Source organism: Lissotriton helveticus, chromosome 6 (genome assembly GCF_964261635.1).
Source record: "Lissotriton helveticus chromosome 6, aLisHel1.1, whole genome shotgun sequence".
Classification (NCBI taxonomy): Eukaryota; Metazoa; Chordata; class Amphibia; order Caudata; family Salamandridae; genus Lissotriton; species Lissotriton helveticus.
Genome location: NC_136067.1, coordinates 288,649,197 through 288,793,375, shown reverse-complemented (window position 1 = coordinate 288,793,375; position 144,179 = coordinate 288,649,197).

The window sequence follows — 144,179 nt, the reverse complement described above, 5'->3', positions numbered from 1 at the left end:
CCAGGACCAGTAGCCTGCTCTGTAATAGTTGAATTTATGTCCCCCATCAAGATCAAAATATAGTGCATCAGAACTCTCAACATGTGGTACCAAATTAGTAACAAATTGATGAACAACTGACTCCTCCACCGCCCTTTGCAACCCCTTCACCTCGTTTGTGGACTGCTTCTGCCGATCAGGCTCCTTGTGCGGCGCTGAATCGAATGCCGAGGAATGTTCAGGAATATCCACACCTCCGCCACCTTCCACCGCTGTTTGCTGTCTTTCTGTGTCTGTTCCTATGGCCGCCGATAGAGCGTCTCTATGGAGAGAACGAGCCCGCCTCTCTCGGCGGTGCTCCAAGGCGGCTCGATCCCACCTCCAGAAAGCCGACTTGGAAGCAATCAGCGAGTGCAGAGCTGGCTGGGTCAGTAGCGCGTGAGCAATCCCCGAGTGAGACCCGGCACAGAACACGCCCCCAGCGATCCCGAGCATGGAGGAACAACAGACTATCCGTGAACACGGTAAACACGATAATGACAACAACGTTTTTTATTACTAAAACAGCAAAATAGTGTCCTCCGCTTCTAAGGTAGATTTTGGCCGATCGAAGAGGTTTTAGATGAAAAACGCCCGCCTGAACCCAGAGCGGAGTATCGCGGCCGCTAGCCTGCAGCCGCCATGTTCCTCAATCGTTATGCAAATGATTGTGCATCTGCCATCATGGTAGACCCCCATGAAGGTTGAAGGCCAATATGGCCCTGTCCATTAATGTGAACATGTAGAGTTAAGCTTATGTGTATTAGACCGTGATTGTTCAAACTAGGAAATAACAATGTCTCAAACCTTGATTTGTTTTGAAACTGCTAGTGACCAAATTCCTTCAAAATTCCAAGTTTGTAACCATTAATTTGGAGAGGTCTTTGCCCAAGAGCTTATCGCCAACGTTCACACTGATTTTCTGATTCCAGAGCAAGGCATTGCTCTTAAATGGGAGAGATACACTGGGAGAGTCAGCTGCGGAACCCGGGAGCAACCATTCTGGAGCTTATATCCTTGGCAGAAGCGCGAGTCTGTCCTCCCGTGGCAGAGCTCTGAAAACAAACAGCCAGAACTGCTGTTTCAAAGGTATGCTGCGCGATCCACTCCAAATACTTGAAATGCAGGAATAATATATAACATTTTAGCCTACTAAATTAGTATAGGGTTTAGAGATAGCGTTAGAGTCTAGGATGGCGGTTGACTTGCAAAAATCTTTGAAAATGGTATATTGTTCTTATTAATAATGAATATTTTAACTTTATTCTCATTCTCTATCATTACTGTACATATTATCTGCAAAAGATTAAGACTTAATTATTTTGTTTTTTTAATTACAATTCCCTCTTTCTTACTGCAACGTTTGAGTGTGCTGTTTGTTGCAAGACAAACACATTGGTTTGATTACCACTGTGCCCCTAAACTTGTTTAAAGGGACTGCTGATAAGTAACATGAAACCATTGCCAGCGCAAAGAATTCCTTGGTAGGTTTGTTTTAGTGATGCAGTCCACTGGGCCTCTCTAACTCTGCGTGTGCACTCAACTGAGTCCTTGCACTGTGGATCTGAGACCCCACTTCTGCAGTTCTGTAGGAAATCTCCAGAATTCATATAATTTCCTCACTCATCTTTTCAGAGTTTGACATTTCAGTATTGGTTGGAGTGAACCACCATCATGGAGGCATTCTCCTCGCTGCCCGACTTGCAAACTATTGAGCTTTGAGCTTTTAGTGTAAAATCCATCAATGTCTCACATTCTGTTGGGCATCCTTCAGTCCATCTTGTAAGCCTTTATAGAATGGTGCAGCCACAACTTAATTTTTCCCTTAATTGTTGGATATTAGTATATAGAAAAAGGTTTTTCTCTTTCCTTGCTTTAGGTTTCACAAACTCAAATGTGCACTCTGTACTGTCTTACGCTGGTCAGGTAACTTTGTAAACTTGTCCACAAATTTTTGGAAGTTAGACAGTAGCAGCATATTCCTGTTTATTAAAGGTGTCACCTAAGTAAATGCTTGTGGCTTGTTTAAGAACTTAATCTGGCATTGAGACATATAGGGCTAACATTGTTGCAGATCTCCTACGTACTTTTCAGGTGGGGCCAACCTGGTTGCTGGATTGTGGGTTTCAGTTCCAGGTTTACAAAGGCTGTCATTCTCGCTATTCATAAGGGAAACTTTGATTACCAGAGATGTACTTGGACCAGCAGTGTTCGAGCTTTCTGGTTCTTTACCTAAATCTGTTATCTTGGTCAATAAGAAGGTCCACACTTGCTGAGCCACATCTAAATAGTTTTGGATCTGATTTAAATTTAAGGTCTGAGACATGATGTGGAGAGGAATAGCATTGGAGTCCATATTGAGCCATGCAAACTGCCACAACCGAGGAGTGCAAGGGAGATATGAAAGCAGCAGGCTCTGATACAGATCCATTGATCTCCACCACATAAGAGCTGCAGGCTTAGATATGAGCAAATTCCAACCTACAGGTTCTTTAAAGGATGAAAGGGGGATAAGAAGAAGAGAACCACACTGGAGATTGGTGAATTGTCTTGCCGCTGTTCAAGGTACATGGCTCTTTCTCTTGAATAATGGAATCCACTGTAAATTGGCAGGGAGTAAACAAAGTGTCGCGTTCTGCCCTAGCAAATCAGACACTGGAGTCAGAGCTGAGTTTTGATGCTTCCATCTTTATTCCCTGCCAGGTCATAACTGGCTTACAAACTAAACTCTCTTTCTGGTTCCTGTTTCCTGGAACTGCCCTTTCCTGCTTGCCTGCTCTGTCTCACAGCAGAGTCAGGCATAACGACATGACATCTCCCCATTTTTTACAAAGTCTCAATGGCCCTCACATTTCTTCGACAAGCCGTTTGGGTTCCCTTATCTGGCGTCGCGGGCGGCTCTCCTGTTCTGGTGCTTGAGCACGTTGACTGGAACTGCCGATGATCCTCAAGGGGCTGTGGTGTCGGTGATTGCTGCTGTCGATCTATTCCCGAATTGTCTATAGTTTCTTGGTCAGCTGTACAGGGCTGCATCCCGTCTGTTTGAGTTGTGAGACACATCTCCCTCACAAACTCAAACTCTGTCTGTTTCTCACGCGTCAGTAGGGTGCAGTCTGTTGGAGATACTTCGTCGTGTCTTTCTGGCTGTCTTGACAGGAGTATCGCTTCTTGTGATGTGGCTGTCGCTGTCTCCGCTAGATGTCGGCTGTCCGTATTCTTTTGTAGTTCTTGTTTGAGTGGCACTTGATCTCTTACATGTGTGTCCGTTGTTTTGGTTCTCTTCCGAGCGCCTGCATGCACTTCTACTTCCTGTTGTCTTATTCGGTCAGGGGTAACACTGTCCTCCTGTCCGTGGACAGGCATACCAAACAACATTGGTGTACATTTCCCTTCTAACTGATGGTGGTGATGACCTCTCTTTCCCAACGTGTTGGCCCTGCTGGGTGGGGTGACTGGGTGGTCCCTTCCCGCCCGGCGGGTACAGTCACCTGCATCTGTGCTTCTTCTGTGCCCCCTTTGCGTAAGCCTTGCTGACCCCTTCAATGGTGCCGGTATATTCTTCACGTCATGATGTTCCTGGGGCTGACATGGCATGTTGTTTTGTGGGGAGTTTAGGCATTGTGTGTTGTTGGCCTGAGGTGTGTTGTTTCGGACAGGGCTGGCGGTCTTTGCTTCCTCTGTGTTTTCAAGTGGTGGACACCGTGACCGTTGTCGGTACCAGGATTCTGTTGATTTCAGTGATTGTCCGGACATGCTTTCTGAGTCGGTCGATGACGCACTCTTGGAGTCGATGCTATCGAGGAGACACTCCTCTGGGGGCATCTTTTGAAGTGTCTTTTGTGTCATTGCTGTGGCGGGTATGTTTGCTAGCCTCGTATTTACTTCCTTGGTTTGGTCTTGGGATAATATTCGACTCTTCTCTGTTTTCTCCTGATCAGAGATGACTTGAGCGTATGCGTCTTGAGTTGTTCGAGTGTGTGTGTATATCGGTTTTTGGAGATGGCGTGGCTTGTTCCTTCGCTTGTGTTTGGTCCTTTCCTCATAACCATTGAGTCCACTGTCGTCGGTCTCCTCTGTGTGGTCTGTGTCTCTGCTTGATGTTTCTCCAGAATAGTATGTTAGTTTCCGGAGATAACGTGACTTGTCCCCTCGCCGGTGTTTGGAGTTTTCGTCATAACCGTTGAGTAGACTGTCTTCGGCCTCCTTTGTGTGGTCTGTGTCACTGCTTGATATTTCTCCAGAGTAGTGTGTTGGGTGACTTCTCGACGTTATGTCAATCAGGCTGCCACAATTCCTTGTTGTCCCGGTCTTTCGTACACCCTTATCCATTGTCCTTTGTGTTGGTGACTTAGGGGGTCCCCTGTCGCTTTGTCTCTCACGTTGTCCTTTCTCTAGTCCGCCTTCTCTCTCCCTCTCTCGTGTTTTGATTGTCTCCTGGGCTTTCATCACGGACATGGGGGATATCTTTTTCCTTTCCTTTGTCCTTTGTATCGTTGACTCAGGGAGTTCCCTGTCACTTTGTATCTCATGGTATCTTGTCTCTGGTCCGCTGTCACTTCGTCTCTCCTGATGTCTTGCTTCTAGTCCGCCTTCGCCCTCCCTCTCTCGGGTTTTGTTTGTCTCCTTGGCTTGCCTCACGGACGTGGAGGATGTCTCCTTTCTTCTCTTTTTGTTTCCTGCGTCCTGGTGAAATTCTTTGGATGTTTTCCTCGCTGTCACCCGCTCTCCAACTTCGGCTCTCCTGATGATCTCTTTTAGTGAGAACCGCCCTTGAATGATCTTGCGCTTGGTGTCGGGTTTTGAACAGCCTTCAATCACCTGCAGTCGGATCGCATCTTCGTTTGTGAAAGTGTCGAAGTGGCAACATTTCACTAGACGTTGCAGCCGGGTAATGAAGCTTGGTAAGGATTCTAATGGTTCCTGCCGTGCTGCGTTGAAAGCAATGCGTTCATGATCCACATCTTCCGTTGCGTAGAAATAAGCGAGCAGTGTCTCTCTGAGTTCCCTATATGTCTCTGTGTCTTTTGCTGAAAATGTTTTGATTAGGCGTCGGCCTTCGTGACCCACCAGCTGAAGCAATAGTAGTCGACGTTTGCTATCCCGTCGCTCACCAGTCGTTGCGAGGAATTCGTCCACCGATTCCAGCCACCTTGACCACTCGGGACCTAAACAGTGGTCGCTGGTCTGTGCCACTGGAGGAGGTACTCCGATGCAGGGGTTGGGTTTATGTGTGTCTTTCCTCATTGGCATGATGGTGGAATGCGCAAGCTTCAGTTGGACGGGCTTGGTTTCTTGAGATTAGCTTGGCCGTCACTCACCCGCTGGCGGTATGATTCTTTGTTCGTATATGCTTATGCTTATTGTTTGTACTCTTTTGTGGTTTCCTCTCGTCTTTGCCACTTTCTTTGTTTTTTTTTTTTTTGTTTCTTGCTGTTGCTTGTAACTGCTTGTGCTCGTGTCCGATATTTCTTCTGTGCTTGCATTTGCCAGTGTTTGATGTGTTTCACTTCTTGTCTTTACCAGTGTTTGTGTCGTAGCTGCTTGTGCTTGTTTACTCTACTGTCCTTGCTTGTGCTTTTCTTATTCTATAGTTTTGTATTTACGCAGGCTTATTTTATTGCCTGTTTGTCGCGCATTTACCACTGCTTGTTGTGTGTGTGTCAGTCTTATTCTGTTGTTTCAGGCTCTTTGCCTGACTTCAAGATGGCCGCCGATGATCCCTCGCAGGGGATTGGTCAATATTGCCTGACTTCAAGATGGCCGCCGGGAATCTCGTTTTCAGCGAGATTTCGGTCGTTTCTTCGACCGGAGCCACAGATTCACTCGGCGCTTCGATTTTAGACTCACCACTCGTCGTTTTCAGCCGCGATCCACCGCCAGAGTCACTGCTGCAGGTGAGGTTTCTTTTCTTCGTCTTTTGCCGCCGGAGTGGGCTCCCGGTTGGCTTTTGGTTGTTTCTTTGTTCACTCCTCACACGTGGGGCGATCTTCACTACTTCTGCCGCCGGGTGGGCTCCGGTGGGCACTTTTGCTCGAGCCTCACACGTGGGGCGAGCTTGGCTTCTTCTGCCACCTCTGCACGGCCTTTCGCGCCGTTTCCGCGCTGATTTTCACTTTGGCCACTCCTGGCTAGTTGAGGCGTCGCACGCCGGGCGCCTTCACACTTCTTTCTCCCTCAATTGCGCTTTTTTCTTTGCTGCAGCGGGACTCATCCTCGCATTTACGCTGTCTTTCGCGTCTCCGCGGTTGGGCGGGACCTTCGCGCTTTCCGTAATGCTGCTCGGTATGTGGGCTCCTCCTGGATTATTTTCCGGTGAGGCGCGAGCTTCTTGCCTGCTCCTTGATTCTCGAGCAGCAGCACGGTGTCGTCTGGCCAGGTCTCGGCTTCGAGCAGTCTCCAGCGCCGGTTCCGTTTCTCGCGCTTTTCCTGCGCCGCCGGTGAGGTAACTGCAGACTCGTCGTTTGGGCCGCGTGCATGCGGCTGGGCTGCGCGACTCTATTCGTGGGAGTATGGGGATCCCACCCTCGTCGCCATTGTCGCCAAGCGTGGCTCAGTGGTTAGAGGCGGCAGACCCGGAAGCTGAGATCGGCTGTGAACCAGGGTTCGATTCCCCGCCTCGGCGGGTCTCGTGCTCAAAAATTCCACGGACTCGACAATTCTCGCTCCGGTGCCTACTCGACTCACGGGGTCACACTCTGCGACTCTGGGCAATAGCTTGCTTAATCTCCACTACGGCCCCTCGCGGCGGGATGCCTGGCTTTCACCTTGTGGATACCCTGCCGGGGTATCTCACAGGGGAATACCAGGACGGGTTCCCTAAGCAAGCGCCTTGATGCCTTCGGGTGATACGTGCGCTATATAAGTCGCAATACATTTACATTTACATTTACATTGTCGCGTTCTGCCCTAGCAAATCAGACACTGGAGTCAGAGCTGAGTTTTGATGCTTCCATCTTTATTCCCTGCCAGGTCATAACTGGCTTACAAACTAAACTCTCTTTCCGGTTCCTGTTTCCTGGAACTGCCCTTTCCTGCTTGCCTGCTCTGTCTCACAGCAGAGTCAGGCATAACGACATGACACAAAGGAGGCCTGATTCCTCACTGTAATCTCTAACCGGCAATCTGACACTTTTTTTGGGGGGTGATTAAGGCTCATATGTACGAAACTTCCATTTTGCATTTCCTGAATAGTGAATCCTAAGAAATCGGTATTTAGGAAATGCAAAATGGAATGTACTAAAATTGTGATTTCCTAGTAGCGATTCCTACAGAGTCCCATGGAGCTAAGGACCAAGGGCCACATGCATCAATGTAGGATTTTGCATTTCCTAAATTGTGAAAATTAAGGAATCGCAATTTAGGAATTGCAAAATCCTATGCATCAAGAAATCCTAAAAGTTTTTAGGATTTCTTAATTTTCGGTATTTGCGATTCCTTAATTGCGAATCGCAATTAAGGAATGGCATTACATTGATTCCTATGGGCCTAGAGGCCCATAGGAATCAATGCCGTTTTGCACTTTTTTATTTTGCGAATCCCATTTGTTTGATGCATTGCAAGGGTGCAGAGGGGGGTCCAAAGGACCCCCCCTGCACCCCTGAAATGTATTTTAAAGTGCATGTTTCACACACACATGTCCTAAGGACATGTGTGTCTGTAACATGAAAGTTTAAAAAATGCATTTTTGAGCATTTTCATAACTTTTCGCAAATTACCACGAGGTTCAACCTCGTGGTAATTTGCACCCCCTAATTGCTAATTCGCAATTTGAAAAACAATCATGCATTGCTTTTAAGGATTCTCAAATTTGCGATTCCTTAAAAGCAATCGCATTTTTGGAAATCACTAAAAATAGCGAATTTCACAAAAATGTATGATGCATCCCAAAAACTTATTTAGGAATCGCAAACAGCCGAATTTACCGATTCGCACCGTTTGCACTTCCTAAATAGGTTGATGCATGTGGCCCCAAAGGTACACATGGTTTTTCATTTCCAAATTTGCGATTCCTAATAGGACATTTGGAAATGCAAAAGCAATCGTACCTAAGGGCATAGGGGCGCCTTACATCTTACACTTCGAAAGTGCTCCAATGCCCTTGGGCTCGACTGAGCGCACACGGCACTGCAAAAAGTGCTTAGAAAATCACAAGTAGGAAATCCCTATCTGCGATTTCCCATTTTGGTAATCACAAAATGCGATTTCTACAGGCTAGAAATCACAATTTTGCTTTTGCACACATGGAAAGCCAATTTATAATTTCTTAACGGCCCACAATAGCGGTTCGGTCAGTTGAGAAATGCTTAATAGCTTTGTACATATAGGCTTAAGTATTGTAAGTGTAGGAATAACTGTTCACAGGAACTGTCTCACAGCTACCTGTCTTCTTGAATTCACCAGTGACGAAGAAGAGTACAGGTAAAACAAATATGTATTAGATTTGTTTGTCTATATAGACCTACATTACCATGTTAAACCACAACAAAATACAATATTCATAGGAGTTTAGATAGGCTGAAAGGGCAACTATTTTCTACAAACGAGTAAACGAAATGTGTCTAAACAACAAAAAACAAGGGTCACACATTTAGTATATAACAAAACCTGATTCTGGTTGCTTAAAAATAGATGTTTTTCACTACCCAATTTGATAGTACTCATTTAATCGTCCACAGGATTGGCCTTGAGACAATGGATTACACCTGCTTCTTTGCAAGAACTAAATAAAACTGTTGAGCAGTCTTCTAAGATTCAAACCTGTGACCTAGGGAAACCATGCTGCAGGAGACATATACATCGCCTGTACCAGCTTTGGAAACAGAGGTTTGCTGGATATATAGAAAACTCTGAAGAGGGTGCTTTAAACCATTGAGGTATATTGCCAGATAATATACTTGCCCAGCAGACCCAGCCATTTAGATTGTTGAGTGGGTCATGAGTTCCACTGTGGAAATTTGCAAGCGATTTATAGCTCAGAGGATCACATTTTGTTGTGGCCATTTCAGCTTTTCAACCTTCAAAGATTGATATACCAAGTACCACTGGGTTGCATCATAATAACTCCTATTATTTTACAGTGCAACTGGACTTCATGCTAGTTGTAATTTTTTAAAAATAAGTATCCAGGTCACCAACATGTTTTCTGGGTGGCTCAGCCAAAGCTCCTGTAGAAGAAATTGACTGGTGGATGAGGATACCACATTGTAGTAGGGGGGCAAGGGGACCCTCAGGTATCCAGTAAATCAGGCACATTCATCCTGATCCTCCTGTTACCCATTTGGTGTGTGAGCATGGCGTGACTGGAGATGGATTTAGGTGAGGTGTTGGTGAGTAGTGTCCTTTTTTAATAGAAATTGATGGTCTGTCCAGTATTTTAAGCTCACTTTAAAAGTGATCATTTTTTATGAAAATTAAGGGGCATATTTACAAGGAAATGATGCAGTGCAGAGCTGTGACAAATTTTGCAGCGCCATGCTCCGCTGTTTCCAAAACTCAGGAATGCACTGTATTTACAACAATACGGTGCACCCCTGTGTTTTCCCTAGCACTTGCTCTAAAAATAGCTGCCTAACACCAATGCAGACACCTTTGCACCATAGTGCAAGGGTGCCTGCATTGCAGGGAATGATTGTTTATGGTGCAGGTAGGTGTCCCTTCCTGCACATAAACAATCCATTGGGGTGATTTGTTATTTTTGTGTGCTGCAGAATGCAAGTATTTCTCCTTGTTGCGCCATTCTAACACCTGCTATTGTATGGTGTTAGTTTTTGGTGCAGCCTCAGATTTACACCTCCTTGTACATCTTGGGCAGTGTCAAAAACAATGGGTGAAAGGCTAGCATATTTACAAAGTGGTGCCCAGCCACAAAAAGTGGCTTGATGACACTTTGTAAATATGGTGCAGGGCACTGCGTCACTGGAACATCGGTGAAAGTGGCGTTCTGGTGGCGCGATCCCCTTGTAAATATGCCCCTGACCGAAGATGAAGAGGAGTGTGGGAGATGATATTATCGCTGTGTAGATCGGGCTTAGTGCTGAGCTTGCGACAATGGCAAGGAGATGAGGGTGACAATTCTTCTGAGGGCTGATTCTTAATTGGGAGCTCATAATGGGAAAAATGTTCACCTGTTCCGAACTTGGGGGCACATTATGATGGCGGACGGACCTGAGTCCGTCCGCCACCATAGAGTAGGAGGGAACCTCCGCATGGGCTGCGGAGTTCCCTCCTGTGCAATTAGGATGTGACCGCCACCCTGGCGGTCACATCCTCTATTTTTAACATTGCGGCGGGTGCGGCTTCAAGCTGCACCCGCAGCAATGTTAAAAATGCACGCATTGCATTTGTATGTAGAAAGTGGCAGGCACCGCGCGGTGCCAGCCGCTTTCTGCATACAAATGCAGGGGGGTACCATAGGTACCCCCCATGTGCACCCCCCCAACCCCCCTTCACCTAGGGGGCCCGCAACGGGCCCCCGCAGTGAAGTTACACATGCTTTTCCACAGCGGAAAACCGACGCGGAAAAGCATGTTTCAGAGCCCATCCTAATCTGGCTGACGGTGTCTGATAGACACCGTCACCATATTAGTGCTTTTCCGCCGCGGTTGTAAGCCAACCGCGGCGGAAAAGCTGCGGACGGAAACCAGGACCCACCAGCCTTCCTAATGTGGCGGTGGGTCTTTGGTGGGTCCGCAGAGGATTTTCCGCATCCTCCAGGCCGGCGGTGGCTTCCGCCGGCCCGGAGGATGCGGAAAATCCTCCATCGTAATAGGCCCCTTAGCTTTTAAAAACTGGTCATGACATGCAGATTTTGGAGCTTGCATATGCAGCAAGCACCAAAATCCTCATGCTGAGACATTTTTCACCTATAAAATTCTGGCAGGTTTAACCTGCCAAAATTTGATGAGGGGTGTAGACTTTATTACTACCGGTAATTACTGGGTGAGATAAACATCACACAACGTATAATTGCAATTTCTGTTTAAACAGGTCTTTGCATAGCAATCACAATTCACCGGCCTGCTCATATTGAGGGCGTAAGTGTACAGTGTGTGTCTTCCCAAGATTATTATTGATAGTTGCTGAAGATGATGAAAACAGATTTATAATGCGCACAGATCCTCCTGGGAGTGTCCTGGTGCTAGTCCATCAGCAAGCAGAAGATTACAAAGTGAATAGCCAAGTTTTCAACCCTTTCCTAAAAAAAAGTTTGGAACTTTCCTGCCTCAGGGGCACTGGAAGAGAATTCCACACAGACGGCCCTGGGAAGGAGAAGGAGCAGGAGCGACCGCCAATCCTTGACATCCTCACTCTGGGCACTCTAGCAAGAGTCAAATGCGAGGACCGGAGCTCTCCTGGCAGGATTGTAAAAATGAAAACAGGAAACCAGGTAATATGGACCAATAGTGTTCAAAGCCTGAAAAATCAACACCAACGTTTCTAAACAGAATCCTCTTCCTTACAGGTAGCCAGTGCAAGGAAGAAAGATGGCCAGAGATCCCAGCTCTCTTTGGCACTTCAGTAAACACAATTCTTAGTAAAGTAAAGACAATTTTTAAGAGTGCTATTGTAAATACCTTGCAAGGTTTGATCTTTTCAGCTACTTTCTCTGTAGAGGTTGCATTACATTAGGAATATGTTCAGACAGGTTCCCAACATATGGTTTTGAAAATTGATCCACATGTTCAACCTCATGTCCTCTACATTCCCTCACAGGCTGCATGCCCAGAGCTTCTACTCGAATGTGCTGAACACAGTTCCCAATAAGGCAGTGTAGATCTCTAGCCAGAGTTGGATTGGGACCAAAAATAGAAGATTTAGGAGAGCCTACTGCTACCTACTGAGCCAGCATCCTCTACCCCAGAGAATCCAGATAGTATAGACATGAAGAAATATTACAAAAGTAAATGTAGAAAACAATGCATAAGAAAAATAATTAATGCTACAAAGCTTGGCTGAAAACAAGAAAATAAATAATGACTACATGAGAAAACCAAAGTCAGAATAGATTAAAAGGAAGGGCCTCATTTACTTCCTTTTGCCGTGGGGCAGTGACGCAAGTCTTCTTGCTTCGCTGCATCAAAAGGAAAGGGCAGGAATACCTCAATTTAATGAAATACGGCGCATTCCTGTCCTCTCTGCATGCGCTGGTGTACAAATTGGTGCCTATCACCAACGCAGAGACCCTTGCACCATGGTTCAAGGGTGTCTGCATTGTTGGCACAATTGTTTTTGTGTGGTAAGGGACACCTTCCTGCACAAAAACAAACAATGGTGTTTTTTTCCTCTTTTTGCGTGCTGCATATAGAAGGAGGAAAAATTAGGAGAAATAAAGGTATTTCTCCTCATTACGCCTCCTCTAGGGAGGCGCACAGTTTTGACGCATTACCGGGTGTACAGATCCTTGTAAATCTGGGAACGTGTCAAAATCCATGGGTGTTGCATGGGAAAAACCCACAGCAACGCCCATGGAACGCCTCCATGAAGTAGAGTTAGGCAAAAGTGTTGCATTGCCTTACTCCATATCTATGAGGCCATGCAAAGTTATGCAGCGTGGCTTTGTGTCACCACATAGATATATACGAGAAGCCCGCCATAAAAAGTGACGCTCCGGCTGCAAAGACCTCTTGTAAATGAGGCCCAAAGAATACAATACCAAATCTAACATGTTCCGATTTCACTGCACCATGCACACTTTGGTGCAAGGGTACCTGCATTGGCACTAGGCAGCTATTTTAGCTTCACCTAGGGAAAACACAGGGATGCGCCATACTATTGTGAATACGCTGCATTCCTGCATTTTGGAAATGTCAGAGGTCTGTGCTGCCAAATTGGACTCAGCTCCGCCTCCCAATATTTCCTTGTACATATGCCCCATTGACTTTTAAAGCAATGGCAGACCAAAAAGTTCATACTTTAAACTTCTCTTTCTGTGTTTTGCTATAGCCCTGACATTTATTCTATCATTATCTCATGCATGACTTGGGGACCGAGAATGGTGCTGTATTGTAATAGCTGTGAAACCTGGACAGAGGCCCAAATCTCACCCCACCTATACCTCCAGCTCCACTGATAGCCTTGTGAAGTAATCTGTCCAAAACTCTTCCTGCCAGCGGCATGTGCTGCATGCTTATATTTCCCCAGTGCCATTTTTACATCTAGCTTGACAAAGCAGCTGTCACAAGACCTTATGTGGTTAACATGAAAAGAGCTTTCAGAGATACTAATGAGAAAGGTTTTTAGGTTCCACCCACATGTTGAATTACTTGAGAACAACATTTGATTGGGTAGCAATGAAGTGCTTGCACTGAAAATAGTGCATGTATTGTACTTTTGCCTTGTGGTTAAGGGTATGTTCACAAAAAAACTCGATTAGGGAGTGAAGAGGTAATGCCCCTCATGGGCACTAGGGTGGATACGTCCTCCTCAACTAGGCTAATTCAAAACAAAAGGATCCACCTCAAAGAGGTTCAAAGGAAAGTGTTCCCAAACTTGGTAGGGCATACACAGTGTTTGTTTAAATATCCCTCACACACCAAAAGGGCCCTTGGTGTCATGTTTCATCATAGGGGTCTTCCCGCCCCGCTGCGAGTCGGGCGTGCTACAACTAGCGACTACGCTGGAGCACTGTTATTTTAGTGCTATGTGTGATGTATGGGTAGTGAGAGAAAGGGTCAGGGGTGGATGAGGTGAGTGAGTTAAAAGGTACCTGCCCTTATAGACTTAAAGAATGCAATAGGTCATAGGCTGGTACTATTAAAATGGTAATTCAGAGATATCCCGCGTTTTAATGTGCGGATACTCCTGGTCAAGTCAACATGTTACGAAGCATCAAGGCTTCTTAATCATGACTAAAGATGATCCCTTCAGTGCTCACTATGTTGCTATCAATTGGTGCAGAATAAAAAAGAGTGCTATGTGCAAAAAGTGATATTAAATACAGTACCCAGTCGGTATTGTTAATGTGTAAGCTCAGTCAGTATTTTTGAAAGTAAGCTAGAAGTGATAGGAGTCAGTGCTGTATGAGCCTTCTTTTGCGGGTGGGGAGGAATTGGCCACTGTAATTTAGTGGTTAAGAAGTTCTCGCCTCGCGCCATCCCGCGGCTCCGTTATAATAAGAAAGAGTTTTGGTGCTCATTCCCCCCTCTGATAAACCACTGTGATAGAAGATTTGCACTGTGATAATATTTATTAGGCCTTTTAAGGCGAGCTAGTGTTTTGTTTTGCCTACTGTAATTCTGTATACCGTGGTTATTTTATGGGTGTGTGCCTAACGGCTGCCTTGTGGGAAAGTTTACACTCAAAACAGTATTATTAGGGTGACAAGTCATTGACAAAGGCGATAGGCCTGACTGGTTCAGTGGTAAAAGTTCTGTCCGATGTCATATGTAACTATAACTCATGCCTCACATATTACAGCACTCATGACATGTTCTATAACATCATTGATAATATTACTAATGACAACCCTATTCATTGGGGTCGAAAGTTATAGTATTCAGTAGGTTTTTTTTAAGTGTAACATTTTACATTTAAACTATTCAATTCAATTCATGACTTCTTTATTCAGCCATGTGTGGCCATAAAAGATAAAGCATACATCAAAAGAGAAAATAAATACTGCCATATTGAGTAAAACCAAGTTGTACAGGCAGTTTTTATAGCAGCACTCTAAATCTTGAAACATATGGAATAGGGGATAGTCTACTGACTTTACCATAGACTTCACCATGACCGTTAATCAAAACATTTAAAGTAACAACCTTAAAATTCATGCAATCTGGTCAAAGAATATAAAATCAGTATTGACAAATAGGTAAAAGAAACAGCAAAGATAAAACAATAACATACAAGGCTAAAACCAATTAAAGAAATTGCCAAGGGTGGTTGGTTCCTAACTTTAGACAGCAGACAAGGGGAGCCTCAGCGAAGGCTAGCCTTCCATTAATGTTCTACATCTCGCAACAGCTTTATGGAAGGAACCTACTCTAAAACATATATTGTGACTGGTCAGCAGATGCAGATGGAATAATGCTTCACTGCATTTACGATGACTCAGGGTATTTAATAATGGTTTAAGATGTTGTTTGCCAGAAAATAAAAAACATTGCAAAACACATAAAGTGCAACAACATTTGATCTGCAGTGGCATCACAGGGGCATGGCGGAGCTGTTCCCCAAGGGGCTTGAATTGTCTCAAAAGCACAGAAGCCGTCAAACCATGCCTGCTCTAATTTGGAAGAAGAGAGACATGCCCCAATGCACAGGTTCTAAGGACAGACATTAAGCAGGTTCAGTGTAGGAGAAGGACCTATAGAAGGTCTCTACACAGTGTTTTTGCAATTCAATGTTCAGCCTTCTAGTCATGCAATAATCTACAAAGTAGCACTTGACCCTTTGTTTATCCTCTTTTTTTCATATTCTGAGGGGCCAAGAACAAGGCGGTTAGACCGAGAGAATAGAAATCTTAAAACGTAATCTATCCAGCGGATTGGGCGCCCCTTATCCAAACTGAGGCATCCAAAATGATGTGTCTACATAAAGATGCCTCTGGGTTGGTCCACACAATAACCCACAGCAACAAAGGTGTCCGATTGACCTTGTCTGTTAGTAAGTGTATCTCAGTGTGTATAATAAAGCTAAAACTGGACGGGGGTGAAAACATCATCAGTTCCAGCAAATACGATTTTCCTCGACTTGAAGAGGGGAGGCACTGTGATAGTCCCAAACCTGGACAATGGAGGTGGCAGCGGAAACACACTGGGCATTGTAGACATTTAAGAGGGAAGACAGTCACTTTTCTCGCAAATATATGGAGGTTAAACACTGCACCGGCCGCTCTGCTAAGTTTCGGTCGCAAACTAATTAGTTGTGGTTGTCAAGAGCCCGTGGAAATAAAAATGATACCTAGATATCTAAAGTCGTTCACACTGCTGAGCAACTGGCCCATGATGGAAAGCCTTGAGATATTGATTTTGCCAGGTCCACATGCCATAATGTGGGCCTTTCTAAAATTAGTAGCCAGGTTAAGACTGCTCCTAAACAAAGCAAAATGATCCAGTAGCGTCCACAAAGCATTAGGAGTGTGTCAAGAAGTACCACATCATCTGCATTAAAACTAATATTTTCTATAATGTCACTTTAGCTGTTGTGTTTTTTCAGTGACTTTATGAGGCATTTTTAAAGCAAATTAAAATGTTACTGCCATACTTAACAATACGTCACTTAAACCTTTGTTATTTTCAGTGAATATATACATATATATTTCAGAGGAACCCTCTTTCGCTCATATTCAACACCTCGGCCCATCTGTTGCAGTGTGTTTGTCACTGGGTGAGAGATAAAGATATTCGTTTAAAAAAGCAAAGGTTCAAAGTGATGTTATAGTTAAGTATGGTTATAAGATCTTAGCATGTGGCCTTATGGCTAGAGCGGTCAACCTCGAAGCTGGGGAACAACGTTCGAGTCTCACATCCTGTAATTCTAAGCAAATCACAAAGGGCTTGATTATGATGCCGGTCAGAGTTGCCTCCAACTGACATTTCTGGGGCTTCAAAACCGACTAACCTCGAGTCGGCAGTCTGAAATCACAATTACGATGTATATATAAATACACACACACATACTCATAGATGGATAGATAGATAGATAGATAGTGGGCTGGCCTGTTGCCCTGTGGTGTATGCTGCTCTGGATACAGCTATGTAGATGGATATTTATGTAGATATATCCATGACAATATATGGCAACGAGTCAGCCCACTTCAGACATTTTCTCTATTTCCCTGTGAATGATTATATGAACCTGATTACACGTGCAGTGTGCTTCAGTGTCAGGGATGGTGGGTCAGTCTTTAGTTTTTCACTTTCTACTTTTATAGGACCCCTTTCATTTGCTTTCTTCTTTTCTTTGTATTTACATTTCTTAGAACATACTACAGCACTAGTGGGCCACTTGCCAAATGCTCATTTCAACTGCTGGGTGCATTATCCCATGCACTCACTGCCTCCAACCCAGGTGAGCATCATAGAATGTTATTGTCCATAGCGTATCATTGTTTTACCATTCCAAGATGGTCATATTGATTCTAAATGTAGCAGTCATGCTGGAATTTTAAAAAGAACAATACACTATGTAAAATACTGTTTCAAGAAGACAACCTGTTGCTCTGTTTAATTGTATTTGCTATTTCAGGCATATTCCCACCACATTTAAATTAGAGCTTATTTTCTTTTTTCTACTGTTATTCTTTTACATTATTTTGTGTTTACTGTTGAGTTGGTGTGTGTGGTTTATTGTGGTTGTGTAAGTGATCAAATACAAGAATGTGTCAGGTGGTGAATGAATGGATAGTCGCGACCGTGTGCCTTGCGGGTGGGGGGTGGGGTCGCGTGCGGAGGAAGTTTAATTAAAAAATTTTTTAAAACTTAAGTTAACTTACCTTTGCGTTTGCAGGCCCATCCCGCTTCGTCCGTCTCAACAGGACTCACCCATAGGCGCTTCCCTCCTCTCCCCTAAGCCAATCACAATGCTTCAATGGCAGCGCTGTGATTGGCTGGGACGCTGATCCCACAGGCATCTATGGGGAGGCCATTTTCTCTATGTAGGGTGCATGCAGCCTACATAGAGAAAATGCAGAGAGCGTATGACTAGTTTGGTCGGCCACTAAACTGTCAGGGCACTCAAAGTGGGCAAGCCACTCCTCCCTTGGACTCCTGCAGGACTGCCCACCCCCAACCAGGCATTCCCTTCTGCTTTCTTGCAGTGTGAAATTTAAAATACCATTTTATGTTTCTGCTTCTCGCACTGTGAGAAAGCAGTGGGGGGACTCTCCTATGCACACATTGAGGAGCCGACCCTGTGAATGGATGGATACATGAGTTCACATTTGAGCTACAGAGACCATGTATGATGACTCATTCGGTGCCTATATCCATCAATGACAGAAGAGGCTGTTTCATTTACAGGGCTGACCTGTTGATATTGCTAATGTCTCTTCAGCCTTGCACCACTCCTGTCCAGGGCCTATTCCATACAACTAAACACTTCTAGTGCTTTCAGAGCCCATTATAAAGGAATGATCAGTTATGTCTCTACTCTAGTTGAAAGCTACATCAGTTTAAAGATTATTTTGATCGCATTTATGAATGCATTTTGTTAGCTTGTTTCATAATACTTGCTGGATAAACTGCTTGTAGCACTCCTTGTGATGTCACTGCAAGAATAGTCATTTGATGTCACAGGTTAAAATGTCATGTCACGTCACTTCCTGTGAGGTCATTGGGGTCAAAGTTCTGGAGAGGTCACCAACACGATTGAGCTCTGGCTCTCATCATCCAGTCTCCTCTTAAATGTTGAGTGGTATGGCTGTTGCCAAACAAATACTGTTTTAAAAGCACACCACTGGCTCTTTAAAATGTTCACAATTTAGGGAAAATAGTTTTCAATAATCCTGGAGAGAAAAGACTTACATTTCCAGGCTGTTCTCTGGGATGTTCTTGGTAACCGGTGTTGCGCTCAGAGGCAGAACGTGTTTCCAACACTGGATTATACTTTCAGGTGTGCTGGTTATTTTCACTTTGATTTTAGCGTGTGCTCGCAATGTTCTGGGTTTCTTCGAAGTAATTATCCACCTAGCCTTCTAGGAAATATGGGACTGCTTCCACACAGCAGGCTAATCTCATTTTCGTCCTGTCATTTTGTGAATGTTAGAAAAAGAGAGAGAGGGTTTTCATGACTAGTACAATCATTCCTTTGCTAAGACCCTCTGCATTTCTGTTTTAGCTTTCTTTTCTGCAGGATCACACAAAGGCCTTGCCCAGGCGCCTACCAGCTAATAGTGGGGAGAGGCATAAATTAGCCACATGTGGAGATGTTTTCACTCAGAGCCTCTCTATACACATGGGTACCGATTACATGCAGTAAGCAAATGTATGCATGCACCACCTACAAGAATTTGCAACCCCATGTTTACACTTCGTAACTCAAAGGAACAGCATTCTGAATCTCTTTCGACCTATATTAGACATTTCACCTGTTAAAAGTAAGAACATTTGTCAATATTTCATCACCAGGGCATGGGCATCAATTCACCAAAATGCCAGGCGTAGCGGATGTAACATCGCAGGCCATTTGACCTTTACTTTGACTCATACAAACATGCTCACACATACTAACACATTCACACACTCGTGCACACACACCACACGCACTCGCAGCTGCAAGCATGCATACAGCATACATTTAACACCATTTCTTACTTACCTTAGCTTCCAGACACAGTCATATCCTAAGCCCCACTCTTTTTAACTTCTATATGTCCCCATTGGCAGCACTGGCTGAGTCCTATGGAGCCCAGATTGTATCGTATGCCGACGACACGCAGCTTCTTTTCACGTGTGAAGAGAATGCGGTCTTCAATGGCGAGAACATCAAGGGCTGTCTAGGGACCGTCTTTTCCTGGTTCCAATTGAATCATTTAAAATGCAACTCGGATAAATCAGAGGTTCTCTTTTTTGGCTGTCCCCCGGACCCCCACTGGAAGTCATGGTGGCCGGTGGATATGTTCCCTCCCTCTGCTGCCACGTCTGTGGCAAAAAATCTGGGAGTAAAAGTGGACAACGGGCTGATTCTTCAATCGCAGATCCTGGGTCTAGTGGGGCAGTGTTTTGGTCTTTTAAAAACTCTGAGGAAATTTCTTCCCTTCCTATCTTTTGTCCACAGGAGGATTACGGTACAGGCCTTGATTGGCTCACGGCTTGACTATGCCAACGTGTTATACTTGGGCCTCCCAGAGTATCTTCTTTCACGTCTTCAAACGGTTCAAAATTCGGCCGCACGAGCGACCTTTGGCCTCAGTCGCAGGTCCAAATCTTCTTCTCTTCTTAGAACACTTCACTGGCTGCCTGTACGCAAACGCATCTTTTTAAAGACCCTTACCATAGCGTTTAAAGCCCTTCATGGCACCGGCGCGCTCTATCTAAGGAAAAGAATTGGCTTCTACTTTCCTTCCAGATCTCTTCGTTCTGCTTCGTTAGCACTGGCTACTTTGCCCGTAATCAAGCGAGCCCGTATTGGGGGACGCTCGTTTAAACTTTTGGCACCCCAACTTTGGAACAAATTGCCTTTGTCTCTTCGGAAGTCGGATAGCCTTCTCTCCTTCAGGAAGGAACTTAAAACATGGCTGTTTGGACAATAACCTCTACGGTCTCGTGGTTTCCGCCTTTTTAGTTTATAGTCTGTTAGCGCCGGGACACTCTGCCCGAGTAGCTGAGCGCTTTTATAAAACTCCCCTTAACATAACATAACATATATCAGCTAATATATTAATATTATTCACTATTTGTATAATCTAAAAAAAATGACAGAAACCAGGCAAGTGCAGCTCCAACCAGCGTCCATTAGGACGAGCTGCGCCTGTGTTCCAGGCACTGATTTTGCCACATTTGAGGCCACAGGCAGCAAGGAGCAAGCCAGGGGTCGCGCCTGCCAACCCTAGCAACCCCTTATTGACATCGATGCACCTAGGGTCCAAATGTCAAAAGCAAGGTTATGACAAAGGTTTCCTGGAAATCAGTTTCACAACTTAGCGCCAACGCAGGCACCCTTGCTTCAGAGTGCAGGGGTGTCTGCAAGCAGGGAGGTTTGCTTATGTACAGGAATGTGTCCCTTCCTGCACATAAACAAACCTTAAATGTCAGTTTGTAACTTACATGTATGCTGCTTCATGCAGCACACATGTAAGTTACAAAATGGCATTTTAAAAAACAGGTTTGTTTATGTAGAGGAAGGGAGCTACCTCCTATTTATGCTTCCCTTGTGAATAGTAGGTAGCGTCAAACTCAGTGGGTGTTGTGGTGGAACGACCACCTCAACACCCACTGCACGCCCCTTTCACGCTCAAAACAGCGTGAAGGGGGCCCTATTAACAAGGCAGCATTAAGCCGCGTTAAGCAACTTAACGTGGCTTAACGCTGCCTTGTGAATAGGGCTAAGCCCCTATCGCCACAACGACGTTGTGGTGGCGATGGGTGCTTGAGAATATGCCCCCTGGTGTTAAGCACATGACTGAACCAAGCTCTACGTTTTGGATTCTGATCCAAATTGATCAGGCGACTCTCTGGAAACTACAGCTAAAATCTGCATTAATCTCCATCTCCAAACCCATCTCCTCCTTGATTTGCTAGTCAATGCTCCATGGCAATGCTTATTTCTTTTTTTAATAAGAAGAAGAGCTACATACTTTCTCAGGAGCTTCTGCCAGCACTGCTAAATTCCAGGGTTGTCAAATACCAAGACTGCTTGGATTTGATTTCATGCCGTGCATTTTTCTTCCATCGCTGGGCACTTTCCATCTCTTTTATCTCGCTCTTGCAGGTTTTCTCATCTTTTCATTTTGTTTTGTCACTGTTTTCTTATCTTTAACTCAGTCCTTTTTTCTCCCTTTATTTTTTACCTTTCTGTGTTTTGCTTTGGACTATAATTCTGATGACGAAAAATAAACCCTGGCCCGATAAAAGTATTTCCTGGTATATTAACTGCAAGAACGGGTACAAATTAAACACAATTCCAGGCACAGCTTAGGTATATTTATAAAAAACTAAGGTCCATATTTGCTCAGATCTCAAGCACTGTTGTGTTGCAAGGCGTGAACTGGAGAGAGCAGAACTATGCCTTTTCTACAAAGAAATGCTACAGTTCTGGTCCCTCTCCACATGCTGGTTCACTTTGTGCAGCCATGCCCTAGTGCAGGCACCATTGCGCCATAATGCAAGGACGTCTTCTTTGTGGTCCGGAAAGTTTCTGTGCAGGAAGGAGTCCCTTTGTGCACAAAAACAATGCTTTAAGGCTATTTCTTCTATGTGTAGTACAGCATACAGCACACATGCGAAGAGGATAAAACAAGGAGAAATAACAATATTTCTTCTGGTTATGTCAGCCTCAGGTTTGTGCAGTATTTTGATGTAAAATGTCTTGAAGTCTTTGTAGGTATGGATTTGTGTCAAAATCCATCGGTGGATGCACATGAATGCCCATGCACCACTCATGAACACCTCCCTGCCGCAAAGCAATACAAGGCAGCACAATTGTAGTAAATTGTCTTACTTTTTATGACAAGTCAATGCAAATCTCCCTCTTGGTTAGTTTGTAACTCCCAAACAGGATTTTGCTTCAGGTCTCTGTTAAAAAGTAACACAAACCTGCACAAAACCTTTAAAAATGGGGGTCTAGTTTTGTAATTTGAAGTCTATAATATAAATGTGTACCCTACATATTGTACTATAGAAGTAACTGGAAGACTGACACAATCTCACAGCTTTGAAAAACGCTCTGCAAAACTGATGCAATACCTGAAGTTGGTCAGTTTCCACACACTCTCTTTGTCAATGTCTGTGAGGCTGTTTTGCAAACCAGAGAACATTGACCAGATAATGAATTGCTCAAATAGTTTCACAATTTAATGTGAAAAGAGCTTTGTGTTTCATTGTAAAAACCCTTCAGCATAAATTATTTGATCCTTTCCTGGACCTTCATGAAAGTTAAATATGCCAGCTATGACTAATTCTACAAGCCTTTATGAAGGTCGCACTAATCACACATTAATTACATTTGTGACTGTGTACGTGCATGTGAAATATGGAGCAGACCAGAAGAACTAGGGTTGCATGATTTGCGAGGTTTGTGACTTGTTGCTGGTGGGCGAGATGAATGTCTGTATGAAAAGATGTGTGTTAGGTGCTTCAGATGTGTGAGGGTAATGTTTGAAGCAGGGGTAGCTACCCAGAAGGCACATCCTTCTAAGTGGGTATGGTAGTACTTGGGGGTAGTGAACAGAAATGAGGTGGAGATTGTGTTGGGTGGTTTTGCTTAGAGTCATTTGCCTAGTTATGCTGCCTTTCCCTTTGGACTGCTCTGTGGATCATCCACATGCACTTAAAGTGTACTTGAGAGTATATGGCAGAAAAGAAAGCCAGCACTGTGAGGAGTGACTGGCTCCCATTGCAATGGGACAGTATCCAGTTTAGATACTATGCTTTGGACAACCACTAGTGCGAGGATGCCTGATTATCAAGATGTCCGCAGTGAGTAGTTGAACCACAGCATGATGCTGGTCTGGTTTACAGTTTGTCACCTGGCACTTTCAGCAGGTATCTGTTGTTGTGCCATTTAAGCAAAATTAGTTTGACACCATTCTCTAGTGGATGTGTCTTCTGTTACTAGTGCTGTTGAATGGCTCTATTCTGGGGAAGTTTTAAACTGCTGAGTATGCCAAATTATCAATCTAGCAATCACAGGGTTCTTGCATTTCGCAGCTTGTCACCCTGGGGTGTCTCCACCCTGCTCATTCTCATGGAGAAGTAGGCACTGGAGGAACAGGTGATACCCGACTTATGTTGGCCAAAACGAAGAAACATATGTATAAACCCATAAGAAACTGCAGGTATCTTGCTGGAGACGATGTCTCTATGCTCCCCAGTTGTAGGGGGAGGCAAGGAGTTTACCAGCAGCTTCAATCCCACTTTACGTAGATGTTGTTGTTATTGAAAATATTAATCACAAAGGATGCTATTTTAGTTTATTCCCAGTTATTGGGTTTGTGTTAGAGGTAAGTAACACATACATGGAACTTGAAAAGCTAAGGTAATGGTACCGGGCAAGAAACAGTTCCCTAGGAGTGGGAGGGAAAAATTGTTACTACGTCGAGAACACAAAGGAATGTTGTGAAATGCTTACACCATATTAGAGTGATAAGATCTGGCAGGGTCAGATACCCGAAAAGACTATATTGTTGTGTGGTGTGGCGCATTTTCTCTTATTAAAACCTCTTTTTCATTTTCCATTGTTCCCTTTATTATGTGCAAGTGTTTAGAACCTAATCAGTCCTTTGTTCTCTTACCTGTGTCATAGTAGTTCCACCACTGTGTGTATTCGTTCTCTGCGGCAGTTCCTGATGACACTCTGGGCCCTCAGGACAGTCTTACTTCGTGTCTCTAATAAACTTCAGGTAGAGCCTCCTCGTTATCGCTGTCCATCTTTACAAGTTGGCGACAAGCTTGGGATCGTACTCTTCATGCCAGCCACTCCAAGGAGGAACTTCCTAACAGCTGAATCTTCCACGCTGCTACCTCCATCTTCCTTCTGAACGTTGTGATTCCTGGAAGTATTTCTTGCCAGTTCAGGTATATATTTTTTTCCACTTTGAGGGCCCAGGGTTCAAATCCTGTTTGAATTTTATCTCCAAATCCATTTTTTGCGTGCAACCTCTCGCGCTCTACTACTGCCCCCTGCTCGAGTGTTCCCTTGCTCGTGGTGCCACCTGTCTCAGCTCAAGCGTTTCTCGCTCTGCACCCGCTAGAGTGTTTCTCTACTTGTGGTGCCATCTATCTCAGCAATAGCGCTCCTCACGCTGCATCTACTGGAGCGTTTCTCTGCTCGCCGGGCCTCATATTTCATATCCAGCGTCCCTTGTGCATGCACCGTTACAGTTTTTTTTAAAGTATTCCTTTTCTCAAAGTTTTCTCGCTGCTCCTAGTGTTCATCACTACACTGCTGTTCGTGCGTACAACAATGTTTCCACCATCTATTGACTTACCTGCTGCATCTTCTGCTGAATTTTATTCACCCTCATTTTCCTTTTGAAGTATTATCTACTCCACATTGCTTCCGGCAACTTCCTAGCAACTGGATTACATTGAGTTCTTCTGGACTGTCTTCGTTCTACTTCCTATTTTGCAGCACTCCGTGTGGACATCTTTGGGTACTGCAAAAAAAGAGAAAAACTTTATTATCCATTTTAATGCAATCCTCTGCTGTATGTTAATTTTCCATGTTTGGTTGCATTTAAATTTGCATTTATTCTTTTTTCTCTCTTTTCTAATTTTTTTTACCTTTCATTCTTCTTCTTGCATTGTTTTTATTTACTAATCTTATTTTGCCTTTCAGGTTCATTTTTCATTGTTGTTTGGATACATTGTTTTATTTATTCCAGCTCCATTATGCAAACTGCTTCTCCTCCTAGCTCGTTTCTACCACATCCAGGTGTACCTCCTTTGAAATGGAGGTTATGGTATAGATCTTTCAATGCGTACTTGGTACCATCGATAGTCTAATGTTTAAATCAGATAGAAAACGTAGTCTTTTGTATTATTATTAGGCTTTGAAGGACAAAATGTGTTTGACCATTTCCCAGAGTATACTGGTCATGATAGTGGAGACATTGGTGAATTTCAAATAGCCGGGAAACAACTTAGTACTTATTTTGAGAGCAAAATCAATTTGGTAGTACACAGACACAAGTTTATCACACATGTTCAAGCTCCCAATGACTCCATTGATTCATATGTGACTGCCCTGAAAATGTTGGCTGGGTATTAAGATTTTGAGAATTTCACATCTCAACTCATCAGAGACCTGATTGTTTGCAGGTGTCATTCAAAGAAAATTCAACAAAAACTGTTGTCTTGTAAAAATCCATCTTTAGATCAAGCTATTGACATAGCAAAACGTAACAAAAGTTCACAACTTGATGCTATACAATTAGAAAGTTATATACCTTCTACTGGGATAGCTCTGGTTATTTGGGCCACGAAATCCAGTTTTAATAATTCTAAAGGTGCAAACTCTGGTGATTTTCTTCTAAGAGGTGGTAAAAGCAACATTTCTGCACGTAGCATGCCTAAAATACAATGTTTTAGATGTGGATCACCTACTCATATTTCTAATTTTAAAAATTGTCCTGAAGTTTCACAAGAATGTTTTAAATGTAAAAAAATTGGACATTTTGGCATAAGGTATGTTCAAGATTGCACTACGCATAATGAGCAAGATATTGCTGAAAAGAAAGTTGAAGAACTTATGTTGTGTGTTGAGTGTGTCAAAGTTAATAATGTTCAATCTAGTGAAAAGATAAGTGATCCTTTGGTGCATATTGAAATTGATGGTTGTGGTATTCCGCTACTCCAGAATTACCATTATCTCCATCAACAAATATAGATTTTTGGTCTCACAAGTATTTATTACCTCCTGATGTCATCACTACGGCTTTTGAAGGGAGCTGAAATGAATTGAGTGGGTTTTTCTGGGCTGATATCAAGTTTGAGAGCAAAACTATACATGGTAAAGTGTATGTAGTCTTTAAAGGTATTAATGTTTTGGGTTGGTGGCATCAAGCTGAGTTTGGTATGATTATCAAACCAGTACAGAAAAACCCTGTTTCTTTGATCAATGCTGTAGAGGTTCTGGTACCCTGGAAAACTAAGTTTGAAGATGTGTTTCAAGACAAAATTGTGCGCATTAAGAATTTCTCTCATTATATCAAAGTCAAAGAAAATGTGGTTCCCATTAACCACAAATTGCGCAATGTGCCTCACAGTATCAGACGTGAGTTGTCTGTCATGTTAACTAAATGCAGAAAGAGGGAATTATTGAGAAGGTGGATGCCACTTTATGGTTGTCTCCCAAGTGGAGGGGTGTGGTGCAGCGGCAAGGGCAAGTGGAGAGGTGTGGTGCAGCGACCAGGGCAGCTGACTTCGGAGCACAGGGCTCACAGTTCAATCCCCTGCTCTGGCGGCAGCTCAGCTCAGCCCAATGTGACTCTGGGCAATAGCTCACTTAATTTCCACAATGGCTCCCAGCGCCTTGAGACCCGTAAGGGTGAGTAGCTTGTGCTTTGCAAATACGGATTTACATTTACATTGTTCTTGCTAAAAAGAAGTCTGGCGTAATGCGTCTTTGTGTGGATTTGAGGTCCCCTAATAACGCAATTTGAGTTGAAAGTTTTCCTCTCCCACGTGTTGATGACCTTATCACCACAGTTGGTCAATCTGAATGGTTTTCAAAGTTTGACTGAAGAGCGTCTTATCATCAGGTTGTCTTAGATGAGCAGTACCGTCATCTCACTGCTTTTGGCACACCTGATGACACGTTTCAATTTTGCCGCATGCCATTTGGATTGGCCTCTGCGGCTTCCGTTTTTCAAAAGGTGATGACTTTTATGCTTAAGGATATACCTAATGTTGTTATCTTCCAAGATGACATTCTTGTGCACACTGTTTCACTCAAAGACAATAATACCGTTATTGAGCAGGTCCTTACTATTTTACAAACGAATGGTGTCACTTTAAGGGATGACAAATGCATTTTTGCAGTCAATGAAATAAATATTTGGGCCACATTCTTTCCCACGAGGGTGTCAAACCTAAACCCAGCATTGTCGATGGTATTGTCAATGCTCCTCATCCTACCAATAAGAAACAGCTCAAGTCTTTTATGGGTTTGTGTGAGTTTTATGCGAAGTTCATAAAATACTATGCTAGTTTGACAGAATGTTTCGGAGGTCTTCTTAAGAAGAACGCTGATTTTGTTTGGACCTCTACTTGTCAAGAGCATTTTCAAACTATTAAGGATAGTATTTTGTCTGCTCCTGCTCTTTCAGCATATGTTGAAGGTCGTGATACTTATATCACTGTTGATATCAGTTTGTTCGGTTTGGGGCTGTTTTGTCTCAAATGGTGGGTTACAAAGAAGTTACAGTCAGTTTGGCATCAAGAAGGATAAAAGATGTTGAACTCAGATATTCTGTTATTGAAAAAGAAATGCTTGCTTATGTGTGGGGGATTGAGAAGTTCAAGGCCTACTTATGGGGAAGAAAGTTTTTTTTAAGAACTGATCACAAGCCGTTAGTAGACATTTCGTCTGGTAGCAAAATCAAGAATTCAACAGCCAGATTGTTTTGTCTGTCCACCAAACTACTTGAGTTCAATTTCTCTGTATTCCGTATTGCTGGCGGCAGGAACTTTATGGCGAATCTTTTGTCTAGACTTCCTGTAGATGACCACAATGAACAATGTAAGGTACTGGAGGAGGTTGAGGAGTGCATTATTGGTAGTGTGGAGGACACAGTGATCTGTGCCAACATGAGTGAACAGTTGGATGCATTAAAATCAAATGTTGTACTTAAACAAGTTATGAATTTAGTTGTTACATGATGGCCTAAAGAAAAACTATTGATATAAATTTACAACCATATTGTAAAGTAGCTGATGAACTTTCAATCGAGAAAAATTTACTTGTCAGGGGTGGTAGGTTTATTCCTCCAAAATGTTTTAGAATCAAAATTCTTGAAACTGCTCATTTAGGTCACTTAGGAATGAATGCTACTAAACGTAAAATTCATAATGATTTTTTGTGGCCCAGTACTGTTTGAGAAGTCGAGGCCCTAGTTAGAGAATGTGTACAGTGTTCTTATAGTGATAAACGTCTCACTACTATTTCTCCAGTACCTAGTCCTGTTTTTTTGTCCGGACAGCGTGTGGCAGAGAGTAGCTATAGATTTTCTTAGACCTTTTCATGTGTTATCCAGCAACATGAAATATTTTATTGTTTTGTTGGATCACCTGTCCAGATGGGTGGAAGGGAGGGGTGTGTCTGAGCCTAATACCAAATCAGTTATTCGATTCTTGTAAGATGTTTTCAGCAGTGTAGGGACTCCTGAAGAGCTGTTATTGGATAATGGCGTACAATTCACTTCAACTAGCATGCAAGAATTCTTAGCTAAATGGGTGTGAAACGTTTGTGCACCCAGCTTTATCATCCCCAGGCCAATGGAAAGGTTGAAAGATTCAACCGTGTTCTGGTTGAGTGTATCCAGAGAACTGTTACATCTAGACTGGATTGTGAAATTGCTGTTTGGGTATACAGGACCACACCACATTCAATCTCTGGTTCTGTACCGTTTGAGTTAATGAGAGGCAGGAAAGTAAGTTCGAAAAACAAAGTGTTGAGTGGTAGCTGCAATGTTCTACAGGTGTCTTGTAAAGCGAAGTCTGCAAGTGATCTGTTCAATCGCAAAAGATGTGAGAAGTTTTTTGATCAGTGTAAAAACAGAAGAGTTGTGAATTGTTCTGCTGGTGAGTGGGTACGTATCAAAGAACACCTATTGTTGCAAAAAGGATCTTCAAAATACAGGGATCCTGCTTACATTGATGAGATTAAAGGCCATGCTGTCAAACTGAGCAATGGACAGTGGTGGGACATGTCTCCTTTGGCCAAATCCACGAGTCACTTTGCTTCTAGCTAGAAAAAAGTAATGTTGTTTGTCCATCAAAGGTTCAGATGAGTTCTAGAACAAAAGTGTTACCTAAGAAATGTAATGATTTTGTCACTAAGTTTAAAAAAAATGTATATATATATTATTTTTTTTGTAGGAAGAGGAGACATGTGGTGTTGTGCATTTTCTCTTAATAATACCTTTTTTTTTATTTTCCATTGTTCCCTTTATTATGTGTAAGTGGTTGGAACCTAATGACTCCTTTGTTCTCTTACCTGTGTCATAGTAGTTCGACCACTGTTTGTATTTGTTCTGTGCGGCAGTAGCTTATGACACTCTGGGCCCTCAGGACAGTGTTACTTCGTGTCTCTAATAAACTTCAGGAAAAAGCCTCCTCGTTGTCGCTGTCCATCCTTACATGTTGTTGTTCTCTTACACATCTACTAGCTTATTATGGTAGGCACAGTAGCAATAATGACCTGGCCCTTTAAGAAGAGGCATAGAGGCTTCATCTACCTAAAATTCTGGTGGGGGGATTGCCCTGTTCAAGAGGCCTAGGGAAATGATATAGAACATGAAAGGTTGGCTGAAAAATGGAGAAGGGAGCTGTAATACTACAAATCATCCTACTCGAGAGGGTTGAAATATGGTCAGCAATTAGTGTACCATCCTCTAAGACACATCTACAGACAGATGAGGAGGCAAGGTGTGTGGTGCTGGAAGGCACAGTAGATGGACAGAATATTACCCTGGTAAACACCTATGCCCCAAATATACCAGATAGGGAGTCCTGCCTGGGGTGTCTGTGATGATCGCTGCAGGTCTTGATGGCATGCTAAACAGACGACTCCTTAGATAACAAGAAGTGAACTGATTAGCCACACAAATCAGGGGAGTTGTGGAGAACCAAGATTTGGTAGATGTCTGGCGGAAATTCCATCCAAAAGATAAAGGGGCAGATTTACGAGCCCTTTGCAACACTTTTGCACCGCAGTTGCTTCACTTTTGTGACACAGCGGCGGCGTAAAAAATGCGGCCAATTTACAATGTGACGCATCTAGGGAGATGCGTTACGTTGTAAAGCCCTGCATCATATTATACCTGCGTCAGGTATAATGTATGCAGGGTGTGAGTTCCCACGCAGGAAAGCCTCGTAAAAGTGACTTAGTGAGATCTACAAGATTTCACTGTGTCACTTCTAGGATGCCACTGCTTCAAAACCTTACCCCTGCTTGAAGCAGGCATAAGGAGTGTCCCAGTGTAGTGGGAATAGGCCTCAAAATGCATTGCTGGAGTTGCGTCGTGCTTGCGACACAACTCCAGCAATGCGTGACTTTTGCCTCATAAGAAGCATCAGAATTTCAATCCTTTGCATCCATGGTGGCGCAAGGGTTTCTCTGGGTGGCGCAGGGAAAGTGACGCATCTCTACAGTATGTTAGTATGGGGGCTAAAAAAAAAGCATTTGCAATGCAATCGGTCTCGCATTACTGAATGTTTGAGCTATTGGTGTTGCATTATTATTAGCAATGCCAATAGCTCAAACTTTAATAATGCAAGACCTATTGCATTGCAAATGCTTGTTAAGGATTGGGGTAGTTTTTAGGGCTCAGAGTTGGTGGTTGCCGCCTCACCCCCTCCACACAAAAAAACATAGGTTTATGCAGGTAAGCCCAGCCCAGCAACACATGCTCATCATTTGTATCCCCCACAGTAGGGAGTGAAAGAAGAAGCACACAGTATGCATTTATGTGATCTGCATGTCACATGCTATGTAGGCCTCTGTGAAATTCCAAAAATGTAATTGTGAATGACATCTACTGATTGTGCCAATCTGGCTATTAAATAATACAAGACCCCATCATCACCCATCTAGGAGGCTGCCATAAATCTGGCGACAGGGATGCTGGCCTCTTATCTCTCTCTGCTCCATGTTTGAGGGGGAATGCAACGAATACCCAGATCCAGCTGGAAATGCCTATTTATATCGAAGAAAACTAACTACAGTGTCTGCGAGATATCCACTGGCGACAGCAGGCTGCGGCTCCTCTTGCAATGAACCAAAACACATCGCCTTTGGCTTCAAACTTTTCGGTTAACACCTTCCAGGGGGTCAGGGGTGTTTATTTATAGTCATTAATCTCTTTCATCTGATTCCCGGTCGGATCGTTCGTCATTTTCAGGCCAAGACCTTAGATTTAACTTAAACAGACCCAGGAAAAAGATCCACTCCTTGGCGGTTAGAGAGTAAAAGAAAAGAGCTGTGCAGGCCTTGGTGGCCTGTGTTCACATGACACTGACTGCAGATCCACAGGGCCCACAGTCCTCGCAGAGTCTTCCAGTGTTCTGCTGGCCCTGGGGGGTGGGTTGCTTTCAATCACAAAATAGGATGCAGAAAACATAGCAGAATAACACTGCTTTCTGTAAGTACGGAGAGGGCAAAAATGCTCAGTGAATTAAATGCATGTGTGAACACTCTGGGGGGCTATTTACAAGCCCCTGCCGCCACCACAACAACATTTTTTCTGATGTTGTGGTGGCGATAGGAGCTTCACCTTATTTACAAGGCAGCGTTAAGCCACTTGGGGTAAGGACCTTCAGAGGGTTTCTGCACATGCTGCAGTGCTGTGCGCTTATAGTACAGGTCTCAGGCTCTATCACAGTTGGCTCAACCTTTCACTTCCACTGTACAATTGATTTGTGTAAATAACCGCATCTCAGATGTGGCATCTGCTACTACAGCACTTAGAAGCCAGGCCTTGTCAGCAAGCAGTGTATATGCACAAATTCGGCACCTACTTTTTAGAACTGCCGGTGCTGAGCACCGGAAAGACCCGCCCCACTTAAAGCCCTGGCTTCACATAATTTTTGGTAGGCATGGGGAGATTAAGTGATTTGCCCAGAATCACGGGATGTTGAGCCAATGTCAGACTCAAACCTGCTCCCACCATTGCCAAAGTCAGCAACCCTTGTGCATTGTTTATTAATTTTACGAAACAGTGGGCAGGCTGCCCTCTGTTACTCTGTAACTTTTCCTAGCTTAAGGAGCACTCCCCGATTAGAAATGGGGGTCAGCTATGAGAAGCGGGGGAGGTCGATGAGGCTGCTTCCCAATGGATTTTGTAGGCGCGGCAGACGAATGGAATCGGATTGCAGGCAGCGGCCTCTGATCTGCGCATGCATATGAGCAGGGGGGTATGAGAGAAGGGAAAAACGTCTGGACAGAGCTGACGCAAATATAACAAGGAGGGGCAGCGCGATGAGAACAAACTGCGACGCGGAAGGAAGGAAACAATGTAAATAAAAAAATTTCAGATGAAAGAAGCGGGAAAGGCAGATTTAAACGAAGAAAGCAAACAAGGGTGGAAATCAAAATTAGTGGTGCGCGAGCACCACAGAGGAGTGGGAGAGGCAAGGGAGACTGTCGCCTGTGCCGCGCTCTGATGCACGTCCTAGACACGGATGGGAATGGGAGGAGCAAAACCGGGACATGCGCCCACCTTTGCCCAATCACGTGCCGTTTAAAAAAAAAAAAAGCACACGAAAGCCAATGGCAGACGGGGAAAGCTACCCACACGCACGAGCGAGCAGTGCTGCGCACTACAACGCAGGCGCGAGACCTAAAAACTACTTCCCACCCCCAAAAACCGGCCCCAGCCCCACTTACCAGTCCGCGTCATCTCCCTATCCTTCCCCATTCTGTGCCCGCCCATCTCAACACCTAGACCACGCACTGCCTTAACCACGCATCTGTGTGGTTAGGCATATATGTGGTTAAGGAAAGCGGTGGGCCGCTTGCGGGGAAATAGCACGCATGGCTCAGCCTGCGTTGTTAAGGGCATTTCCCCCATTTCTGCCTTCCCTCATTCAGTTAACATGCCCAAATAATCATTAATGTCAGGGCCCAAAATTTCCTTAGTGTGCTATTGGTTTAAGAGAAAGCTGTGCATTTCTGGAACAGACGAGTCAACTAAACTCCAAATGACCAGCCAAAGAGTTTGACTTAGCAGGCAGCCCTAACCTGTAGCCCAATTCATTCAACCCAACGCAATAAGATGGTTAAAGGTGTGTCTCTTTATCACAAGGCACAAAAGACTTGATTTACATTGCTGCAATACTGACTGAAGAGCCAGGCAATAACACTGGTTTTTAGCCACCACCGAGCCAAGCTGAGGCACGTAGGCATGACAAAAGGCAATACTGACTGACTATCAGGCCAGTGACTCCACATGGGCATGAACACACCAGTCTGTCACCATCCCATTTTCATATTTCTCTTTTTGTTTATTGGCTGTTATATGTGCTGACAAGTTACCTTTCGCCACCTGAGAGGGCTTGTTCTGTAGCACGAGCTAACCCCCTATGTAATTCAATTTGCACTAGATTACAGGTGTGCTGGTAGTTGTCAATTTCCAGTAGTTATTAGTTGCATTTTGTGGTTTGAAGGTGAGAATTGGGTTCTGGTGAAGGGGCCAATATTTGATGGCAGCATATGTGTGTAACTCAAGACTCTGGGTCTCTGTTACCTATGCGAACGAGCAATGAGCAAATGCAGTGTTGCAGAGGACAACCTGTGGTATGTAAAATCTTGAGATTGGTGGTATACATCTCACTGGGCTAGCTGCAGTTGTAAAAGAATGGCTGGCTCCACACAAGGGCCCTGTTGTGAAAGTACTCAGTCTTGTCCCGCCTGCCTCAACCTCACTATGCAGCCCGCCTTGGGCACTAAAGGCAGCAGGAGGGTAATCTTTCAGCCTGGTGTCTGTCTGCACAGTATGCACACTCTGAGAGGAGATATGCGGTCAGAGTCAACTGTACCAGTAACAGGTGTAACATGCTTGGGCTGGCATCTGAAAGCACCTGTGATAAGAAAACAAACAACAGTTCATAGAGATAATATACATCTTACTTTTTATAGCTTGCTAACACTGCCACTTAATGCGCTGTTAACATTACACTTCTCAAACTATAATGCTTGGTTTACCTTTTCTTGCCAAATAGTTCGCTCAAGCCTGCACTATTCCTGTGGTCCATGAAAGACACATAATTCCACAGTCCAGTTCCTACACAAATGAACACTGGGCAGCTATCTGAACCAACTTCTTCCTACTTTCTACATTGCATCGAAGTTGAGTTTATAAGAACGGTGCCTATTTTGTAACTCTCGTTTGGCATACGATCATAAAAATGATAACAAGAAATGTTACTTAAAAATATGTTTTTCTATCCAGTCTAACACATACTTTGATACACAATGCTTAGATTAAGGATCGAACTTAATGACTGCACTGTCGTGGTGAACCTAGGTCGGTTCAATGTGGCAGGTCTATCAGTTTCCTAATTACCTTAGTTTATTTGACTTGGCCACTTCCCTTCCTCCCTCGACCCGAGCAACATTTCCCTGCCTATCTCTCCTGGTTTTCTCTAGCGCAGTCTGCCTGCGCTGCTTCTCTGAGGTGTCCTCCTTCGCGCTTCTACAGCAAACACTGGCACCCTTTTTAAATACTTTGAAAGATTCTTTACTAAAGCGCTTGATGTGTATGTCTTCCAATACTCGCACGTGCTCCACTTCAATGTTACTTACTGTTCCGTGACCTTTCCTTGTCCTGATTTTATAAAAAAAAACATTCTGAAGCTTTGGGTGAAACACTGCATGATGGAGGCTAAATGGAAACCAGCATTCTGGGAGAGTTCTTATTTTTGCTGTCGGGCATTCCAAGTAAAACACATCAATCCATTATTTTGCCTGCTTAATTGGCTGTGCTTCTGGAGCATCTTTAAGCATTAGCCAGTTACAGGAGCCAGACCAGAGAATGGCACAGGTATTAACTAGTCCACGTAAAAGAAATACAGCTTTTATTTTAATAAAGTGCTGCCCGGTCCACCCTGAAAGGAGCACTCTCAGAAGAGCTTGTCAGTTATGTGTAGCTTCTTTCAGAAATGGGTATGGCTCTCAGTGTGGGTCAACCCAGCATGCTCTGAACCAGTGCTTAATTTGAGCCAGTGATTTCAGGTGCTCCGCATTTAATTGCCAGCACCAGCACTTATGAATGACTGACACACGGTGGGGCTGTCTGGCGAATTTAGGTATGATCACTACAACAACTGTCTATTAATTCAATTTACATTTACAATGACTAATACCTTCCTCCCAAGCCATTCCTTTAGGTTTGGCCGCCTGGAATAGTATGAATTGTTACGGTTGAAAGGGTATGATGGTTAGTTGTTGTGTTACCAGTGGCATTGGCAGCGGCGGCAAGGGCAATGAATGATGCAAGCCATAATGTCCTCCTGACGAGTGCCCTGGCACATAATGTTTTACAGATTAAGCTGAACCCTTAATTTAATGGCATCAAATCATCAGGAACACCTCATTTTGCCTGCTCAGTGTCGGGGTACAGCACATTCTCAAAGGCAGGGTCAATTAACTAATAGCCACACTGAGTGGGTCTGTCTTTTCAGGCATCATTGTTCATTTTTAAAATACCTAAAATGGCCAGTGATCCTGTAGCACAGTCAACGCATTTAGGAATGTAAATACATTTGTAAATAAATAATTGACCATATTCATCCGGTTGAAGATTCAACGGTAATTCACTTGGAGTGGTTTCTGTTTTTCTAGTTTGCCAATTTCTAAATCTTGCCATTTCCAATTTGTGACCCATTTTTAGTCCCTTCCTCAATAACAACAGGGAAGTGTGTCAGGGATAGGGAGTCGGAGAACACCGCCTTCCAGAAAATGGAAAGCAAATCATACAATCCCTCATTATTCCAAGTGAGAAGACAGGCACATTCAGCCATCCCTCACAGACACTCTTAAGTGGAGGGATCATCTGAGTGAAACCACCAGAGAAGCTGAGGGAGTCTCCACATGATTGTCCATTTGCAAAACAAACAAGCATTGAAAATGCACTAGGTCTCGCCTTTGATTAAGTTAAAGCCATTTGCTTTACTAATGGTATTGTATAGCAAATGGCTTTAACTTGATGAAAGGCGAGACCTATTGCTTTTTTAATGCATGTTTACACATCGGTTTCATGCGCTTTATTGTGCATGCTTTATTATGGGCAGCAGCCATGCTTTAGCACACAGCATGGCGGACACTTGGGGAGGCCGCACGCATTTTTTCTGCACTGTACACCTCGGAGCTCAAGGGAAGCAGTCTGTCCCGGTTACCACTGCGAAACCCACTGGACGTATCTGCTGCATGGCAAACCTATTAGGTCCCAAAGGCGAGACCTATTGGCTATGCCAATGCTTGTTAAACTTGGTAACACAATCTGGACATTAGTTGCACCTCTTTAGTACCAGTTTAAATCCAAATAGAACACTAAGCAACAGAAAGGTGACCAGTCCAGCTTTGCAAAGGGCCTTCCACTGTGGGGCAACACATGTCACTGCAGTTTTAGTCACTTTTGAACCGTTTGAGCTAGAAACAAAATGATTTTTGGGTTAAAATCTGCAGATGATTCAGCAGATTGTGGACTATGTGGCAAATACGGCAAATCTATAATTATATGAAAATCGCAGCTGCCGCTCAATCTCATACTTCCAGTGGCCCTGCTAAACGTGAGTTTCATAAAGCAAATTGCTCCTCTCGCCTGCTTGTAACTCTAGATGAAACTCCTGATAGTACCATCTAAAAAAAGAATCCGTAACCTGCAGTGGGATTGCCTTGAACAAATAGATATTCATCTTAAAGACATTACATCGACCAATAATTCTAAGTGAAGTTTATTCCATGACTTCATCAGAAATAACTGATAATAGTGAAGGTTCATAATTCCATTTAATTATATCCCCACCCTCGGAGCACAATTTGACACCAAGGTATGCAGCAGTTGAGGTTACCTCTGGAGTTGGAGAATCTGGCTTACAATTCAAGAGAACCTATGTCTTATATAAGTTGAGCTTGTACCCCGAGAACATTCCAATGCGAGTGCCTTCATTAACAAACTGTCCCAGTGCTGCTAACAGGTTTGATGAAAGAAAACGAAACCTCATCTGCGTATGCATGAAGCTTATGACCACCAAACATCAAAGGCTGGATACCTGTGTTCATGTAAAGCAATTGCAAATACAGGGCAAATAAAAGGGGAGAAAGCAGGTACCCGTCAAGTACTGCAACAGATCTGAAATAAGCGAGTACCACCCAGCATACGCCACCTTGACACATGGAGTCTTATATACATGGGGTGTATATATAGTGCCTAAGCCAGTTTGATACATCTATCCAAATGTCGCCTAGCGTAGCCCACAATCAGTCCAGGGGACACCTTTTCTCCATAATCTGTTTTTTTTACCCCACGTTCAAGCAAGGTTCGTTTCTTAATTACCCGAAAATAAATAATATGCTCTTCTGCCACTCCTTGAATGATCTTCAAGCGGATGAATAGCTTGGGGCAATAAACAAGCACCCTCTAAAGCAGCTCTGTTTTATTTGAGAATTTACTTAAGTGCGATACTGCATATGTATGCCTTCATGGTATCCCAAGCTACTGGAGGTGACGCTGTACCTGCGTTGATTGGGGGGGGAGGGGGTAGGGGAGGAGGGGCTGGGGGAAACTGAGACATGCTTCCCTTAGTCGCCATTAGACCAAAGATGACGAGGAAATTATAATTGTAAACTGCTAGCTCTAGCCTCAGTAGAGCTGATTGAAAATAGAATTGGATTATGGTCAGAAACAATCCAAGGGCTTACATCTATTTCTGCACTTTCTACTAAAAACCTCCCAGCAAAATCCATGTCAATCCCATAGTAGTGCTTGTGTGGACATGAATAAAAAATATACTTCGGGTTGGCTGGATAAAAGATCCTCCATACATCACAAAGCCCATGTACCTGGGTCAGGTCGTTAAAGAAGGCCCTATTTCTCGGCATACGAGGGGTAGTGGTACGATTAGTAGAATCAATGCAATAGTTCATTACACAATTAAAATAACCTTAATCAATTCTCTGACCCAATCAAACCGTTCCAAGGAGAGCATATCCAATACCTCCAGAACATCAACATTTGGCCCTTAGACTAGACATGTAACACATTTCTGGGAGTATAATACCAATTGTACATGCACCCATCTCCCCCTTGAGCCCGCAGCACTTTTCAGAACCTTACATTGAAAATACTTTGCAGATATTATGGCCACACCGGTACGGAAACAAATTGTGAGGTACAAATGATTGTAATAACTCAGCTGCCTGAGTAACTAGCTGGCCTCTGTTGTAGCCTCACAGCTTTCCTGTTGACAAAAAGCCACAATCTGAAAGCAGCCCGGGCTGAGCGCGAGAGGGCGGGAGCTGCCCGCGCGTGCGCGCTCCAAGCCCCGGCACCAAAGAGGAGTGCGGCATCTGAAGTCCCGGGTCCCAGGAGGGGGCCCGGGTGAAGACCAGCGCTGCGGAGGGAGATTGAGGTTCGAGACTGACCCCCTGGCTGATGACAGAGACACGGAACACACTAAAAGAGCCCGGTGAGTTGGGGGGGGGGGTGCGTGCGTCTGTCTGTGTGTGTGTGTTGTGTGTGCCTGCGTGTGTGCCTGTGTGTGTGCCTGCCTGTGCCTGCGTGTGTGCCTGCCTGTGCCTGCGTGTGTGCCTGTGTGTGCCTGTGTGTGCCTGCGTGTGCCTGCGTGTGTGCCTGCCTGTGCCTGCGTGTGCATGTGTTGTGAACAGCCGGCCGGGATCGGAGCGCGTGACCTGATCCGATTCCGGCCGGCTGCGTGCTCGTGACAGTCTGTTGTCTCTGCCTAGTCCTTGACAGGGAAAATGACTGAAATGATTACAATAGATCGCTTTGCGACAGCAGGGGCTTTCGCCCCTGCAATCGCAGGCGCGACCTAAAAAGGGGGCTTAATTACAAGGCAGTATTTTGTAAATAAGGCGAAACCCCTATCGCCACCACAACGTCCAAAAAAGTGATGTTGTGGTGGCGATACAAGCTTGTAAATATCAGCTAGATTCATCATAGTCCCGTTTTGCGAGTCCTTAATAGCGATTATTAAGTAATCGCTATTAAGGACTTGCAAAACGGGATTCATGTAGGAATAGCAAAAAATATTGCGATTCCTACATCATCACTAAAGTGCATTTTAAGTTTTCGCTATTTACCACGAAGTCAGACTTCGTGGTAAATAGCGGCAGGAAATTGCGACTTCGCATATTTTAAAAGTTTCATGAACTGCATTTAAGGAATCTCAAATAGAGATTCCTTAAATGCAATTCCTCGCAAATATGCGATTTCGCAAATAGCGATTTTTGCATTTGGGATGATGAATCCCAAATGCAAAAATTGTGCTCGCAAAGGGCCTGATTCTTTGAATCTGGCCCTTTGCGAGCCGATTTTTCGTTCATGAATCTAGCTGTATGCTCCTTAATGAGTTGACGTCACTAAATGTTACACAACTCTGAATTCCACAACAAAAGTGTTTTAATACCCTTGTGGTAGTTAGTTGTGGTACTCTCTATCAGCTTGCTAACTTTCTGTGGTTCCAACCTACAATCAATCAATCAATCAATCAAGGACATTTATAGAGCGCTGGGGGGGGGGGGGTGCTGCTACTGCTCGAACAGCCAGGTCTTGAGCTTCTTCCTGAAGGAGAGGTGGTCTTGGGTCAGGCGGAGGTCGGGAGGGAGGGAGTTCCAGGTCTTGGCGGCCAGGTAGGAGAAGGACCTTCCTCCTGTTGTCGTTCTTCGGATGCGGGGGACGGCGGCGAGGGCGTGACTGGCTGATCGGAGGTGGCGCTTAGGAGCGTAGAAGTTGATGCGGTTGTTGAGGTAGCTCGGGCCTTGATCGTGCAGGGCTTTGTGTGCGTGGGTGAGGAGACGGAAGGTGATTCTCTTGTTGACGGGGAGCCAGTGCAGGTCTCTCAGATGTCCGGAGATGTGGCTGCGTCGGGGGATGTCGAGGATGAGTCTGGCTGAGGCGTTCTGGATCCGCTGGAGTCTCTTCTGGAGCTTGGCGGTGGTTCCGGCGTAGAGGGCGTTGCCGTAGTCCAGTCGGCTGGTGACGAGGGCCTGGGTGACCGTCTTCCTGGTTTCGGTGGGGATCCACCGGAAGATCTTCCGTAGCATGCGCAGGATGTTGAAGCACGACGAGGAGACGGCGTTGACTTGTCTGGTCATGGAGAGGGAGGAGTCCAGGATGAAGCCCAGGTTGCGTGCGTGGTCTGTCGGTGTGGGTGCGGTGCCCAGGGCGGGGGGCCACCAGGAGTCGTCCCAGGCGGAGGGCGAGGAACCCAGGATGAGGACTTCCGTCTTGTCTGAGTTCAGTTTCAGGCGGCTGGTCGTCATCCACTCGGCTACATCTTTCATCCCTTCGTGAAGGTTGGCTCTGGCAGCGGCGGGGTCGTTGGTCAGGGAGAGGATCAGCTGGGTGTCATCGGCGTAGGAGATGATGTTCAGGTTGTGTTGGCGTGCGATGGTCGCGAGGGGGCTCATGTAGACGTTGAAGAGGGTGGGGCTCAGGGAGGATCCTTGAGGGACGCCGCAGATGACTCCGGTGGCCTCTGACTTGTACGGTGGTAGACGGACTCTCTGTGTTCTTCCGTCGAGGAAGGAGACGATCCATTCCAGTGCCTTCTCCTGAATTCAGACGTTGCTGAGGCGCTGCACAAGGGTGCGGTGGCAGACAGTGTTGAAAGCCGCGGAGAGGTCTAGGAGGATGAGGGCCGCTGTTTCTCCGTTGTCCATCAGGGCTCGGATGTCATCGGTGGCAGCGATGAGGGCGGTCTCGGTGCTGTGGTTGGCTCGGAAGCCAGACTGTGAGGGGTCCAGGGATCCATTTGTCTCGAGGAAGGCGGCCAGCAGTTTGTTGACGGTCTTCTCGATGACTTTGGCTGGAAACGGGAGGAGCGAAATGGGGCGGTAATTCTTGAGTTCGGTGGGGTCCGCAGTAGGTTTCTTTAGTAGAGCGCTGAGCTCGGCGTGCTTCCAGCCCTCCGGGAAGGTGGCGGTGTCGAAGGAGGTGTTGATGATGTCCCTCAGGTGGGGTGCGATGACAGCGTCGGCCTTGTTGAAGACGTGGTGAGGGCAGGGGTCGGTCGGAGATCCGGAGTGGATGGAGTTCATCATGCGGACGGTGTCATCGGTGCTGATCGGAGTCCAGGCGCGGAGGGTGGTGGTGGGCGGCGTTGCTGCGGTCGTTGTGTGCGATGGTTGAATGCTGAAGCTGTTGTGAATGTCCGTGATCTTGTTGTGGAAGTAGGAGGCGAGGGAGTTGCAGAGGTCTTGCGATGGGGTGATGTCGTTGTTTCCGGCGCTGGGGTTGGAGAGCTCTTTCACAATGTTGAAGAGTTCCTTGCAGTTGTGTGCGTTGTTGTCCAGCCGGTCCTTGAATGCAGTTCTCTTGGTGGCGCGGATCAGTTGGTGGTGCTTCTGGGTGGCAAGCTTGAGGGTGGTCATGTTGTCCGGTGTTGGTTCCCTTCTCCAGACTTTCTCGAGGGCTCGACAGTCCTTCTTGGAGCTCTTGAGTTTGTCTGTGAACCATGGGGCTTTCTTGCTGCCGGGTCTGCTGGGCGGGGTCCTCAGAGGGGCGAGTTCGTCCGCGCAGTTGCTGATCCACTTCGTGAGGTTGTCGGCGGCCTGGCTGGGGTTCGCTGAGCTGGCGGGAGGGTGCTGACTCAGGGAAGCGGCGAGCTGGTCGGCTGTATTCATGTTGTGTGGCATGGTAGAGTAATCAACTGGAACATACTACTAATGCTCATGAGCTAAGAGCACATGAAGAATAACCCATTTACAGGGTGGGTAACAAGGGAAACAAACCTTTACTTAAGGCAGTTTTGCATAATCCTGGGCAAACAGTATATGGAGGCGTCTATCAGCAGCTCAAGGAACCTGCAAGAAATACATCAATAGTAGAAAACGGCAAAACCATCACCTATGTAAAATGAGCATCACATATTGAAACAGATAGAATGTCTCAATGGCTGTTTCATCAAACTGTATTCATATGTAATAAAATAACTCTGGTGACTAAAAGCTGCAATCACTAGAGTATAAATGATTCTCTAACTCCTGATCAGCTCTAGGCTCGATTCTCAAATATATTAAGGGACCAATCCGCAAACTGCATTTTGTAATGTGTTAAAAGTGATACAGTAATACCACCAACGTACCACAAAACAGCAGTGGCGGCTCACAGCGGTAACACTGTAGGGCGGGGAGGCAGAGCCGTTGGGTTACTGGAGTCCGACATACAACGGCAACGGTAAACGTAGTGCAGTCGTATGCCGTACTCCACTACCCCCCACCCAGCCCCACCCCGCCCAGCCTTCCGCACCACAGCGTTACCGCTGCGAGCCGCCACTGCAAAACAGTATGCACATACCTATGTACAAAGTTATGTGCCTCTCCTATCTTTCATGTGCAGAGATTTAAATTCTGATTGCTGAGATGTTCTCACATGTAATGCACATCTTAGTAGTAATTGCAGGTGGGACACTGGTGAGTAGCTGGAAAATGGGGAATATTAATGACTAAAGGGGAGGGGTTAAGAGGCTTTTGTGAGTCTGTGCCTGACAAGAGGTCTGAGCGGCCTTAAGTTTCATGAGCCTCAGCCTGGGAAGACTCAGAGCTCAGTTCCAGTCTGTGTTCCTGGTAGCCCAGGCTTCAAGGAGCTCTATGCAGGTCATAGCTGGCCTTAAATATTTGCTCTTTTCTGGGGTGTGATGTTTTCTAACACCAACTCTACCTCACATATAGTCTCTGGTTCCCCTCTAAGTAAAGCCATTTGGAATGCCGGGACCGATCACTTTACCCATCCGACTCGGCGATGTAGCGAGCGCAAGGTAAGTGGTTTTATGTATTTTTAAGTTTAATTATACCTTGTCGTCTGTTGACTTCTCTACCCCACCGCGCCCGCCCTACCACTCTTACCTGGGCCGGCCGCCACTGGTGCTAAGTATTAGTAGCTCTGTAGCCTGGCCTTAATGTGAAATGTTGCGAGAAGCCAAACCCTTCTTCTTTTTTGGAAGCTGTCTGGAGGTTTTGCCAACATCCAGCATTCGTACCCTCTACATGAATTGGGTCATATTCTTTTGTAGCCTCAGTAGTTCCTATCAAATGGATAGGCAATGAAAGGCTTGAAAAGACACCAAAGTTCAAGTGTAATGATCATCTATATTGCAATTCTGCCAACCCAGATCTACAGGTGGCAATATTTAATAAGATTATCAGTAAAGTTATAAGTTATAAGTTATAAAGTTATAAGTAACTATTCTTATACGTTTAGCAAGGTTAACTTTTATTTACCTGTATGCTGAATTTGGCAACTACATCCCAAGTGTTGAACTGAAGTTTAGCCTAATGATAATATATAACAATTTGCAATTCCTAAATGTCTGTGGATATAAGCGCTCAATATTTCTGATTTCCCTTGGTTAATCTTAAATATGAAGGCCTCTTCAAAATCTGTTAAATTCTTTCAGCAAAGTCGGATGATATTTGAGACATTCTGTCACTAGTTTTCATTTTGCATAACATACATTATTTTGCACTGCATGTTAAAATAAATAAAGCAAACACAAGTAGATGATGGACGGAGAGCTGAAACTTTTCAGACACTTACCCCCAGTCACCGATCTGGGTTGAATCCCTCATCGTTCTTTAGCTCACTTTGCCACCACAGTTCAGAACCAGCCATATGCAAATAAGTAGGAACCTGTTCCTCATAGGAAAAGTCCACCTCAAACTGCCAAGCCCGGTCTTCCCCAGACCGGAAACAAGCATCCTGGGACCAGCTTTGGGGTAACACCCCTCATCAGCGAGGCTAGCTTGAATCCAGTGGCAAAGTGAGAAAGGGACCCACGTCTGGGCATATCCTGCCAACTCAGGGCAAACAAAGCAAACACAAGGAGATGAGGGAGGGAGAGCTGAAAGTTTCAGACACTCATCCCAAGTCACAAATAAAATAAATATACATTAAATACATAACAAAAACACTAATTATTCAAATTATTTGTGGAGGGGATTTTAACTTTATCCAAGATCTGAAAAGGGACACTTCAAATAAAAATAAAAAACAGCTGAAGCCTAGAACTAAAGGCTCTCTCGAAGCATTCGTAGTTGAATACCAACTACGGGATCCCTGGCGCTCCAAGAATGTAGAGAGGGAGCTGTTCACATGTTATTCTCATCGTTTCCGGACTGCATCCAGAATAGATTTTTTCTTGATATCAAGATCTTTGCAGATCTCAAATAATCTGATTGGATGCAATCCTTTCTCCGATCATGGCAGAATCGAATTGGATCTTGTTCTGGGAGGGGCCGATAGGGAGCGCCCGAGATGGCAGTTAGATCGTACTTTGCTTCAGGACCAAACCTGGGTATCTGGATTTAGATCATGGATTGTGGAATATTTTTAAATAAACCAAGATTCAGCTGAACCCTTCTCAGTCTGGGGCGGGTTTAAAGCAGCAGCACGGGGCAAGATAATCGCTTTCACAAGCGCCCAGGCAAAGGAAAGGAAAGTAAAAATAGCTAAACTACAATCTACTGTCGAGGAGCAGTATTTATTACAGCTTCAGTCTCAACCAAACCATTTGGAACAAGCTAAAGCATGCTTAAGGGATTTTTTTATTCTCGAAGAAATAAATAACTCAAAAACTTTCCAGCAAAAAATCTATGAAGACAGTCAGATGGTTGGGAAATTACTAGCCAACTCTGCAAGAAAAAAACAGGAGTCTTCTCATATACTGAAAATTCAGGACCCTCTGAGTGGGATCGAAGCGGTAGAAAATGAGAAGATCGCTGGGATTTTCCTAGACCACTTTAAGAGAATCTATTCCACAAACTACCAGGTAGAGGAAGAAAAGATTCACGAGTATTTCGCGAATTCAGAGATTCCTAAAATCTCGGAATTTCGGAAGACACAAATAGATAGGGAATTAACTGTTTCAGAAATTCGTACAAGTGTAAAGGCAACCGCTGGGGCAAAGGCTTGTGGCCAGGATGGGTACCCTATAGAATTTTATAAAGTATTTCTTGCGGAATTAGAACAACCTCTATTAAAATTATTTAACCATATTAAATTAGGAGGTACCGTTCCTGGGGTTTTCAAAGAATCGACAATTATATGCTTTTTAAAAAAAGATTAAAAAAAGGATGATGTAAATTCATACAGGCCAATCAGCCTTTTGAACTCCGATTATAAAATTTTAATGAAAATATGGGCAGAAAGATTTGTTCTCGCAGCTCAGGAAGTAATCCATTATGACCAGACCGGGTTTATTGCAGGACGTTATATGGCCGCAAATACGGAATATCTAATTCAGGCATTGGACTATCTGAACACCAATTCAGTGCCAGCTTGTATTTTAATGGTCGATGCCGAAAAGGCATTCGACTTGGTGAACTGGGACGCCCTATTTTATTCTCTCGGCCAATTTGGATTCCCGGATCAAATAATTAAGATGCTACATAATATATATTCTGGAGCCTCTGCTCAGGTAATAATTAACGCACAACAGGCCGGTAGGATCAATTTAACTAGGGGCACTAGGCAGGGCTGTCCCTTATCTCCCTTGCTTTTTACTTTTTTTATTGAGCCCTTGGTGGCAAGGATCAGGGATAATGCAGCTATCATGCCCCCCATCATCGGCATGTCTAAACTAAAACTATTTGCCGACGACATTATTCTTTATCTTGCTCCTGAAAAGGAGGTAGTTGAGAACTTACTGAAAGAGTTTAAAGCCTATGAAAAGATTGGGGGATATAAGATAAATGCTAAAAAAACTGAAGTCCTTGCTTTAAATACAGATACAGGATTTCTCCCTAATTTCTTGCAAGTTCAAGCTGCGAGAAGAGACCCAATAAGATATCTGGGTATTTTTGTAACTGCAGAGTATGATATGCTTTTAGATCTAAATTACACTAGAATGAAAAATAAAATCAAGCATATGTTAGATAAATGGCTTTTGTTACCTCTGACAGTGATTGGTAGGGTGTCAATGGTTAAAATGTCAGTTTTGCCTTTACTTATATTTTTGTTCACTAATGTACCGTTAAAAATTAATCTGTCTTTTTTTAAAGAATTAGAAACAATGTTAAGAGGATTTATCTGGGGTAATAAAACTCCTAGAATTAAGCTCCCGGCGGTGCAACTCTCAATAGATCAAGGAGGGCTAGCGTTACCCCACTTAAAAACATACTACGAAGCTGCTTTTTTTTATATAGTGGCAGGTCTTTTGAGGGTGTATCAGACAAGAGACAATTTTTTTTGGGAGAAGATGGTTCAAGAAGCGGGCTCTCAAATCCCAATTTTTTTAAAGACCGCAAAACTTCCCAAAAATCGAGGTATAAGACGTTGAAAGAATATACAACGCGCTTATTGCTGCTTTTTAAAAAACTTGGTTCTGATGGTTCCCAATATCTAAGTTTGTCTGAATGCAGTAAAATAGGCCTTCCGTTAAGCTTGTCAAAGATTAAAAAATGGGATTTGTGTGGGTTTCGGGAATTGAGAGACTTGTTAGTCCAAAATAGGGTTATTAGTTGGCAAGAGGTGATAACTAGAACCAACATTTTAAGGCGACTGTCCTTTTTTGAATATCTACAGGTTATTCATTTTATTAAAAAGGAAGGAAGTGGTTTGTTGAATACCCCTAATAACTTACTAAATAACCTTTATGGTAGGAAGAGCAGCGGGATAGGGCAGTGGTATAAATTGCTCCATTGCTCTGGTCAATCCCCACTCATTGTTAAACATCTGAATAAAGTAAGTCTCTCGACCCAGTGCTTTTTTTCTTTGAAAGATTGGGAGGCTCTCTGTTTACTGGGAAACAAATCCTTGCGCGCTGCCAACTATAAGAGGATGGCCTTTCTGTCTCATTGGCTAGCCTATTATACGCCTGAGGCTATGGAAAGAATGTTTCCTGGAACAGAAAACAAGTGTTTTAGATGTTTAGCACACGGCCAGGGAGGATGGTATCATATTTTTTTTGCCTGCCCGATGTTGGAGTCTTTCTGGAAAGAGATATTCGCGGAAATTGAATTGGCCATTGGAAAATCATTTCCGCCTACGGTAGAAGTAGCCTTGTTTGGCATAAGCAAGGATAGAAGAAATATCAACAAATCGGAGGAGGTATTTATATTTATATCATGTGCGGTCGCTCGCTCTTTAATACTACAAAACTGGAAATCAAGGGAAATTCCATCACGTATAAAATGGTTTAATAAGATGAGGAGAACCTGTCTCTTTGAAAAAGCATATGCGGGCAGAGTAGGTTCTATTAGGAGATTTGAAAGGAATTGGAAATATTTTGGGGATTTGGAACAACTGAAGGAGGGATGAGCAGCAAAAGAAGGACAAAGATAAAGAAAGGGTCAATACATTTGATTGCACTAGCACTTTTTTTAGATATCACTTTATCATAGCTTTTTGCACATGCAGTAGCACTTTATTGCAGGTTTTTGCACTTTTTTGCAGTGCCACTTTATAAATTGCGGATTATGCACAGACCCTTCTTGATAAAATTGTTGTTTGTATTCCTTTTTTTTTTTTTTTTTTTGTGCTTGATGAATCTCTTCCCCTTTTCCTAATTCTCATGTCTGATATATATATGTATACAGATGTCTTTCTTTTTTTTTTTTTTTTTCTTTTTCTATTTTTAATGTGTTTTTTTTAAGTCTGTTTAACCATTGAAATGATTATTGAAAAAGAAAATTGTAAAGATGCGTTGTACCTTTGATCATCCATTGCTATGTTCAATAAAAAATTTATAAAAAAAACCACTAATTATTGTTTCCTCAAATGAGCTAAATAAATTTAACTTGTCGCCAACCAGCCAATCAAATTAAACTTAAAACCAGCTAACAATTAGAAATGTTTTTCCAATTAACAAACAGTATACAAAGGCCATTAAAACTCAAAACAAAATTCATCCTAAAAAGAATTACAGCAGGACAAGGTCACTCTTCTGGATTGCAAACCTACAAAACAAGATTGCAACACCTCAACAAACCACTAAATATTTGACAACCAATGAAAGGCAACAACATTAATAAATAGCTAAAAGTATGTTAAGATGATAAATAATTTAGACTATGATGCATTCTTATTTCTCCAAATTACAAGTGCATTCTATAGGGGAAGGATAAATGCTAACAGCAAAAGAAAATATAGCTACAGACATCGAAGTTGTCCACCTCTAAAGTAGGGACAGTAACCAAAGCAAAAAACTAAAATTAACCTAAACATAACACTTTAACATATTTAAAAAATAGATTTATTCAGCCAAACCCTAACTTTCAAATGAATAAATAAACCAACACAACTAACAATTTGTTTCTTACAACAGACTGTGACCCAAAGATAACTGGTCCAAAACAATGTGTAAGAGACCTGCAAAGCAATATTCTAAAACTAAACAGAAACAACACCCAGAATGTAAGTTAAAATGTGCACCTGCAATGTTTAAATGTAATGTATATTTTCTGTTACCAAAAACCCACTGGTAAAATGTTAAAAACAGCCTAATACATCATATCCCAAAGAGGCAAGCTGTTATGCGATTATACTACAGTGAGCACCACCAGTGACAAAACACACTAGAAACGTATTAAATATTATTCAAAAGCATGCTACCCCTAACAGTGTAATAGTTGAAAACATAAGGGAACATAAGTACCCCACTAATAGAATTGAAATAACAGTCGGAAATATCTTACAAGACTGGGAATAGGCCAGTACAAACTCACAAGAGTCAACAGGAAGGTTATTAAATGATATTATACCAAACATTCCTGAACAAGCCAAATGCCAGCTCTCTGGCATCCCAACACTAAAATGATTATTTACCAGAATACTCAAAACAGCCAGGAAAAACACCAGTAGCATCTACAAAGTATGCAGTTTTAGACATACTCCAACACTTACTAATCACACATAAAAATGACACAATTTTACTAATGGACACCATAATAAAGCTAATGCACTAATCATTGATGCTACCAATAACAATTTACTCACCTTAATTTAATGTAACACGGGGCTTCTGGATGGCACTTTTAAGCTTTTGCCATCCACCATTTAGTCAAAATTACACAATATGAGGTCAATATCAAAATCCAAACATCCCATTAGCGTAACTGGGAACGTGCAACTTAAAATGAAATGCTAACACATATAAAACAACTATATTCCACAAAAAATAATCATCGAACAGGCAATGAATTTTACCATACTTAAAACATGCTCACACACTGCAATACAGAGGGCCTACTATCATTTAAGCAGAGCATATAAAGGCACCTACAAAAATCTACCCTGAGCATAGCATATGAAACTAACCTAGAACGTGCACACATTCGTCCCTGTGATAGAAGTCACAAAACATTATTGCATGCTAATAGAATCACACTGTTACCAACAAAATTAAACAAAACTCGCACCACTAATCGATTATTTTGATGATACTTCTGTTGTCCACCTGCACTAATCATTAAACAGATGTCAACCCAAATATCACATTATATGGTGAAATATCTATGACAGCACCATGTCCCAAGAAGCAAAGACAAATAACTCCAAAGAAGCCATCCTACACCCTATCACTTCCTAAGAAAGGAACAAACCAACCAGGAGCTAAGAATGGAGCAATCCCTAACCCATTTTAAACCAGGACACTCCAAGCTATTAAAGCAAACACATTGGGGAGGTGGTAAAATGTACTATTAGCACTGCAAACTTAACCACATTGTGGAAAGTTTTGGACTTTGGGGGGTTCCGATTTACTATTCTCAATCCAAACGTAAACACATTGAAAAAAGCTGGACTTTTTTGGGGGGGTAGGGGTGCGGGGGTTGCAAATGCACTATTCCTAGTCCAGGTTTAACCACATTGGGATAGTGTTGGACTTTGAAGGGGTAGAGATTTACTATTCCCACTCTGTACCTAATCGCATTGGAGAAAGTGATGCTTTGGGGGACATAGGGAGGAAGGGAGTCAGATTTACTGTTTCCACTCCGAACCTAAGGACATTTCTGAAAGTGTTATACTTTAAGAGTTCATATTTACTATTCCAACTACAAACATAACCACATTGTGGATAATGTTTGATTTTTGTGGGTGTGGGGTATATTTACTATACACACTCCAACTTTAACCACATTGAGGACAGTGTGGAATTTGGCAGTTCAGATTTACTGTTTCCTCTCCAAACATAAGCACATTGGGGGTGCTGGAACTTTAGGTCGTTCAGAATTACTATTCATGCTCGGAAAAGTGTAGTACTTGGGGGGTGGCGGGAGTTTAGATTGACAAATCCCACTGCAACCTTAACCACATTCGGGAAAATGTTGGACTTTGCGGAGTTCAGATTTACTATTCTAACTCCAAAAGTAACCACATTGGGGAAAGGTTGGAATTTGGGGGTGTCTAATTTACTCTTTTCACTCCAAACTTAACCACATTTTAGATTGTAATGGACTTTGGGGAGTTCAGATTTACTATTCCCACTCCAAACTTAACCACACTGAGGAAAGTGTTGGAATTTTGTGGACGGGGGACATGGGTTCAAATTTACTATTGCCTCTCCAAACTTAAAGAAATTAGGAAAAATGTTGTCATTTAACATTTTTAAATTAAGTAATGCCACAATTTATAATAGACATTACAATAAAAAGAATACATTACAGAAATTAATTTTAAATAGCCCTCAAAATAAACACACAGCATACAAAAGTAAATTGAGATTACTCCCAAAACATTTAAACAAATAACAAATATGTAGTATAACTTTAAAATAATAACTGCAATTATTTGAGAAATAAATATAAACTTTAAAAAATATAACAGATGAATACATTTAAAAATATTAAATTAAGTAACATAAATGTAAAACTCCCAATGTTAAACAAATACACTAATTACAAAAACACCTTTATTTAATGACAATAAACATTTTAATAAACATTAAATTGATTACATTAAATTTTATTAATAAACATATTTGTAATTGTCAAAGAAACAAAAACTTTTTTATCAAGTTACATACCAAAGAAATCATTGAATAAAAAAAATTATACCAATATTTAAATGACATTTTTTTAAATGTTTACTATAAATACAAATGTGAAATTTACATGATTAAATGACCAAGAAATTAAATATATAATTTCATCAAAAAGATAATAAAATTGTCAAAAATATAAAAAGAAAATTTACCATAACAGCAATTTTAAACATAGGAAACTTAAAAACGAAAAATGTTAAATTACTTGCCATCCTGTTTCCCTATAAACCCCAACATTCAGCCCCTAAAATTATTATACAAAAATAAAAACATTTTAAAAACAAATGCAATATATTTAACCGTAAAATACACTAAAATACATGTAAAAATGAAACACATTATAGCATTATAACTATACTTTTCACAATGATATTAAACAATATTAAAAAAAGAAAATTACCTGCGATATTCGGATGCACAATATTTTTGAAATTTCAATATTCACTACACAATATTTGAGTCTCATGATATTCTTTCCACAATATTTTGTCAGAACGCCCTCCAAGCACAACGCTTCCACTGTGTGTGGAAAGCTGTATCCATCTACAATCTGCGGCATGCTAACCCAGAGCCCTTAAAAAATATATCCCAGTGGTCTCAGCAAACATGCTCACAATGCACACTGTCATGTATATGTCACAGACACACAATGTACATATGTATTCAACATGCATCCTGGATGTCAGCGCAACGATCTGGTTGCCACATTGAACTGGACATTTACCTGAGTGGGGTTGGTAGGCCACACTCCTTTCTGATGCAGAGAAAATATTTGGTCAAGACTATTACTTCACCACCACTTCATGTGAACAACCCAGGACATTGACAGAAGTCCAATGGAGTCATATGAGGGCATGCTTGGTGGCCGAATGGTCAGGAGCCATTTCTTGGCATTACCAGGCCTAGACTGCAGTACACATGCCAACAAAGCGAGTTATCTAGGATGGTAAAAAGTTAGGATACCTGTATACCATGCAGAGGACATTCCCGTCCCAAGGACAGGTCAACATGAGTGACATCCATCATTCCTCCAACTTTCCCATGGCTCATTGCCCATAATTAGCATCAGTGAACTCCTTCACTGTTCCTAGTATAAGCCACTATTCATCGTCCCCATCCCCAGTGCATTTCTTCTAGCACAGGCCATGAGGCCTCAGTGCATCCACCACCTTCCCATTATGAGACTCCATGCATCTATATTTGTTCCAGTCCTCCATTACCAGCTTTCAGTCATACTCACTTCCACAGTACAAGATCTATTGAGGGGTTGGCAAGGAGGTGATGGCAGGTTTGTTTGAATTTTGAGAGTTTCCATTCAATAAGTGGGGAATAAGACTTGGAAGACATTCTTGCTAACTTTCCAGCATTAACTGTCGTGGCTAGGAAATGAGGACTTGATTCCATTCAAGGTACTGGTGATTTCTGAGTTAATGACAACCTTAGAGATGGTGGCTTGGGCGAGTGGAGAATTGATGTTTGCAAGGTGAGCTTCGGGCAGTGCCTGGTGTAGTGCTGCGCTGCGCTGGAGGGATTCATTTTGTTTGCAAGAAATGCAAAGTAACTGTGAGGGGCCATGTGGCTTGCTTGGTTGGGGGATGATTCATCTCTGTCGATATACCAGTGCTTAATTTGAGATAGTGGTTTCTGGTGCTGGGCACCTGCACTTAATTGTTAAGCCTGGTACTTCTGACAGCTGCCACATGGTGACGCTGTTTGTGTAATTTAAAGATGAGCAGAACAAGAGTTGATTATGATTTCAATATGCATATAAAACAACTAATACCTGTCACCAAACTATTCTTATTGCTTTGGAGGTTTTCAACAGTCTGGATTGTCATACTTGTAGCAGTGTGATGGTTAGTAGTTGTGTTAATACTGTGATGGGCAGCGCTAGCAGAGGCAGATGGTGGTGCAAGCTGCAGTGTCCTCCTGAGGAAGGTTATATTTTTTTTTACAAACTAAGCACTGCGATATAAAATATCGGTGAAACACCCTTCAACATTGTAATGCCCTTCTCCATTTCGGCAACTAATTTTCCTCAAATAGGATGCATTTCTGTCTTTCCTTGATTACGGAGCGAAAGAACAGTTCTTTCAAACACCTAAAATACACCACGTTTGCTGAGTCCTGCTGCGCTCGAAATTAAATCTAAACAAGGCAGTTTCTCAGAGCTTGTCAGAGCCTGCCCATTTAAATCTTCATTTACTTCATGCTGCAACAGGATAAACTTGTGTTCATATGACAATCTCCAAAATACACATAGATATGGAAAGATAAACACAATTTTTGAAAACCTATGAAATCATGTCCTTTTCCTAGACTATTTTCTGCCTGGTAACGAGCAATTGGAAACTTAAATATTTGTATGGTCCAACGATAAAAGACACAAAAAAGCACAGAATATAAAGTAGAATCAGAGAAACACATTTGAATGTTACAGGCTGATATGGTGATTTTATTCCAGGTCATTGCAAAGATTCAATAATAAGGCCAGGAATAAAAGGTTAATGGTGAGTGCTTTAAAATAAATTAAGATGCTTTTCTTGTTTGTTTTTTTTGCAGAAAGAGTTGTTTGTCTAAAAATGCTGGAACAGTCCTTCTTGGAAAAGCACTTGCTGATATATTTACATTGAATGAAGCCCTCCCTCCAAAGTTAGTCGAAATAAGAGGCTCATTACGATGGCGGGAGGACCGCCACCGTCAGCCCATCAGTGGTGGCCGCCTGCCAATTCTGAGGGTCGATCAGACCGCCATATTACGATGGCAGTTGGATTGTTGGCGGTCGGAAAATCCAACTGCTATGGTCCTGACAGTCAGATAGAATCCGACTGCCAAACGGACCGCCCGCATTAGCCAGGATGGTGGCGGTGCCTGTTAGGCACCACCGGTCAGATAAAGTTATTCATCCCGCCAGTCTTTCCATGCCGGTTCAATCGCTATGAAAAGGCTGATGGGGATGGAGTTTGGGAGCCTGTAGCGGGCCCACCTTCCACCCTGCCCATTCCCTTCATATCCCTGTACCAAGCGACAGGCACCGCATGGTGCCTTTCACGTAGTACAGGGATATGTAAAACATCCCTCTTTAACATTGCGGTGGGTGCAATGTTAAAGGTGGGTGATGTGCTGAAATGGTGGCGGTCGCATCCTAATTCCTATTGTGAGACTGCCGCCTTGTTGACGGGCGGTCCCAAATAGGAGACGATGGCATTGTAATCAGGCCCTTAGTTCCTTACATGGTAATTCCTTTATAATACTCCTGCTTGGCATTCCTGTTTTGAGTCACTTGAAGCATCAGTATTACATGCTTTTGTAATATAAAATCGTTTACCTCAAGGTAGTTCAAACACTTTGCTCAAAAAAGCAATCCACAAGACTCTTGGAGCCACAGCACAAATCCTTTTAGCCCCTCCACCCCTGCAGCACCTGGGCAATCATAAATGGACTACTTGCCTGTTTCAGGTGCACAGAAAGCTGGTCTTGCACCATCCTGTTACCAGGCGACCATAATCCCACCCAAACACCCGAAGAGGATTGCACTTTATCATTTATCACACTACATTAGATCTTGAGAGCTCTTGGGATGACACAGATGAAATGACATAACTACATGGTCCTCAGATGTTGAGCTAAATAAATTAGATTATTCTATTGCTGTTCTGAACAAAAAATGTTCTGCACCGCATGAGACGCAGGTATGTCCCGTGCACTTCTTCACTATTGTGTGCATGAGGAGCACAGACTCCATCCGATTCTTTCCACGATGGAATGGTCTCATGGTTGAAGGAACACTGCTGTTATTTACATTCTTGTCACTCCTGGTTCAGTGGTTGTGTGGCTGTGTGATCGTGAGCACTGAAAACTTCTCGGTTACAGTGTCCATGTTTTGTTGCATCAACTGTGCTCTCTCTCTTGTGATCTTGCTGGTGATCTAGAGCAGTGCGGTCTCATAGATTTCTGGAGGGCAGTCCGGTTATTCAAATTGCCGCCTATATGATAACATTAGTCACCTGTTACTTAAAAAAGAGGATGATAACTAGAGCATTGTGAATATAATTCTATGATCACGTGATCAGAAATAGTGGAATGAGAGTCATGAGGAGCCACATGTATGTACCATTTTTTAGGTCACAAATGGCCTGATTCCCAGAATCGGGTTGCTCGCAACTGGAAAAAAGCTTTTCCTATGTACCAAATCCTATTTGGGATTTGGTAACCTATTACTGAATTGTAAATAGGGTTTGCAATTCGGTATTAGGAAGGGGCGTGTTTAGGGCATCCCTTCCTAATACGGAATCGCAGCAGAATGTAAGAATGTTTTGCGACCTAAATGCAGTTGCAAAACATTCGTATTTTACCACCAACTTCAAGTTGGTGGTAACCCTAAGCGAATGCAAAAGGGTCCCCAAGGGACCCTTTCCCTTTGTTAATGATAGCACACATTTTATTTTAGCGTAGGCAGTGGTCCCACGGTCAATAAGAAAACTTTTTTATTTTAACTCAACTGGTTTTCCTTTAAGGAAACCAGGCTGATTTAAAAAAAGAAAATGATTGCTTTATTTAAAAGCTATCATGGACATGGTGGTCTGCTAACCCCAGCAGCCCACCATCCCTGTGATTTTAGTGATTCCTAATAGGTTGCAAATAGCGACCCCCTAAGAATCGCTAAATGAAACGCTCTACTAATGAACTCAGCTAAAACAATGCAAACAGTGCCATTATGTGGTAGATTCTCATAAATATATACAAATAAGTGATGGTGCTGAGCACTAATAAACACCTGTACAAACTAAGCACTGGTTTTGGTGAATAGATTTGGGTTGATGCTTTTGGATGCGCAGTTCGCATATAGTGCAGGTTGGCACCCTGGCAATGTAGCTACAGAGAGACTAAATTTAGGGGAGAATGGTTCAGGTTAAAAGGCACATACATATATGTTGAGTTGAGTACACAAGCGAACAAGACGGTGGGTTAAACTGATTATGACCCTGAGGTCACTAGGATAAAGGTAGCTGTGAGGACAGATAGGGACCTTGAAGCTCAAAATCACTGAAGGAGGTTCACAGGATGGACATCAATTATATTTATTTTATTTATTTATTCAATTTATAAAGCGCACTATCACCTAGCAGGCATTCTGGTGCTAAAGTAGCTCAAGGGGGGAGCGAGTAAAAAACAGGGACCGGCCACTAAGTCTTGGGGAACAGCCAGGTTTTTACACTTTTTCTGAAGGGGAGGAGCTCCCTGAGTTGCCTGATTTCCCAAGGGAGACTGTTCCACAATTTAGCTGCTGCCACCCCAAAGGATCTGCCCCGCGACCTGACCTTATGAAACCTAGGAGCCTTCATTAATCTCGCCGACAAGGAGCGCAATGTTCTTGTCGGGAGGTACCAGTCGAATTCTTTGCGCATATGCACAGGTCCTATCCTGTGAAGGGCTTTAAAAACAAGACTGAGAGATTTAAATTGCACTCTCTGTCTCAGGGGGAGCCAGTGAAGTTCAGCTAAGGCTGCAGAGGCAGAGGAGCTTCTAGGCCACCCTAAGACTAGTTTGGCAGCTGCCGACTGGATTCTTTGCAATCTGTCCAACAGGAAGTTAGGGGATTCCAGCAGGAGAGCATTGCAGTAGTCAAGCCTACTGAGAATTGTGCATCTGGCTACTTGTGCACGCACCTGAGAAGGTAGTAGCGGGAAAGTTTTTCGGAGGGATCTGATGATCGCAAAACAAGAGGCAGTTGTTTTTGTGACCTGACTTTCCAGAGTAAGCTTATCTTCAAATATAAAGCCCAAGTTGCGAACAGTAGTAGCCAGCTGGATGCGGACGCAGTGCCCGAAGGCCAAAAATTGCTAGGAAGAAGAGGAGATATCCTGTTTGCCAAGCAGAAGATCACCTCAGTCTTTCCTGCGTTAAATTGTAAAGAGTTATCCTGCAGCCAGCGGGCCGTGCCTTGCAAACAGTTGTGAAAAGCCTCTACTGTAGTCGAATCCTCACCCTCAAAGGAAAGGATCATCTGAGTGTCATCTGCATAATTTATGATGTCAATATTATAGGCCTTGATAACAGTAATCAGAGGTTTTAAGTACACATTGAAAAGAATAGGGCTGATATCTGATCACTGAGGAACCCCATGCAACACGTTGGAGAAGGCGGATTGGAAGGGGTGAAGGGATACCGCCTGCTGTCTGTCCTGTAAAAAGGATCGAAACCATCGCAAGGCGGAGCCCTTCACCCCAATCTCGCTCAGTCTTCTCAGCAGGATCTCATGGTTGACCGTATCAAAGACGACAGACAGGTCAAGGAGAATCAATGCAGCTGCCTGTCCCCTGTCTGCCCACCTCTGAAGCTCGTCCATGACGGTCAACAAGGCTGTCTCGGTCCCATGAGCCAGCCGAAATCCGAACTGAACCTCTTCCAGCAGATTGTGATGTTCAAGGTAGGAAGAGAGAGTCATACTAACAGATCGTTCTACGATTTTAGCAGGGAACGGCAGCAAGGAGATAGGCTCGTAGTTTTTCCAAAATTCAGGATCAAGAGAGGGCTTCTTCAATAAGGGAGAAACTAAAGCTTGCTTCCATTGTAGGGGAACTACACCACTGATAAGTGACTGGTTACAGATCAGCCGTAGAGAGGGGAACAGTTCTTCCTTGTACTCTTTCCAGATCTTATGTGGTACTGGATCAAGGGGTGATCCAGAGGAGATGCCCTGTGCCAAACTGCAGAATTCCTCCACAGTGAGGGGTGTAAACCCACAAAGTTGTACAGGAGCTTGATCACAAAAGCCGGTGACAACATCCTCTGAGTCGCCCACCTCATGCACTATAATGCATTCTACCGCCAGGACAGGGTTCCCTGTTGCTTGCTGACCACCCACGATGTCGTCAATAATCAGCTGGATCTTTTCCCGGAAGAACCCGGCCAGGTTCTCACAGAGTTCAGGCAAGGGTGTAATTACATTCTTGGAGCAGTCAGGATTGATAAGACTGTTCAAAATGTTCAAAATGCTTCTGGAGCTGTTGGAAGCATTACAGATTACAGAGGAAACATGATTGGCTTTTGCCCTTCTAATCTCGTTCTTGTACTCCCCGATTTTCTTTTTCCATAACAGCCTATCAGACTCCGTATAGCCTTGCCTCAATCTCCTCTCAGCCTGTTTACATGTTAGTTTGAGAGCGATTAGTGTGGTATTAAACCAAGGGGCAGAATTTCTGCCTTTAGACCTACGGAGTCCAGCGTAGATGTGATTTCCAGTGGCGTCACTGGGGTTGGTGACACCCGGTGCGGGTAACTCATGGTGTCACCCCCTCACGACTTACCGCATGGACCACCTCTGTCGGAAATGTACGGCGCTAGGTACTGTCTTACTCCCTCTAGCTCCCTCTCTCTGTCTAGCTCCCTCTCTCTGTCTTACTCCCTCTAGCTCCCTCTGGTTCCCTCTCTCTGTCTTACTCCCTCTAGCTCCCTCTCTCTCTGTCTTGCTCCCTCTAGCTCCCTCTCCCTCTGTCTTACTCCCTCTAGCTCCCTCTCTCTGTCTTGCTCCCTCTAGCTCCCTCTCTTACTCCTTCTAGCTCCCTCTCTCTCTGTCTTACTCCCTCTAGCTCCCTCTCTCTCTGTCTTACTCCCTCTAGCTCCCTGTCTTACTCCCTCTAGCACCCTCTCTCTGTCTTACTCCCTCTAGCTCCCGCTCTCTCTCTCTTACTCCCTCTAGCTCCCGCTCTCTCTCTTACTCCCTCTAGCTCCCTCTCTCTCTCTTACTCCCTCTAGCTCCCTCTCTCTCTGTCTTGCTCCCTCTAGCTCCCTCTCTCTGTTTTACTGCCTCTAGCTCCCTCTCTCTCTCTCTGTCTTGCTCCCTCTAGCTCCCTCTCTCTGTCTTACTCCCTCTAGCTTCCTCTCTCTCTGTCTTACTCCCTCTAGCCCCCTCTCTCTTACGCCCTCTAGCGCCCTCTCCCTCTTACTACCCCTAGCCCCCCTCTCTCTGTCTTGCTCCCTCTAGCTCTCTCTCTCTCTGTCTTACTCCCTCTAGCTCCCGCGCTCTCTCTCTTACTCCCTCTAGCTCCTGCTCTCTCTCTTACTCCCTCTAGCTCCCTCTCTCTCTCTTACACCCTCTAGCTCCCTCTCTCTCTGTCTTGCTCCCTCTAGCTCCCTCTCTCTGTTTTACCCCCTCTAGCTCCCTCTCTTTCTCTCTGTCTTGCTCCCTCTAGCTCCCTCTCTCTGTCTTACTCCCTCTAGCTCCCTCTCTCTCTCTTACTCCCTCTAGCTCCCTCTCTCAGTCTAGCTCACTCTCTCTCTGTCTTGCTCCCTCTAGCTCCCTCTGTCTCCCTCTCTCTGTCTTACTCCCTCTAGCTCCCTCTCTCTGTCTTACTCCCTCTAGCTCCCCCTCTCTCTGTATTACTCCCTCTAGCTCCCTCTCTCTGTCTAGCTCCCTCTAGCTCACTGTCTCTGTCTTACTCCCTCTAGCTCCCTCTCCCTCTGTCTTACTCCCTCTAGCTCCCTCTCTCTCTGTCTTACTCTCTCTAGCTCCCTCTCCCTCTGTCTTACTCCCTCTAGCTCCCTCTCTCTGTCTTGCTCCCTCTAGCTCCCTCTCTTAGTCCTTCTAGCTCCCTCTCTCTCTGTCTTACTCCCTCTAGCTCCCTCTCTCTCTGTCTTACTCCCTCTAGCTCCCTCTCTCTGTCTTACTCCCTCTAGCTCCCGCTCTCTCTCTCTTACTCCCTCTAGCTCCTGCTCTCTCTCTTACTCCCTCTAGCTCCCTCTCTCTCTCTTACACCCTCTAGCTCCCTCTCTCTCTGTCTTGCTCCCTCTAGCTCCCTCTCTCTGTTTTACTCCCTCTAGCTCCCTCTCTTTCTCTCTGTCTTGCTCCCTCTAGCTCCCTCTCTCTGTCTTACTCCCTCTAGCTCCCCCTCTCTCTCTTACTCCCTCTAGCTCCTTCTCTCTCTGTCTTGCTCCCTCTAGCTCTCTCTCTCTCTCTCTCTCTCTCTCTGTCTTACTCCCTCTAGCTCCCTCTCACTCTATCTTGCTCCCTCTAGCTCCCTCTCTCTCTCTTACTCCCTCTAGCTCCCTCTCTCTGTCTAGTGCCCTCTAGCTCACTCTCTCTCTGTCTTACTCCCTCTAGCTCCCTCTCTCTGTCTAGCTCCCTCTCTCTCTGTCTTGCTCCCTCTAGCTCCCTCTGTCTCCCACTCTCTGTCTTACTCCCTCTAGCTCCCTCTCTCTCTCTGTCTTAATCCCTCTAGCTCCCTCTCTCTCTGTCTTACTCCCTCTAGCTCCCTCTCTCTGTCTAGCACCCTCTCTCTCTCATTTACTCCCTCTAGCTCCCTCTCCCTCTGTCTTGCTCCCTCTAGCTCCCTCTCTCTCTATCTTAATCCCTCTAGCTCCCTCTCTCTGTCTAGCTCCCCCTCTCCCTGTCTTACTCCCTCTAGCTCCCTCTGTCTCCCTCTCTGTCTTACTCCCTCTAGCTCCCTCTCTCTCTCTCTTACTCCCTCTAGCTCCCTCTCTCTCTGTCTTACTCCTTCTAGCTCCCTCTCTCTCTGTCTTACTCCCTCTAGCTCCCTCTCTCTCTGTCTTACTCCCTCTATCTCCCTCTAGCTCCCTCTCTCTTACTCCCTCTAGCTCCCTCTCTGTCTTGCTCCCTCTAGCTCCCTCTCTCTCTGTCTTACTCCCTCTAGGTCCCCCTCTCTCCGTCTTAGTCCCTCTAGCTTCCTCTCTCAGTCTTGCTCCCTCTAGCTCCCTCTCTCTCTCTTACTCCCTCTAGCTCCCTCTCTCTGTCTAGCTCCCTCTCTCTCTATCTTACTCCCTCTAGCTCCCTCTCTCTGTCTAGCTCCCTCTCTCGCTGTCTTTCTTCCTCAAGCTCCCTCTGTCTCCCTCGCTCTCTGTCTTACTCTCTCTAGCTCCCTCTCTCTCTGTCTTACTCCCTCTAGCTCCCGCTCTCTGTCTAGCTCCCTCTAGCTCCCTCTCTCTTGCTCCCTCTAGCTCCCTCTGTCTCCCTCTCTCTCTGTCTTACTCCCTCTAGCTTCCTCTCTCTCTCTGTCTTACTCCCTCTAGCTCCCTCTCTCTCTCTGTCGTACTCCCTCTAGCCCCCTCTCTCTCTGTCTTCCTCCCTCTAGCTCCCTCTCTCTCTATCTTACTCCCTCTAGCTCCCTCTCTCTGTCTAGCTCCCTCTCTCGCTGTCTTTCTTCCTCAAGCTCCCTCTGTCTCCCTCGCTCTCTGTCTTACTCTCTCTAGCTCCCTCTCTCTCTGTCTTACTCCCTCTAGCTCCCGCTCTCTGTCTAGCTCCCTCTAGCTCCCTCTCTCTTGCTCCCTCTAGCTCCCTCTGTCTCCCTCTCTCTCTGTCTTACTCCCTCTAGCTTCCTCTCTCTCTCTGTCTTACTCCCTCTAGCTCCTTCTCTCTCTCTGTCGTACTCCCTCTAGCCCCCTCTCTCTCTCTGTCTTCCTCCCTCTAGCTCCCTCTCTCTCTATCTTACTCCCTCTAGCTCCCTCTCTTTGTCTAGCTCCCTCGCTCTCTGTCTTGATCCCTCTAGCTTCCTCTGTCTCCCTCTCTCTGTCTTACTCCCTCTACCTCCCTCTCTCTGTCTAGCTCCCTCTAGCTCCCTCTCTCTGTGTCTTGCTCTCTCTAGCTCCCTCTCTCTGTCTTACTCCCTCTAGCTCCCTCTCTCTCTCTCTTACTCCCTCTAGCTCCCTCTCTCTGTCTAGTGCCCTCTAGCTCACTCTCTCTCTGTCTCACTCCCTCTAGCTCTGTCTCTCTGTCTAGCTCCCTCTCTCTCTGTCTTGCTCCCTCTAGCTCCCTCTGTCTCCCACTCTCTGTCTTACTCCCTCTAGCTCCCTCTCTCTCTCTGTCCTAATCCCTCTAGCTCCCTCTCTCTCTGTCTTACTCCCTCTAGCTCCCTCTCTGTCTAGCTCCTTCTCTCTCTCATTTACTCCCTCTAGCTCCCTCTCTCTCTGTCTTGCTCCCTCTAGATCCCTCTCTCTCTATCTTAATCCCTCTAGCTCCCTCTCTCTGTCTAGCTCCCTCTCTCCATGTCTTACTCCCTCTAGCTCCCTCTGTCTTCCTCTCTGTCTTACTCCCTCTAGCTCCCTCTCTCTCTCTATTACTCCCTCTAGCTCCCACTCTCCCTGTCTTACTCCCTCTAGCTCCCTCTCTCTCTGTCTTACTCCCTCTAGCTCCCTCTCTCTCTGTCTTACTCCCTCTATCTCCCTCTAGCTCCCTCTCTCTCTGTCTTACTCCCTCTAGCTCCCTCTCTCTCTGTCGTACTCCCTCTAGCTCCCTCTCTCTCTGTCTTCCTCCCTCTAGCTCCCTCTCTCTCTATCTTACTCCCTCTAGCTCCCTCTCTTTGTCTAGCTCCCTCGCTCTCTGTGTTGCTCCCTCTAGCTCCCTCTGTCTCACTCTCTCTCTGTCTTACTCCCACTAGCTCCCTCTCTCTGTCTAGCTCCCTCTCTCTCTGTCTTGCTCTCTCTAGCTCCCTCTCTCTGTCTTACTCCCTCTAGCTCCCTCTATCTCTGTCTTGCTCCCTCTTGCTCCCTCTCTCTTATTCCCTCTAGCTCCTTCTCTCTCTGTCTTGCTCCCTCTAGCTTCCTCTCTCTCTATCTTACTCCCTCTAGCTCCCTCTCTCTGTCTTACTCCCTCTAGCTCCATCTCTCTGTGTCTTGCTCCCTCTAGCTCCCTCTCTCTTATTCCCTCCAGCTCCCTCTCTCTCTGTCTTGCTCCCTCTAGCTCCCTCTCTCTCTATCTTACTCCCTCTAGCTCCCTCTCTCTGTCTTACTCCCTCTAGCTCCATCTCTCTGTGTCTTGCTCCCTCTAGCTCCCTCTCTCTTATTCCCTCCAGCTCCCTCTCTCTCTGTCTTGCTCCCTCTAGCTCCCTCTCTCTCTATCTTACTCCCTCTAGCTCCCTCCCTCTGTCTAGCTCCCTCTCTCACTGTCTTACTTCCTCTAGCTACCTCTGTCTCCCTCTCTCTGTCTTACTCCCTCTAGCTCCCTCTCTCTCTGTCTTTCTCACTCTAGCTCCCTCTCTCTCTGTCTTTCTCACTCTAGCTCTCTCTCTGTCTTATTCCCTCTAGCTCCCTCTCTCTGTCTTACTCCCTTTATCTCCCTCTCTCTCTGTCTTACTCTCTCTAGCTCCCTCTCTCTCTTTGTTACTCCCTCTTGGTCCCTCTCTCGCTGTCTTGCTCTCTCTAGCTCCCTCTCTCTGTATTACTCCCTCTAGCTCCCTCTGTCTCCCTCTCTCTCTTACTCCATCTGTCTTCCCTGGATTTGTATAAACAAGAGTGCGAGCAACAGGTGGCACTGTAGTGAAGGGCAAGCTGAAATTTGGAACTGGTTCACTGGAAAACTGAAGACTGCAAGATACTGAAAAATAGGAAACCATGTACCCTCAGATGAGCTAGGCTGCTATAGAGTTGCCTTGTGAGCAAAGAAAATTGCAGTCAAGCATTGCAGATCTCCTGCGAGACGCTGGCGAGTGTGAACAGCATGAGGAACAAGGTTGCACAGGGAGCGACAGTAAAGGTGAGAACAGAGGCGAGGCTGCAGTGCAGATTGGTGTCACCCCATGTGTTGGTGTCACCCGGTGCGGGCCGCACCCCCCGCACCCCGCTAGTGACGCCACTCGCGAGGAGAACCTATTCTTTACAAGCCACAATGAACGGGGATTGCCTACGTCTCTTCCTGAGCCTCGGTGATGCAGCTTTCTTTCTGTCAAGATGGTGCTGGCCAGCACTTTTGGCTGAGAGGTGAAGTTGCCTAAGCCGCGGCAACTATGGCACTTTCGCCTGGCCTAGCGACGAGGCGGGCAAACACAATGCACCTCTATGTCCTCTGCTAACATGAGCTTCCAGTGAGTGTGTGGGCGTAGTGCCAAATACTTTGATTGCGTTTGGCAGCCAAAGCCCAAGAGCGTCGAAAACACAGCTCCTTCCTCCTCCCTCGTTTCTTTGGGTGACCAGCCATTTTCAATGCTCTGCTTGACCTGAAGGCCCAGGGGTATCCTACACTTCTCCCTCTACAAGTGTTTGAGGACTTCTTATGGCCCCTCTTAAATTGGATGAACACTCTTCATGAATTGGCTGCATTTTGTTTTAATACCTGCCTTAGAATCCTGACTACTTTGTGGCCGCATGCATCCTTTATGCGACTGTCTAGCGCTTTCCTGAGGTGGGCCCATTCCCAACAGACTGCACAATATTTCCCAAGATTGCTGTGAGCCGGCCCTGGGGTTATAGGTGGTTCTCTGAACGATGAGACTGGAGGATGTTTTTTTTTGCCTTTGGTGCATGACATCGCTTGGGGCCTGCAACCATTTTGAACCTTGATTCAAGGTGTCATTTTACATACATTCACATGGACTAGTAAGCATTTTGCTGGATGTGACTTCCTATGGCTGGGGTAATGAGGGCGAGGGCTTTATTTCGATGTGCTGTTGCTTCAACTTTATTAGCATCAAATGGGTGTCACTGGATGCCGCTCTGTCTGTCGCTCTTCTGACTGCACCATAACAAACTGCGCTCAACCCCTTAAGGATCCCCTCTCACTCCCCCTTTTTCCCAGGATTTGCTGCTGCTGCTGGGCATGCCTCCTGATGCCTGCTAAGAAGATGAAGCTACCACTGTAAAGTATCACTGAGCTCTTTGAACACTCTTCCAAGCCCAGTGTTTCAGACTTGGTGGCTGTAACAATGCCGACTCCTTAATACCAGCATTTGTAAAGCGTGCAGCTACCTCAGGCGAGGTGTACCGGCGCTGGGGGCAGTCGGGAAGATTAAGCGAGCTATTGCCCGGAGTTACAAGGTGCTGGGCTGACCTGCCTTGGCGACCAAGGATAATATACGCAAAATGGTGGAAAATTTAACAAAGAGTTGGAAGAGATTAAACAAGAGTTTCTCACTGCTGTTTCCCAAATAGACAAAAATCTGCAAAAGATCAATCATAGGGCAGATGACCTCGAGACTGTGATGGTAGATGAGAATCATGTATCGGAAGTTCTCAGTACTAGGGTTCATGAGCTTGAACAGCGGTATAAACTTCTACAAGACAAAATCGATGATAATGAAAACAGATCCCGCAGAACCAATGTTAGCATTCGAGGTATTCCAGAATCTGTGACTGTCTCTGAGCTGCAGGACTATATCATGGGCCTGTTCTGCACTCTGTTAACAGCTCTAGATGACCAATTGATTGAACTTGACCATGTACATAGAGTCACCAATGCCTACCAGGTTCGCATTAATCTCATTCTTGATGTTCTCACCCGGATACACTTTTTTCGCATCTTGAGAGCTGCTCGTGATAAAGTTTTGCTGGTATACAGAGACTCGACTTTGAACCTCTACCAGGGTTTGCCTATGCATACGCTGATGAAATATAGGTCCTTTAAGCCAGTTACTGACCATCTTTGCAGCTTTGACATTTTCCACTGTTGGGAGTCCCCCTTAAAGATTCTTTTCCACTAACAAGATAAACCTGTGACACTCTCTGCTGAGAATGACACCCAGCAGCTATTGGAATTATCGTCAACGGCGGGAGAACCCTCAGGCTCTCCAGAACCAATTCTCCCAAGTGGCAGACAAAGTACTCCCAGATATCCCAGAGATGTCAGCGTGACAAAATATGAACAATGTATTGTAAACATTCATAAACAGACTTTGCAGGCTCGTCTCTCTGGTGTAGTATGCTGCAGAAGTAACTTGTCACTCTCCTTTGCTTCCCTTCCCTTTTGTCCCTCCCTCTCCTCTTCCCCTTCCACCTCCCTTCTTTTGTCTCCCCCCACCCTCCCCTCTCACTTATGCATATGGGCGGGATACCACTTCCATGGGGTTATGTTGGTGAAGCTTGGTTGTGGTTTTGGCATGTTTTTCAGTAGTTTGCCGTGTTTTTATTTTTATTTTAAGTTTGGTCTTGCTGGTTTAAGGGGTTTGTTATGGAGGGTGAAGGAGGGCACGACCGAGCTTGGGTTGATTATGAAGATGTTGTTGTTTATGCTTTTTTGGCCTTTTTTTTGTTAGTATTTTTTATGTATATTGGTTTATTGTTTATTTTGTTGATCTCACCAGGGCAGGCGATCAAAGTTTAGGTTGTGCGGGGTGGCCCTCGGCAGCTGTCTACTCACAGCCTTTCCTCTGGCCTTATCGATCTCATGGCAGTTGACCCACAATTACATTTCTGATCCCCCAATGTCCAAGGCCTTAATTCCCCCTGTAAGCTTAAAGTACTACTCGCTGGCTATCCTCCAGCAGAGTGGATGTGGTCTTGCTTCAAGAGTTCCACCTGCTGGCAGGAGATGTTTCTAGGCTTAAATTGTGCATTTTCCTCCATCAGTTCCATTCTTCAGCTTCTACTAAGGCAAAACTGGTTGCAATTCTTTTTTGGGCAGCTGTACAGCTGAAGGTGACCTCCCGGCGTAGAGATAAAGAGGAGAGATGAATGATGATCTGCGTCTCGGACAGTATCACTTCTTATTCCATAACTTCAATTTATGGTCCCAATGACCACAATGGCGCCCCTTTTTTCTCTCTGTTCCCAGCTGTGGTGGCGGCCTCCAGACATCAATTGATTTTGGGTGGGACTACAACATGACCTTAGAATCAAACGTGGATCACTCGACTTCCTTGTGGGGAGTGTTAACGCGGGGTTTCTGGTCTCTAGTTACCTTACCAGATCCCTAATCATGTCGACTGAATCGTTGGTACCTGTCATTGAGTAAAAGACAATCTACTACTAGGTTAGTCAATTAGGAACTTAAACCACTCTAAAAAACCACTTACCACTGGGAAAGGTTAAAAAGTTTTAATTCAAAGTCAAAAGTATCTGGAGATACAAACATCTCAGAATAAGGTTCAAAAGGTATACAGGTATTAATACAAAAAGGTACTCTCTGAATATTCTCAATCGGCAAAAGGAAATTATCAAAACTATCTCAAAAAGCATAAGTGTTGCAAGAATCGCTGTGAGTTGCAACTTGAGAGTCATTTACAGAAAAGAAAAATACAAGTTAATCTGTCCCTACACTAGACTAAGTGACATCCCTACTTAACAAGATCTTTACCTAAAAAGGTGTCAGCAGTGGTGACTTCCAAAGAAGATCACACACTTCCCTTAGTCTTTGTCTCAAAAATTGAAGTCTGTTAGTTCTCTATCTGCCTACCCATCCGCTCTCTTAGGCTCCTCAGATCATCTGCTCTAACTCCACCCCGGGGTGCTATCCCTAATACAAAATCACATTTCCAATAGGAACGCCCATGTCGACGCCTCTCACGTGGTGCAGTTTTGAGCGGCAAACTCCGTACTGGTGCTCCTCTGGACTCTTCATTAAAGTTGACCTTGCTTCCCAGGCTTCTTCTTCAGCGAGACAGTACCCCCTAAAATTCCTGAAGACTCCTCCAGGCCTGTGCCTGGCTCTCTTGAACAAAGGAACCGTTCATCATAGTACTGATTAGGGCTCCTCGCACCTGCGACAGACACATGTACTGTGGGCCTCAAATTCCAACCTCCGCCATATCTCGGACCATAAAACATGTGTAAGAATTCTCAGTTAGTGCCTAGCACAACTTTCCCCTAACGAGCACATTTTAGATCAAAGGGAATGACTTGGTCTTGTCAGGCCTAGTTGATTTACATAAAGCGGGTCTCTGCCTTCTAAAACATTTCCTTTCTTTGGTTTAAACAGTATTTTAACTAACACGTATTACTATAGTATAATGCAACACATCTATATAAGTACCTCTATGCTAGCTAAACACACTTATATAAGTTCACTCTATGAATATAACACTCGTGTGCAATAAAATTTAAACTAACACTACGTGCTTGTAAATATGGTGTACTTATACATTTTTCAGATTTGTGCTCTCTCAGTCCCCCCTTTGATGACTTTCAGGAGTCATCACCATCAAAACACCATCTCTAAAATGTAGGATCTTTCAGACTGAAGTTGTTGCAATACCCCCTCGTTTCATTGTCTCTAGAGCCTTCAGACTCTTATATTGTGTATCCTGCATCGCAGTCAGTCTTTTCTCCTGTTCCCTCATGGATCTCTGCAACCTGTTTGCTCTATACCATTGGTACAGTCGCACCAATCCCCACAAAGTGATTACACAAATCACAATTATGATGATGGGTTTCAATATGTACCAAATGATACCCTTTCCTAGATTGGAAAACCAACCTCCAACTTTACCCATTCCTTGGCCTACTTTTTTCCACACATTTATCTTTGTCAGATCCTCAATTTCGTGATGAATCGCAGTAATATTTCGTATGTACTTCTCTAAAGGTTTTGAATTGTCTGGAATGTAAGTGCAACATTCCTGGACCTTCAAAGCCTTACAGACTCCGCCCTCTTCGGCTAACAGAACATCTAAAGCAAGTCGGTTCTGAAGAACCATTGCCCTTATCGATTGCATCTCTCCCTCCACCAGCATTAAGGATCTAGCAGTATTGGCAGATAACCTATGTACGACTGTAGCCAATCTTCTAATTTTGATGTCATTCAGTATCAATCCCAAGAGAGGGAATGCAGCACCGAATACATCCCCAACTACCTCTTCAGCACCTAGATCTCTTCTCCCTCTTGTTGGTATTCCTCTCTTTGTCGTTTCTAAATTCTCAACATGGTATATTTTGGGGAAGACAATTGCTAAATAGCATGATCCGTACCAATTATCTGGTAGCTTCACATATGCATTTCTTCCACATACAAAATATACATTTGGAATTGCTTGCATCTCCTTCAAAAAGTCTTTGGAGTAGTACTCCAATTGGAAAGCATGTTCACAACTGACTTGACCTACATACATATTCTCATAATAGGAGTAACTCCTGTGAATGCACAGTTTCCCCCGTTTCTCCTTGTCTAAAGCAATTGGACCAAGGCTACCCTTTCTTTGATGTATCCTTTCTTCCTTGGTCCAATCTGTTTCCCATTGTCCTGAAGCTTTTAGAATCTTTTGCCTCCTGTATCTAGTATCCACCTGCCCTATAAACTTTTTCTCAATTTCTGACACTTGACAAGTCAGATTATTTCTTCGGGCATGTGAAGTATCTAACGTTTTCCATGGAATGAAAAATTTCTGTAACCTGTCCTGGCACTGGTAATAGTCCCACTTATTCAGATGCTTATAATTTGGGACTTCTGGCAATGTCGAGTCAAAATTCGAGAAATAATACTCGAACCCATCTCGTCCATAGAATATGCTCAACAACAAACTACATGTGATTCCATACGTCAATGGAAGATGATGGTATCTGATACCCTCATCCACAGAAGCTGGTAATTGCATACAAACGTAGCAATTCTTCGCCTCCATGACATCAATGTATTCATAGAGCAACTTGGCATAAGCATTTGACCTAAAGTTCCCCTGTGATTCGTCAACATGTAATCTTTTGATCTCAGCATCTAGCAAAGCCTTTTCTTTCTCAGTGTTTTCTCCTTTTACCTCAGCAACAGTGGTAGGCTTTTGTGTTGATGCTTTCTTTGTTTCTGATCTTGTCTTTGTTTCGTTCTCATGTCCCACTATATATGATACAGTAACTACTAAAACTATAAGAGAAATCACTAACACTAAAAGTGTGCCTACTATGCATTTTGCCCTGCGGTTCGGGTTGCCAGTCTCCATGATCTCAAACAGTGTAGCTCTGTTTGTCGTTCTCAGCAAAGTCTCTTACTTCTTTTCAATGTCCTTTTTGCTTTGCACCAAGACTCTCTTCATTTGAACCACAATGTCTTTCTTTGAACCACACTTGGAAGCTGACAATTCTCTCCCGCAAGAACAGTCATTAAGTTCTGTAGCAATAGACAACTCTAGCCCTTCTCCATCCACTAAAATGGAAGTCCCTAATTCTTTCTTCTTCCACTCGGCGCTAGGTTATCTTTTCAATCAATATTTACAAAGTTCTTTACAAAGTCTTTAACAGTCCAAAACTACGCGTGTTCCCAGAGCTTCTACCACTAGCTCAAATATTTCCATACGAAGAAGGACTCCCTCCAGTATTGGACTCCTTGAACAGCAACACGGAAACTCAACAGTCTCAAAGATCAATTTTCTTATTCCGCTCAGGAGAGGAGGATAGACGATGTTGAGTGTCAGCAGTCTTTCGACCTCCAATCCTGGCAACAGGAATCTTACTTCCACTGTGATGATCGGGTCAGTTCTGGTCAGGGTCACTTCCCTCACCCTCCCAGTTCTGTGTCCCGCTGAGGACATCTGTAGAGAGGTAGGTCCACTCAGGAGTAGAGTATCTTCTGCTAGGCACTCGTACTCTCCTTGATCTCCTTAGACCCTCCTGCTCTAGGTCCGATACTTCTTCTTCCAGATCCGAGTCTTCGGATATAGGAGCAAGAGTTTCTTCTCGAGCTAGCTTCAGGCTCGGCCTTCTTCTTCTTTCAGGCCAAGTAGCTGCCCCACTTCTTGTTCTCCTATTGCTTTCCCTCCTGCTCGGTTCCTGATCACTCTGTTCCTGATCTGTTTCCAAGTCACATTCACAACAGCTCTCTCCTTCTGTTGCAGCTTCAGTTTCGCTACCACCTTGCCCTTCTTCTTCTGGATCTGCAACGCTCCCAACTTCTTCAGACACCCCCACAGCTTGACTGATCCCCTCTAATGGTTCACCGTCTTCAGCTGGATTCTCATCTGTGAGAGGAGCTGTTTCTTCCAGGGGTGCTGGAACTCTTCGGGTGTGGGAAGCGTGTATCCAATTCGGCAGGCCTCCACACTTGACAGCCGTATTCGTGGTCAGTATGACCTGAAAAGGTCCTCTCCAGCGCACGTCTAGGCAGTTTTTCCGGACGTGTTTCTTCACCAGCACCCACTCTCCTGGGCACAGGTCATGACACAACTCTCTTGAAGATGGGACCTCAGCAGCCTGCACCTGGAAGGACACAGAATGAATGGCGTCAGACAGTCCTTTGCAGTAATCCAGGATCAGGTCATCTGTAATGTTTAATAGTGTCGCAGTTGGTACAGAAGGAAGCCTCATTGCCCTCCCCATCAGCACCTCGTGTGGAGAGAGACCTGTCCTCCGGTCGGGTGTGCTGCGCATGCTCATCAACACTAAAGGCAAAGCATCTGGCCAACTCAATGAAGTTGAAGAACACACTTTGGCAATTCGACACTTTAGTGTCCCATTTATCTGCTCCACAATTCCTGAAGCCTCTGGTCGATAGCTACAGTGCAACTTCTGATCAATGTTCAATGCGGCACAGAGCATCTTCACAATTTCACTGTTAAAATGTGTTCCTCGATCAGATTCCAGAGAGCCTGGCACCCCGTAGCGCGGGATCAATTCTCTAAGTAACAGTTTTGCTACGGTGAGTGTATCGCACCTACGTGTAGGGTATGCCTCGACCCACCTGGAAAATATGCATACGACCACCAACACATACCTAAGGCGGTTGACTCTAGGCATTTCAATGATATCTAATTGCATTCTGTTGAAAGGCCCCCCAGACCTCCCAATGTGACTCATGGTAACTGGTGTTCTTTTCCCTACATTCAGTTGCTGACATGTGACACATCTCCTACAGACTGCTTCTGCTGCAATCCTGAACTTTGGGCAATACCAAGTTTGCCTAAATACTCTCAGCATGGCATCCCTTCCTAAGTGTGTTGGACCATGTATTTGTCGTGCCATTGGACTCACTAATTCCTCTGGTAACACTGCTCTTCCATCTGCTGAAACCCAAAAATCCATTTCACTTCTCACACAACCTGCTGCTTCCCAGGACCTTTTCTCTGACTCAGGTGCATTTTCTTGCATTTGTTTCAGATCTTCCCATGTATCTACGGTCTCTAACATCATATTGACTTCTGTTTTTTCTTTTGCCCCACCTACTTCCACCTCCGTGAAAGTATACCCTTGCTCCGCACAATAGCGGGCAACTTCATCTGCATATCTGTTTCCTTGTGACACAAAATCTGTATTTTTAGTGTGAGCTATACACTTGACCACTGCAATTTCAGCTGGACCTTGCAATGCTTCTAACAGCAGTCGTACAAATTCCCCATTTCTGATAGGCGAACCAGAGGAGGTCATGTAACCCCTCTGAGACCACAATTGCCCGAAATCATGAACTACACCGAAACCATATTGGCTATCGGTATAGATGGTGACTCTCTTTTTGCTACCTGCTATACAGGCACGTGTCAATGCAATGATTTCTGCTACCTGAGCGGAGTGTACTCCTTCCAGGCAAGCGGCTTCCACCACTCCGGTAATGGTGCAAACAGCATAAGCTGCTCTCAACCGACCAGTATCGTCTCTTAAGCATGAGCCATCAACAAAGTAAATTTCGTCAGGGTCGATCAATGGCTCATCCACAATATCTGGTCGGAGCTTCGTGCATAGTTCAGTCACATCTAGGCAATCGTGATCTTCACATTCTTCGCCTTCTATATCATTAGGAAGTGGCATCAATGTAGCAGGATTCAAGACCGAGCACCTCTTAAGGGTCACGTTCTCTGCAGCAAGAATAACTTGCTCATAGCGCGTGAGCCTACTATTGGTCAAGTGCTGCGTCTTGGTCCTTGTCATTAACAATTCTACCGAATGCGGTACATACACCACTAATTGATGTCCCATTACTATGTTCTCACACCTCTCAATGCTGACACCTGTTGCAGCAACGGATTTGAGACATCCGGGCAACGCTGCGGCTACCGGATCTAATGTAGCCGAAAAATATGCAACTGGTCTACGGGCATTTCCGTATACTTGCACCAACACTGATAACGCACATCCTTCTCTTTCACAGCAGTATAATGAGAAAGTCTTCTCATAATCTGGCATTCCCAAAGCCGGAGCACGACACAAATCCTCTCTCAGTTGTAGGAACGCCATTAGGCACTCGTTGTCCCATGGTACCGGATCACTCACCTCCTTGTGCGTCAGTTTCTGTAAAGGTTTTGCTTTCAGTGAAAAGTTAGCTATCCACTGTCGGCAGTAACCAACCATTCCTAAGAACATCCTAACTTCTCTCTGTGTCGTTGGCGCATTCATTTTCATGATGGCCTCTATCCTGTCTGGAGACACCTTGCGCTTCCCCTTCTCTATTCGGTGACCCAGATACTGTACTTCTGTCAGACAGTACTGTAATTTGTTCGGAGATACCTTATGTCCATTCTCAGCTAAATGATTCAGTAAAGCAATGGTGTCTTCCTTACAAGCTTCCTCTGTTTCTGACGCAACAAGTAGGTCGTCTATGTACTGGACCAGAACCGAGTTCTGTGGCAATACCAGACTTTTAAGGTTCTTCTTCAACAGCTGACTGAAGATCGAAGGGCTATCTGTGAACCCTTGTGGGATTCGAAACCATGTTAAGGCGCGATCTTCCATTTTAAATGCGAAAAGATACTGACTGTCCTCATCTAATGGGATGGAAAAGAAGGCTTGACAAAGGTCTATCACCGTAAACCACTCAGCTTGGAATGGTATTTGAAACAGTATCACTGATGGATTCGGTACCACTGGACAACATGAAACCACAATGTTGTTAATCTTTCGAAGGTCCTGAACTATTCTGAACTTCCCACTAGGTTTCTGCAAACCCATAATCGGGGAGTTACATGGACTACCCACGATTTCTTTCAGTATTCCCTGTTGAATCATTGAATCAATCGCAGGCTTTATTCCTGCAATCGTTTCCTGGGACAGTTTATACTGAGGCGTTCTTGGAAATTCAGCGTTTGGTTTTATCATGATCTTCACCGGTTCCACCCCTTTGATAAGTCCTATCTCTTCCCCAGTAAAATCCCATACTTCAGCTGAGACAGCATCTCTTAGGTCACAAGGAAGGTCTTCCACAGTCAGAGTAGGATACAGTTCTATACATGTTCTCTCATTGGCAATCTTAAAGGTAGCATCATCATCTGCGGTCTGTACCTCCACACCCTGAGGTGTGCAGTATATGGTGCAATTCAATTTGCACAACAAGTCCCTCCCTAACAGACATACAGGACTAGAATCACATACCACAAACTGATGTTCATTTGTGTAATTCCCTATTTTCACTGACACTGGTTCTGTCAAAGGACTAGTCATCCTTCTATTTGCGACTCCAACCACTTGAATTGTTTCCCCCGACATTGGTAGGTCAGGAACCACTGCTGATCTCAGAGTTGATCGAGTAGCTCCAGTATCCACCAAGAATGTCATCGGGCACCCTGCTACCTCTGCCTCAACAAATGGCCCTCTCTGATCTACTTCTAGAACTGCCCGAGGGTACAGTCCTCTTCTCTGTTCACACGTTGACCGGTCATTGGGTCAATGTAATAACATTTTTCTTCTTCAATAAAAAGAGGCATTTGTTTATAGACTTTTCCCCCTGTCGCGATCTTTGGTGGCTGTGGAAACTGAGCTCGTGGAGCCGAAGTCCCCCCTTTGACCACCTTGCTTCCTGGAACTGTCGCCCTTTGAACTGGAACCTCCTGAACTTCCTGTTCTAATTCTAGTTCTCCACTTTCAGGGTTAAAGGGACACTTGCGTCTCCAATGTCCCACCTGGTGACACTGGTGGCACTTTGTCGTTTTCTTTAAAGTAGCAAAATCTATTCTAGGTCTCTGACTTTCTTCACTATCCTTGTTCTGACCATTCGACTTCCGTCCCATTGTCCCCGTTCCCTGTTTCTGCTGTCCGCCCTTTCCGGCTGACTGCATCTGTACCACCATCAGCTTCTCCTTCATTTTCTGTGTCTTGGAATCTATCTCATCGCTACAGTATCTGGCATACCTTAAAATTTCATCTAGTGGTTTGTTTTGCCAACAAATTAAATGTTGCTGAATCATCAAACAAATATCAGGTCTCAACCCCAAAACAAACTTTGACACAAACTGTCCTATATCTTTAGGATCCATTACATCGAGTCCACTGTATTGTTTGAATGTTTTCAACAACCTTTCATAGAACTCATGAACTGTCTCCTTTGGTTCTTGTCTTGTTCGGTCTATTTTTACCCAATCTATGTCCTGGGATGGTACCTTATCTTTCAGCCAAGCTATTACCCTTTCATACTTTTGCATGACAATTTCAGACGGTCCATTTGTCTGAGCATCCCTCACTGGTTCAGTAGTTGGCCATTCAACACTAGTCTTGCACGATGTCCACAAGTCAGATGGGACCACAATGTCAAACAAAGTGTTCAAATCAATCCACAATACTTTCGAGATCTTTACAAACCTTTCTACCTGCTTATACCACTCTACTGGATTGTCCCTTAACTTCGGAAATGAGTTGGTAAATGCAGCTAAATCTCCTCTACTCCAGGGCACATGTACATAATTCCCATTTGATATTTCTCTCAAAGGGAATGCCTCCATCTGCATTACCCTTCCTTCCGGAGACATCACACTCATGCTCCGTCTGACAGTGCCCCTTTTGGACCACCTCTCTTCCCATTTGTCCAGATCCCTCCACGCTCTTATTCCTGCTATCAGTTCCCTTATGTGTGTTTTCAATCTGGTTGTCCTTTTTTCATCTAAATCCTGATCTGTGTATTGTAACCTATGGTTACTCTGTAGGGTCTTTGTTCTGGACAAATCTACCGTATACCTGTCTGCCAGTTCAGTTTCTCATGAGTCGCTCTCGCCTTTCGAGTAACATCTTTCGCTATGAACAGCAACTCATCTTGTTCATACAAGTCGATCCTTTCTAAGGTCAACGTACCATCTATGATCTCATCCAAATCAGATTTTAAACTGGTGACATCAAGTCTTTTCGCCTTTATTGTAGCTTTCAGTACGCTAGCTCTAGGGGGTCCATTCACATCTTTCCCATCCCAGCTTCGAGTCCTACGTCTGGGCTCAGGTGAGTTACGTGGAGTCCTCCCATGCTCCCACCCCTCCAGGTCCCATGCTGTTCCGTCCTCTCTGGGTGGATGATGAAACACTCCATTGTGCCTCATAGTCCCACCTTCCCCTTCATGCCTGGATTCTCTGGGTTCATGGTAAGACATTCCATTACTCCCCCTTTCTTCACAATTGGTCTGTGACCTCTGATCACCCGATGTATGGCAAGATCTTTCATTGTTCCCCCTATTCCAGTGTTGCACATTCTCCCCTGGCGCGTGATGAGTGCACCTAAACCTATCTCTGTATGCTAGTACCATTTGGTCTCCACCCTTTTCAAAAAGCCGAGACATCTCTTCACACTCCATGCTTCTACCTTCTCGCTCCTGCTGGTCCCTCCCATCATTAGGACATATTACTCCTCTGTTCTCCTGTCTTTGACCCTCACGTCCCTGACTGCTTTCGCTAGCCCCGCAGTGAGATACTGTCCCATTGCCTCGATTTCCCCACTCAGCTTCTGCTCTTGACCTATTGCTCTGCGTTTCTGCGGACCCATCCCATTCTCTCAAGTCAACTCTTAACTCTTTAAAGGATTTCGGACGTGGTCCCCTTAGGTCCATCGGTCCTCTTTGACCCCCCTGCTCTGTTGCGGGACTCACTGTCGGTTCGAATGGGGTGTTCCACGTTACCGGTCCTGGCAATTGCTTCCAGGCATTTGTCGTGTTATTCCTCCTTTCCATCTCAACCCTTTCTCTGTCTAACCGTATCTGTTCTTCCTCGCTCCCATTCTCTGGGTTGTAAATCGATACTATGGGTCCTATGGTAACGGGTACTTGGAGAGCATCTGGCAATCTGCAAGGTTCAGCCCTCTCTGCGGTTGGCGTTTTCTGTACCACAAACCTTCCGACTACACTCTGTGCTGTACTATGTTGAGGTGTCTCCCCACCTTTGATAGGTGTCCATTCCGATATAGGAAGTGGTACATACCCCTCTATGGCAGCCCCATCTTCCCTTGCGAGTCCTCTACTTTCAATCTCCCCAACTCTCGGAGGCGGTCTATCTATCAGCAATCTATTTATCAAGTTGTCCTCCGAGTCGCTCTCCTCATCTTCTTCCATGAGTGTCTTTTCACCTGCCACCTCTCTCACTGGGTACAACTTATCCACCTCAATAGCCTGTACCCTCCATCTCTTGGCGTCCTCATCCCATTTGGAATCTCGCACTGCTCTTACCGATCGCGTCAGCCTTTCTTGACGCCTATTCAGATTCCTATCGTGCGCCGCCCTAATCCATGCGTTAAGGGCCTCAAACTGGGTCGGTCTAGGCGGGGGTTTCAATGCGGACATGGTTGCTTTTAGCCGATGTAACACCTCTAGCTTAAACGTCCCATACTTTGGGAACGACATTTCCTCATTCCCTTCCGTAAGCTTGTTCCAATACCCAATCCATAATATCGTATGCAGCCCAACATTCGCTGCCATATAATGAGCTGGTGTACCCTCTGGCGGTGCCTCGTGCCCGTAAAAAGACTCTCTCCTTTTTCTTTTAAAAATATCCTTCAAACATTTAAAACACTTCATTTTCAATCTACTAGTTTCTGTTTTCCCCGGTTTGTTTACTTCCTGATGACAATCCACCAATCTCAGCACTGTTCTTCGCTAACTGGCCTATCAGAGCGCGACTTCTCACTGACGTCGCACCAGCCGCCCAATCCCGTCGCGGCTCTTGCCGACGTCACACCAACCGTCCTATCGCGTCGCGGCTCTTCACTATCCACCCTATCTCAGCGCGGCTCTTGCCGACGTCACTCGTCCCCCTTCGCAGCAGTTCCCCTCCTTTTTCAGCTCGTCTCCGCGTTTATGCATGCGTCCCATTCATACTTCGAAAAAATTATTACTTCCGTCCAAGCAATCACTTTTCTTTGACTGTACGCCCACAGTCAATCTGTAATTGTCACCTTAACTGGCGAAATGTCTTTCCGTTTACGTCCAGACAATCGCCTTCTCTGATAGGTTACTTACACACGGCAACTTTCGACCTGCGTCCGTTGCCCACACACACACTCACACGTTCCCCCTATCTCGGTTCCACGGATGATCAATGGTACCTCATGACCCCCGTACTATGGTTGGCAATTACTCTGAGTGTTCGATACACCCGGACCACTTAAGCTCTACCTTGAACTTAAGATTTTTACCAGGTTGCGCGCGCTCACAACCTTCTCACAATCACGCTACAGGCATTCAACTCCGCAAGACATTACAATACAAATACAACACAAAACACCGCAATCTGTTCACGCATGACCCTTGTTATACTCACTCTCCTCCGATACTGCTGCTTTTCTCGCACCGTCAGCACCCTCTTCGGCACGCGATTCTTCCGCTGCTCATCTCTCGACGTCTAGCTCTAGGGGCCTTGGCGTAAGCTAATCTAGTCTAGATTACCTTCCTCAAGAAGATAACCATCCTCTGCTACCAACTGTTAACGCGGGGTTTCTGGTCTCTAGTTACCTTACCAGATCCCTAATCATGTCGACTGAATCGTTGGTACCTGTCATTGAGTAAAAGACAATCTACTACTAGGTTAGTCAATTAGGAACTTAAACCACTCTAAAGAACCAGTTACCACTGGGAAAGGTTAAAAAGTTTTAATTCAAAGTCAAAAGTATCTGGAGATACAAACATCTCAGAATAAGGTTCAAAAGGTATACAGGTATTAATACAAAAAGGTACTCTCTGAATATTCTCAATCGGCAAAAGGAAATTATCAAAACTATCTCAAAAAGCATAAGTGTTGCAAGAATCGCTGTGAGTTGCAACTTGAGAGTCATTTACAGAAAAGAAAAATACAAGTTAATCTGTCCCTACACTAGACTAAGTGACATCCCTACTTAACAAGATCTTTACCTAAAAAGGTGTCAGCAGTGGTGACTTCCAAAGAAGATCACACACTTCCCTTAGTCTTTGTCTCAAAAATTGAAGTCTGTTAGTTCTCTATCTGCCTACCCATCCGCTCTCTTAGGCTCCTCAGATCATCTGCTCTAACTCCACCCCAGGGTGCTATCCCTAATACAAAATCACATTTCCAATAGGAACGCCAATGTCGACGCCTCTCACGTGGTGCAGTTTTGAGCGGCAAACTCCGTACTGGTGCTCCTCTGGACTCTTCATTAAAGTTGACCTTGCTTCCCAGGCTTCTTCTTCAGCGAGACAGTACCCCCTAAAATTCCTGAAGACTCCTCCAGGCCTGTGCCTGGCTCTCTTGAACAAAGAAACCGTTCATCATAGTACTGATTAGGGCTCCTCGCACCTGCGACAGACACATGTACTGTGGGCCTCAAATTCCAACCTCCACCATATCTCGGACCATAAAACATGTGTAAGAATTCTCAGTTAGTGCCTAGCACAACTTTCCCCTAACGAGCACATTTTAGATCAAAGGGAATGACTTGGTCTTGTCAGGCCTAGTTGATTTACATAAAGCGGGTCTCTGCCTTCTAAAACATTTCCTTTCTTTGGTTTAAACAGTATTTTAACTAACACGTATTACTATAGTATAATGCAACACATCTATATAAAACATATATTTCAATTCTATGATTAAATACTTCTAGAAAACAACGTTAACCACGTTTCACATCAGTTAAGCAGCACTTTATCTTTACTGTGAATTGCCCTGCGGCCTACACATTCTCATTGGTTTGCTAGGTTTCATTTCCTTTACACACAATCACTTAACATGAGAAACGTAAGGTTTCACATCATTCTAACATTTCTACATTAGTTTCCATACTGCTATAAGTACCTCTATGCTAGCTAAACACACTTATATAAGTTCACTCTATGAATATAACACTCGTGTGCAATAAAATTTAAACTAACACTACGTGCTTGTAAATATGGTGTACTTATACATTTTTCAGATTTGTGCTCTCTCAGGAGCGTCCCAACCTCTGCAGTCTTTGACCCAGAGAGTTACAGATTTGAATTTAGTGGATGTATGGAGTCATCTTCATCCTCATGATGGGACTATTTTTACTTCTCAAACGTACACAAATCTTATTCTCGTATTGTTTTCTTTTTAGTTTAGACCACCCTCTTCTGCGACTATCAGGTCTCAAGTTTTATCTGATCACACTATCACTTTCAACCCAGTCACCACAATCATATCGACTGTGGAAAATGAATGAGATCACTTTCCGTGATCCAGTTCTCTTTTCTGCTATCAAGGAAGGGCTTGAATGATACTTGAGTGAGGACCTGACCGAGGATCTTTCTTGGGCTACTATTTGGGCTGCTGCTCTTAAGGCAGTGATAGGTGGTGAGTTTATAGCACATACCACTGCTTTTTTCCATTTGCGTAAGCTCTGACTATCAGATATGGTGGATACTATCCTCAAGTTGGAGACAGAACTTAAACAATTAACCTCATGCCTTGTCTATAGGAAACTTCAAAACGTGAGGGGGTAGTTTGAAATCTATAAGCTTTGGGAGACCAAACAATTGTACTATGAGAAGGGGAACAAGTCCGCTAAGCTGCTGGCATACAGGATTAGACAGTCCCAGGAGAAGAACTATGTTAAAGTTATCACGACTGAGGATAACTCCTGTTTGTCCTCCGATACAGACATCTGTGATGCCTTTGTTTCTTTTTACAAGGAACTATACCAGGGAGAGGCTTTGGATCCAGCTCCACAAGATGATTATTTGGCATCTTTTCACTTCCCAGATGTTTCTGACGAGGTTAGAGAGGAGCTGGACTCCCTCATTATGGAGGGGGTAGTGAGGTCTACCATCAAGTGCTTGCCAAATAATATGGCCCCTGGACCTGATTGGTTCCCTAATTCTTTTTTTATAAGTCCTTCAGGGAATTGCTGGTTTCTCCTCTGATAAAGGTCTTTAATTCTTTCTTAGATACTGGATTGGCCATGCCAACCATGATGGAATCTACCCTTCTATGTTAATGAAACCATCCAAACCCCCAGATCAATGTTGGTCATATAGACCGATTGCGTTACTAAATAAGGACATTAAGATATTTACTATAATTTTGGTGGATATAGTGACCGGGATCTGGCCTGTTCCCATATCCCCTCTTCAGAGCAGTTTCATATGAGACCAACAGACGGGGATAACACCCAACTTGCAGTTAATGCTATTGAACAAGCCATGCATGACAAAACACACACACTTCTCCTATCCTTGGATGCAGGGATAGCATTTGATCAAGTGAACTGGTAATTTTTGACTAAAGTTCTATCCATGACAAACTTGGGCCCTCAATTGAGGTCTGATATCTTGGACAATTTTGTGCCACCATCTACGAAGATTAAGACACAGGACTTTTTGTCCGAACTGATGATGCTTTCTAGAGGCACCATCAATGATGTCCCCTATCTCCAACCATATTTGCCCTTAGTGTTGAAACTCTTCTTAAGAGATTCAGGTGAATCCTAACATACGGGGACTCCTGTGGGTGGCATGTATTTGAAGATTACTATGTTTGCAGTGATACGCTTTGTTTTTTGACCAATCCTATAGCCTCTCTGGTTGCACTCGAAACCGCGCTGAACAAGTTTTGAGAAGATTCTAGATTTCAAATTAACTACAAAAAGTCAGTCGGAATGGGTGCCAGTCCCACATCATCTTCTTTGCAACAACTAGTTGAGTTCAAGGGTTTCACTTAGGTCTCTACTGATCTTCACTACTTAGGGGTGTCCATTCGGAGGGTTCCTTTGCATGTCTTACTTTTTAATATCCACCACTTTTGGACAATCTCTTGAAAGACCTCTAGAGATGGGGCCGGCTAGAGATTTCTTGGATGGGTAGAGTCAACTGCATTAAAATGAATTTCCTCCTACGTCTTCTTTACAGGGTTAGGGTTCTTCCACTCCGATGCCAAAGATGGTTGTTGCGCTGATCCAAAGAAAGCTATTGTCCTTTGCGTGGGGTGATAAACCTCCCAGGGTGGCTAAAGCAGTTTTGTACCATTCTTCATGAGAGGGAGGGTTCAGACTCCTGCATATTGTTTGTTATATTATGGCTGCCCAACTTGTCCTAACATTGGACTGGATCTCTGCATCTGTTAAACCCTCGGTCTGACAGGAGCAGGTGGTGTGCCAAATACCCCTCAAACATTTGCCATGGTTGCAGCTCCTAAGCCTATCCTCCGTTGGCACTCCCTTGCCCTCCACTTTGTCCACCCTCCACCCCTGGAGACAAGCAGTTTGTACATGTCAGTTTAAGCTCTACCCATCTCTGCATACTCCAGTGCTTGGTAACTGTGACTTTCCCACTGGCATGTGGAATGGGAGGTTTTGTATGTGGGATAGAGGGCTCAAACTTATTCTTAAGGACTTGTATATTGATGGAATACCTAAGACTAGAGATCAGTACTCAACTGACTTTTCATTGCATCATATTGATTGATATAGAGACACACAGTTTGTTCCACTGGGCTTGCAAGACTGTCACTCTCTAGGGAGGTACATTGGATACATTTGTTGGAAGATATAAGTGGCGGGGACAAAAAGAAAGCAATTTTGCATTTTATAGACCATTGGAACACCCTTTAGATGTGACCAAGACAGGCTGTATTGCACAATGGGCGACAGATCTGAATATGGAGATTGATGAAAGGGACTGGAACGCAATTTGGCGTAGGGCAGCTAAGTCCTCCATGTGTATTCAATACAGGGAGAATGCCTACAAATTGATCCTGCACTAGCATCTTACTCCAGCCATCTTGTCCCACATCATGGGAATGAGCAATAACTGTTTGCAGGGGTGCAATGCTTGAGGCCCATATTTACACATGGTGGGAGTGTCCAGAAGTTGCTGAATTTTGGAGGCATGTGTTCCCCAAATTAATTAAATCCTGCAAATTACACTCACCCCCCATCCTCTCCAGGCACTTTTAGGGACCCCAGACGAAGAGGATCTCCACCCACTCGATCCCTCTTCCAGAAAACTGATTACTCATTCGTTGGTGGCAGCATGCCCTGTGATTGCCTTTTGTTGGAAAGACCCATTAATCCCTACTTTGCAAATGTAGTGGGAAAAAGCTGAGATATTTACACTATGGAGAGCATGACAGCAACTGTTAAGAATACTTGACAAAATATGGACCCCTTTTCTGACCTGAAAATGGTTCTGCAGGTCAGGCACATGTGCGTCCCGAGGGTTTGGTAGCTATTGCACGTCTGGTGGGCCGAGACGGGGTCCACCGATTGTGGGAATGACCTGGATTCAACTTGGAAGGTTGCGGGAGAGAGGTGGATGTGGTCGGTTGTGAAGACAGTATTTGTCGGGGTGCCCTGTTCTCTCTCATCTGGGAGGCAACTTGCCCAGAGATCGCCCCACATACCCATTGTAGTGCAAATGTTTTTTAGGGTCTTTCTTTTTATGCTTATACTGCTCACTCTTAGTGAGAGCACATATTGTTTATATTTCTGTAATGTTTCTTTTCTTTTGTCTTTCTCCTTTCCTCTGCTAAAAACTTGATAAATAAAGATGTCAACAAATAAAAATAGATATTTGGTCACTAGTGCCTGGATTGAAGGAGAGAGGAGTTTTGAAGTTTGGCCCAATTCATGGTGCTGTATCCTCCTATGGGTGATAAGCTATATAACTGTGCAGGCCCTGAAGGAACTTGGCGTATAGGTATAAATAGGAAGAGCTTGAATGCATGAGTTTGTGTTTTCGTGAAAGATGATTTTTATTTTTGTAGTGAACTGTTTGGTTATGTGATGATGATTGTGGCTTCAATTGATGGACTGATCACTATTTTGATGTTGTATTATTATTTCTTTTCCCCATTTGATGTTGTTCTGTTAGTGGGAGAAATGTAAGTTGGTTATCGGATTTCATTGAAAATCCAAGATCGCAAGATATTGTTCATCTTGTCTGCATTGTGGTGTGTAGAGAGGCGCCTCTTAAAGATTTGTAGGGGCTCATGTTTAACAGATTTTTCTTTCCAGGTTTGAGAGATAATTTTGGGTTACTGTGCTTGGCCTGAGTGTATAGTTTAAGCACATTAACTTGTGGGTAGGGTTCTTCTGGTCAGAAGTTTGCCTAGTGAGACCATAGTTCTGCTGTTCAGAAGTTTGCCCCGTGAGACCTTTGTAGACTGTTTGAGATTCAATCTAGTTTTTTTGGTACTGTTCTCTTCATTTTCTCAAAATCAAGTGTCTACTATTGTGAGTGTTCTAACTTGTTTAATACTGAACCAATTTCCTTTCTAGGGTACACTGACAGGAGGCTTATTGACTTTTAAATATTTATTGTGGTTTTGTAGTTAGTTCCCTGTTCACAGAATATTGCACTGTGCTTGGCTGTCCAGCCAGGTAGCCGCACTGGGATTGGTGTGATGTTACCACTAGCTGTGCTCTGGTTGTTTGATGGTCAGCATAGCCGTGGTGGTTGATCTTTTGATAGAGCAGCTGTGTTTATTGGCTATTGTTCGCTAAGTTCGTTTTCAGGGTTGTTTTGGCTCTTTAGATTGTATTGAGCTTCAGTAAGTATAAAACATGGGTGGAGTATTTACAAATCTCAAACCTAAAAAAGAGGAAAATCCTAGTGAAGGTAAAGCACACCAGCATTCCAAATAATGGAAGAGGTCAAGTACTAAACGTGTGTTTGGATTCCCGAATGAAATAAATGACAGCACATGATGAGAAATTACAATTTCCTATGGAGCGCACTTTTAAATTTGGTGGATTCGATTTCTTGAGACAGACCATGTATGATTTGAGTCCAGTGCCTAGACCTACATAGTTTGAAGCACTCAATTAATGTGACCACATGACAACCAAGAAGGAGAGAGAGAAGAAGGATAGATCTATTAAGATGTCCTTCAGGGGTTGGTTAGAAGCCAGACTAGATCATGAGGAAAAGTTGAGAAGATTAAGTATGATGAAAACTGTTAAAACATTTGCTACTATAGTCAAAGAAATATAAAAGGACAAGGCAGATAATACAAAAGAGACAAAAGAGAAGAAAGAAAATGGAGAATCAGATGTTAATGATGATGGCAAATTCTTTAGTGAGTTACTGATTTCGAGACCTCTTCTGCACACAGACAGTTCAGTAGAACTGACCTAGTGTACAGGTGGGGTTGGTGGGGGGGGGGCCATACTACAGAGGTGCACGCTCTTACTGGAAATGTACCAAGTGTCCCATAAGAAACCCTAGATGCAACCGCTTTGCCCAGTACTGGTGGGACAGAGCACCTTGCTTTAACAGAGACAGTGGGGATAGAGCCACCTCCCTAAGAGATCTGTGATGGGATTCTCGGAATAGAATTTGGAGAGATGTTGCAGTGCAATGTGGGTTTAAACAGACTACTGACATATCATGCTGATGAGATGAGATATTTGATTAAAGAAGCAGCTAGAGGTGCCAGTGAAGTGAATTAAGCAAATTAGAAGAGCTGGCTGATGAATTAGATATTGACATAGGCAAAATAAAGAATGTCAAACGAAATATTCAAATGGATTAAAACATGATGAAAATTAAGGAGATTGGTCTCATCACATTGAAAGACCATATTTAATGGAGGAAATACCGTACTAGAATTATTTAAAGAAATATCAAGAAAAAGGGAACGTAAATAATAAAACAATGAAGGGCATTGAGGTGAAGCCAGCAAAAGACAGAGCAAGTGATTCAGCAGTGGGGACAAGTAGGGTAGCTGAGTTTCTCCTAAGAGAAGTGCACAGAAGGAATTTGGTGCATGTCCCTTGGACAATGGTGGATTTATATGATTTTATACACAATTTTCCAAAGTTGAGAGAGGAACCTCAAAGTTGTATGATGACATTCATAAATTGATGCACCTTTCTGCAATGTTGTGGGCAGATTTAATTTGTTGTTTGAAATTGTTGTACCTGGAGACTTGTGGTTGGAATGTACAGTGGCTGCAGGATGGCCAGCACAGGAACCACTTAGACAGGGTCCAATCAATGCTCAGTCAGCTAATGTGGCAAAGAAATACAAGGCAGTGATTGAGCATTTGAAGATACAAATTCCAGAGAGGGACATAAATTGGGAAAAGATTATGAGGACAACACACAAGCCCAAGGTGTCAGTGCATTCCTATATGAGAGGTTGATGCAGATGTTCAAAAAGCACTGAGGAGTAAAACATACAGAGAAAGATTCATTTCTGCTTTTGTGAATAGAATGAGATCAGATATTACCAATCACATTCAGCAGAGTGGATTGTATTGATTGACAAAAGGCATTGATGAGATTTTGAAGATGGCTAAAATCAGTAGTGATTCTGTTGAGAACAAACAGAAAACTCTGATAAAGAAATTGATGATTGCTCAGACAAGACGATTTGAAAAGAGTCAGTTGAGTTCAAATACAAATTTTGGAATGAATGGAATGAATTAAATGGTGCAAGGAGACAAGGCAAATACCATGGTTGGGATTGTTGAAATGTTGGAATGGACTACAGTTTGTCATTTTTGCAGGCAGATTGGGCACTGGAAGAGGGAATGTAGACAGAATGCAGACAGAGTTCAGGATGCTATACAACAGTCTCAGTAGGTGCAGAGAAGTAATGTGATGTCAAACATGCAGAGTACGAGACAGAACATGCAGAATCAGAATTGTTTCCGGTGCCAGTGCCTTCAGCCCTGGCAATGCAGCAAAATGTAAGGAACTAAATGCCATATAATCTGGGTTACCAACAGAATACTATAATCATCTTTGATGAGATGGCAGGCATTGGTTCACACTGATGGTGCCTATAGGGGGAGGGGGATTACCTACTTGGAGCAGTCTTGGACGTAGAACAAAGTTGTCCATACATTAATGGAGACATCAATGGCCATCCTATTTCATTTCTGATTTCTACCCATTCTACAGTTTGTTCTGTAATAGTCCAGAACCTACCCCTCACAGGAAAAGAAGTTTAAGCTGGACGGATCAGCAATAAGCGAATTGTCAATCAGGTTTCAGCTGATGTTCCAGTCAAAATCAGTCAAATGAGGAATAAATATCAGTTTATTCTATATGACTCAACCTGGTGAACTTGCTTGGTAGGGATCTTCTTTGCAATATTAATTGTGCTATTTGGAAGCTCTTGTAATTCTCTGAGCAGCAAATTGAGAATTGATCAAGACCACCCACGTTTTTTCTTAATTGTGGTTCCTTGTTGTCATGTGTTGCAGAATCCAGCAATAATTGTGTTCCAAATTCCAGCAGAAAGGCACATAGTCATTGACTTGTGCCAAGCATTCTTTTCAATACCATTGCATAAGGACTCTCAGTTTCTTTTTGCATTCCAATTTTTGAATAAAGTGCTCATGTGGTACAGAATTTCACAAGGGTATGCAGAGAGCCCTTCAATGTTCTCCCAAATACTTAAGAAGGGTTAGAAGGTTTAGGATTACCATGTGATTCAGTTCGAGTTCAGCATATAAATGATCACTTAATAGCATCCAGAACACAAGAGGATTGTAAACTTGATACCATTGCATAGTTGAATCATTTGGCAGAAAATGGGCATAAAGTCCCCAACAAAAATTCAGTATTGTGAAAAAGAAGTTATCTGTTTTGGACACTATATTGAGAAGGGTGTGCGGAAAGTCTCAAAAGAATGTGATTCTGCAAATCTGAAATTGAATACCCCAACCAAACAGAGGGAGGTTTGGATGTTTTTGGGAATTGTAGGTTACTGTTGCCAGTGGACCCCAAATATTTCCCAGATTTCAAAGCCTTTAGTAAGGCTGACATATTATGATGTTCAAGATCCGATACAATTTGATGATGAGTACGTTGCATCATTTAAGAAATTGAACGAGAACTTGTGTGGGCTCTGAATATCTGATTACAATTTGATTTTTTACTGCCATGAAAAAGATGGGTGTGTGTTTTCAAATCGTGCTCAGAAACATGGATGGCTTATCTGTCCAGTGGCTTATTTTTCAGTTGTATTGGATCAAGTTGCTGTAAGCCTTTCAGGATGTTTAAAATCAGTTGCAGCAGTTTCTCTGGCAACAGAGCACAGTGAAGGAATCGTGATGGGCCACACTCAGTTGAAATTCTCTTGACGAGAACACAGCACATTACAAACAGCAGACTGAGATGTTATGAACAGATAACACTTGGAGCAGAGAGCATATCAATTTGAAGGTGCAATGCCCTGAATCCAGCTACAGTTATTCCGATATGAGATTAATGTGAAGGCAGGGAGAATATTGTTGATTATGAGTTGTAGCATGATTTCGTTGATGTGAAAGAATTAATGACAAAGTCAAGACTAGACTTTAAGGAGAGCCCACCGGAGAGCTCAGATTTGATACTGTTTGTTGATGGTTCCAATATGAGGCATCCATATGGAAGATTGAAAGCTGCTTGATCAGTGTGTTGTGTTTCAGAGACGATGAAGGCATTCACCTTACCAGATGTAACTTCAGCACAAGTAGCAGAATTAATTGCTTTAGCAATTTTCCTGTTGCAAGTTGTGAGGTCCAGCCTTTCTAATTGGATCTCAAGCAGGGATAAAATGTCTATGAATTCCTTGCGCCATATCCTCTCCTTGACTGCCAGCGGGATGAGGCACGCTAACCCAGTGGCCCTGGTTGTCAGGGACGCTGGCCCGGGGGATGGCCTGGAGTAGGGATCGCCACTTGGGCCCTCCCGCATTGGGTTACCTGTTGGACTACCATACCCCCACGCTGCGACTGGAGACACCTGCTCGCCCTGCGCAGAGAGCCCCACTTGCCCCTGTACTCTCGCCTGTCGCGCCCAGCCTGGGTCGATCAAGTGCCATGGAAGGCCTGCTGCCTCCTCTGTACGCTGCTCCCTTGGCCCCCCTGTCCCCTGCCCCGTGCCGTTAAGCCATGCAGGGGCCAATGATTTAAGTGATATGCTCACCATTTGCTATGCCGCCGATCATCTCGCCGTTGTCTGCTGCGTCTGCTGGCACACCTCCCTTTTGCCGCTCCTTCCTCTGGGGGTTCCTCCTGGGCGCCTTCTTCTGAGGTGTGCGTTTGCGGCTTTTCGGTGAGGAAGGGCCAGCCTCGTCCTCCCCATTGCCTTCTGGCCCGTCGCCCTTCGCCTGGTCCAGATGTGGCTGCAGCCATTTACTGCCGTGGATTGCTGATACTTCCCGTATTCTTTTCAACAGCTCCGCGACCTCTTCTGGTTGGTCTTCTGCCATGGCCTGATACTCTGAAACGTACAGGGCCTCTCCCCCTGTCTGTATGCTGCCCTGTGCCCGAGCCGTTCGGCCCCTGGGCACCCTTTATGTCCTGCTGCTGCCCCGGCAAGTCACTGTGCGGGATGCCACTGGCTCGCCCTGCTGTGTGCTTATTGTGCGCCCTCACAGATTATCTGCCGCTTTTCGCAGGTGGCCCCGCCATGCACAGTTCGATCGCGCCTCTGCCTTGTGCCTGATGCGTGCACCTTCTCAGGCCTCGAACAGCTGGTTCTCTCTCCGATTCCTGGGGAAAGCGGGGCGGCCTGCGAATTCAGTCTCTGCCCTGTCCGCCTGGCCGTGCGGATCTCTACGCCGGCAGCGATGGTAATGTCGGCGCGGCGTTAGGTGAGCCCACGTTTCTCGCTCTGTTGGACCGCCCTCCGAGTGCTTGTGCTCCCGCTACACTGGGGACCTCAGGCCGTACAGCCGTTACCGGTTCCTGCAGCTCTTCTGTGATGGGGGTCCGACAATTCCTTGCCTCCCCCCCTTCCAGCGGCACTATGCGCGCTGAGGCGGCTGTTGACCCTGGGCCTCCTGAGCTGTTCAATTCTTGGACCCCGGCCCCCTGGCTCCGCACTCGGTGTCCGCTCTCAGTCCTGATGTGGCTTCCGTCGGCTCCGTGCTCCTCGCGGCAGCGTCAGCACTTCCTCCGTTCTTCGACTGGAGCCTTGGGACAGCGGGCAAACCACCCGCGCTGTTACCCCACGATCGCCGGGTTTGCCGAGGATTATCTCCCACGGCGCTCTAGTCGGGTGATACAGGGAGAGCCTGTTCAACCCATGTGGTGGAAACCTCCGGCGCACTGCTCCCCTTGTAATCCGGCGACGGTCAGCTTCTGCGATGGTCCCACGGGCAGCGCTTCGCCTTGGCCTTCTCCTTCTGCAAACCGTCCGTTAGTGCACCGCTCTCCCTGCTCCCGACGAAGTTGCTGAGCTGCCCTGGAGAGCGGTGCCTTATATTGTCCCCCTTACCTATGTGTTGCAGGTGAACCCCCCTGATTGGGGGGTTCAAACATTGTGCCGCGTACCCATTGGTTGCTCCATTTGGCGTCACTGGGCACTGTCCACTTCCGAGCGGCTTAGGCGCGACTTTTTGCCCCCTGACTTCTGGGCGCTTTGAAGCGCCCAGAACCAGTTCTCCACGTGGGCACGGCGCGGGTTATGGCGCCGGCCCTTGAGCCTCCCCCCCCCCCATCGGTGGGGCTGCGGCGGCCTCTGCAATGAGCGCTTGCTGCTTGTCAGAGAATATGTGTGTAATAGTCTATACAGATAACCAGTATTGTGCATGACCATGGCCCAACTCTGGTCATAGAGAGGGTTCATGACCGATTTAGGTGAGCCAATTAAAAATAGCATGTCCATATTGGATTTATTGGACACAATTCAAAAACCAAAAGAAGTGGAAGTTGTAAAGTGTCAAGTTCATAAGGCTGGCATGAATTTGGTCACATTAGGAATCAAGTATGCTGATCAAATGGCAAGATACTGTGCCTTGTAAACAGAGATAGTGGTCCAGGAAAGTGAATATGAGAGTTCCACAAACAGTGATGATACACAAAGTCCAAACAATGTTTACTGTTTCCAACCAATGTTTACTGTTTCTTTATGGATTCAAGGCAGACTTCTTTGAACAAATTAAGAGATACGCATGAAGATGCTCCTGATGATGAAAAAATGAAATGGATGAAATTGGGCTATCAAAAGAATTACCCAGATTTGTATGTAAATAAAGATAATATATTTTGTCTAACTCAATGTTACAGCTCATGTGAAAATATTTACCTACTCAAGCTGATGCAGGACTAGATATCATAATCAGGTTTTTCAGAAAATACTGGGAGAATACACAATTGTTGACATGTTGCTGAGGATCTGTGTAGCCACTGTCTGGTTTGTCACCTAAACAATCACAGTAAAAGCATTGTTACCATTATGAATCACATTGGCAAGTCAGAAGGCCCATTTACGAGATTGCAAGCAGACTTTATTGAGATGCCACCTTGCAATGGGCTTAAGTATATTTTGGTAGCAGTCTGTTTGCTCTCTGAATAGGTCGAGGCATTTCCCACTAGGAAATCATATAGCCTTACAGTAGCCAAATTATTGTTGAGGAAATTGATACCACGATTTGGCCTGCCAACTTCTGTTGAGACTAATCATGGCACTAATTTTATAAATGAGGTGCTACAAATAATCTAAACAGCTTTTGAGATTAAGTAGAAGTTTCATTGCAGTTATGGAGAACTATTTTTGGTGTGGTGATGAGGACTCTCAAGAACAAACTGTCAAATGCCTGTGTCTCAACAGGTTTGAAGGGGCCAGAGGCACTTCCTCTTCTGTTGATGAATAAAACAAGTAGTCCAAACAGAAAGACACGGTTGACCCCACATGAGATCCTCATGAGAAGAGCAATGAGATTTGGACATGTACCATAGCTGCATAGTTTCAATAAAGGATGTTATCATTCTGAACAATTTCAAAGGTTTGGCTGATGTGGTAAAATCTGTCTCTCACCAGGTGAATGAAGCTGCTGAAGACTAAAGGGAGACATCCTGCCACAACTTACATGCGGGGGACTGGATTTACCTCTGTAAACATGTCCGTAAAGGATGCTTAGGTAAACAGCAGAATGGCCCTACCAGGTTATCCTGACTATCAACAGCGCAGTCAAATGTGGAAGTGTGCCTCAATGGATCATTGCAGCTCACATAAAGAGAGTTTGAGCAGTATAAACAGTGGGAGAGGCAGAAGCTGATGATCAAGATGCTCAATCTGCCGAACAAAGTGTCAGTTCTGGTGACAGCTCGGATCAAGTTAGCAGCCTGTATCCAGCAGGGGCTGAAGCTTCTTCTGTGACTGGTGAAGACCAAGATGAAAGTCCAAAGCATTCCAGGCATCAGTTTGAAACTTCGAAAGCCCAGTTACAAAGTGGTCATAGTGAAGGGCTGTCGCCATGCCAAAGAGAAAAGCACAAGTTTCACCAAAAAGTAGACTCTGATCAAAGCAATAATAAGTTTGACAAGTTGCAACTGAAAATCAGAGTTGATAGGACCCCATTTGTTAGAAGAAAATTCACTGTGGAAAGAACAGAGAGGAGAGAGTCTGAACAAAGTGCGAGATCAAGTGAAAGCCAAAGTCCTGGGAGGGACCAGGAACCAAGGACCGTCACTGAAGAGTTAAGGGGTGAAGAAATTCATAAGTAAAAAAGAACTTACGAACAGAAACAGTGAGACAGAGACAAGAAAGCCGTCAGCTTGGGAAACTGATGACAGTGAAAGATCGACTGGTAAAAGATCAGACAGAAGGAGAGTTCCTAATCGAAAGTATGCTTCACCAGAGTGGGTATCTCTTGCTACAATGTCAGAGAATGAAATAGATGAAGATAGTTTCCCACTGAACAGGTGACATGGCTACGAGAGTGACTAAGATCTAGACTTAGACCCAGGGGAAGAACCACCTTGAAGGCGAAATAGAGACTTTGAAACATTGTGTTCGGAGAAAAAAAAAGAAAAGATTACAAGACTTCTTATTAGAGGATCTTGTTGAGCTGATTTAGAATTTTTCATATTTACAGAACTGAAAAATTAAAGCTGAGGAACTGAGAACTGAACTTGAAAAAGAAGATGAAGAAGACTTGATTTTTGCTGAAAAATGTAACTTTGATCTTTTTTTGTATTTAGTCTCTAACATGAAATCGGAATATAGCAAGTGCTGTAAAACATTAGGGGTGATGTTATTAACTTTAATTTTAGTAGTGTCAGTTGACCTGTTGGTGTGCTTACTGACTTCTGTGGGAACTGCTTCAAAGCATAAAACTTATGGTGTTGCAATTAGAAATAATCATGGAGAAACGTAACAAAGGATACCAGTACTTGAAGAACATTTAGTTAGTGGATTTAGCGGAAACGCATATTCAAAAATGATCAAAGATTATGTTGACACCATGAAGGTTAGCAAATGCTTAGTGTAAACTTTGTTTCCTTAATCGGCAGGTGAGGGAGCAACCTACGAGCAACTGGAGCTTTCATATTCCCTTTCACATAGTGTATTTGTGGCTATTTTTAATTATGAGGAGATTATTTCTCCTTAACTGACTGATTTTAATGTAATACTGGAGAATGTAGTAATTAGTGAGAATGATAAGGAGATTAAATATGGTACGTTTCTGAAGGAGATAATAAAAAAACAGAAGTGGCGTAGCACGGAGGGAGCAGTCCGCCCCTACCCCCTGCTCTTACCCTCGGCCATCGCTGGCGGCTGTAGCAGGAGTCACCAGCACCCTCCCCTGCTCTTAGATACGGCCACGGCAGGGCAGCAAACGCAGGGGCCGCTGCGGGCGGCTGAAGGTCTAGCTACGCCACCGCAAAACAGAGTTGAAACTAACATTGGTGTTGCTTATTCATAATTATTAAGTAAGGGCACGCGTGGGTCTATTATGGAATGCAAATAAGAAAGTAATAAAACTGGTAAAAAAAACTTTGGAAGAGATCTGGGCAGAAGAAGAATTCAGGTTTCAGGTTTACACCAATGATTGAGCATGGAGCAGGAAAAGAAAAGTGAAATGTCTATGGTAAGGCATAGTCCTATGGAAGAAGGTAAGGCAGAATTTGTTGGTGAAAGCACATGTGATAAAACTTATAGAGAGGGAGGATCCTTCTAGCATGGTTACCCCCACTTTTTGCATGGTGTTGCTCTGTTTTCTGACTAGCATGATTGGGATCCTGCTAATCAGAACCCTAGTCACTGTGTTCCCTTCCTAAATTTGACAATGGTAAATACTTTGGTACCTTCCCAATTGGCTACTGGTGTACCCCTGCAAACCCCTAGTATATGGTACCCAGGGCATAGGTATACCAGTGGTCTCCCATGGGCTGCAGCATGTATTATGCCACTCATGAGAGGCCACTCAAACTGTGACTCCAGGCCTGCCATTGCAGCCTGTGCAAGTTGGTGCTAGCACCACTTACAACAGATATAGGTTTCCTTATATCTGAGGTCACAGCACTTAAAACCTATAAGTCACCCCTATGGCAGTCTCTTCAGTCCTGAGGGAAGGGTGCTTGGTTAGAAGTGTGAGGGTGCCCTTGCCTGAGCCCCGGAGTCGATTCTCCAGACATTGTAGGAGCGGTCAGCCATTTAATACATATATTGGACATCATGTCAAATACGAGATGTCTAACTATATATTGGCTGCACCAAAACCAGTCAAGTTTGGTATCAAACATGTTGGAATCCTATCCCAACACCGATTCCAGTGTTGGATGTAGGATCCCATGTACTGAGATGATCCCCTACGATGCCCCCCTATATTCCAGGTACCAGCCTTTCATGGTCTAACAACAAGCTAGTGCTGCTGCCAACCACAGACACATTTCTGCCCTCCTGCTGCTGAGCCAAGCTCGAGCAGGGGTAGGTAGAACAATATGTTTCCTTTCAAAGGACGGTGTGACCACCTCCCAGACAGGACTTAGTGTACTGGGATGGGTTTGGGGTGCTTGCTCGCGCCACTAGACTGTTTTGAAAGGCACATTTGGTGCCCTCCTTGCATACTGCAATTTGAGCCAGTTCAGGGAGCTGTTGGCTCCCGCTCTGGCGTGAAAACTATACAAAGGACATGGGAGTATCCTCCCCTCCTCTAGGAGAGACCCTTGAATCGTCCCAACCCTTTCCCTAGGGTACTTAAGGGCTTACCTGTGGGTGGCTCTTCAGATTCATCATGGGATAACATTAAAATCTGAAACCACTTCAACTTCAACCGTCTGGGCACCATGGACTTCGTTGGATTTTGCCTGGAACCGAGACTGCATCAAGAAAGACTCCTGCTGCTCCTGGTCTCGTTGATCTGCCAGTCTTCTGCGTCATCTGTGCCAGTTCTCCATCTCAGCTTGTTGGTGCTCCCACCGGGCAACAACTCCCTGGTTCTTCACTTCCACCGTTGGACAGCTTGTGAAGGGCTTTTGGTTTTCCACAGTGTCACCTGGTCTTCACAGCTTCAGCAACATGGTCACCTTCATCATTCCTGCATCTTCCATCATCGGTGTCATTAGTCTTCCGTACCTCCTGGCCCCTTCAGAGTGGCATAGACTCTGTCCCCTCTGCTTGCAGGCACTCATCTTCAAGAATCCATCCTTGGATTCCACTGGATTCTTTCACACTCTTCGCCAGCTGCATCTTTTCTGAAGTCCTCCATTGTAGTCTACGCAGGTTTACGATGTCACTTTAGACCTATGTACCTGGCTTCCCTAGTGTAGGTATCCTGGTTCCTGGGGTATCTATGGGTGGGATGTCTCTCCAACCTTCCATCTTCCATGCGGTTTCTTCAGGGTCCACTGGGAAGCGTCCTTCTTCTTGAAAACTGCAACTGCGACTCTCCCATTGACTTGCATTGTGCATACAGCTGTGCTTCCATACTGCACACAGCCTCTGTGGGGTTCCTGTGTACTTATCTCAGGTGGTATCTTGGGCCCCCAGCTCTTCTGAGTCTTCTGGTCCAAGTCCCTATGTCGGTCGCAGTTCGCATTCCACTTCTTTACTACTTCTTTAACCCTCCTTCTGGACTAAGCCTGAAGGCTGCTCTCCACAGCTACCACTTAGAGAGCTTTCTATGGTTGTCTAAGACCACTAAAATCACCATAAGGGTTGTATGGATTACTGCAAGGTGCTGCACTTAAATAAGTGTGCATCATATACTAAGCCAGCCTCCTACAAAACCTATGAGGTTAGTGGGGATTTTCTAAGAGGGAGCAGAAGCTATCATAAGGGAGGGTATTTATGTCTGTGGGAAGACGGCTTATTTCAATTTATTTGGCTAAGAATTGGGTGTGTTCGTGCTATCTGGTTTTACCTTTGCCCAGAATCTATCTTCTGGAAGAGTTGAAGGAGGAACACAATCTGAGGAGAGTGAAGAGACGTTTTAGGCAAGTGGCCTTGGACATATTGGAGGCTATTATTCCTCCTATGGGAGTATCCATGAATGATGTAAAGGTTTACAGTTGTAGAAGGACTTACCATTGTCGAGGGTGTCATCATTGAGTGGCTTTCGATGCGGGGCCTGTGTCACGAATGTGTTGCGCAGCGGCGGTTCCGTTGGGCTGTGGGCTGTGATGCGAAGTCCATCAACCAGGAAAGTCCACGCAGCAGAGGCGATGCATCCGTTGTCCTCACGGTTGCGCCACACAGCAGAGGTAATGATTTGGTTCTGCTGTATCCACAGATGGGCTGTCAGAATACCTTCAGGCCCACTTCCAAGGGTCCAGGACTAGGGTGATACCACTTGACAGAGTAGGACTCACAGATGGCAGAGTTCAGATGCTGGGTTCAAGCTGTTGGAAGTCTGTTATGTCCCTGAGGTTTATGATCAGGAAGCCAGCCAATTAGCCTGTAGAGTTCCTCTGGGATTATGTGTTTAGAGATGCAGGTCCAGTTCTTCTCACCCAGCCAAGAGGACAGCAGGGCAGTAGGTCACAGCAGGCAGCAGTCCTTCCGAAAAGCGGTCAAGCAGATTAGCAGTCCTTTCAGCAGCATAGCAGTCCATCTTCCCGGCAAAGACTACAGGTACAGAAGAATACTGAAGAGGTGAGTCTAAGAGTCCAACATTTATACCTGGTGCCTACTTTGAAGTGGAGGAAGCTTCTAGAGGTTTCCACCCCCCTGAGGTATCCCTATACTAGCCCAGCTTGTCTGGGGTCGCAAAAGACTAGTGACAGACCCTTTGTGAGAGTGCAGAAGCAGAGCCTATGTGATGTGCAAGTGTGGAAGTTGACAGCTCCTCCCCCTCATTAACTCAGAGTGGCCCATCCTGCCAACACGTATTTCCCTTTGTCTTACTGTCTAGGAGCAATACACAGACACCAATTAAAAACTACACCCAGTCATGTGACCCAGGATTAGGCTGCAGGCACCAAATGGTTAGGACAAGACAATGGCAACTGTCTAACAGTGCTATTATCAGAATTGAGGTTACAAATCTGCCTTTACCATTAAAGAGGGTATTTAATTACAATTCTTTAGACACCAAACTCGACCTGCCTACCTGTTCCTCATTAGAAGTTACAGCCTGTTAATTGTAATAAGGAGCTCCAATGTTATCCTAAGGCAAAGGTAGGCCTTGCAGTAGTCAAAAATTAACTTGGGAGTTTTTTACTACCGTGACATGTAAACCTACTTATTAGATACACTGCACCCTGCTCTCTGGGATGTTGAGGGGCTACCCTAGAGTGACTTATATGTATTAAAAAGGAAGGTGTTGGGCCTGGCAAAAGGTTTATTTTGCCAGAACAAAATGGCAGTCAAAACCTGACACACAGGTTGCAATGGCAGGCCAGAGACATGTTTAAAAGGGCTACTCAAGTGGGTGGCACAACATGTGCTGCAGGCCCACTAGTAGCATTTAATTTACAGTACCACTTTACTAGGGGCTTACAAATGAATGAAATAGGCCAATTGGGGTTAACCAATTCTAACATGTCTTAAGGAAAGAGCCAAGCACTTTTTTAAAAGCTTTATGTAACAATTTTCATAATTACAATACAGATAAAGAGAAAAAAGAAAAGACGATATCCAAGACATTATGGAATTTGCATATGTTTACAGCGTGACACAGTTGCACAATGAAGCATTGTCACGTACCAGGAAAATCAATAATTGACATTATATGGAGAGCAGAAGAATAAGCATTTGGAAGAGAGATAGGTTTGAGAGCATATGTAGACTCATGTATTGGTGTCTTGGCTGGCATGGCATGAGAATGTTGCAGTAATAGGTGTTTGGGGGGTTGCCACTGGGGAGTCTGAGTCTAGTGAAAGCAAATAAGAACAGAGAGACTGCCAAATGGCTTTTGGTTGAGCAGAGGGGGGCTGTAGAGTGGAGTAGACCGCTCTTGTTAGGTCAAAATATGTCATGCTTTCGAGCCCAGCTTTAACGGCAGGGCATATAGTATTACCCCTGTGAAGTGCAATCTCCCTTTTCGCTAGTAATAAAGCAATGGTAGTGAAACTGCAATAGCTTATTGGAATGAATGAAACATTGCCCAGCAATGCTAAAAATAGAGAGGGGTCTAAGGCTAGGGAAAACTTCTGGGTAAGGATACTGAACACTTCTGTCCAGTATGCAGCAATGGCAGGTAAGTCCAAGTCAAATGTGGGAAGCCTGCTCTCGGGAACCAACACTTAGGGCAGAAGGACGACCTAGTAGGGTCAATCTTGGGAAGTCCAATAGGAGTAGTATAGGATCTATGCAAAAAGTGAAAATGGAGTAATTTATCATGATCTTTGGGATACCAGTTCAATTTGTGTGTAACAATAGGTCCAGTCTTTGTCAGTGATGGGGTGAACCATGTCTTCTTCCAAGCGCCATCGCACCCCGCTGTTGTGAGTATGTTTAAGAGCCATACAATCACAGTAAAGTTTGGTGATCAAGTGTGACATGTCTGGGTCGGTTATCAAAAGAGTGAGTGTAGGAAAGTCTTCGGGAGGAAAGGGGGTAGGAAGGTATGTGGGACCATAATGTACTATGAAATCTATAATAGACAAATGTATCCATATATGTAATGTCACTATGTGTGGCATCAATAGTGTGCGATAGGGCATGTTCATCTGGGAACAAATCTCCGAAGGTGTGAAGATCATGTCTAGTGTGATCGTGTTGTACCAGCTTTTCACCTTTTAGTGGTAGCCAGGGGTTCCAGGAGAGGGGGATTTTGGGGCAATACAAAAAATCAAAACCCAGTGCTCCACTAAGTTTCCGCCATGCCGAGCAGGTGGCAGACAAAGTCTAACTTAAGACCCTGTTGTAGTAGAGTATGTAGGGTTATGGGATCTGCTAGATCACGTTTTGGTTTGGTATAAGGTAGAAAGGCATCTCGATGAAGCCAACAATATGCAAAGTGAGCATTGGCGACCAAGAAATAAAAATGAAAGTCAGGAACGGACAGCCACCGCAATCGTATGGGTGAGTGAGCGTTTCCCAGGCAACCCGGGGTGTGCGACCAGCCCATACTAATTTTAGAAGAAGGCTGCGTAAAAAATTAGTTTGTTAAAGGAATGGTATATTTATGAATAAATACAAGAACCGGGGAAGTACTGTCATTTTTATGATGGCTATACAGCCAAACACACAAGATGATGGACGGAATGTTGCACAATGGCAAAACATTCACCCCCAGTCACAGATCTGGGTTTCATCCATGGTTATTTTGCTCACCAAGCCACCCCAGTTCAGACATGGCCATATGCAAATGAGTCTTGACCCTGTGCCTCATGGGAACAGTCCAGCCCGAACTGCCAAGCCATGTCTTCCCTGGACCGGAATCAAGCATCCTAGGACCGGTTTCTGGCTATCAGCCGTCTTCAGCCAGGATAGCTTGACTCCAGTGGCTTAGTGAGCAAGGGACCCACGTCTGGGCATACCCTTCCCACATAGGGTGAACAGAAAAACACACAAGATGATGGACGGAATGTTGCACAATGGAAAAACATTCACCCCCAGTCACAGATCTGGGTTTAATCCATCGTTATTTTGCTCACCAAGCCACCCCAGTTCAGACATGGCCATATGCAAATCAGTCTTTACCCTGTGCCTCATGGGAACAGTTCAGTCCGAACTGCCAAGCCATGTCTTTCCGGGACCGGAATCAAGCATCCTAGGACTGGTTTCTGGCTATCAGCCGTCTTCAGCCAGGATAGCATGACTCCAGTGGCTTAGTGAGCAAGGGACCCACGTCTGGGCGTACCCTTCCCACATAGGGTGAACAGCAAAACACACAAGATGATGGACGGAATGCTGCACAATGGCAAAACATTCACCTCTTCAGCCATGAAGCGGTGAAGTTGTATCCAGCAATCAACTTGTGCTGAGAGTCTATCCGTGACTGTAGTTTAAGCGAATGATTTGTTCCCTGTCTCTATGCACAACAACACCTAAATATTTGATAGTGTCGGCAGACCACTTAAAAGGGGGGGGACTGGTAGCATTGGTGAGAGGGAACAGTTCTGATTTCACCCAGAGGATGCACAAAGGAGAAAGGCCACCAATACAGCCAATCTCCCATACTATAGGGGATGCTGGATAAACAACAGAATATCATCAGTGTACATCGACATGAGGAGTGGCCCAGATTTAAATTGATGGCATTGGTGCATGTGGTGCTCTTGAAGGAGATGTATTAAGGGGAGCACAAGTACTTTAGCAATGGATAACAGTGGTAAAAGGGGGGCGTGGCTAGGCACGCAATGGCGGAGGCCGTGATCGGGTAGAGCTCCGAGTGAAGCTCCCCTTCCCTGGGCCAATTCTCCGCTAAAATTACTTGCAGCCGCCTGAAATCGCAGGCGACCCATTGCGAAGCTGTTCTCGGCATTCCCGCTGACTTTCGAATTGGGAGCCCGACATCGCCCGCACCGGACTTTCCTGCAGGCCTCTAGCGGGACTCACCGCTTCCCGGCTGGCTGAAGGAGCGACGGGAGACCGCGGCTTGGGCCTCACGCCTAGGCCTCAACCTGCGGCCTGCGCCCTGGAATCTGCGACCTCCCGCCCACCTGAGCCGACTTCTGGGAGCCCTCCCACCGCTCCGGCCCTGGCTCCCTGATACTCCTGGGCGCCTGCGGGGACCAGCGCTGCAGAGAGGTGGTGATCCGACGGACCGCTGACGAACGCCTGACACCGCGCCCGGCGCCAGCGTGACTCCGGTGGCGGGACCGGCGGAAGACTGACACAGTGGGGGTCCCAGCTGAACGGACCCCCCCAGACCCTGCCAAACAGCCGGGATCGTCTGCCACTTGACCCAGCATCGGCGCGACTTCCGTGGGGAGACCGACGAATTACAGGAGCGGTAAGGGAGCTGTTTACACCTCCCCCCCCCTCCCCCGAGGTTTCTCCTTGTGGACACTGCTGAGACCCTGAACGGGCACCAAGACTCTTACAAAGAGGGGACCGGGGGCCACTTGGGACCACACGCCCACTGAGGAGCGCACACTCCGCTGGTGGAGACACTGCCTACACCCCATGCGCCGAGGGCTCCCTCCGGGCGTCCTATTGTTGACTGGTTTGTGGGGGCGGCTGAAGACCGGACGACACCGCCATTCTGGCACTGCGCGAGGGTTCTGGACCCGGTGAGGGAGGAAGAGGCACACGAGATCGGAAGGGCCCTGAGCTCCGGATCTCCACGACCCGGGATTACCTGCCTTCCCTGCGGTGCACGTGGGAACGACGGGACCGCTGCCACGTGTCTCTGAGCCTTCCAGCAAGCACCATAACTCTCTGGCCCACACCGAGGGACTCGTAGCCATCGCTGCCATAAGACAACTTGCTACCGCGTGCCCAGCTATATACTGTGTGTATATGCTATCCCACAACTATTCACTGGTGTCTGCCCCGCGACTCTAGTCCACTAGCTTACTCTATGGGCCGACACAGACGGAGTGGGTGACGCCGGCTGGTTCTACACACGGGCACTGCCGCACACATCGACGTGCCACCGGACTTGGCGCCACCTAACCCACAGACCGACGGGCGCCACGTCCTCCAGGGGGTTGAACTAACCGGCTGGCCGGGCGGCTCCGCACATGTCCGGAGGGGTGAGAACTCGCACTGGGACAGGAGGTGCCCCGCCGAAAGGGAAGACTAACAAATTGCAGAACACGATGGCTGCTGATCAGGTAACCGCAAGACTGGACAGCGTGCTCGCCGCCATGGAACGAATGGAACAGTCGCTACAATTGACCAGAACGTCATTGGAATCCAAAATAGACAGCGTCGCCATAGATCTCACTCACCTGAGAGAGGATCATAGGAAATTGACTGATCGGACCAAGACTCTGGAAGGAACTGTGCAGGAACTCAAACCCAGGGTCACCCAGACGGATAAACAAGTGCAAGATCTCCTAAACAGAGTGGAGTTCCTGGAAGACCGCGCTGAGGATGCGGAAGGGCGGGCGAGACGCAACAACATCAGACTCGTGGGGGTCCCGGAAAAATGGGAGGGCATCCATCCTACCCAACGTGTGGAGGACTGGCTGAGAGAAATACTACCCGAAGGCACGCTCTCGCCCTACTTCGTGGTGGAGCGAGCACACCGCGTACCCACGAGGCCTCACACCACTGGCTCAAACCCGAGGCCGCTACTCTTCAAGATACTGAATTATCGAGACAGAGACACGATCCTAAGGGAAACCAAAAGACTCGGAGACATTCGCATTGACAATGCCACAGTGATGTTCTTTCCGGATTACACTGTCCAGGTGCAACGTCAAAGACATAATTTCCTAGAGGTGAAGCGGCGTTTACGCACGGCAGGCCTCAAATACTCCCTGCTCTTTCCTGCGAAGCTGAGAGTGGTTTCGCGGGACAAAACCTACTTCTTTAGCACTCCCGAAGAGGTCAGGGACTGGCTCGACAGTGGCACGGACACGGCGCCCAAACAGGCACAGAACTATGAGGCGCGACCGCGTGCGCGCGGACCGCGGCGTCGCCGAAGAAACAGAGGCCAGCAACTCCACCGACCTGAGGAGGCGGCACGTCATTCCCCACCTGCGGACCAAATTATACAAAAACAACGGGATGCACTCCGGAGGGTCTCCCAACTGAGCAATTCACCATCCTCGGACGTCATTCAGGATACCTCCCAACAGATAGAGCCGAGCGATGATGACGCCATCTATGGAATACCGGACTCCCAGTTGTCCGCGGACCTACCCGATATCACGCCGCAAACAGCTGACTTGCCCCACTGACCACCACGCAAGTGGTCCTGGCAGACTATGCCGGGGCGATGGGGACAGACCTGGGGACTGGACGTAAGCTGGAACACTGCGGCCCGGGATGTCTCCTGCTGCGCCGGTGGTAGATGAAGTGACGTCTATGCAGTGAGTATAGCCCGGCCACATAGCCACAGTAGAGGTAAGATGGTAGTGGAACTGTCCCACAACTCCTCCCCTTCCTCCCTCCCTGCCTGTTGTCCCAAACACCTGGACGCTTTCCTACCGCAGGTCGCTGGGAGACGGAATCTGCTTCTCCCTTCCCCCCACCTGAATAGCCGTGCAGAGGCCCTGTGACGAGGGGCGGCGTTGCCTCCTCAAGCAATGACTTTGGCTGCATGGAGTTCATGACATATGGCCCCCCAGGGGAGGCCCACTATTCCCCTCCCCTTCCTTGAACACGTAAACTGCTGTGGTTGCGACTAGCACACGTTATCCCCTAGACTTGAGTACTGTTTCTTTGCATCTTTGATGTGTTTGGACGGCGTCATGTTCCGAAGCCGACCATTTGGTATTTGCAGCTGTTTTGCAATGTTTGAACATTATGATTCTTATCCCACCCTAACCCTTGGAGACTTGCCTGGACTTTTCTTTCATGTGCTAATGCCTATGTATGGTCTGAGTGGGAGGTGGGGACTGGGGGACTGGTGGAAATTCTCACTAGGGGGGCGCGTGGGGAGCGGGGCGGGTACTTTTTACCGAATCACTGAGTATGGCTGAGATCAGGTTGTGCACGTGGAATGTTAGGGGCATGCACACACCATTGAGACGCTACCAAATCTACTCTTACCTGAAACGTCACAACTTTCATGTTGCATTGCTGCAAGAAACACACCTAAACAGGGCAGAAGTGCAAGCACTGCGCCGTAGGTGGCGCGGACAGCTTTATGCCACAGAGTACTCCTCCTACGCTCGCGGAACACTCTTGTGGATCCGGCCGGGCACCCCATGGGTGGTCACAGACACACGGATTGACACAGAGGGTAGATATGTGATAGCCCGAGGCAGACTTGACGGACACCCTGTGGTGCTTGCCTCTTTGTATTCCCCGAATACTGAACAGAGCAAGTTCTTTGACGGCCTATCCGCGGCGCTGGCGCCCTGGCATGGCATCTCATGGATTCTTGGGGGCGATTACAACTGCGTCCTGGATGTAGACTTGGACAGATCTTCCGCACCCCCGGTCAGTGCCCAGACACACACCACTACGAAGACTCTCCTTACTTGGGCCCTGCAATGGGACCTACAAGACCCATGGAGGACACGCAACCCCACGACACAAACATATTCATACTGGTCGGGCGCACATGCCCTTCACGTACGCCTGGATCGATACATGATCGCCACTGATCTTCTCCCACTGGTCAGGGATTCACAATATATGGGCCGCACACACTCGGATCATAATCCCCACACGCTAACTATTGCTTGGGAAAACCCCCATCCACCTATCCCCACTTGGCGCCTCCAACCGGACCTTTTACTAGACGCGACCTTCCGTGACTCCCTACTTGCACAGACGGCCCAATACTTCGAGCTCAATACAGGCACGGCGTCCTCCCCACAGACCGAATGGGACGCGTTCAAGGTAGTGACCCGGGGAATATGTCTGGGTACGCAGGGACACATACGGCGTCAACTTGAACGCGACCTGGGGCAACTGGAAACTGAGCTGCTGGGCCTTGAGCGCGCCACGGAGGGAAATGCAGGCACTCGATTGTCTGATGCTCGGGCGAAACATGGTCGCCTCTTGGAACGCTTACGCAACGTCAACTTCGCGGCACACTCTGCCCGCACGCATCGACAGGGGGATAGGCCGGGCAAATTACTGACTTGGCTGATCGTTCGACCCCCATCTCAGCAATACGAACAGAGGATGGCAGTACACTCTACACCCAGCGCCAAATACACGAGGCATTCACTGTCCACTATTCGGGGCTGTATCGTTCCCGGCTGCATGTACCACTATCTGACATAGCCGAATATCTCTTGCCCTTACAGCTACCCACCCTCACGGCTGCGCAACAGGGTGAACTTGGAGCACCTCTAGACCCGGGGGAACTCCGAGACAGCATTTTCAATCTTTCGAACGGCAAGTCTCCGGTACCGGATGGCTTGCCTGCCAAATTCTACAAGGCCGCCTCGGACATCCTTATACCCCACCTGATAAAAATGTACACTGCGGCCACAGACGACTTCTCCCTACCCCCGACTCTTGATGATGCTACCCTAGTGTCTCTGCTCAAACCCCATAAAGATGGCGAGCGCATGGGATCCTACCATCCTTTAGCTCTCCTCAATACGGACTACAAGATCCTCGCTTCCACGCTTGCCCGACGCCTGGCCCCTATGGTACCCACACTGGTGCATCATGACCAGAACGGGTTTGTGCCGACGCGCCACACGTCCCATAATATCCGCCGTCTTTTCCGTATACAAACATACGCCACAAGGCGGTGGCCACGCGCCGGGTGCCTAGTGTTGGACCTGGAGAAAGCGTTTGACTCGATTGAATGGCCCTACCTGCGAGCGGTCATGGACAAATTTGGACTGGGGGACGACTATGAGACCATGGTCGGCCTCTTGTACCGCAGGCCCACGGTCCGCGTCCGCACTGGCGCGCTACTCTCTGACCCGCTACGTGTACAGAGGGGCACCAGACAGGGTTGCCCCCTGTCGCCCTTACTATTTGCTCTAGCGGTGGAACCACTGGCTGCGACGCTCAGGTCCCGAGGGGCGGAGTGGGGTATACCGATGGCGGATGGCCTACATACGGTGTCACTGTATGCAGATGATCCCCTCCTTTATATCAAAGACCTGAGTGCTGTTCCGGTGTCACTAACTGACATCTTTCGCACCTTTGAGGAAATGTCAGGCCTGAAAGTAAATTGGACCAAGTCAAGGGCTTACTCCTTTGACCCAAATGTTCCCGAGAGTGAGATGCGCATCGGTGGCGAGAGACTGCAGTGGTACCCCACGACATTCAGATATGTCCGGAATTCACTTTTACCGTGACCCTGCGGATATACTGGAGGGGAACCTGGGGCGAGCGATCGCATCCATTCGATCACAAATTGGATTCTGGAAAACGTTACCACTAAACGTTCCCAGCCGTGTAACCCTAGCAAAAATGATAGTACTGCCACGGCTTCTGCACTACTTTGCCAATATCCCAACTTATGTCCCTAACCGAGTGTTTCGCGACCTTGAGGTCCTATTGCGCGACCTGATATGGAACAAGGGCCGGCCACGCATCGCACTGGCGAAACTTTATATGCCAATTGAGGCGGGGGGATTGGCTGTTCCCAACATGGAGCTGTATTACCTGGCGGCACAAATGCACTGGGTGTCGGGATGGCTGGGAGGTAGGAACCTGGGGGACACCACCACGGACGCCGACGTCTGGTCCCAGTTGCAGATACAAGTCCTGTTTCACCCGCTGACCCACGCTCCCCGACCTTCCCAACTGTACCTTGCGGTGGCGCGCAGATGCTTCCTCCGCTGCCTGCGCCTAACACGGGAAACAATACCATATGCCCCGATACTCCCTTTGCTAGGTACCCCGACTACAGCAGGGACTTCAACGTGCGTGAGACTTGACAGCTGGACCACTGCAGGAGTGGAAACACTAGGGGACCTGTACTCTGATGGCGCCCTCCTCCCCTTTGTCAATCTTGTAGCAGACATGTCTTTTCCGGCTGGACAGTTCCTATTACATGCGTCCCTCACCCACATACTATCTACAGCCTGGGGCGACATATCTGATGAACTACCCACACACCATCTTATACAATACCTCCATGTTATGTGCAATGGCACACACGTCATTCACTGGCTGGCACAAGCTCTTCTACTCCATACCAGTCCTGCCACAGCGCAACTGAGGGAAAAATGGGCGACGGACAGGGGACGGGATTGGACGGATAAGGAATGGGTGATGGTCCTGGCTGGCCCAGTTAACATCCCACGCAACCCTTGCTTCAAAATTATACAACTCTACATACTACACCGCGCATACTGTGGAATTTTGGTTCGTGAACTGAACATCATCTGCGCCATCTTGCCCATTCCTCAGACTCACGTATGAACATACACGACAGTCATTTTAGGTACCATGGTCTCCCTGTTCACGATCGATCATCAGCGCACTTCCCTGACCCTACAAGCATCCCCCATGCACCCTGGCTGCCCCCGCTCTCACATGCCCAAGTCATGAACCCTCCCCTTCCGCATGACTCTGTCTTTGGGAATCACACCCCGCGCCTGACCAACACCTCCTTTCCTTCCATGAATACCCCTCTTTTGATAAACCCTTCCTCTACGCTCGATTGTCCACACCGATCCTTCCTTTCATGAATATCTCTCCTTTGATGACCCCTTCCTCTGAGCCCGATTGTCTGCACAGACGGCTGGTCATCCCTTAGCCTGAGGATACAGTTTATTGCCCACTACTGTATGCACTCGCCCCTCTTCAAAGAAGCTACTATTGATCATGACCTCCCCACCCCCTGAGATTCGATCAGGCGCACACATTCCAAAGGAATCGGCGGAACACTCAGCTGCGTGATAGCCCCGTCCTATTGTATGGGGGGTGAGGACCTCTACTGTAACCACGTGTTGGAATGAGCCGGAACTGGGGGGGTACCGGGGATGTCTTTTCTTTTCATTACTTCACAATGTCTTTATTGTAATAAAGAGCGGTCACATGTCGTAAGCCAGTGTATAAAAGGCCAGACCTCAGAGAGGCTGTTAGAGAGCACCTCGAGACGATACCTTGTTGTCCGATCTGATGTGTTCTGCTCCGTCGGAATAAAACTTGTTTCCTGTCTTCCTGTCTCCAGCGCCTGCCTCTTTATTTGATAAACTTCGTATGGTATTAGAGGCGTTTAACGCCGGGCAAAATTACTCAAGAAACATCAACTAAATCGCCTGACCATTTTTTCTGACTTTCCTCAATTGGCGTCCCAAGCGTGGGGCCCATCAGCGACACGTGGATCCAGTGGGAGAGGTCCCGACGACAGAGTGAACGACTGCAACGATCGGGAGAGCTCCTGTCCGATAGACCCTCGTCTGACAGCCGATCATCCGAACTTCACTGGTTCCGAGCAGACCTCTCCCGAGTGATCTACGGTCCTGACTGGGAACCATCAGGAGTGCCGCGGTAGCAACAGAGAGTAGAGGACGATCGGGCGCTGGAAGCGGAAGACAAGAAACTGTCCATGCGGTCCGGGTAAGGTCGTGACACACGACGAATTATGAATTGATTGATTGTTTGATTGATTGAAATACTAGTATTTGCTTTGTCGCTCTTTGAGATATTCGCTGCCTGCAAACGGGGAGGAATAGGAATATTCTATCTCCCTTTGCGGATAGTGAAGGATAGGTAACGCGGACTTTTGTCCCCCATTGTAATCTGCCGTACCTATTTTTCTCCCCACTGATTGATTGTCCGAACATAGATTGTTTGGAGTATAGTTCTTTTGAGGTTCTCTGCTTGCAAATAACGTAGAATAGCAATATTCTGTCTAGTCTTTGCAAATAGTGAAAGATAGGTAGTGTGGACCTTTGTCCCCCGTTGTAATCTGTCATGCCTGTCTTCTCCCCACTGATTGGTAGTTGGTACAACCCGGACCGCTTATTAGAGACGAACCATCCAGCTCCATTGGAAGGCACCCCTAATAAGGACATGTTCACTAAACAAGGACTAGTCGCTATAGCTTATAGTAAGTTATGGCATAAATATACAAAAAAGGACCCCGAAAGTCAGTGGCCACTGATAGGTTCCTTTGATGATCATAAAATAAAAACGTTAGAAGCAGCTGTTAGAACAAATAAGGCAACGCCCACCATGCTTGATAGTATCGGCATGTGGCGCAAAGAAGCAGAGCAACGAAGGAAAAGAGAAGAAGCAAAAATAGGGAAAGAGTTACGAAAGGCAGCCCACCTGGCCGCTAAGGAACTAGATGAAGAAATAAGAAGGAGAGAGGAAGTTAGACAAACGCAAGAATCAGGGTCGGCAGGCCAATGCCCTGTTAGGACCCCCTCTACGCTCTACCCGGAGATGCCCTCCAAACAACGGCAAACGACGAGTTACTGCTAGGTCCCCCGATTATCTACATGCCCCCTCCTTATGCCCCCTGCCATCCTCTAGCACAGCACCTACCAGTTCTGAGTGCGGGCGAGGGTGACCCTAGCGCTAGTGCCCCGGCTCTTACGGCCTTCGCACCGGCCACATTGGTAACAACATCAGATGAACTCGAGACTAGCAAGCAGCCAACAGCCAGACCAAATAGGTTGAGCAAAGACGAGCGGGATGGGATTGACAAGATAGCAAAGACACTGGTAGAACGGAAGGAGAGCGAAGAATATACGATGGATATGCACAATTTACATGCCGGTAGCCACAGACGGCATTTCATTTTGCCGTTCAGCTACCACACCCTGAACGCATATGAGGATAGGTATCAAAATAAGGGTCCTGCTAAGCTGACGGCTCTATATAGAAAGGTCGATGTTGGAGATGGGACTGAGCGCGATGTGACGGACCTCTTCATGCAAACGCTTGAAGTCTTCCGCCACCTCACGGAACAGAAACCAGAGGTTAAGATCACAGTCCCTGAAACGGCTGAGTCCCCATTAGAAGTAGCCAACACTATGATGCCTATCAGAGAAGCCGCCCCCTACTGGGTTCCCCCAAGAGGTCAGGGAACAAACGACGATATCAACCACGCAGATGCAAAAGGGAGGGTTGTGTACAATTGGGTTTACCAACCATGGGATCGACAAGATATTTTAACCTTTAGGCAAACCCTGCCTGATTTAAGGAAGAACCCGACAGCATTTTACACCGAATTAGGCACAGCCTTGGGTTCAACGATAATGACTCTAGCAGGCATTGATTTGTTTGTCGGGTTATGTCTGCCGGCTGACGTGTGGAAGCAAATCCGGAAAGCCGATCACACAGATCTGTTCGGACATACCTGGAATCAACTCAGTGAGCTAGATAGACGACGAGAGCCCGGAAGGAAACCGATAAAAGACATACTGGAACTTCCGGACAAAATAGTTCAGAAGCTAAAAACCTTGATCCCAGAGAAAAAGGTAGATTGGTCAATAGTCACGGCTTGCCGTCAGAAACCCCAGGAAGACGTATCAGAATACTTCTCCAGATTTGAAACGGTGTTCTCCGACTACAGTGGCCAAGACATGACCACCGCAATCGGACAACACCTATTTGTGCAAAACTACGTAAAGGGTCTGTCACAAGAGGTTTCCCAAAAGTTACAAACGAGCGAGAGTAGTTGGGGGGCCTCCAAACCCGCCGCCATCCTCCAAATGGCTCAGTACTACGAACACCAAAAGAATGAGAATGATAGGGCAATCGAGAGAAAGAAAAAAGATTTGAAAGAAAGGGTGATGATAGCCCAGATACAAGGGGTGGCAGTCGGGAAAGAACTACACAGGGGGAGCTACCAATCAATCGCCCCTAGAAATCCACCCCCAAAGGACCGCACACCCACTCCCTACTCTGGACGTAGGGACATAGAAGATAATCAGTGTGCATTTTGCAAAGGGTTCGGGCATTGGAAGTCTCAATGTCCGGTTCTTCTGGAACTAATTAAAAATAAGGAAACGAGAGACATGACAAATGGCCCCAGGACTAGAGGGCAGGGGCGGGGGTACACAAACGACACCAACAGCGACAGACCAGGAAGATCGAACACATTTGACCGTCCCCGACAGAACCAGTACCAACTATCTGACAGTGAGAACACTCCCGACTTCGCATAGGACTGCCAGGGGCAAGGGAGGGATCCAGTCGAGCTCTGTGTTGACCAGCAAGGTCCTTACGTCACCGCTAAGGTCCTGGGTACAAAGTCTCCATTCTTGGTAGACACTGGAGCGACACGTAGTGTATTATCAAAGCGACTGATTCCAAGGGCACCCTTGTCTGGCTCACACATTACATCGATAGGTTTCGATGGAACGCCCTCCACTAATCCCCTGTCTGTACCTATCTCTTTTGACCTAGGAAACAACCCCACAGACACAACATTTCTGCTCTCCTCCAATTCCCCTGACGCCATTATGGGTATTGATTTACTAAAACATTTCCGAGCTACTATTAGGTGTTCCCCAGATGGAGTCCGAGTCATCCTGTACGACAACCCGAGCATGTCCAGATCCCGCCCCGCACGACATATGTACTCTATAACTGATGCTGACCCATCCTTGCTCGACACCCTACCCCTGTACCTATGGGCCAGAAACGACTCGGATGTAGGACGAATGATGATCGACCCTGTGCACATAACTGTTCGACCAGACGCAATACTCCCGAAACTCCCACAGTACCGGATATCGCCCGAAGGCGAAAAGGCATTGGTAGCGATTATTCAGTCCCTGGTAGATGCAGGAGTGGTAGAGGAAGTGGTTAGTAATGTCTGCAACAGCCCTATCCTACCCATTGTTAAGAAGCAAGGTGAGGGAGATGAGAAAGCGTACCGCTTCATCATCGACCTGCGAGAAGTCAACAAAGTGTTGGTGCCACAGTATCCCGTAGTCTCAGACATCACCACCATTCTGACCCTCATCCCGTCCACTGCCACCACCTTCACCGTTATTGATCTCAAGAATGCATTTTTCTCTATCCCCATCCATCCAGACAGCCGTTATCTCTTCGGCTTCACCTTAAAAAAACGTTCGTACCGATTTTGTAGAGCTCCCCAGGGCTACACTGAAAGTCCCAGCATTTACAGGCATTTACAGCCAGGCCCTCAAAAGACAACTGGACGCCGTCCAGCTACCAGATGGAGTGGTGTTGATCCAATATGTCGATGATATCCTTTTGGCGGCCGACACCACTCCACTTGCAATCACGGCCACTATCCAACTCTTGCACTTTCTTGCGGAGAATGGCCACAAAGTCTCCAAAAAGAAACTGCAGTTGTACCAGCCTCAAGTGACATACCTAGGCCATCTCCTGTCCAAAGAAGGGAGGAAACTTACGCCCGACCGAATCCAAACCATCCTAGACACCCCCATCCCAAAAACACAGAAGCAAGTCCGTTCTTTGGTGGGCCTTACCTCTTTTTGCCGACAATGGTTACCAAATTTCAGTCTCATTATAAAGCCCCTACTTTCCCTGTTGGCCAAAGATGTTCCCTTCCCACTCCCTTGGACCCCCGAATGCCAAGCGTCCTTTAAGGAGTTACGGGATGCCCTTTGCTCGGCACCCGTCCTAGGAACACCAGATTACTCCAAGCCCTTCTCCCTCTTCACTCACGAAAGGGAGGGATGCGCATTGTCTTTTCTAACTCAGCCCATCGGCTCCAAACAATGCCCTTGTGCCTACTTCTCTGCCACTCTTGACCCAGTCACCAGAGCTTTACCTGCCTGCCTTCGAGCAGTAGCCGCCGCTGCTGTCTCTATCCGTCAGAGTGAGGGAATTGTACTTTCGAACTCTCTCACGGTGTTAGTACCCCACGCAGTTGACACCCTTTTGAACCAGACCAAGACTCAACACCTGACTAGTGCACGACTGACGGGGTACGAATTGACTCTACTTGCACCCCACATTACTCTGAAGAGATGCACAACTTTGAATCCTGCTACACTGTTGCCCTTGCCTGAAAATGACCCGGATGTGCCCCCTATACACGACTGTGTGACCCTCACGGACGAACAGACCAGGAGTAGAATTGACCTCCGAGACATTGCTTTTACAGACCCTGATGGAGAACTATGGGTAGACGGCTCTTGTATCAAACTCCCAGACGGCACCACTTCGGCTGCCTATGCGGTGACGACAGCCCGAACAGTAGTTGAAACAGCCCGCATCACGCAACGATCCGCACAGGCGGCAGAGCTAATTGCCCTCACACGAGCATGTATCATAGCAGCAGGAACCACGGCGAACATTTACACGGACAGCCAGTATGCCTTCGGGGTAGTTCATCATTTTGGGCTCTTGTGGAGGGAAAGGGGATTCCTGACGTCCCACGGCATGCCCATCCTTCACGGAGATCTAGTCTCCGCCCTGATTGAAGCAGTTCTCCTCCCCAAACGATTAGCAGTGATCAAATGCCAGGCACACAAGAAGGTGACGGACTTAGTTGGACAGGGAAACGCACTGGCCGACATCACTGCTGAAAATAGGACGACGACACGCATATATGTGACCAGGTCACAAGCAGAAAAATGGACTGACGCTAGGGAAACGATTAGGGACATCCAGTCGGCCAGCACACCTCACGAACTGACTGAGTGGGCACGGGTGGGTCTAAAGGACGATGAAGGCTCCTGGCGGACAAAAGACACGAACAAATGGTTGCTGCCTGACTCATACTTGATTCCCATACTGACTATGGCACACTCCCCTGCACACATAGGTTCTGCCCCCATGATTGAACTCATTTCCAAAGTCTGGCACAACAACAAAATCCCCGACTCAGCCAAACGCCTGGTCCAGCAGTGCCTTATCTGCCTACAACACAACCCCGGGAAAGGAACTGTGGTACCCCGGGGAGGGTTTGGGATCCCCGACCACCCCTTTGCGGTCCTCCAGATGGATTACGTATTAGTCATTGTATGCGCCTTCAGCAAATGGGTGTAAGCCTATCCAACCCGTGATAACACTGCCATGACTACTGCCAAAGTACTACTGAAAGAGTTTTTCCCTCGCTACGGCCTTTGTCAAATTTTATGGAGCGACAATGGCCCCCACTTCATAGCTGAAGTTATCCAACTGATCTTGAAGTGGCTGGGGGTAAAGCAGAGGTTCCATGCGGTCTTCCACCCCCAATCCGCTGGCCTAGTTGAGCGACACAATGCCACACTGAAACTGAAACTGTCAAAAATAGTGGCCACCACAGGACTTAAGTGGCCAGATGCCCTCCCACTGGCATTGCTATCAATGCGCTCCACTCCCACTCAGCACCACTTGACCCCCTACGAGGTTGTGTTTGGGCGACCAATGAACCTCTGGACTGCCCCCAAACCGACCTCCATTCACGACGTCCCCGACGTCCTGCTGTCAGATTATTTGTACAAATTGACTAAAACGTTGTCTGTCATTCATCAACAGGTGCAGCAGGCCATCCCCGATGCTTCCAGGGGTCCCGGTTACGATATCCAACCGGGAGATTATGTTTTAGTCCGGAATTTTCAACGGGCAAAGAGTCTGGAACCCCGGTGGACGGGCCCCTGGCAAGTACTGATCACCACTCGGACGGCTCTTCGAGTAGAGGGAAAAAGGCACTGGCTGCACGCACACCACTGCAAGAAGGTCTCCTCGACCCTGGCCACGACAGAAAACGTCGACACCCAAGAAGATCTCCTGAACAAAGACCGGCCATCACTGAACTGTTATCCTGATACCGAGACACTTGAACTTGCAAAATTCTCTGATCCCACTGTGCCATCCCGGGAAGGGTATTTCCTGCGTCGAAAAGGAGGGAGCTTCGGCTAAGTAGACCACGGACTAAGTTAAAAATCTCAGAACGGTGGCCTAAAACAACCAAGGGTTACCCGGAGAGAAGCTAAACAAAGTCTGTGGTTCTGCCCATTACCGAGCACCTTGAAGATGATGGAAGCGCCAGATAAGAAGATGATGGAAGCGCCAGATGAGAAGATAATGGAAGCAACCGGAAATACCCACTACAGGAACCCAAAGGCTGACAATTTGCACAAATCAAAGACAATCGCCTTCTTCATTCTCTTCCTCCTTTGCCTCCTCCTCATGACTTCCTTCTGGATCTTGGAGGAAAGCACACCCGCTCATCAGATATTGCCGACCACTGCACAGCCAACCACCATGAAAGAGCATCACCTGATCTCCCTTTCGCCTCAGCTCCGAGAAAGGCGTAAGGAGTTCTGGAACAATTCCTTCGTGCAACTATTGCACCAGCGCAACCTTGCTGCAAATGCCACGAACTGCTGGGTCTGCGGGTTGCTCCCGCATGCCACTGGACACTCCATCCCCTTCATTCCTTCTCCTTTCTCAGTTCACGGCTCCTGCCTCGCCTGGTTGATCCTCTTGCAGGAAAGCCACAAGGACAACGCCGCTTCTGGTCAAACAGTGTCACACTTCTACTATGGGTTCTGGCTGAACAAAACAGGAAGGACGTCTGCCCCCTTTTGTCCTGTGACCTCAGGTTCCGCCTTCCATATGAACATCCCTGCCAAAGAACGAGTTGAAATGCAAGTGCTCCACAATCCAGCTAGACCCACCTTCTCCTACCTGCGGAAGCGAACGGCTGCCACTCTGACTGTGGCCCTGTCTGTCATCAATGTCACAGGTCTCGTGTGCCTCGAAGGCCAGGGAACACAGCTGGTGGGTCACAGTTCCTGCCACATCACCAGAACATTGGTCTCAGTTGATCCCCCCTCCTTTGTTGCTTCTCCGAATATGTACTTTGTTTGTGGCATCAAAGCTTACACTTGGCTCCCGAAAGGTTGGAGGGGTACGTGCTACATCGCCTTCATTCTTCCCCCCACGTATGTGGCCCCAGCCTACCATCACCGGCAAAAGCGCGCCGGAGACATTGGACAAGCCGACTCCACCGGAGCACAGTTCCTGGATGCGGTGAAGGGACTTGTTCCTCTGCGGGGCCCAATGGCAAATAGCCGCGCTATCCGACACCTGACTCAGGCAGTAGAGACAACCATTAACATCACGGCTGGCATCCTCGCTAACAACACGGCTGAGCTTCAGGCAGTCCGCCTGGTGGCTCTTCAAAACCGCCTTGTTCTAGATGTGATTCTGGCCGACCGTGGAGGAGCATGCCGCATCATCGGCTCCAGCTGTTGCACCTACGTGCCAGATAACTCGCCTTCAGTCTACAAAGCAATCGAACACCTCCACAGACTATCCTCAGAGATTCACCACGAGCAAGAAGGATGGTCGCTTGGAAGCTGGTTTTGGGACACTTTGAAGGACTGGGGATGGAGGTTGTTTACATTTATACTGATACCAGTCGTGGTACTATGTGGGTGTTGCTTAGGTATTCAATGTTTGCCACCTTTGTGTTCACTCATTTCTAACTGTATGTGCCCTAAGACTTTGGACTTTAGAACTGAGCACATGAGTCCCCTCTACGAGATAGAAATACGTGGTCTTATGGGGATAGATCCGAATTGACAAGCTGGCGAGACATGTTAAAAGGGAGGACTGTGGAATTTTGGTTCGTGAACTGAACATCATCTGCGCCATCTTGCCCATTCCTCAGACTCACGTATGAACATACACGACAGCCATTTTAGGTACCATGGTCTCCCTGTTCACGATCGATCATCAGCGCACTTCCCTGACCCTACAAGCATCCCCCATGCACCCTGGCTGCCCCCGCTCTCACATGCCCAAGTCATGAACCCTCCCCTTCCGCATGACTCTGTCTTTGGGAATCACACCCCGCGCCTGACCAACACCTCCTTTCCTTCCATGGATACCCCTCTTTTGATAAACCCTTCCTCTACGCTCGATTGTCCACACCGATCCTTCCTTTCATGAATATCTCTCCTTTGATGACCCCTTCCTCTGAGCCCGATTGTCTGCACAGACCGCTGGTCATCCCTTAGCCTGAGGATACAGTTTATTGCCCACTACTGTATGCACTCGCCCCTCTTCAAAGAAGCTACTATTGATCATGACCTCCCCACCCCCTGAGATTCGATCAGGCGCACACATTCCAAAGGAATCGGCGGAACACTCAGCTGCGTGATAGCCCCCTCCTATTGTATGGGGGTGAGGACCTCTACTGTAACCACGTGTTGGAATGAGCCGGAACTGGGGGGGTACCGGGGATGTCTTTTCTTTTCATTACTTCACAATGTCTTTATTGTAATAAAGAGCGGTCACATGTCATAAGCCAGTGTATAAAAGGCCAGGCCTCAGAGAGGCTGTTAGAGAGCACCTCGAGACGATACCTTGTTGTCCGATCTGATGTGTTCTGCTCCGTCGGAATAAAACTTGTTTCCTGTCTTCCTGTCTCCAGCGCCTGCCTCTTTATTTGATAAACTTCGTATGGTATTAGAGGCGTTTACCGCCGGGCAAAATTACTCAAGAAACATCAACTAAATCGCCTGACCATTTTTTCTGACTTTCCTCACATACCTCACCCCAGATAAAATAAATAGGTACTTTTCGGTTACGGATACTGCCTGCAGTCGCTGCTCCATGGTGGGAGCGGACCTCCTTCACATGCTCTGGCTCTGCCCTACCCTTCAACATTATTGGGATGGGGTAACCACGCTACTCGCGCACTGCACCAAAGAACACGTACCGAGGACTTGGGAGGCCTGTATACTTGGATTATACAAACGCACTCGACTGAACAAGGTCCCGACCCGGTACTGGGATCTTGGCCTTATCACGGCCAAACGGCTGCTTACCAAGCGGTGGAAGGCTGCCACACCCCCACACATCCGACACTGGTGCCTGTCACTCACAAACTGGGCACGGGCGGAGAGCACTGTCCTGCGACGAGAAGAGACAGCGGGCCTTCGGAAATTTCCGATCGCACAATGCTGGGATGACATCCTCCAGTCCTTTCAACAGAAGTGTGTGGAACAGGGTATCACGTGAAGAGATTAACGTTGCCCCCCTTCCCTTCCCCTCCATGCAGCAGACATCGTGAGGAACACCCACACCCACTAGACTCCCCTACTCACACGATCTTCCCTCTTCCCCCCTTCCCAGACATCTACGCATACTTGAGTCCTCACGAATACTACGCTGATCGCTCCCTACAAGACCTCCATGCCCCGATCGCCACATGCCACAAATCTGACTGTCCCACTTTGACGTGAGCGTCGCCCCTCCCGCGCTCGCATCCCTACACGCCCAACCGTCACGGGGGGTTCTGCCGCCGCTTGCCCCACACATGATGCTGCATTACCATACCTAGCGCGCCCCTATAACGATGTTCCCCCCTGAATACTTAACATGCAGGAGGAACGCTCCCCGTATACTCTAGCCTGCCCGCCCACTGAACCACTGTTGATACATTGGCACTGCAGTTCCCTCCTTCAGCCCATGTCAATCTCTACCTCCAAATCCCTTCATTTTTTTCCCCTTTTTCTTTTTTTCATTAGCACATTTTTTCCATGTTATTGTTCTAAAGTTTATTGAAATGCTGGTCCCTTTCCCCTCTAGAACAGACACCTCCAAGTTAGATGTAACACACGCTAACTCCTGGGACCTCTGAGAGTGACGGTCATGGTCGGAGTAATTCTTTCCAGCTCCTAGCACAAATACCGGACGCTCTCACCAGAGTGGATAAGCTGTATAAGCATTTGCTCGCCGACACACTTGGGATGCGGAATAGCCTCATCTCTCACTATCAATACCCTACGTCCTATCGGGAGGGAGGCTCCGGTGCCGCCCTCCCTCACGTTCCGCATGTCTCACAATGAACCGCAGTTTAGTTGACAACATTGATGTGTGCTACCATGGCCCAATACCTGCGAGTTCACACATATCACCAAACAAAAAAAGGAGAAAAACTCTACAGACCTACATCTCCACGTAACCAAATAGTTTTATGATTGCCAACTGTTGAAATTACACCGTTTACGCCGCCGTACGCCAGGGTTGTCGGCCTTGAGGCTGTGTTCACTAAATAACAGTGTCATAATGAAAAATGTATGCGGCTGGCCCGGATGGGTTGTAAGCGAAAGCGCTGTGTAACATCTCTGTTGACTGATACAGGTCTTATGAAAAATAAATATAAAAAAATGGATAACAGTGGTAAAGTGCACAAAGTACTAAAGCCAGCAAAAACTAAGTCAGCAAAACAGGAGGGTTGAAGGCAAAAAGTTAGAGGAAAACCATGCCAAGGATGCTAAGTCAAACAAAGCATTCTAATACCTGGGAGTGCATGTCTCATGGAACCCACATGTGGCTTGGGACTTGAACGCACATGGGAAGATCGGGAAAACTGGGCTTCGCTGCCCCTTAATTTAATGGGTAGGATGGCACATTATAAAGTGATAGTACTCCCCTATTCTCTTCCTATACTCCACAATATTCTATTTATGATCCCCCACACATTTCTTTGAGACTTACAATCACTGATATCGCGGTCTTGGGTCTTCCAGATCTTTGACTTTACTATTGAGCAACACAAATAATTATGATTGGTGATTGTCTGTTTGCGGACAGCCAGCACTCTTCAGGGCGCCTAGAGCTGGCAACCCCGGGACAAGCAGGGACTCTGGTCCTGCTGTCTGAAGGGTCTCCATTCCCTTCCTCGCTTCCTCGGGTCACCAGACTTCCCATTTTGTATTGGTGGGCAGCACTGGCATATAATGAGTGGCTTGGCTTACAGCACAAAACCCTTTGTGAACAAGAACTTGGTTAAAACATGCAGCACAGTTGTCAAGATTCCACCAGTGCTACGTGATCTTTATCTCCCAAATTGGTGATGTATGAGATTGTAATCACATTCTTTCTTTTACACAACTAAGTGAAATGTTTTAACTCCATAGATCCCAATTCTTTAAATATCTGCAATTGTGCCTTACTTTAGACACATACTGGCATGATCTGAGGACCCTGCCTAAATCCAACCCACTTGAGTTGAAGGTGATCACGGAACCTCTACACTGAAAGGGTATTTCAAGACTATACCAATCTCTCCTGCTCACTGCTCCTAATTCAAAAACAAATCCGAGGTGTATTTGCTTCCTCTCTCTCCAATATCACTATAACCAAATATACTGCCATTGTGCTCATATACATTGAGATTACTTCATTAAGTGTCCACAGGAGCCTTTGTCCTTTGATAATAAGTTTATTACCCTGGTTCCGCATGAGTAGGGTTCCCTTGTTCTTGTCCTACTAGGATCAAGAGAGAGCAGTTGGCCTTAGAGAGGGAATCCCTGGAGCTTCAGAGAGCTTCACAAAAGTTGGGGCTAGAGCCCCATGGTGGCAGCAACAGTGTCCTTTGAGGTAGAGAACATACTCATGACCATAGGAACCTGAACAAGATTGTCCTTCCCTACCAGAGTGGGGATGAAATCCACAAGTGGATAACTGCACTGGAGAGGGCCTGTAAAGTACAGAGCAGTGGGCAGCAATCTTGTGGCTCTCCTTTGCAGACAAAGATAGAGACAAGCTCCTCACTGTTAGAGAAGAGGATGCTTTCAATTACAAAGTTTTGAAGAGTGCACTGATTGATGGGTTTGGCTTAACCACTGAAACATACAGGATTAAGTTCAGAGACACCCAGAAGGCTCAGACTCAAGACTGGGTTGACTTTGTAGACTGTGCTACTAAGGCTCTGGAAGGTTGGATAGATGGCAGCAGGTGCATGACTTTTTAGGATTGTAAAATTTGATTATGAGGGACCAGATCCTTAATAATTGTCAAAACCAGCATTTACACCAGTACCTGGTGGACTCTGATCTGACCTCTCCCCAAGAATTGGGAAAGAAGGCAGACAAATGGGTCAGAACCAGAGTAATGCCAAAGAATCAGGGTGGTGACCAGAAGAAAGATTCTTCCAAGACCCAAGAGAAAGGTGTGGATAAATCAAAAGATACATCCACTACAGGGCCCCAAAAGTCCTCTTCTGGGGGTGGGCCCCAAACTCCTTCCTCCCCTGAAAAGAAACCTCATTGCCATGTCTGTAAGAAGCCTGGCCACTGGAAAATGATCCCATTTGCCCTAGGGTCAGCAATAAGGAAAATGTTCCTCCAAGCACCCAAAAATTTAAGTGGGCTCTCATGGGGAACTGTGGTGGACCATAATTTAAAAAGGTCCCCCTCACAGGCCTCCTCAGTCTGTGATGGTGGCATGGGATTTGCCACTTTTACTGTCAGTCCTAATTTTTTTGGGTAAGTACAGACAGGAGCCACTAATCAATGCTCATAAAGCTTTGGCATTTAGGGACACAGGGGCTAGTGTCACCATGGTGACAGGGAAGCTAGTCCCTCCCCAACAGCTTTTATCTGAGTGTAAGTATCAGGTGACCAAAATTGATGGTATCAGGACAGACCATCCCAAGGCCATAGTCAATCTCAGCTGGGGAGGGGTCAATGGCCCAAAGAGAGTGGCAGTGTCCCCAAACTTGCCTGTAGATTGACTGTTGGGCAATGATATGGGAATTTCAGCCTGGGCTGAAGTTGAATACCAGGCCCATTTAATAATGAGAGTTGGTTGGGCTCCTAGGGCCACAACCCAACCTCAGGGAAATTTTGGAGTGATGGAGCCTGAAAGAATGGCCCACTCTCCTCCACAAGAGAGAACAAGGGTTGAGGAAAAGTCTTCTACCCCCCCAACTATAGGTAAGGGTCAGCTTCCTCAGGGAACTGATCCTACCCCTAGTGAAGGAACAGCCCCAGAGGTGGTCAGGCCTGGCCTGGCAACACCCCTGATGACAGGGGACTCTTCCAACGTGGTACCCAGTCTGGAGCAGGTATCCTGCTCCTCTCTACCCTACCTCAATCAGCACAGGGCTGCAAAAGTCTGGGAGGTCAGTGGACCCCTAAAGGCCCACTGCCCAGAGGAACCCCCCCATCAACAGATTAGGGGCACCCCGTCTAGTAGCCCTAGCCAGGTGAAAATTCCTCAACCCACTGAGGGATCCCTCTTGACACTGAATAAGGACCACCCCCAGATGGACTCTGTTGGGCAAAGGCAAACCTGGGACCAAGTTGTTCCAAAACTAGTATGTCCCTCCAGTGTTCCAACCAAAGGGACCCAACCCCCAGCTGTAGGCTGCCAGTGGTTGGGCCAGATACAACCCAGTCATGGAAAGAAAGGCCTCCATGGTGACCAGTGATCTGTGGAAGCTGAGGGACATTTTATTAGGGCCTCACTTCTCTACTCAGATACCCCACCACCCTTGTACTTTGCCAAAACACCCGACAGGTAGAAATCCCAACTTTTGGAGACCGTCCCAAACCCTTAGGGGTAGGGACTGCCTAGTGGACCATAAGACAGGGGTTATCCATACTAGTGCAGTATCTTCCTTATATGGCCACTTAGTCAATAAAGGCTCAACTGGCCAAGGTTAGCCTTATCTCCTTTCGTTTGGGGGGTTATGTAGGAGGGTGGAATCTGACTGCATGGTTACCCCCACTTTTTGCCTGGTGTTTTGCTGGTTTTCGACTTAGTTTGACTGTGATCCTGCTAATCAGGACCCCAGTCTATCTGTGTTCTCCCTAAATTGATTACAAGTACTTTAGGTACACTCCAGATTGGATTCTGGGGTACCCGTATAAGTCCCTAGTACATGGTATACTATAAACCCAGGGTATAGGTACCACAGAGGCCTCTCAGGGGCTGCAGCCTGTATTATGCCACCCATGGGAGACCATTGAAAAATTACACAACAGGTCTGCTACAGCAGTCTGTGTAAGGTGGTGTATGCACCCCTTACTTAGATATAGGTTCCCTATATCTTCCTTATATCACTGCACATATAAACCTATCAGTCACCCGATGGCAGGCCTTCTCAATCCTGGAGGCAAGGTGCTGGGTTCTATGTGAGAGGGTGCCTATGCATGAGCAGAGCCCCTCTGCAGCCTTTGTAATCTATTCTCCGGGGTTGTTCTGTGATGCAGCCAATCATATACTCTTAAGTGCATTATAACCTCTTGGAAAATTCTAACTTTAAAACGGCTGCAAGGATACATGTCGTGTTTGGTGTCAAACACCTTGGAATCATACCTCCCCTCCAGTAACGAGCGGGGGAGGTATGATTCCACCCTCCTAGAGGGAGAAATATGACAGCACCAGTACACCCGGTAACAGCTATCTCGACCCTGGCATCACAAGATGGATGCTGCCAGTCACAGACACGCGTCTGCCCTCTTGCTGCGGGACGAAACTCCAGCAGGGGAGTCTGGACCATAGGTTTCCTGTCACAGGGAGGTGTGACCACCTCCCAGACAGGCTTTAGTGCACTGGGGCTGGGTGGGTGCCCTCCAAGAGTGCTTTGATGTCTGCACTGGGGGCACATTTGGTGTACCTGTGCATAGTCCAGCTCAAACCGGTTACAAGGGCACTCAGCCCCTGCTCTGGCGCACAACTCGACAAAGGACATGGGTGTAACCACTCCTCTGTCCTGACCCTCCCATAGGTGGGTCCCCAGATTTTGTCCCGCCCCTTCCTTGAGTATAAAGGACCCCCTGACTACAGGACTTTAGATTTTACCTGGACTAAACTCTGCTACAGAAACCAAGTATCCTTTGATGATCTAAACTTGCTGGATGACTGAAGAATCTCCCTTGGAGCACAGGAGTTACTCCCCTGCAAGGCAAGCACCTTGAAGCATCTGTCCGGTTTGCATCTATGCAGCTCCTGAAGGACTCCAAAGATTTTGCAACATAAGAGGTGGGTTCCTAAGCTTCCCCGAAGCCAGCCCATAGCTCTCAGCAGACTTGAGACCATCAGACCTCGTGGGGACCGTGCAACCTGAACCCCTGGACACCGTGCACATTTGCAGCAGCATATGCTTTTTGGCAATCCCTGAGGCTGTGCTTGGGGCTACTTGTAGTCCACACCCCGAGCAGTGTTTCCACTAAAGATTACTGGCCTACACTCCACCAGTGTTCCGTGGGCTGGTATTTTGTGATTCCTCTTGCGGTCCCTTCGCGATCCCTGGTCAGTCGACCTGTGGGTCCCTGTGAAGATAACTTTGACTTTCCATGGGCTTTCCAGGTGACTATAGACGTGCCCTGACTCTCCATAACTTGGGGAGTCTCTAGGACCTTGCTGGTCTTCAATGAAGCATCTTTTTTCTCACTGTGTGGGTTGCAGTTGCCAAGGTTTGTTGGTCTTCAATCCAGACTCTGACCCCCCAGCACTCGACATCCTTTGTGGGACACCTCGCCTGCGGACTTTGGTTGTTGTCAACGTCTCCTGCTCCCAGTGGCAGTCACATCTTCGCACCTGAAACACCCAACATCGGTGGGCTTTCGCCTACTGAGTCCCTGGTCACTGGCAAGTGACCCAGACTCTGTCCCATCTGCTTTCAGGTTCTTCACAGCTCCGATCCAGGCTTGAATCACACCGGACACTTTTCCTCTTCACAGCAGCAGCACTTTGCAGCATCACGCCATTGAAAATGACGAAGATTCCCGACAACATTTGACACTTCTGCACCCGGGTTCCCTGGGTTAGGTAACACGAGTACTCCGGTGCTCATGTGGGTGCTGGCCTTAGAACCTTCTAAGTTTGAAAGGGTTTGCTCAAAGTCCTCTCCTAAGTTTCCTTAAACTTTAAAATTCCAACCACGACTTTCCCATAGGATTGTACAGAGCTCGCGGCTGTGTTCTCACACTGCACGTGTCACCCGTGGCTCCCCTGTGTCCCTACTTTGGGTGGTTCCTTGGGGTCCCAGCAACTCTACGTGCTCTAGGCACTGTTCCAAGTCAAGTTGTGGTTGTTATACCACTTTCTTAGAATATTGTTTGGTCTCCCACTGGAGCCCGCTGTGTATTGTGCTATTTACTGTCGTTCTATTACTGTATTATTGTGTGCCTTCTTCTGTAATCTCATAAAGAGGTTAGTAGAGAGTATTTAGTAATAAATACATATATTTTATATATACCTTTTGTGGTTCTCCTTTCATTTGGTCATTCATGAGGTTATAATCTGGTAAACCAAGCAGCTTTACATTCCTTCAAGACTTAGCCTGAAGGCTGCTCTCCATAGCTATCTAAACAACTCGTAAGAGAGGGTCCGAGGGAAATGTTTACCGACAAAACAGGCTAATACCCCCTGTAAGACTACCTAAAAAACAACAGAGCCTGTAAGTCAAAGGTACTTAGGAGTGATAATCAACACTGGTATAATTGCACGGAAGTGAACCTAACTAAAGACCATCAACAGTAGCTGATTAAGTCCTATCAGCCCACCCAATGGCGGAGCCTCATCATGTAGGACTCCAATACCAAGGTAAGTGTGCAATCGCCCAGTTGTCAATTAGCGATGCATTACTCAACCGAGGTAAGGTCACCACCGTTGTTAGACTTGAGTGGGAGACTGATATGTGCAGTGCAGGAAAAGAAAAAATCTCCATAGCTACCACATGGATAGATTTCAATAAAGGTTATCTTTAACCTAATCATCAATAGGCGTCATTTAGACTGGTGCAAGGTGCCCACTATAAACTAGTGGACAGCATGTACAGGCCAACTTCTCACAACAGTGAGCACTTAGCATCCAGGTACCCCCATGTCATATGTGATATTATCATTATTAGTAATATCATTGTGCAGATATAGAAAGAGTATGGCTACCCCAAAGGGTTCTCCCATGCTGGTAAAACAGGAGGGACTGAGGAAAGAAAATTAGAAAATCTGCATCATCAGGAGTTTTTTAAACTGATCCAAAGACATGCATGACCTAAGCAAGGCAGGCAGAGAGCTCCAAAGTTTGGAGCCCAGGTAAGAAAAGAAACGATCACCTTGCCTTGCTTTGTGAATTCTAGGGGCAACTGCATAATTCGGATGGCAAGAATGAAGAGGCTGATTGGAATGATGACTCACTTGCCAAAAGGGAGCGAGTGTAGGTCGGAAAGAAGATGAGAGACTGAACGATGCTTAGGAAGATGATATAGCAGCCGAGCCGCCGCATTCTGAACAACTTGTAGTCTCCTAATTGCAGTTTTTTGACGCACCCAAATAAAGAATGTCAACATAATCAACTCTAGAAATTATAAGTGTCTGTGCCACTGTCCTTTGGGCTAAGGCAGGAAGGAGCCAAAGTATTTTCCTTAGTCACCTCAAGACATCTAAACAGGAGGAAGCTACCTTACTGATTTGCGATTCCATCATGAGCTTGTCTTCGAGCCAAAAGGCCAAATTCTTAACCACCCATGCAGGGGTAGGGGCAGCCCCCAAATCACCAGGCCAACAGTTTGGGCCCCAAAGATGCGGTTGATTACAGTTTAGACCTGACAGCCTTAGGGTGCTCTTCCCCCAAACATTTTCCTGTTTGCCTCATATTTTTGCTGATTTCTTTTTGCTGGCCTTAGGACTCTGAACACTCTACCACTGCTAAACACTGCTAAAGTGCAGGTGCTCTCCTCCCTAAACATGGTTTGGTTGATATATACACAATTGGCATATTGTGCCGCCCACTCAAGAAGGCCTTAAACCTGTTTCAGGTGTGCCATTGCAGAGCCTGCGTGTGCAGTTTATACTGCCATGTTGCCTTGGCATTTAAAACCCCTTGTCAAGCCATAAACTCCACTTTTATTACATATATGTTACCCCTAAGGTATGCCCCAGGTAGCCCATAGGATATTCTGCTAGGTAACTAAAAGGTAAGACATTTACTTCTAAGTTTTACAACTTGGTAGTGATAAACTCCCAAGTCATTTTTCACTACCAGCAAGGTATACCCCTCTCATAGGATATCATTGGGGACTCCTTACTACGCTTAATAAGCTGTAATTCCTGATTGAGAGATAGTAGATCTGTCATGTGTTATACCTATAGATTTGTAATGATAAATCCTCTTTAATGTTAAAGTTGAATTTATCATTACAACTTTGAAAATGCTACTTTTAGAAAGTTTACATGTTTCTGCTCTTAGCCCTTTTTGTGCCTCCAGACTGTCTCTGATCAGCCAGGCTGGGTGACAGCTGGACTTGTGTATTTCCTCTAGGCAGCCACACACAACAGGAACCTGGGTGTAACTTGATGGCTCTTCCTAGGAGAGGTGTGGTGCAGTGGCCAGGGCAGCTGACTTCAGAGCACAGCGTTCATGGGTTCGATCCCCGGCTCTGGTGGCAGCACAGCTCAGCAACATGTGACTCTGGGCAATAGCTCACTTAATTTCCACAGACGGCCTCCAGCGCCTTGAGACCCATAAGGGTGAGTAGTTTGCGCTTTACAAATACGGATTCATATTTTATTTATTTAATGAAAGGGAGGAGTTGGGCACAGCCTCACATTTACACTTGAATATGCTGTGCCTTGTCCATACACAAAGGGCTGCATACCCCCCTGTAGTGAGAATGGAGCCAGGACAGAAATGGAGGACCCCTGTGAATTTTAAAGACCCTTTGTTGAAGTCACCTCCCACTTCAAAGGCACAATTGGGTATATCTACTGGAACCCAGACCCTACCAACTCATTACACTTCTGGACCTTAAACCACTCTGTCAAGAAGAAGAACTGCTTTGCTTAAGGACTGCCACTCTGTTGGACTGCTGCTCAGGAAGACTGCTGTCTGGCTGTGTTGCCGTGCTGCCTGCTGCTGCTCGCTCTGACTTGGTGAAGATTGGACCCCCATCAACTGAACTGAGAGAGACTCAAAGGGCTAGCTGACTAGCTTCCTGATTTGAAGACTCAAGGACATAAAAATCATCCACCCTGCTCCTGTGCCTAGCCCACTGGAAATGGACCCAGGTGCTTGCTCCAGCAGAACCAACACATATTCTGCTGCAAGAGAAAAATAGACGCCTGGCTGCAGTTGTGGGAACAGAACAAGCGCATCACACTTGGATCCACCTCATTGCCATCGGAACTGCCACATCGGAAGCACGCCATTGCCTCAACTGCGGGGAGACAATTGATGCATCCCCTCGACTGCATAGAGAAACCCTGCACATCAGCTTCAGAACCATTGCTTCCTGGAACCAGCGCTTTGTCTTTGGAACGAGCACATTGACACTGAAGCATGGGGAAAATCGACAAATCACCTTGAATGCAGCATCAACACCAATGCATCGCTCGGCTGCACCCTGCAACCAGGATGAAGGCACTTTTATGCAGCGGGCCTTGTGGAGTTCATGTATCTGGCCCGTGTTTCATCGCGGTTGGCTTGAGCTTTTGACTTTGTCCTGGTCCAGCGCGACCAGATATCCCCAATAGATGCTTATTGCTTCTAAGTACTTTTTTAACATGTAATCTTTAAAAATGTATATCTTAGCCTCTACTTATTAGATTTTTGTCATTTTGGTTTTGTTTTAAATATTATGTTAAGCGCTGTTGTTCTGACTTGGTGTGGAATCTTTTTTTGTGGTGTTGTCACTGTTTTACTGTTTGTAGTGTTATACAAATACTTTACACATTGACTCTTAAGATAACCCTGGCTGCTATCTTTCAAGCTACCAGAGGGTGAGCAAAGGTTAATTTAGGTTGGGTTTGTGACTCACTCTGAATAGGATCACGGTTACTGTTTGACCAGGGCTACCACCCCAGTCAACCAAGAACCGAATTTCTAACATCAATCAGTATGATTTCTGATTTATTCCCATTTAGCTTTAAGCAATTAAGGTTCATCCAGGTTGCCACACTAGTAAGGCAGGCGTTAGGAGCATTTGAGCCATGTTATTCATTAGGAGATAAGGAAACCATATGTGTATCATCCGCAAAAGAAAACAGTGTGAGACCACTTTCTTCAACTACGTCAGCCAGAGGCAGCACGTATATGTTAAACAAGGTGGGGCTTAAAGCAGAGCCCAGAGGTACTCCAGAAAGTAATGTGTGATAGCTAGAGTTGTATGGTTTAACACAGACTTGGAAGGAGCAGTGCTAAAAAGAGCGTAACCAGGCCAAAGCCAAGCCTTGCATACCCAAATTCTCAAGTCGTTGAAGAAGCCCTTAGTGAGAAACAGCATCACAAGCTGCACTTAGATCTAACAGGATAAGAGCAGCTGTGCCACCCCAATCAAGCTGCACTCTAAGATGTTCGGTGACACCCGCCAAGGTCGTTTTAGTGCTACGTTCAGCCTTGAATCCAGATTGTGTAGAGTGAAGGACACCGTTTGTTTCCAAATAGGCTGAAAGTTGTTGTTTAACATATTTTCAAGAACTTTAGCAAACAATGGCAATAACAAAATAAGCCGATAGTTGGCCTAGGTAAAGATGTCAAGATTGGGTTTCTTCAGTAATGGCATCACCATAGTATGTTGCCAAGTCTTGGGAACTGAGCCCTCAAGTAATGAGGAATTGAGGAGAGTAATCACAATGGAAAACCGCCGAGGATAAAGTTTGCTCAAAATTGCAGGAGGTATGGGGTCTAGTGGTGAGCCTGACTTAGTAGTGTTCAATAGAAAAACAAACAAAAAGTGTGCTCAATAAGGGAGGGAGACTTCAGAGAGCATGTAGGAGGAGTAGAAAAGATGACATATGTTCCGTCCTTCCATCTCTCCATCCTTCCATCAGTCCTGGCTTTCAGTAGCGTCTGCTACCGACCACGGGTGTTGGGCGGGAGATCTGGGGGACGGAAATAATTTTAAAAAAAGGACTTACCTTTTTACCGCCGCCTCTTCTTTCTCCGTCCTCCTTCTGCATGGCAGGAAGCACACAGCTTCACAGAATTCCCTGGCCAATCACAACAGTGTATTAGCAGCATTGTGATTGATCTGAGCGTCGTGGTTGGGTGCTCAGACAGGGGCTGGCAGGCTGTGCATGTTCTTCATGCAGGCTGTAATACATACTGCGTGGAGAACATGCAGAGTGCGCATGACGCTTTGGCCCGCCCGAGATGGCCGGACAAGCGTCATGTGCACTTTAGGTGCTGCCACCACTCCTACCCCTATGACACGCCAGGAGCCAAGCCCTGCCCACCTGGCTATAGCTGCAAGCTGAATGGAGTAAAAACAAACTGATAGTAATGAATGTTATTATCATTTTATTTTTTGCATTCAGCTTGCAGCTTGCAACTGAAGCACTGGGCGACGCTCCTCCACCTTAGCGGAGGAGCCGGCATTGCTGGCTTTTAGTCATTGTCACTTGCCATGCATGATTCTGTGCTACCCTGTATGGGATGTGAACAGCAGATATACTGGTCTAAAGATGTGAAGTGCTGTCGGGTAAAAAACAACACTGATAGAAGGCACCACGCAAGACATGGTTTACTTTGCATCAATGACAACATTAGCAGATTCCTTCTCTTTAGTATAGATTATGGGCCATGTGTATGAGGCTCAAATGGGTTCGCAAATGCCGAAATTCACAGAATTTCAGCGTTTGCGAACTCATTTTCGCTAAATGGTATGTATGTAGCAAAGCTGAGTGCAAAATAAGGAATCGCAAATTTGCGATTCCTTATTTTGCTATTGCATTTAAGGAATCGCAAATTTTGCGATTCCTTAAATGCAATGTATGAAGCACCCAAGTTGTGCGATTTCTCATTAAGAAATCGCAAATTCCCACCAACTTGAAGTTGGTGGTAATTTGCAATTTCTTTCACAAAAGCACTTTTTTGGATTTGTGAAGGTGCCATGTGGCGCACATACATGCCCTTAGGGCATGTATGTGCGCCATATGCGCACACATGTGAATTTCAGGGGTGCATCAGGGTGTCCTTATGACACCCTTGTACCCTTGAAATTATTCTCAATTTGCGATTCTCAAATTGCGAATCGCAAATTGAGAATTTCTTCACATTCATTCCTATGGGCCTCCTGGCCCATAGAAATGAATGGGAAATTATTCCTTAATTGCGATTCGCGTTTTGCTAATCGCAATTACGGAATTTTAAGAAATCAAAAAAAAATGCGATTTTCTACATACATAGCAATTTGCAAATCTCAAATAGCGATTTCGAAAAAATCGCTATTTGAGATTCGCAAATCTGGATTTTGATACATCTGCCCCAAAATCCCATGTGAGATCAGTGACTTTTGTGTTTTTAAATACAGGCTTCTAGTACACAGAGTGGAAATGAGTTTAAATAAGCATTTCTCCTTGGTTCTTTCTGCCTTCATCTGAGGTATGTGGGGCTTCTGTTGAGTCAAAAGTCAGTAAAATAGTTCAGAGAATATGTGTTCCCTGTTGATGATTGTGTGTAATCTGGCTGATCAGGGTTTTGAATTCAATCAATCCTTAAGGCGCTCTTCATTTTTGATACAAAGCCCCCTGTCTACATGTTACTAGATATGGTTTTGTGTCAAAAACCATGGCAAAGTAGCATTACCTTAGGGCTACTTTCCAGTGTTAAACATGTTTTGCGCTGGAAATTAAATTCCATGGGCCTCATTTACAAACTTTTGCCGTAGGACAGCACCACAAGCTTTTTTGCTGTGCTGCCCTGCTTTAAAAGAAAAAGGAAGATGCAGGGGCGTGGCTTGGACGGCAATGTGGACGGTCGTCTGAGTCCACTCGCTCCGTACCCCTGAGGTAAACTAAGGCCATTACTACCCGCCAAACAAGTTTGTGCAAACCCAGAAAACCAGTTTCAGGCAGGGGAAAAGCAAGACTACAAGAGAATCGAAGAACTGCAAGACTGGACTGATGCAGCACGAAGATATCGCTCGCCGAAACCCCCGAGACCCTGCGATGGTGTAGACCCCAAAATGGCGCCCAGCGTGTAAAACGGGAGGAGAAGCCACGGCTGCCAAACAGAGCGATCGCGGAAAAGGAGAGAAGGGAGCCGCACCAAAACACCCCCAACTAGCTCGCCAGGTACAGCGACCAGTACGAACGGAGGGTAACAGGAGGTGAGCGGGGGCACAGTGCTTGCGAAGCGGAGGAGCGGCTGGGCAAATAGAAATAAGGCGCAACGGCAAACAAAAGCAGAGGTCGGCTGAGGGAGCCGGCAAGCGGCTGAGCGGCTAAGCGGCTAATGGTGGCTATTGGTAGCGGTTTCCACAACTTACCAAGCACCCGTTCGACTACAGAAAAACGGCAACTGAGTTGAAACCGAAACCATCGCCGCTCATGGAGGCCGCCATTACCGGAAGTGTAGCGCCGAGTAAACAATAGAGGCCGGAAATGGTGAACGCCTAGCAGGACGCGCATGGACTGCAACCACCGCATGAGCCGCGAGAACCGAAAACACCGCAATCACCGCAACCGCGAACAGAGGCACCACCTGAGAGCGGCAGCTGACAGACGCGGGGGGCACAGAGGCACATGACGAGGGAGTGCGGAGTAGAGGCGGGAATGCAAAAGAACCGCAAGAGAGCGCAAACGCCGCGACTGTAAACCTCCCTTCCAGCAAGTGCGCAGGAAAAGCAAAGAGGGGCGCCCGAGCACACAAGCGCACAGGCAGGGGAAGCAGTAGCAAGTAGCCAACAGGCACCACTCGCCACCCACCAACTAAGAGGGGGAAAGTGGTGGCAAGGTGAAAGTGCGCAACCACACACCGCATGCGCGCAAGAAGCGATGCGCCAAACAGCCCACTCCTGAGCCCTCAAGACCTTGCGTGTAAGAACAGCTAAGGCCAAACACGTGAGGCCAGCCACCCGCGAGCAGACGGGGCCTAAAGGACAACAAGATACCAGAGGGGTCAAAGGAGAACACCCAAAGCAACACCAGCCGTGCACCCACTCAAGCTTCGCAAGGCAGACGGCCCAAAGCCGCGGCCGCGAACGAGACAAAGCACACGCTGGCAGGACTCAAAGCCAAGACCAGAACAAGGCACATTAGAAAGCCAAGCAGATACAGATCACAAGGATCCTACGCCTCAACATCAAAAGCAACTCTAGCAAGCACACCAGCAGCGACCCAAAGGGGTGGGCGACTAGACAACATTCTGTCGCGAAGAGGCATCGGAACTATGGCGAACAATGAGGGGAAAACGGTTGGGGACCAAAAGAAGCCCAAAATAGACAATCAAGGATCCCCAATGAAAACCAAAGGCGAAACAGACACCCTAGAGACCATCCTAAAGAGAATTAACGAAGGGAATGAGGTGGCGAAGGAAACAAAGCTAAAGGTGGAGAACATGCAACTTGAGCTAGCTGCGATAAGAGCTGACCTCCACAAAACCAACATAAGAATGGAAGCTGCAGAAGGACGAATTAGCTCGGTGGAAGATGCAACCAAGGACAATACCAAGGCCATATCGGAATGCCAGAGGGCCACGAAGGCGATACAGAGGCAGCTAACCGAGCAAGAAGACAGGGCCAGAAGAGGCAATGTACGGATCCTGGGCGTGCCGGAGGGGGCAGAGGACAAAGCAGGCTCGTGTGCAGCCTTGCTTGAGGAAATGATCCCCGAACTCACGGGCATCAATTTTGGAAGGCAGTTCGAGGTACAAAAGGCCTACAGGGTGCCGGCAGGGAAACCAACGACGTGCAAAGGACCAAGACCAATCAAATGTAACCCTCTGAGAGCATGCCAAACTGACGCCATTTTTGTTTTCGCTAAGAAAAATCAGAACCTAACATGGGCAGGCTCCAAGATCGTGCTGAACCAAGACTACTCAAAGCCGACAGTCAAGATCAGGAAGGGGTTTCTAGCCCTCAGAGAAACCCTGCGAAAAAGAGGCGCCAGCTTCAGCTTCGTTGGTCCGGCCCGGTTCAAAGTCACGGACAAATGGAGAACAATGGTGTTTGAAAACCCAGGAGACCTAAGACGGTATCTGCAGGGTCCACCAACCGAGGAGATGGAAGAAACAAAAAGCCTCAGTGCAGCGAAAAGAAGCTCCTCTCCCGAAGTGACCGGACAATCGGAATAAGGCACACCACATGAAACAGGACAACATGTCTACCTCAGATAACCAAGAGACATATGAACTTGAACTCCGACCACCAGGAGGAAGGACTAGCATTTTATGCCGGGTAAAATCTACCTTGACCCAGACAAAAGAGCCAGTTGGCGAAGTGCAGGAATGAGATGCAAACGATGCTTGCCACGCTTACGAGTCCGCTCGGACGGCGAAAGGGGTGTATGATACCGAAATGGAACAATGGGCCGAAAGAGAGCTACTGAAACCAACTGTGCACCTTTCAAGGCCCCGCCAAACAAAGAACACAAACTTTACCTCAGGGATGATGCGGTGCAAAGGAACTTTGTCGTCGCACACCCACTCAGCAAGTAAGGGGGGGGAGGGAGAGGAGGGGAGGGCAGGGGAGGCAGGGGAGGGTGGGGGGAGCGGGGAGCGCATACATGGGGTTACTTTTCTTCACTTTTCCCTATACTACTCTTTCTCTACAACCTCCACATCTTCATCTAGGAGCAACAAGCGCAGGCGTAAGCACAGGCACCTACAAGCAACACAAATACCAGGAAAAGGGGGCCACAGCAATCCATACAGAGTAAGGCCACACAGATCGCAAAACGTAAAACCACACAAATGACGCATAACATACAGACAAATCTCTCATCGGACATTAAGATAGTGCCACTGAACGTCAAAGGTCTCAACAGTCCGGTGAAAAGGAGGAAAGTGCTCGAACACCTCAGGAAGCTTAAGGGCGACATATTTGTACTCCAAGAGACAAGACTAGAAGCCGAGGACATAGAGCGCCTCAGAGCCAGCTGGATAGGCGATGTTATAGGGTCACCGGCACAGAACAAGAAAAATGGGGTGGTGACAATAACCAGCAAGAACTCCAAGCTAACAGTGGTAGACTCACAGGCAGACACCCAGGGAAGAACTCTCGTGACTAGCCTAAGAAGAGCGGGGGAGACAATACATGTGGCAAACATATATGGCCCAAACACTGACGATAAACCCTTCTGGGACGGAGTGGGAGCGCAACTACACACCCTAACACTAGATGACCTTCTTGTAGTCGCTGGAGACATGAATCAGGTGCTAGACCCAGCGATTGACAAACACCCCCACAGACCAGCCACACACAGAGGCAACATCCTGAGGAACCTGTGCTCCAAACTTAGCCTGAAGGACCCGTGGCGTCTAAGTAACCCAGACGCTAGAGAATATACCTTTTACTCCAACCCACACAACTCCTACAGCCGAATAGACTACATCCTCATGTCGGAAACACACACCCACCTCATAGACCACATGGAAATTGGCCCTAGGACAATTTCAGATCACTCGCATATAAGCCTAACATTATCAGGGAAGCACAACGAAAAACCAAATCGAAGATGGCGCTTTGATGACAATCTGCTCACCAACAACTCTGCGAAAGCAGAGATAGAAGCGGCTATAAAAGAGTACATAACAATAAATGACACCCCAGAGACAGAAAGAGAAATGCTATGGGACGCTTTGAAAGCTACCATCAGGGGGACCGGTATGACAATCAAGGGCAGGCTGAGCAAGGAAAGAAATAAAAGAATTGCAGACCTAGAAAAAGAAATTAAAAATCTAGAGAACGGCCACATAGCCAACCTGGAAGATAAGAACACCCTTACATGCCTAACTAAACGGAAGTACGAACTCAACAGAATACTGAGCGAGAGAGCAGGGACCTGGATCAATAAATACAAATCTATTAACCTGTGTACTGCAAACAAAGCAGCGAAAAACCTAGCATCCTACCTTAAGGGAAGACAGAAACAGCACACGATTGGGGCCATTAAAGACAGCCACAACAAGTCACAGACTGCAAACAAGGACATTCTGGAAGTCTTCAGAGACTTCTACGAGGGACTATACACGAGAGACGCAACACTAAAAGATGATGGGGGCCAAGAACTACTAGGTAGCATATCTACACCAACGCTATCAGAAAAGGAACGAGACATCCTCGAGCTAACTATAACGGAGGACGAAATAGGGAAAGCCACGGCAAGCTTGAAAGACAACAAGGCACCAGGGCCAGACGGCTTCACGGCCGGATTTTACAAGCAGTACCTACACATTCTCAAACCAACCATGCAAGAAGTATTCACGAAGTGTGTCCAGAATGGACGCATGACACGGTCAATGGCGGAAGCCAACATAATAGTTATACCAAAGGAAGGTAAGGACACCAACCAGGCAAAGAACTTTAGACCAATCTCACTCATAAACGTAGACTGTAAAATCTACGCAAAAATACTAGCAACCAGACTCAATGCATACCTACCGAAGCTTATACACAGCTCCCAAGTAGGCTACCTTAAAAACCGTATGTCCCACGACAACACAAGGCTACTATGCCACATAATTAACCATTCCTCCAAAAGTAGCAACGCAGCGGTCATGATAGCCTTAGACGCGGAGAAAGCTTTTGATAGGGTGTCATGGCCATACCTAGACCAATTCATGGGGAAATTCGGGCTAGGACCCAACTATAGGAAGATGGTAATGGCTCTCTACAATGACCCTAAAGCACGGGTGGTTGTAAACGGAGGCACATCAGAACTACTTCACTTAGGTCGGGGGACCAGACAAGGGTGCCCGCTCTCACCAGCTCTATTCCTGCTAGCGATAGAACCACTATTAACCATGATCAGAACCAACAAAGACATAGCAGGAATACCGGTAGAGGAAGAAACTTTTAAGCTAGCGGCATACGCGGATGACGTACTAATAGTCACAGAAGACCCAGAGAGATCCATCAAAGCGATGATGGACACGATAGAACAATTCGCCCAGGTCTCGGGGTACAAACTGAACAGAGACAAATCCGAATGCAAACCACTGAACGTACACACAACAAAAACTGTGTTAGGCACGTCCGGCCTAACATGGCAACAGAAGCCCATAAAATATTTAGGCCTCCTCTTCGAGAGGGACCTAAAGGCCACACTGGAACATAACGAGCAAGCCACTCTCCAGAAAATTAAGGAAAGAGTAGAAGGGTGGTCTCCCAAATTCACAACGTGGTGGGGGAGAGTGGAAACGATTAAAATGATGCTGACACCAATGGTTAGAAGTGAGTCCCAATTTGCAAACTGCAAATTGTGCATGCTGCCACTAATAAACACGGAAGACTTCCACAAAAGACTAGACAAAATGCTGAACAACTTTCTGTGGAGGGAGAAAAAGCCCAGAATAAGCCTACACAAGCTCAGATTGCCAAAAGACCTGGGAGGCCTTAACTTAACCAATTTCAAAAGATTCCAGGTAGCGTGCATAGCCAGACAGGGGCTCCACTGGCTCGACCCGAGACCTGATTACACCCCCGCATGGCTCTCACTAGAGCGGGGATTACTTAAAGGCATGAATCCAGTCGCCCTTCTCACCGCAACCAGACACCCGGCGATCAAGGACAACCCCGTCCTAAAGAATACAAAAACAGCGCTCCTAAGCGTGGACAAACTTATGGCAACAAGCATAAGGAAAAGTCAATTCGAGTGCATCTGGCACAACCCCACAATAAAGTACAGGGATAAGATTCTGAACATGCACTCATGGTATGGACATGGAATCTCCACTGCCAACGACCTTCAGAAACAAGGCACACACCTAACTTTTGACACCCTCAGGGAAGACCACAACCTACAGAGCATAGAACTATACAACTTCCTGAAGATCAAGGTAGCAATAAGGAAGGCAAACCTTAACGGTCTAACACCACCACTCATACAACATGCCGCCAAACTCAACACACTAGGTCACCAAGTGGCACATCTTTACAAAGCCCTATGCCCCAAAACCACCAAACTCAATGACAAAGTCACGAACTTTTGGGGTACAACAGCGGGTAGGGTGCTAAGTGAGGGCGAGAAAGCAGAGCTATGGAGATCCACATCTAGGAAAAAGTAACTGCAACGCTAAACCAGACCAAATTCTGGCTAGTACATAAGGCCTACTGGACACCAGCCCGCCTAGCAGGCATGGGGATACGAGAGAGCGACTCCTGCTGGAACTGCGGCAAGGGGAAGGGAGACCTAGAACACCTACTCTTTAGCTGCTCTAAGGTTAGGGAATTCTGGGACAAAATTGGAACGCTAATTAACGAGATCACAGGGGTAACCACACACATAGACTTCCACAGCCTGGTACTGGGTTTCACTTCCCCAGCAATCACAACTACAGAAGACCGCGACCTAATTGACCTACTGCTGACTGCGGCAGTCAAAATGGTCCTAAGTAACTGGAAAGACACAGCGAAAGCCACGCCAAAAGCATGGCTTAACTGGATCACCTACCTACGAGGGGCTGACAACATTACAGCAACACACTCACCAAAAACACACAGGCAGTCGAATATGTGGGGCTCCCTAGATAACTACCTATCATCGCATAAACCACCATAGGCGGCGAAGCTAGACAATCAGCGAGGCGGCTCACCTAGCCAGTCTTTGTGCGCACAACAAGAATGCAACTGAATCGCTCCCTTCTATTCTCTCCTTGACCTTTCTCTACCTCCCTTCCTCCGGGGCGTGGGACCAAGGATATTAACCAAGCAACGCAAAGGGGCGGCAGACGACATCGAGAAACTGACCTTGGAAGACTGGCAATCGGACTAACGCCAATAAGACTGTAAGCTGGCAGCAAACCTCCCCCCCCCCCCCCCCCCACCCCCGGGCACTTTTCTTTTCTTTCCTTTCCTTTCCTTTCTCTTCCTTCACCCATGTATAATCTATGCTCCATGTAAACATATATTTTTCTACAATAAAAAATTACAGAAATAAAAAAAAGGAAAAAGGCAGATGAGCACCGTGCCTATCAGATATGGTGCATTCCTGTCCTCTTCCCCAGCGTGGCTCACAATTGGCTGCCATGCGCCAACACAGGCACCCTTATGGTGCAAGGGTATCTGTATTGGGGGAATGATCGTTTTTGTGCAGGAAGTAACACCATCCTGCACAAAAATAATCAATGGAGGCGATTTCCTCCTTCTCTATCTGCTGCTTGTTTTTTCCTCTTTCTATGTCTGCTGCTAAATGCAGCACACATAGAAAGAGGAAAAAACAAGAAGAAATAAAGGTATTTTCCATCGTTGCACCTCCCCTAGGGAGGCGTAAGCTTTTGACTCATTCCGAGGTTCACAAAATGTAAATCTGGGAATGTGTCAAATACTTTGAGTGTTACGTGGGAACACCCACCTTAACCCCCATAGCACTAATCCCCATTGCAGGTTGAGGCAACCCATCAACTTGCTCAGCATTGCCTCACACCATATCTACAAGGCCATGAAAACCCACGCAGGGTGGCTTAATGTGGCTTTCTTAATATGGCACTGCACTGTGCACCGCTGGACCGTCAATAAACATGACGCTCCGGCGACGCACAGGGGCTTGTAAGTGAGGACCCATGTCTACACTTTGCACTGGTTTATGCCACTTTTGTGACGCAAACCCTGCACAAAGTGTTAGTAAACCTGTACCATAGGGATTGATTAAATTTCATTTTATTGGGCTATAATAGAGCCAACATGGGCGAAGCTATCAATGGTGCAGCAGGTCCATGGCCTTTGGGGTCTCACTGCACCCTAATTTTGGTTGTGTTTTACTACCTAAACAGCGGCAGAGGGACCATTTTCCTTCTAGCATTAGCACCAGTGCAGCCCCTGCTGCCCCACTGAGTGCCAAATATTTACAACTCTATGAACCATCAAACACGTGATATCAAGTGCTATATATCAAATATTATGATTTTAAAAGCTAATGCACTCTTCTATTTTGGTTTAACTTTGAAGCTGGTCCAATGAAAGGTATTAGCCCCCAGAAAATGCTGCATTCTTTCTTTTTGATCGACAGAGCGCCAATCAGCTCTTTATAGAAAACACATGCAACTTGAAATACATGTTTTCTGTCAAAATAAATCTTTTCCACCGCATTTTTAATGCAGTAGATAGCTAGCATTTTTCAGATTAGGATGAAATGCAAGAATACAAGACAGTCTAAGAAATGAAGTAAAGTAGCTTTAATCTAATTTAAGACCTTTTTCAAGCTGAAATGTTGGAATAAAACAAGAGGCGCCTGAGTGTTTACCCACGTGAAATGGTCTGTCACAGCGACGGCTAAGAATTGATTTCCTGGAACTGTTGTGAATAAATAACCCTCAGGCAGGGTTAAAGGTCACTTGCTTGACTTAGCACCGGGGCCAGAGGTCGCAATCTGCCTGAATTGCTGTTATCGAAGCTTCAGGGCCAAGGAATGTGGAAGGGGCTCTTGTGGCGGGCAAATTCCTTAAAATCAACTACATAATTTGCGAGCCTGATACCTCGTATTTGTGGATTTCATACTAGCAGAGCTTTCCCTCTTTGACCCTTTCCAGCCACCATCCCTTTAGGCTCATGTCTAACTAGCTTTTGAGTTACAAAGAAGCGTGAAGGGTCGTGTTGCGTTCCCTTCTCTTTGAACTTCAACCTTGGTTTCCTTATCTCCAAAGGGAATCAAATCCTTTTAGTCCGTGTTATTAAATTCACCGTAACCTATACAAATCTGCTGGTTTGTTGAATGATAGAGACAGGTCACAGTGGGGTTAAATCCACAAGCACGCTAAATGGTAAGGCAACCAATACAATCTTTTATGGATAAAAGAGGAATTCTGCATTTCAACTCTAGCACTAATGCCACGTCACAGTATTATTTGTTTATGTTAGAAATACTTAATAACACGAGCTGTTATATTCAGCTGGCCCCAGAGGGGAGAAGGGGAAGAGGGGGGAGGTGTGCATGGATACATTATCTCAAACATACATCACCGAGTAGAACATGGTATGTTACAGGGTTTTTGTTGTGCCCTGCATGGCTCTTTATTGATTCTGCTTATGACTCTTAAAACATGATAGATGTAAATGCATGTTTAATGGAAAATATCAAGGACCTCCTGTTGAATTGATACAGCAATTCCTAGGGCAGGGCACTAACACAGTGTATTGTATATCCCTAGGCAATTCAAAACTTTGTAGTTGTTACATATCTTTAGATATATTCGTCTTATCAGTACAGCATTTCTATGAACTCAGTGTAACACTCAACTAAAGAGATACAATAACAACAAGTTAAAAAATCAATATATAACACATATCTAAGCCTATGTATCTAATTGACAAATACATACAATTGTTTAATCATAAAAAGCAGTTACATAGATTTAGAGAAAATTAAAGTCGTGGCAGACAGAGTACTTTCCTTCGACGCGCGTTTCGACGCAAACTGCGGCTTCGTCAGAAAAAGCCACACATATACACTTAAGTAGTCAGACGTTGTGTCGGAGTTATGGTCCAAAGTCTATTTATTTGTTGTCTGGGCAAGTGGTATCCTACTAGGTTATCTCTTGTAAGGCTCTGTTATGTCCTTGTTTAGAATTGTCACGTATTTGTGGTAAATAAAATATTCTTTAAAATCTGAAGCAAACGTGATTTCCTGCTTCAACTATGTGCAAACAATTCAAATGAGGTTTATTCAATTCGAAATGAGTCAACGCGATGGTTGTAGTAGATCATCTTTTGTTTTTTATGTTGGAAGCAGAGTATCGGTATGCTGATGGCGGCTCCGTCGGCGTGTAGATGTCCTGACTGGTCGCTTCCGTATGTTCTCCATACAATTGTTTCTTAGGTCTGGCGATAGACCGCTTTAGAACAACACACATCACACATATGACAAGCATTGATTTAAACCTCAACAAATCAGAAAATCAGAAGTAATGCCACTTAATAAGTACTGTATCAAACTGCCTTTTATTGATGTAGAATTATCTGTGAACTCCATCAAAATTAAATGTTTACGAATGTTGTACTTTAAAACTATCATGGACACTTAAAAATAAACGTAGACACTCTCTTAGCTAAACCCCTACCAATTCTCTCTGAAAATGTTTCCATTCTACCTTTCATGGAGGGATCCTTTAGATACCATTAAAATGATATTCCTCCCCATTATTAATTTCTTTCTCATTATGTAACCTATTAAGATTGCTAAAGGATGTATTGCCTCTCTTGACAAGCTTCTTTCTAAATTCCTATGGAATTTGAAAAGAATCTATAATCTCGCTTCAAAAGGTAAAACTTTCTAACTTTTCAGGCGGTGTTAATTTCCCTGATTCTATCACCTATCATAAGGCTTTTGGCATTAGACAAAATACAATGTTACATGCCCCAATCTACTGACATCTTACATAAATTATGGTCCGCTCTAGAAACTGCCATGTTATTGTCTTTTTTCACAAACATGTTGTTTTCATGTCCAACCCTCTTAAGTTTTGGTTGCCTATTACCCTCACTCATGCTTGCACCTTACCGATTCCTTTTCTCGTTTCTCCTCTTACTCACTCCTATTAGTTTTTGAAAAGCCCGATTTGGCATAATAATTTGCTTAAGAAAATTAGAAAGACTTTACGGTGGAAGGCATGGATGAACAAGGACCTATTCCTTCTTCCACAATTGTTCCACCTTGACTCTCTTGTTTCCTTTAACAAGTTATCTACTGTATACAGTCTTCCACATACCATGTGAACCCAGTGAAATGAGATCACAGCCCTGGTAAAAAATGCTTTCTCACAATACACCTCTCCTGTTTCCTCCCATACCAGCTCACCTCATCACCCGATCTCGACTGTACACTCTAAGGCAGCTAGCATTTATAAATTGCTCCAATTACCAGACCTAGACATGGGCAAAACAATAACTGAAACCTATGGGAAGCTGACTTGCACTTTGTATGGCATATCTCCTTGTGGGATAGCATTTGGTGCAAAATGCATTCAATAGCTCGCATTGCTAGTTTAACTTCCTTTTTTATAGGCTCTTCTATACTCCTGTTCATCTTTTTTTTAAAGATCATGCAGGCTGTTTCTATGTAGCCAGCATGATGTTTGGTCTTCTAACAGAATGCCTGGCAATTGAGTGGATCTTCTGATTTCAATCGCCATTCATGTTGTTACCTCCACTTGAAAATTACAGACAATATTACACTCCAATGATGAGGGAACTTAGTATGTCACCATCACATGCTGGACAAATACAATCTCAGCTCATTACAGTTGTCAGTTACACGTAATCAGTTATGGATGTCACTTACCACTTATCTGTCTCACAATACTATGACTATTCATAATTTCCACCCCAGCTAATTCTATTATTTTATTTTACTGAATGTTCAGCCATGTTATAGTTGTTGCATTTGATATATTCTTCACTTGAATATATTTCTCATTATTAAAATTTGACTCATTGTGTATATTCTTCTTTCTTCAGTCTCTCTTTCTGTCCTTTCTTTCTTTTTATTTCGAAACTCATTCTTGTTGACTTTGCGTTGACTAAATTCTTTCTTACTCATGCATATGAGATTTGCATAATTCTTAGCTTTGTTTAAAGTTCGAAGTCTCTCCAAAAAATATTTTTGCAATGTTGTATTGTCTATTTTAGTTCTTAAATAAACTCTCCTAACTTAAAAAATATATATATGGATGCTTCACAACCAGGTCTCCCATAGAGGCGCTTGTTTAGTGACGTCTTCTTCTGTCGACCAATAATGATGATGAAGAGAGAAAGAAACCACAGTTTTACCCATATTCAATTATGTGTAAGGGAACAAGCACCAAGTCACTCAGGCCCTTCTTGATCCTTCTAGTGCTCAAGCATACTTTGTCCTGGACCTCTGAGAAAGGAACATGGTCAAATTAAGGAAACATATGAAAGCCAGTGGCAGAAACAGTGGGCACGTGCAATTATAGCACTAGCTCCTTGAGTCATAACTCTTCTGATATCTGGAGAGTTGAAGAGAGAGCTTCTAGGCACTGTAAGAGCATGCGTGGACTCCGTGGACTGGCTGGTTGCTTCCATGCTTGCATGGTCAGCAGCAATAGCCGTGCATGCCAGAAGAGCTTCTGTTGGGACGTTAGTCTTGTTCCAAGCCAAGTGGAACCCCACAGCGCTCCGCTTTACGCTGTGGCAACACCACCAGAACTCAGTGTCTTTACAGGTTCGTGCATAAGGAGTTTTATCAAACTTGGAGGCGTGCTCCAGCTTATATTTACAAACCCTAGCATTAGAAAACGATTCCAGTGCCAGTCAGTGTCTGTGCATCCTGCACAGCTTGCGAATACAACCTCCCAGGTTGGAACAGAGGTTATCTCCTCAGAGGGCTATCTGAATTTAGCATGGCTTCCACTCTTCTCTGAATAAATTTCAGTTGCCACTGTCTACATGCACTTGGCCGTGTACAACATCCAGAACCCTGCAATGGTAAGACACCCTACGTACTCCCTCCAGATAGGTCCAGGAGACAAAGGAGTGAGAGTGGAAGAAGAAAAGAGTGTCACCCTAAGAAAAGGTTAATTACTAGTGATTGCAAACCTTCTCTTGTGCCTACATGCATTCCAGTGTTCATAATCATTATTACAAATCCTGTGTGCACTATATGGACTACGTTTTGAAGCACATGACTAAAAAATGCAAGACGGTGAGTGCACCTGCCAGAGGGTTTGAGACCACTGGCCCCTCTCCTGGGTGAAGCTATTGTACCCCCGCAACCTGTAATTGGTACTACCAACTAAGGCTTGTCAGAGGCATCCCGGAAGTTCAACAGTGTAGGTTGTGCTAAGGAGGGTCAGCCCAATCACTACCACCTGTATCTTTCTGAATATTACTAAACATTTTAGAGTCATCAAAAGTCTTTAAGACAATTGTGTATTTTATGCTTAATATGTATTTTAACCGAATAAAGAATTTTGATGATGATGATGAAAACATTTTAGAGTCATTTCCCAGCCCTACCGGCCTCTGAGCAGGCCTGCCTTGGAGGTCCTTATCAGGCTTTTGTAACAAAACCACCATGGCTTCACAGACATAATATGGAAAGATCATCTTTGTTAAGAGAGTGCCTGGAAGCTTTTTCTGGATTCATAATAACGGTCTACTGAGCATCTATCTTCAAGGACCTTTTTAAGAACAATGCCCAAGGTTTGTCACCA